General features: G+C 41.6%; 3 protein-coding genes across 4 annotated transcripts; 1 reads left to right on the top strand and 2 right to left on the bottom strand.

The window, feature by feature from the left end:
• Positions 1 to 35,195: 35,195 nt before the first annotated feature.
• MORC4 (MORC family CW-type zinc finger 4) lies at positions 35,196 to 116,448 on the top strand (the record flags this gene model as incomplete). 2 transcript variants are annotated; one of them, XM_081115065.1, is made up of 17 exons in its annotated part: positions 35,196 to 35,386; positions 35,505 to 35,577; positions 49,900 to 50,032; positions 56,375 to 56,592; positions 57,304 to 57,451; positions 65,114 to 65,246; positions 65,650 to 65,778; positions 77,497 to 77,616; positions 78,987 to 79,087; positions 91,684 to 91,782; positions 98,578 to 98,706; positions 102,043 to 102,111; positions 102,517 to 102,568; positions 103,940 to 104,115; positions 113,405 to 114,092; positions 114,802 to 115,085; positions 115,398 to 116,448. In XM_081115065.1, exons 1-17 carry the CDS (start codon positions 35,285 to 35,287, stop codon positions 115,549 to 115,551), a joined length of 2,808 nt encoding a protein of 935 aa, XP_080971191.1. In that variant the 5' UTR covers positions 35,196 to 35,284. The 2 variants fall into 2 exon arrangements, with proteins under 2 accessions (XP_080971191.1, XP_080971192.1); XM_081115066.1 differs by having other exon boundaries at positions 114,802 to 115,047; positions 115,398 to 115,478.
• LOC308536045 (large ribosomal subunit protein mL55-like) lies at positions 110,382 to 110,832 on the bottom strand (the record flags this gene model as incomplete). The annotated part of the gene is made up of 1 exon (XM_081115064.1): positions 110,382 to 110,832. The coding sequence occupies exon 1, from the start codon at positions 110,784 to 110,786 to the stop codon at positions 110,382 to 110,384; it is 405 nt and encodes a 134-aa protein (XP_080971190.1). The 5' UTR covers positions 110,787 to 110,832.
• Positions 116,449 to 134,570: 18,122 nt separating the features above from the next.
• CLDN2 (claudin 2) lies at positions 134,571 to 135,263 on the bottom strand (the record flags this gene model as incomplete). Its single annotated transcript, XM_081081515.1, has 1 exon — positions 134,571 to 135,263. One exon carries the CDS (start codon positions 135,261 to 135,263, stop codon positions 134,571 to 134,573), a length of 693 nt encoding a protein of 230 aa, XP_080937641.1.
• Positions 135,264 to 144,179: the final 8,916 nt, after the last annotated feature.

Below are 144,179 nucleotides of genomic sequence, written 5' to 3'. Positions count from 1 at the left end.
GCTGCACATGAAATTTTGGGCATTGGCCCTTTAAGAAGGTGTCTGTATTTCCAGCCATCTCTCCCTGGCAGACAGCAACCTTGCTGCTTTTCACAGCCAGATGTTAGGTGGGAACTTTATCAGTTCTGGTGCTCTGTACTGAGGAGAACCAGCTTGGGGTTTAGACCCATGAGTTCTCAGTAGGAACCCCCCATAGCTGAGATATCCCTCCAGACTTCAGCTTCTATCTGTGTGAGCTCAGCCAGCCCTTGCATGCCTCTGCACTTCCTACCAGTCTCTAGTCTACTTTCCATCTTTGGTTATCATGGTTCTCTCCAGCTAGTCCTCAGTTGATTTTTCAGGGTGGTTCTTCTGTATTTTAGTTGTATTTCCAGTTTGGCCCTGGGAGAGTGTCATTGTAGCTTCCACTTACTTCACCATCATTTTGGAATCTCTCCACTTTTCTGCTACTGTGCCCTCTCATCTGCACCACCTGCACTGTGCACTCCTCATCCCCGCCCCCAATCATCACTTCCACAGACCCTGCATAGTACGTTTAAGGAAAGAGTAGGGGAAGTTATGGAGTACGATCATGGTTTGGAGAAAGAAAAAGTGCAAAGTCAGAAAAAAAGCAATGTCCATTTGGGAAAGAAAAGGGTCCTTATAAATAGCATGTATTATTGAGTTCTATTCTTTCCACTTTAGGAAAAAGCAAAAACAGCTCTAAAAAATTCTGATAAAATACACAGAAATAATTATGGCTGATTATGCTTGAATTTATAAACCCTATAAAGTGTGGAATAAGAGACACTCAAGTGCCAACTTATTCCCAAGGAGCACCAGGCTCATTAGGGCAAACAACTTTTCAAGGCCAAAATGCTTTCCTTCTTAAATAATCATTGTGCATGGATGGCAGGGTAAACATTGAATTAATACAATAAGTTGCCTCTCTCATAAGCCAGAAAAGAAAGAGAATATTTATTTCATTTGTAGTTCTAGAATTCTCTGGTGGTGAGAAAAAGTTACTTTGATCCTTTAAAATCCTTTAAAAGTCCAATCATTTTAAAGTAATAACATACATGTACCTATTCTAGGCCAGCTATCTTAGTTTCTCTGGCAAACTTTGCCGGAAGCCGGTCCATCCTTGCTGCTTGACACAGTCGCTGCAGGAAAGAAACATCTGCACAGCATATGTTTCAAGGGACCTGGCGTATATAGCATACTGTTCTTAATATGTTTGCTCCCCTTAGCGCTGTGTGTTTTAACCAAGGTCACCTCTCCGAGAAAGGTTGTTTCCCCAGGCAGGGATTTTTCCCTGAAGTTAGGGAGGGGATGAAACTCCTTAACTAAGTGCCAGGTGGGTAGTTAATCACTTTAACTACAAACAATCATGCTTAAGCTACATAATCTTTACTCCCTGGAATGGAGATAAGAAACGCCCTAACCTTTATAATAGAAATTGACAGGATTAAAATCAACTGGGATAAATACAGATGTAACAAGATAATAAACAGCAGAACCTCTCTGGAGATCCAGACCAGAACTTGGCTGGAGAACTTGGCTGGAGATCCTGGCTAGGCTGCTGATCAACTGAACGCTGTCTCCGTGTCATTCCTTCTTCGCCGACTCCGTCTACACCTTTGGGAACCCCTGGACCTGCTGGGGTTGGACCCCGGCAAAACTTATAGCTAAATCATAGGAGGAAAACCCCTAACAGTTCTACATAGCCAGATTAAGAAAAATTAAGGTTCATTACCATTTCTCAATGGTAAAACTGAGAAATTGGTGATCTCTACCTGAAGAATTCAGCCTTTTTTTCTAGGGTTTAGTTTGAAAGAGATGCATGTAGGCTAACTTTTGTACTGAGATTAATCACTGTGGTGCTGAAGTACTATGCATATATTGCTGCAGGATATTATCTACAAAGACCTAGATCAAGTATAACTAATCTTTAACTCCTAGTCTTCTTTTCTTAATTATATCCAAGAGTAAAATATAGATTCTTGGTTTGTATCACATTCTGTAACTCCAATTCAATGGCAGGTGTACATATATGTGGTAAGGCAGATATCACCTCCTGTACTAGTTATGATCTGTTTTGATATTTTCTGCACGTCTTTGGATGACATGTTTAGATATTTAATGAATCACAGTCCAAGGAGAGGTATTTTGAGACATCATCACCTGATTAGGGTCATTTATTTATAGAATATTCATTATTTGGCAATTTGATATTATCTACCTAATTGCAATGAGTAACACATATATTTCCCAAATAAAGTGTCATTTTTTAAGTTCTAGATTTAGATGAAGTAGGGTCTGTTCCACTTTCTAATTTGCAAATGGGATATTTCTTTCAGGTGGGCCTTAATACCCACATACCTACTTTTCCTGGTGAATAATTCTATGATACTCCACACTGCAGTTGATTGAGTATTACTGGTGATATATGCTTCCTCCTTCACCATAAGTAGTCCTAGAATTGTCTATTAGATCCTTGTGGGACTCTTAGATTTAAAACAGAATCAGGAGAAAATCATATGGGAGTCAGAGCAATGTGCAGATGAAAAGACTGCTTTTCTACATTACTTCAAGGGGGGATATTTTTCTGTTGTACTCAGAAGGAAGGGGAAAATAGACCTGCCTGGAGCTTTTACAATAATGAGGGACCATTCAAAACAATGCTGCTATACTAAAATAAATAGTTCCTCTGTTGCTATGGCTTTATAAGTTATCCAACAAACATCTAGAAAGACAGAAGCATGTTCCCCAAAAGTTTAGAGATGTTAAAAAAATCTTTCAATTTATTTATAAGATTTTGTTGCATTACATAGGCTATTGTTTGAAATTATATTTATGCCTTCAGAGATTATGCATGGAGTTCGTAAGACTTTCCATTCAAGTTCCAATATAAGTCTTTTCCCTTTCTCTGTGATCACGAACGACTGAAGCCACTGGAGAATGATGGATGAACACACACACACACACACACACACACACACACAATAAGGAGTCAGGGAAACATGATTTGCCACCTGATAGTACCAAGGAGTTCTGCCAGCTTTGAGATTTTCTATTTTGGCTCTTAGGGAAGTTTTCCAACCACCAGGGTATTCTTTTAAAGGCTCAGACATTAACATATATATAAATAGGAGGGGCCTATTAAATAAGGTAGTTTGACAGCTCCTTCCAAGTGTAATTTCAGAAGGCATGTCAATCATTCATTAATTCATTCAAAGAAACCAAAGTATGTAAAACCCTATTAGGTGATGGAGACATAATGACCAATAAAATAGAGTTCCTGCTCTCAAAAGTTGCTCAGACTAGGTGGAGAGATAAACACTCAATTTTTTTAAAAAAAATATATTTTTATTTATTTCAGAGAGTAAGGGAGATGGAGAGAGAGAGATAGAAACATCAATGATGAGAGAGAATCATTGATCGGCTGCCTCCTGCACACCCCCTACTGGGGATCGTGCTCACAACTCAGGCATGTGCCCCTGACCAGAATCAAACCCGGGACCATTCAGACTGCAGGGTGATGCTCTATCCATTGAGCCAATCTGGCTAGGACATAGACATCCAATTTTAATTCAGTATGATAATTACTAAAATAGCACTGAAATGAATGACATCAGGAATCCACTCACAATTGCCTGAAGATGAGCTAGATGAGATCCCTCTCCTCTCACTGAAAGTGGATGCACATGGCCTCAACTTTCCCCAAGACTCATAGCTACTGAGAAGCTGGCATGACCAGCAACTCTCAGGATAACTGATACCAAAGCTCAGGTCATTTGGTGAGAAAACTCCAGTTCTTTTTGTTCTTCTGACAAAGCTGCTATCTCACTTGCACTATAAAAAGGAAGAGTAAAGGGGCATGGTTTTCTCTCCTGGAGCACAGACCAAATGTGTCCAACTGCATCTGGCTCTTGCACAGTTCTCCTGGGATGCCAGTAGCTAAAAGTTATGATAAGCTATAAAAATTAAAATAGAGCAGTGTGGTTGAGACTTGGCTTAGAGCTGAGTGTCAGAAAGGAGCCAGCCATGTGAAGATGAGGTCAGAAGCATGCCAGGTAAAGAGAATGGCAAGAGAAAAGGATGGGTGCCAATGGATATGTCTAGAAAGACTTGTATGAATTAATGACTATGGAATCACTTAGAACAGTGCCTGGTACACAGTAAGCACAATTTAAGTATTTGTTTATTATTCTTTTTATTATTATTATTAAGCTTTTATTGAAGTATAACATAAATACAAAACAATCATAAGTATTGTGTGCCTAATCAACAATGTATCTGGTAACTTGACAATTAAATCGTGAACAGAACTTCCCATATATAGAATCCTTGTGCTCTCTTTCATCCCTACCTACCCCCAAGGGTAACCACTATTCTGGCTTCTAACAGTATAGAAGGGTGCTGTTTGTTTTTGTATTTTATATAAGTGAAATAATACAAGTTGTGCTTTTTAGTCTCTGACTTCTTCGACTCAAAATTGTTTCTGAAAGTCATCCATGTTTTGGATGTAGTTGTATACTATATTATTCATTTTTCAGAGAAGAGAGAGGGTTAAGCACACTTCTCAGAGTGAGTTTCCCAGGGAATTGGGGAAATTGTCCATGGAAAAACTATAGACAGCTTAAATAAGGAAGCTTTGCTAGATTTAGCAATAAAACTCCATTCTGTTCTGAGACTCGGTAGCAAGATTTGACCAGTAGAGCCACAGTCTTTGACCATAAAATCTAGCTGAAAACATGCTCAAAGTCACTAACCATCTGAGAGATGCAAATCAAAACGGCAATGAGGTACCATCTCACACCTGTCAGAATGGCTGTCCTTAACAAATCAACAAACCACAAGTGCTGGCAAGGATGTGGAGAAAAAGGAACCCTTGTGCACTGTTGGTGGGAATGCAGACTGGTGTAGCCACTGTGGGAAAACAGTATGGAGTTCCCTCAAAAAACTAAAAATGGAACTGCCATTTGACCCAGTAATCCCACTTCTAGGAATGTATCCCAAGAAATCAGAAAACACCAATCAGAAAGGATATATGCAGCCCTATGTTCATAGCAGCACAAATTACAATAGCTAAGATTTGGAAACAGCCTAAGTGCCCATCAGGAGATGAGTGGATTAAAAAACAGTGGTACATCTACACAATGGAATACCACGCTGCAGTAAAAAAGAAGGTATGGATGGAACTGGAGAGCATTATGCTAAGCAAAATAAGCCAGTTGGAGAAAGATAAATATCATATGATCAAACTCATTTGTGGAATATAATAAACAATATAAACTCTTGGAACAAAAATAGATCCAGAGACAGAGAAGCATGTAACAGACAGTCCAACCTCAGAGGGAAGACAGGGAACGGAGGGTACAAGAGCAACCAAAGTATTTGTATGCATGCATATGGGCATGGCCTATGGACACATACAGTAGGGGGGGCGGGGGCATGTGCTGGGGGATGGGAACAGCCGGGGAGAGCTGAATGGGGGAAAAGGAGACATATGTAATACTTTAATCAATAAAGATTTTTTTAAAAAGCGAAAATAAAAGCCTTAAAGTGAAAAAATAAATAAATATGAAGTAAATCTAGCTGGAGCCTTCCTGTTATATTTCTTACCTACATTATCTTTATCCCCCAAAGAAACCTCATACCCATTAGTATTCCCTTCCCCATTCCCTTCCCCACACCCCAGCTCTAACCAAACACTAATCTACTTTCTGTCTATAGATTTACCTATTATGGGCAAGACTTTGAATAATTTCTAGCACTCTATAAACATTTATTTTGACCATTTTTGGAAGGCAGCTATGCTCACCACTATACCACCAACGCAACCTATTTTGACCATTTTTGATAGTATTCTTATTGCTATTGTGGAAGACAGACTTTTTAGAGGTTCTTACTCTGCCATTACTGCTGAAGTCACCAATCAGTTACTTTCATATTTACAACTCAGCAGCAAGCCCAAACTGGCATGGCAGATAGCACAAGCTTGAGCTGTGGATTTTTGTAATTGTTTAAATTTACTATATTTTTCTGTGTATGAACTTTAAATTTACATTATGTAAGTTGGTACTTGAAACTATGTAACCTATATATATATATAAAAAGAGGTTATATGCAAATTAGCCTGGATGTCATGGCAGTCACAACCAGCTCAGGAGGAGGTTGTGTGCACAGATGGGTGGGAGGGGACTGCTTGCGCTGTGAGACAAGCCATGGATGGTGCAGCTCCTGAGTGGAGAGGCAGGGGGGCGTGCCCAAGCCGCTGATGTCGCCACCTGACACCAGCAGCCCTGGGAAGGAAGAAGAAGGGATATGTGCCCAAGCCACCCCCGCTGCCCGGCCCCAGCAGCCCTGGGAGTAGAGACGCAGGGGGGCATGTCCATGCCACCACCGCCGCCTTGGCCCCAGCAGGCCCACCTTGTGCGTGAGCTGCGGAGAAACCTTTTCTGACTGCTCATTGGCTAAGCTCCTGGTATGCCACTCCCAGCGTTCTTGATAACTTGGGTAATAAGAATCCAAGAAGGTGATATAGGGTTTTTCCACCTCACTCCTGTAGGAAAAAATGAAGGTCCACTGCTGGAGGGGCTAAGAAATGTCATATTCTGCCCTAGCCAGTTTGGCTCAGTGGATAGAGCCTCAGCCTGTAGACCACCAGGTCTGGGTTTGATTCTGATCAAGGGCATGTACCTAGGTTGCAGGCTCCTCCCTGGCCGGGGTCCAGGTCAGGGCTCATGCAGGAGGTAACCAATGGAAGTGTCCCTCTCACATGGATGTTTCTCTCTGTCTTTCCCTCTCTCTTCCATGCTCTCTAAAAATCAATGGAAAAATATCCTCAGGTGAGGATTAAAAAAAAAGAAAGAAATGTCATATCCTATGAAAGAGACATCTTGAAAATGCCTAAAGAAAATTGTCATTTTTTCTTGGTGAAGGGACTGCAGTCCGTGTTGATGAAAACACCTTGGCAGCTGGCAGTGGTGGCAGCAGCAGGGTGATGGGGTGGTGCCTTCCCCTGATCAGCGCACAGAGGGAGGTCAGACTGTGGGGAGCGGGCCTAAGCTGTCAGTACGACATCCCCTGAGGGCTCCCAGACTGTGATGAGAGGGGGCAGGCCAGGCTGAGGGACACCGCCCCCCCCCCCCGCCATGATGCATGAATTTCGTGCACGAGGCCTCTAGTTATAATATAAAGATTAGTTACAAATAAAATGTATTATAATTTGAATAATTGATTTTATAAATTGATTCATATAAAAACTCAGGCAATATTTTAGAATTATATAGACCTATCACTGTTTCTATTTAAATTTTCTGAATGAAAAAATAAAAAATAAATCTTCTGAGTGAAGCTTAAGAATGTAAATATTCCACCCCAACCCCAGGCCTTCAACCTGATTTTCTTCACATGCATGACACAACAGTAGTATCTTTCTCAAAAAGTAAAAGTAACACAGAACCTAGACACAGAACCTAGACACAGAACCTACACAGAACCTAGAGACAGAAGAACTTCGCTGGAGAGAACATGGCAAAAGATCCTGGACAGAAACTGGAAACAGAACATAGAGACAGAACCTAGAGACAGAACATGGCAAAAGATCCTGGACAGAAACTGGGGACAGAACCTAGAGACAGAATCTAGAGACAGAACATGGCAAAAGATCCTGGACAGAAACTGGCAACAGAACCTAGAGACAGAACCTAGCGAGAGAACCTGGCTGAAGATCCTAGAGACAGAACCTGGCTACAGAACCTGGATAGAACATGGCAAGAGAACCTGACTAGAACCTGGTGACTGAACCTGGCTGGAGAACCTGGACAGAACCTGGCTGGAGAACCTAGCAAGGGAACATGGCTACAGAACCTGGCTGGAGAACCTGGAGAACCGGGCTGGAGAACCTAGCAAGAGAACATGGACACAGAACCTGGCTGGAGATCCTAACCAGAACTTCGCTGGAGATCCTGACCAGAACTTGGCTAGAGATCCTGGCTAGGCTGCTGATCAACTGAACGCTGTTTCTGTGTCGTTCCTTCTTCGCTGACTTCGTCCACACCTATTGGGGACCCCTGGACCTGCTGGGGCGGGACCCCAGCACATATTTCCCTAATATTTATTTTTCATATATAGAATTTTTATTCTCACTTTTAAAATAAATTTGGCAGGAGGTTAAAAAAAAAAAAAAGTAAAAGTAAATTTAAGGAGAAAGCCACTGCTTGGCTTGAATGCAAAAAAAAAAAAAAAAAAAAAAAGAATGTAAATATTCTTTAGTACTTTAAAAAAATCAATATTTTGTGTTGTGATGTCAATGTGAATATATTTTCTGACATTTAAATAATGACTTTTAGAGAGGTAAAACAGAGAAGTAATAATATCTATAACTGTTTAAATAAAAGAAAGTAATCTGATTGATAAAAAATTTTGCCAGCCCATGCCTGTGTAGCTCAGTTGGTCAGAGTGTCATCCCATACATCAAAAAGTCACTGGTTCAATTGTCAGTCAAGGCATATACCCAAGTTGCAGTCTGATCCCCAGTCAGGCTACATGTGGGAGGAAACTAATCAATATTTCTCTCACACATCAATGCTTCTCTCTCTCTCTCCTAATCCCTTCTTGTCTCTCTAAAATCATTGAAAGCATATCCTAGGGCAGTGATGGCGAACCTATGACACACGTGTCAGAGGTGACATGCGAGTCAGAGGTGACACCGAACTCATTTTTTTGGTTGATTTTTCTTTGTTAAATGGCATTTAAATATATAAAATAAATATCAAAAATATAAGTCTTTGTTTTACTATGGTTGCAAATATAAAAATATTTCTATATGTGACACGGCACCAGAGTTAAGTTAGGGTTTTTCAAAGTGCTGATACACCGAGCTCAAAAGGTTCGCCATCACTGTCCTAGGGTGAGGATTAAAAAACAAAAGAAAAGAAAAGAAAAAAACTTGCCATTCTCTGCATGCCACAAAGAGATGCCCTGGCCTAAAAATAATCTGTTCTTTTATTTTGTTATAACTCCCATGCCCCACTCATCTCCCTATAACAACCTTCCATTTTGTACAACCCCTCGGGGTGCCCTTCTAGTTGGTACATGGAATGCTACCAGATTCATGAATGGCTTAATAAAGTTAATTAGATCTTCAAATTTACTCAGTTGAATTTTTTCTTTGACAGTATAAAAATTTGAAAGAAAAAGAATACAAGTCACCATACAACCCCTCTATGAGCTCTATGTACTTACATCTAAATATAAACATCAGCTTTTCTAAAGCTCAAAGTAAAAAAATAAATTACGAATGTATTATGACAATTATTTTAATTATATGTTTTAACAAGACTATGATGTTTTTATTTATTTATTTTTTTTAGATTGTTCTTTCTTTTTATTTATTTATTTTTTTAATTAAATCTTTATTGTTCAGATTATTACATTTGTTCCTCTTTCACCCCCCCCCCCATAACTCCCCTCCTCCCAGTTCCTGCCCCACCCTCCGGCCTCACTCCCCACCCACTGTCCTCATCCATAGGTGCACGATTTTTGTCCAGTCTCTTCCCGCATCTCCCACACCCCTTTCCCCCCCAAGAATAGTTAGTCCATTCCCTTTCTATGTCCCTGATTTTATTATAATCAACAGTTCATTCTGTTCATCAGATTATTTATTCACTTGATTCTTAGATTCACTTGTTGATAGATGCATATTTGTTGTTCATAATTTGTATCTTTACCTTTTTCTTCCTCTTCCTCTTCTTAAAGGATACCTTTCAGCATTTCATATAATCCTGGTTTGGTGGTGATGAACTCCTTTAGCTTTTCCTTATCTGTGAAGCTCTTTATCTGACCTTCCATTCTGAATGATAGCTTTGCTGGATAAAGTAATCTTGGTTGTAGGTTCTTGCTAGTCATCACTTTGAATATTTTTTGCCACTCCCTTCTGGCCTGCAAAGTTTCTGTTGAGAAATCAGCTGACAGTCGTATGGGTATTCCCTTGTAGGTAACTGAGTTTCTTTCTCTTGCTGCTTTTAAGATTCTCTCTTTATCTTTTGCTCTTGGCATTTTAATGATAATGTGTCTTGGTGTGGTCCTCTTTGGATTCCTTTTGTTTGGGGTTCTCCGCACTTCTTGGACCTGTAAGTCCATTTCTTTCACCAGGTGGGGGAAGTTTTCTGTCATTATTTCTTCAAATAGGTTTTCAATATCTTGCTCTCTCTCATCTTCTGGCACCCCTATAATTCTGATGTTGGTACGCTTGAAGCTGTCCCAGAGGCTCCTTACACTATCTTCGTATTTTCGGATTCTTTTTTCATTTTGCTTTTCCGGTTGGGTGTTTTTTGCTTCCTCGCATTTCAAATCATTGACTTGATTCTTGCGCTCCTCTGGTCTGCTGTCGGGAGTCTGTATAATATTCGTTATTTCAGTCCGTGTATGCTTAATTTCTAGGTGGTTCCCCAATATAAGATCGAGGGTCTCATTAGTTTTCTTGTAGATCTCATTAAGTTTATCGGCGGCTTCTAAACAGTTCTTGAGAGACCTTAAAAGTGTGGTTCTGAACTCTATATCTTCCATTGACAATTTTGTCCTGTTTCTTTGTCTCCGCATTTTGTTATGCTTCCTTGGTACACCCCCTAGTGGTCTTTGTGCGAAGTCTTATAGTTAAACCCTGATTGTTGTAGCTAATACCAGGGAGGGTTTGACCTCCAGGCCAAGTGGCTATGAGAATCAGCTGTGTCTGCAGTGAGAGAACTTCTGTCCTCTAGGGAGGTGCTAATCTAGCCTTTGCCTGAGGCTATCCTGCAAATGCCCCTGTGCAGGGCTTGGGCGGGGCGGGTTGCACAGGATCAACAGGGTGGGCCGGAGAGAGCAGTTATGGTGGCTCTCTGTCCTGTCCCCAGGGGCTCTGCCTCTCTGAGTCCCAGCACCCGCTGCAAACCTCGGAGAGAAAGCTGCACTCGCTCTGACCGAAGCCAGACAGTCCCGCTTCTCCCGTTTGAGTCTTCTCCCGTTTGAGTCTGGGTCCCTAAAGACTCGCCTGTATCTGGAGCTCAGAGTCTGCGACTCCCTCCCGATTGAAAACGCCAACCGCGCCCTCCGCCGCCAGCTCGCTCCGCGCACTCCGCACCTCAGAATTTGACTTCAGCACTGCGCCTCCTCTGAGTGTCCGTATGCGTTTCTCTTTCCTCCTAGTTGTAGGACTTCCATTCAGCCAGCGTTCCTCTGGTTCTGGGTGATGTCCCTTCCGTTTTTTGGTTTCACTTTTGAAGTAGTTGTTCAAAGCAGCAAACTCCGGCGTTAACCTATGCCGCCATCTTGGTTCTCCCCCAGAATAGATTGTTCAAGACTATGATGTTTTTAAAATTCATTTTTAGCCCAGCTTGTGTGGCTCAGTGGTTGATCATTGACCTATGAACCAGGAGGTCAGGGTTTGATTCCTGGTCAGGGCACATGCTTGGGTTGCGGCTCAATCCCCACTATGAAAACTGTAGGAGGCAGAAAATCAATTATTCTCTCTCATCATTCATGTTTCTATGACTCTTTCCCTCTCCCTTCCTCTCTGAAAGCAATAAAAAATATATTTTAAAAATTCACCTTTATACATTACATAGCATTAAAATTTAAGTGTTTAGTGATAACTACATATATGCAGTATATTAAAGTTCATAATACAACGTATATGTGTAGATATAAGAAACATCCAAACTTGTAGAGAATTTTTATGAACTTATTTGAGCCAAACTGACAACAGTTGCTGGGAAGCAAAATTGCAATATATTGAGACAATGCTCCAGAATGGCAGTTTTACAGCTTATTTTATACATTAGAATCAAAAGAGGAGAATAAGGATGGCTACCTGAAATCCATAGATTAGGGAGGCAGTAGAAAGCAGAGCAGAGGCAACTCTGGGATTGGATAAAAAGTAAAAAGAAAAGACATATTTTTTAGTTTGCCGGGTACAGTATAGTTAATAATTAACATTTACAGCGCATAGAAATGGTATGCAAGAAAAAGGTAACAATGAGAGGTTCTATGGTCTCAGCTTTAATGTGGAAATTGTGCCCTGAGGGGTCTTTCAAAGGAGATTACTCTGGCATTTCAGAGGTGTTATCTTAGATGCAAATTGACAATAGTCAGACTCACTTAAGGTAAAAACTGACCTTTGTTAAGGAAGCTACATCTGCTACCCTCCATGGTACCAGATATTAGTTAGGAATGTTTATGTTCAGACCATTCTCCATGGTTATTTTTGGTCTCTGAGTTTGTGAGGTCCACCATACAGACCTCCCCTGAGCTTGTCAGGGTTAGTATGTGGGCTCTTTTTCATTTACTTACAGAAAAATCATAATACATCAGGAAAAATAGAAAAGCTTTGTGTTACCACACAACCAGCTCAAAATATTCCTACCCTGTTTAACAAGATATGTTAGAGGCAGAATGGAATATTGGGGACTAGCTATAGTTATAAGAAATATTAATAATGCTCTGTTAAACCTTATTGTTTTGTTCTGATTAAAGAAAGCGCATTCCAACCTGGCTGGGAGTTGCACATCCCTAGGACCTGGGAGTCAACCTTGGACTTGGGAGTCAACTTTGGAATTTGGACCATTCTCATCGAGAACTGCATATTATCATGGAAAGATTAACAACCTTGTTGCCGAAACAATGGAATCTCACCCCAGCCCCCATTGCCTGTAACCTGTAACCCTTATACCCATTCTTTCTTTTTCTTTTAAATCTTTATTGTTGAAAGTATTACATATGTCCCCCCCCCCATTGACCCCTTCTAGCCCACCCCCACCCCCTGCCCCAGGCCTTCACCACCCTATTGTCTGTGTCCATGGGTTATGCATACAAGTTCTTTGGTTGATCTCTTCATACCCACCCACCCAGTTTATTTTGTTCATTAGATTCCATATATGAATGAGATCACGTGATACTTGTCTTTCTCTGACTAGCTTATTTTGCTTAGCATAATACTCTCCAGGTCCATTCATGCTGTAGCAAAAGGTAAGATTTCCTTCTTTTTTAAAGCCAAGTAGTATTCTATTATGTAAATGTACCACAAATTTTTTATCTATTCATCTACTGATGCGCACATAGGCTATTTCCAGATCTTAGCTATTATAAATAATACTAGAGGCCCAGTGCACAAAATTTGTGCATGGGGTGGTGGTCCCCCTTAGCCCAGCCTGCACCCTCTCACAATCCAGAACCGCTGGCTCCTAACTGCTCACCTGCCTGCCTGCCTGCCTGATTGCCCCTAACTGCCCCCCCTCGCCAGCTTGATCACCCCTAATCGACTTTTCCTGCTGGCCCGATCACCCCTTACTGCCTCCCATGCCGGCCTGGTTGTCCCCAACTGCCCCCCTCTGCTGGACTGGTCACCCCTAACTTCCCCCCCTGCTGGCCTGGTTGCCTTCACCTGCCCTCCCTGCTGCTGGCCTGGTCACCCCTCACTGCTCCCTGTTGTCCTGATCACCCCTAACTGCTCCCCCACCAGCCTGGTTGCCCCTCACTACCCCCCTGCTGGCCTGGTCACCCCCAACTGCCTCCCCAGCTGGCCTGGTCACCCCCAACTGCCCTCCCCTGCAGGCCTGGTACCTCCCAACTACCCTCCCCTGCCAGCCTGGTCACCCCCAACTGCCCTCCCCTGCCAGCCTGGTTGCCCCCAACTGCCCTCCCCTGCCTGCCTGGTTGCCCCTCACTGCCCCCTCTGCTGGCCTGGTCACCACCAACTTCCCCCCCTGCCAGCCTGGTTGCCCCACACAGCCTGCTGTTCAGTTGTTTGGTCGTCCCTCACTAACCCCCCTGTCAGCCTTGTCACCCCATGCAGCCTGCTGTTCTGTCATTACTGTGAGGGCATCCTGACCAATTTGCATATTACCTTTTAATTAGTATAGATTGCAATGGACTTAGTTTTGTCTTTTTTTTTTTTTTTTCACAGCCACACCTTTTTTTCTGGAATATTTTAAAGGAACTAGGGTCCTATTTTTGAGAAAGGTTTGAAGGTGTGTGAAATTAGAATAAAAAATATGTGTTTTGAAATCTCACAGGCCTTTAGCTCTAATTAAATTGCCAGCATGATTTTGTAAAAATGATTCCCGTTTTACTACAATCTCTTTTATGGCATTAGCTCAGCTAGCAAATGCACAGTTCTAATGGACAAGGAGTCTTTTAGCCTTTCTCTCTTTGAAAGAGTTCTGCCAAAACAAACAGAATGGAAAAGTTTTTTACCTAACACTTCAGATAAAAACAAAGGACAATACAGAAATAGATACATAGGAGCTTGGGCTGAATATAAAGGATACCATTGTTGTTGCTTTTCTGCGAGTTTCTGTATATTTAGGTTTTAGGTTAACCCACTGGTCCTTTCTATCATTGGAAGTATGATTTCATTTATTTCCTTGACCATATTTTTAAGAGAGTGGTCTCTTAGTTGATAGGCTTAAGGTATTCTGGAATTCACTGTGATGAATACAAGGTGAAAAGTTCTAAGTACCTTACTAGAGTACAGAATTAAGCAACACCATCATCAGCATTGGAAATGGGCAATGGTTTCAAATTCAGATGGTTTTATTTTTAAAGAAACATGATTCAATGTTATTTAAAATGACAAAACAATAGAAATATCTTAAACGTTGAATAAAAGGGGAATAATAAAGTATATCAGAGTGCATGTATATAAATTGAATCTTATAAAAAGCATGGTTTGTTGAAAATTGCTTATCCTATCTAATAATAGACAAACATGGTAATTGACCATACCTTCGCTATGCCTCCCATTGGCTAATCAGTGTGATATGCAAATTAACCGCCAACAAAGATGGTGGCTAATTTGCATACTGCAGGCAGGGCAGGACAGTGCAGCCGCCAGTGTGAGCCGCCATCCCGGGCTACAGGCCGGCCCCAGAAGCCCCAGAAGCTGCCCAGAAGCCGGTGATTGGGGGGAGGTGGGGGTCCCCTGCCCAGGCCTGACACCTCTGGCGGAGGCATCAGGCCTGGGCAGGGGGGTCGAGCCAGCAATCAGAGAGAGATGGGGGTCCCCTGCCCAGGCCTGATGCCTGGGCCAGTGGCATCAGGCCTGGGCGGGGGGCGGAGCCAATGATCGGGGGAAGATGGGGGTCCACTGCCCAGGTCTGACGCCTGGGCCAGAGGCGTCAGGCCTGGGCGGGGGGCAGAGCTGGTGATGGGGGGGAGATGGTGGTCCCCTGCTTAGGTCTGATGCCTGGGCCAGAGGCATCAGGCCTGGGCAGGGGGCAGAGCCGGCAATCAGAGGGGTCTGGGGGGTCCCCTGCCCAGGCCTGATGCCTCTGGCCAAGGCATCAGGCCTGGGTGCGGGGCCCATCTGGTGATCGAAGGGTGATGGGGGTCGATGCCTCTGGCCAAGGTGTCAGGCCTGTGCAAGGGTGGAGCCGGTGATTGGGAGGAGATGGGGTCCCCTGCCCAGGCCTGAAGCCTGGGCCAGAGGTGACAAGCCTGGGGCGGGGGTGGGTGGGGTGCCAAGCCGCCAATTGGTGTGAACTTCAGAGGAAGCACCTTTTCTGACCGCTCATTGGTTAAGCTCCCTGTATGCCACTGGTAATATTCTTAGTAACTTGGGTAATAAGAATCCAAAACGGTGATCTAGGGTTTTTCACCACACTCCTGGTGAAAAAAAATAAAGGTCTGCTGCTAGAGGGCTAAGAAATGTCATATCCTGCCCTAGCCACTTTGGCTCAGTGGATAATGCCTTGGCCTGCCAATGGCAGGGTCTGAGTTCAATTCTGACCAAGAGCATGTACCTAGGTCGCAGGCTCCTCCCTGGCCAGGGCCCAGGTCAGGGCTCATGCAGGAGGCAACCAATCAAAGTGTTCCTCTCACTTTGATGTTTCTCTCTCTTTCCCTTTCTCTTCCACATTCTCTAAAAATCAATGGAAACATATCCTCAGGTGAGGATAAAAAAGTAATAAAGAAATTATTATTATATGAAAGACATCTTGAAAATGCCTAAAGAAAGTTGTCATTTTTTCATGGTGACGGGACTGGAGTCCATGTTGATGAAAAAACCTTGCTGGCTGCGGTGACTGGCAGTAGCTGCAGCAGCGCAGTGATGGGGCTGGTACCTTCCCCTGGTCAGCCCGGTCACCTCCCACAAAGGGAGGCCAGACTGTGGCTTAGGCTCGCTCCCCAAGGGGAGCAGGGAGCAAGCCTAAGCCATCACTAGGACATCCCCTGAGGGCTCCCAGTATGTGAGAGGGGGCGGGCTGGGCTGAGGGACACCCCTCCCCCAGTGCACGAATTTCGTGCACCGGGCCCCTAGTTTTATCATATCATATTATATGATAAAAGCAGCATATGAAATTGTATGCCCTGCATGAGCTCAACTATGTAAAAGGTACATGGAAACAGAATTGGAAGTTAATAATGCCAAAAGGTTAACAGTGGTTGTTGTCTCTGAGTGGTAGGGTTATGAGTGATTCTCCTGCTTCTTTTTATACTTTTCTGTCTTTTTCAAATTTCCTACAGTGAGCATGTAATTACTTGTATAATCAGAAAAATGTTTTTTTCTAAATAAAAGGGACAAGTAAGTCTCAAAATCCCAGTGCCTAGAAGCAGATCAGCAATGTGTTTTGAATGTTTCCAAGGCAGTGAACCAGGCAAAAGTAAGAAGGATGATTTCAGAGTCCCCAGGGGAGACTTGTATAGTTAGTTCCTAGGAAACCAGAAGTTTTAGCCACTCAAAACACATGTAAGTGTTTTTGGTGTGAATCAAAACCTTCCATTAGACATAATTGCAATAGCAGCTGTTACACAACCTGTATAAACTATTTTTGGTGTGAACCAAAATTTAAAAAACATAGAAACTCTGTTAACTATTTCATGGTTACCTAGGTGTAAACCACATCCGCCACTGGCTGGTTTAGCTGCCCTGATAGAGGGGAAATTCCTGATGCTGTGGTGGAGCTTGCAGGGAAGGTTTAGCCAAGAATTACGACAACTCTTCTGAATGCTTCTCTTTCTTCTTCATCTTAGTCCTTTAAAAGAAAAAGAAAAAGTCAATTTGAAAATGGCTTTAAAATTTATGGGATTTCTTAAAATGTCAAAAGTGATTCATGCCCATTGTAATAAGAATAACAGAAGTATATAAAGAAATACACAATCTCCTAATTCCTTCTGGTTCCATTCACTTGGAAAAGCCAATATTAATTTGATGTATCCTTACACACTTTTCTTTATGTTCATATCGTATGTATAGGCATGTGCCCCCCCTCTCCCCCCACCACAGACTTTCTCCTTCCCTTATTTTCTTTTTAAAAATGGGGTGATATTCTATACCCAAAAGAATATGATCATAAAATCACCTTGAGTATTTCTTTTTAAAATACATATTCTTTATCTCCACACTAAGCTTATTGAATCTGCACTTTCAAAGTCCTAAATCTGAGTCTTAAATCAGAAAAGTTTGATAAATGCTGCTCTATATATTATTCTGCAACTTGCTTTTATCTCTTAACAATATACCATGGTTACCCTTTTTGGGTTAATACCTATACACCAAAGTCATTATCTTTTGGTAAATGTAGGGAAAGATGAGCAGATTCAATTACAAAAAACAAATTATTTGTTTTGCAAAAGACACTATAAGCAAAGTTAAGGCAAAGGACAGACTAGGACAATATATCTGCAGCACATATAACAGAGGCATAATATTACTAATATACAAAGATGTCTTACAAATGGAGAAATTAGAAAATAAAAAAGGTAAAGAAGTAAAGAAAGGAGGGACACTTTTCTGGTAAGATGTACTCTTGAGATAGTGTTAATAAGCAGCATGTTAATTAATTAACCTTTGGATCACCACCTAGGGAAGGGAGAGGAAAGAAACAGCAGTGAGCAGAGGAAGAAGGAAAGCTGTGATGTAAGCTCAAAGATAGTCTCAATTAGAATGGCCCTTCAGAGTTATCCCTCATCACTTTCTACTCAAGGTCATCATGAGTAGGACTGTCATTCATTTTCAGCTCACAACCATGCACCATGGCAATCCACCCATGAAACAAGCTCTGGCTTTTTCCTCCCTTGTCAGCTGGATGCTCCCATCCTATATAATAAAAGTGTAGTAGGCAAATTGTCACTTCAACCGGGAGTTTGTCTGGGAGTTTGACCAGGGGGAGGGGCTGGCTGGGGGAAATGACGGAGGCCCTGGCTGGTGGCAGCAGTGGCAGCAGGCTGCTGGGGGAAGGGAGGGAGTACCCAGCCGGCAGCTGGCAGCCGCTAGGGACCCTACCAGTGCACAAATTTCGTGCACTGGGCCTCTAGTATACCACAGTGTAAGCATAGCAGGAGATGATGGTGAAATAGTGGTGGATGACATGGGAGTCTGGGCAACCCACTCATATAGCTACTTATGTCCTCTGGTCCTACTTGCGCTGAAGTATCACTTCCTTATGGGTGCTTATTGTTATGCCAATGTGCCCTTGAGATTTGGTGGGCCTGACAGAACCCAGCTCATGATGAACTCTTGTGGCCACATGCTCACCTGGTGTCCCACAAGCAGCTTGCTCCATTTATACCAGGACCAAGTAGCATGCTCAGAGTTATTTTTCAAAGACATATAATTCTCTTCTGAAGATGTCATGGCCTGGCTCCAAAACTCCAGGGGTCTTCATTATGATTATCCCCTGGAATTTGTAAAAACTTCCACAGAGCATCTTTTTCCATCATTACTACCGTTAATACCATAGGGTAATCTGTTCATATAGCCCAAACAGCAGGGCTGCTTGCACTGCAGTAAAGATCTTCTGCAGAGTGCTCCCTGCTTTGACTTCCACTTGAAGTATCAGTCTTCACATCATGTAGCATATGGGTCAGAGCGGTATTCCAAGGTGAGGGATATACTGTCTGTAGAACCAGAAGAAGCCTACCAGAGTTGCACTTTCCTTTTCGTGATGAGAGGTGCCAAGTGCAATAGTTTGTCTTTTATGTTGGGTGGGATTACTCAGTGTGCCCCTAACCAATAGACACTTAAGAAATTTATTGATGTGCCAAGCCCCTGAATGATTATAGGGCTTATCTCCCATGTTGTAAGCGACTGTATATCAGCAAGGCCACCAATGTGCAAGCCATTTTTTACTTATCCAGTCTGATTAACATGATTTCTTTTATATAATGGATTAATGTGATATCCTGTGGGGTATCAAGTTCTCTCCAGACTATACTGTAACAGAGGGTAAGAGTTAACATAGCCTGGTAATAAAATTACAAATGTATATTGTTGTCTGTCCCATATAGATCTGAAGGTTTTCTGATCATCTTTTACTGAATATTATAGAAAAGAACATATTCACCAAATTAGTTGCAGCATTCCATATACCTGAGGCTGTGTTAATATGCTCTAGCAAATATACCACCTATGGCATAGTGGCAGAAGTTTGGATCACGCTCTATCATTTACCAAGATCTATCTGCTTTATTTTCCAGGGGTCAGATTAATGACCTAAATATAGATATGCAGTGTCTAATCTCTTGCATACTTAGATCATTGAGAATGACTCTACTTTCCACACTTCCCTGCCAAATATAATATTATTTTTTCCACTATTCCATTTTGGGAAAAATTTCTAATTTACAAAAAATTGGAAGAATGATAGAGTTAACACTCATATAGACACCAACTAGTTCTAAATTTTACATTTCATTATGTTTGCTTTATCACATGGTTATCCATTTTTATATCTGTGTATCACATCACATAAGTTTTAATGCATTTCAAAGTAAGTTGCAGACACCAGGAGCTTCCCTTGAAATAATTCATCATGCATATTGTTAGAAATCAATGTTTCTTAACAGTTATTATTTTAGGTAAATTTTTCAAATAATGAAATGAACAATTTTTAAGAGTACAATTTGATGGCTTTGACAATGCATATAATCCATGTATCATGCTATTTAAGTAGCTCCATCCCCCAAACAAATATACACACCTGATCTAGTCCCTCCTGTGTGAGCTAACAAGCAATGCATCCAGTACTTTGTGCATAGGTGCCTTCTTCCCTCTGAACCCCATGTACCCAGGGAACACACCTCCTTAATGCAGAGCTGAAGACTGACCTGGTGTCCAATTGGCACTAAGAGCACTCCCAGGAGATTCAGCTTTTGGTGAGCTAACAGAACACTCCTGCCTAGTCTGGAGCTCACCACCCCACCCACAGGTTCCCGACTTCTCATCCCTCTAGATAGCTGGAGCTTCCTCTTTTCCGCCCTGAGATGCTCTGGGATTCTTGTCAGGCAGCAACCAGGAAGAGGAGGGCTGCCCAGAGGCACAGTGGGAAACGGAAATCATGGAGCAGACATGCTCTGTGCTGACCAAGGTGTCAGTCCCTGGCAGGCCCACTGAGGCCCCTAATTAGACCCTAGGAACAGAAAGACGGAGGAAGTTCATTTAGCCAATGAAGCCCAGAAGGGAGAATGATTTTCTCTAGGAATGCCTTTTATGCTTGGCATTGAGCTGGAGACAAGTTGGGTAAAAGTAGTGAGCTGATTGCAGGCCAGTTTCAGGTGCTGGGAAGGAGACTAGGAGGCTTATTCAACACTTTGTTTTTTTCCATCTCCTTCAGACTGGCAGGTACATGGGTGAGCACTGACTCCTCTCCCAGCAAGCATTTTATGGAACCATCACTCTGGCTGGGAAGTCCTTTAGTTGTCCATGTGACCCTGGACCTTAAGCCAAAGCCCCTGATATACCCTCTGGGCTTCTCCCATAGAGCTCTCTCCCACCCCTGGTCTCCTATCCAGCCTTAAGCCAGATCTCCTGTCTCCAAGTTCCCTACTTCCCCAGTAAGGTCTCCATAGCTTAATTATGCTTCTTGCATTCCCGTTTCCCTTGCTGTAAAGCTGCCTGGCTAATTTAGCTCTCTAGATCTATTTAGATCTATAATTGAGCTGCCAGTTGAAAAGTATATCTCCCCAACCTCTGCCCTTTATTTCTTTATTTATTTTCTGAAATATGTTTGCCTTCCCCAAGTCTTCACAACTGGAAGTAAAATCAGAGCTGTAGAACATACCATGTCAATGGCTGTAATGAAACTAAATCTCTGCTCAAATGCTTATTCATATTATATTCCAAACATTCTGTTTTTCTGTGGTGAAGCTTTTACCAGTAGCAACAAGCCATTGGAGAAATAAGTACCAAATATAAATCAAGTTAGACCAATCATGGGTCCTATTCAAAATGGCAGGTAGGAACAGATAATCCAAACAGTAAAGTAGAAAGGAGTTCCTTCAAATTAAGGAACAGGGCTTTGTATATCTTCTCCATCAATACGTTTTTTGTCTTCCTTTTTATCTTCTCCATGGTAAGGAAGAAGTAGCCAGAGAATGAGGAGGCTGGGAAAATAAATTAAGTTAAAATAGTTCATAAAGTCTAGGCCAGTGGTTCTCAAACTTGAACTGGAATCAAAATCACCTACAGGACTGGGTTGGGGCCTAAGAATTTTCATTTCTAACATGTAGTTCCAATGCTATTGGTCTGGGGGCCACACTTTGAAAACCACCGCTTTAGGGACTGTGCTGAGTAGGCTTGAAGATCAGGAGTCTCTGGTCCTGGGAGTACTTGCCCAGAGGCAGGGAATGTACCATGTGACCTGGAGGAGGTTCTGGCTTCATGAGACAAGCCTTAGGCAGAGCCCAGCAACCCACTCCTGGGGCTCTTACTTTGGCCAATGAGACAACTTATGCACCCTGAACCTCCTGTCAAAGGCCCACTGTTTACTGGAGTCACCAAACCTCTGCTGTCATGCCTCCATCTTTCTGGGTCATGGAGGGAATGAAGGCACCGATAAACACCAGGACATGTGGCCCAAGTGCTATAGCCCTGTACTATAGAGCAGAGGTAGTTCTCAAACTGAGCTTTCATCAGAGTCATCTGGGGCAGGGATGCTTGGTAAATCCAGATTGCTGGGCCCATCCCCAAAGCTTCTGGTCAGCAGGTCTGGGATGGTGGTGGCTGGGAATGTGTGTTTCCAATAAGTTCCCAGGGATGCTGACTGATGCCTCTTGGTCAAGGGGATAAAAATGCTTCTATGTTCTTAAGTTCTTAGGACTGAGGCAAAGATGCCTTGGCTGCTGAGAGAGACACAGACCAGGGAGCAGCCTGAACAAAGACTAGGAATTTATTTGGCACTAGTCTAAAATTTCTGAGTGACTTGATTATATATATATATATATATATATATATATATATATATATATATGAAAAGTACCAAATTATGTTTAGCACTTAATGTATTCTAAATATTACTTAAATGGATGTATCATTAGATAGTATTTAGGTTCAGTTATTTCAACAAAGGTAAGAGGGAAGAGAACCAATATTTGAGCTCTGTCAAGGCTCACACTAAATCCTTGACATATGTTTCCTTATTTGCTTCCCACAACAACCATACACAGATTTCTTAAAAGACATCGCCATTTTTTCAGATGAGGAAACTGAACCTCAGGAGCCTAAGTGATCTGATTAAGGTAACAAAACTGATAAGAGGTAAACCTGGGATTTCATCCCAAATCTAGGTCCGAAGCCCCTTCCAGTATACCCTGCTCATAAATGCCTAAAGGACACATCGTTATTGAAAGAACAGAGGAAAGGAGGGAGAGTATTTTCAGGGAAAACATGTTGAAACCAAATGTTGGTCATGGAGAGTAAGTAATGAGGAAGGAAGCTGAAGGGATAGGACAGAGCTCCATTGTGCAGGGCCCTGTCAGTCACTTAAGGAATATGTACTTTATCATAGTCAATGAGAAGTCACTACAAAGCATTAAGAAGGGGTGGGAGGTCACATTTGGTGTAGCCTAAGAGAAAGGGAGGTGATAGTAAGAGCAGAAGGATGGGCTGGTGGAAGCTAGAAGGGATCCTAGAGCTCATCCTCACCACTCATCTGAAAGATGAGAAACCGGGCCAGGAGAGGGCAAGAAGCTTGCTGAAAGGATGCTGTGGGGCACTGCCCAGCTCCCCCTCGCCTTCAGTGCTGGAGCCCTTGTTCCCCATCTGTAGGGAGTATTGGTGATGGACAGTGTACTGAGTCCCTCGCCAGGAATGGCCTTTGGCTGAAGAAAGCCACCAAGCCCAAGGTTGTGCACCCACCCCAGAGGACTGGTCAGTGCAGGGGCATAAAGTCCTGGTCCCTTCACCACAATTTAAGACAACTCTGAGGGGCCACGCTGGCTCCAGAGTTCCCTGTGGGAGCCTTTGTTGTGGGTGCAACACAGTTAAACTTCCTTCTCTGACCAGTCCTACTCCTCCCCCACAGCAGGTGTTGATCCTAGGTGTGCTCCCTAAGAATCCTCCTGTTCACTTAGCTCTGTCTCACACTGTTTCCCTGGGAACATGGTTTGTGACACTTCCCTAAGGTCACAGGCCAATTCAATTGAGACAGGAGCCCATTTCTTATGACCCTTGACCTCTTTCACATCCATCTGAGAACGTGGAACAAGTAGCCTTAGAGACTGAATCACAAGGTGCTAGGAGAAACCCCCTCCTCTCCCGGGGAGCGCCCTGCATGGTAATAAGTTTAAGTGTGTTGAAACATTCCAGCTCCCTGTTACAGGAGGAAATGTCAGGTGCCTCTGTGGCTCCTCCCAGCTCCTCCATTTGCCTGAGACAGTGGCTACAGGAGCTCAGCCTGGACTATCTGTAATGAAGAAGATCATACAGATGGCTCAAGGCTTGGGATCCAAGGACGTGGATCAGAGGGAGGCTGGCCTGCTCCAAGACAGAGTGGATTCCTAGGGAGTCTAAGAGACACCCCTGCCGCCACCCCCCCTCCACACACACACACACTGAAGCACCTCCCTACTCCTCTTGCAGTAAGACCCAGGGTTTCACAACTGGCATCCATGCTGTACCCACTGACAGACTCTGTTCCCTGGAGTCCTCCTTCACAACATGCCAGCTGCTGCTGCCCTGTTTGGTGGTGAAGTACAGGGAACCTTGTGTTGCCTTCTTACAGCCCTGTGGAGCCACAGCAATGGGAAGTGTATGCAGTCATTTGCTGCTTTTGTTTATTGGTGCACAGCGGCTGCAAGGCCTGAAGGAGGCCAAACCCTAGACTTTGAGCAGCTCCCTCAGGATTCCCTCTCTGTCTTGGGGAGCTGGAGAGGTGCAGAGAGGAGGCCTCTGACCCTAGATTCCAATCAGGAGGCCAAATACTTTGGGTGAAACAAAGCTTTTGTTTATACACCAAGTCCCTCAAGTAGCAAACACGCCAATACTGAGTAAAGCATTCCAGTTCCCCAAAGTGTGAGACAGAAAGACCACACACCTTAGAAGAAGGCTGAAAATGGGCAGTTTTAGAAGTTCCAAGTTTTGAGGCAAATCAGAACAAAGGCCAAACAAGGCTCTCAAAATGTTCTGTACTAAGAGGAAGAAATGGCTATGGGTCACTCCGCTAGGAAGACTGTAAATGCTCATTTCAGACATAAGAGTTCTGGTTAAAACATCACCAGAATGGACATTTATTTTCCTTGCACATCTATTTGTCCCCTAGGAATGCCATGTTCTATTTACCATGTCCATAATTGCAATTCTGGCTCCTCTAGCTTCTTCTCCAAGCTTATCACTCCTTATGATAATAACACCCACCTGACTTTTGATGATTATACTCAGCCATAGAATCTCTATTTTTTCAGAACCTACACTCCCCACTGCTATCACGAGCCTAGTTCTGTAATGGCCATTTCCCCGGTCAAGCTAACATACAGAGGAGAGCCACTGTTATATTTCTTAGTGGTGCTGGTGTCCCTCTTACCAGCTTGTTTCTCATCCTTGGTAAATGGTGTACAGTGGGGCCTTGACTTACGAGTGTCCCGACTAACGAGTTTTTTGAGATACCAGCTGTCTCTCGGCCGATTTTTTGCATTGAGTTGATAGAGTAATTTGAGTTAACGAGCTTCTTAACGAGCTCGGTCTTGGAACGAATTAAACTCGTAAGTCAAGGCCCCACTGTATTCTGTGTTTTTCTCTTTTAATTTTCCAGTTTTGTCAGTATATCAACTCTAGAATGCTCAGTTCGGAATCTTTTCATTCCTTTTTCCACTACTGCCACAGCAAAGCATTTCCACAGCACTTAGCATGCATCATCACTTTCTCTATACTACTAGGAACTATCCTAGTAATGAGTTTGCGCCATCTCTTGTGGTCCTTGCCAAGATGTTAAATCTTATATTCCAGGAGAGTGTTCGCACATTGATAAACACCCCTTTATCCAAGCTTATAGTCCAGCTCCCTTGATCAAGCAGTTTCAGAATCCAATTTCAAGTGAATTCTTGAAGCTCCTGCCAATATATGCTGGCTCAGTCTTGCAACTCCTTGGGGTACAGTAATTTTCCTCTCTTATCAGGCCTAGAATGTTCATGCTGTGCCTTAACCCTCGTTATGGGCCTAGTCACCAGGAGGGGAAGTGAGTACACATATTATCTTGTGGATAATGCAGATGATGCATTGCCCCACTCAAGGCTGCAATGTTTCCCGGGAAAGCCCAACACAAGGACTAAGCTCTGCATCGTCTCCAAGCAAGAAGTGTGCATGGGGGGTGTTCTATCAACAAGGAAGTCAAGAAAATTCTTCAGGCTCAGAAGATTCAGGGAAATATGAGTAATCAAGAGATTGGTAGCATCAATCTAGATATCCCCAAACCATTTATCAACATCCTCTTCTTTTCCAGGAAGCACCCTGGTTTTGGCATAGCAAACACCATTAGGAGTTTAATCTTCGTTGGAGTTCAATAAACACCAAATTATATAGGCTGATAGCTAATCTCTTCCCCATAGTTCTCAAACACTTGATACATCACACCAGTTCCCTGTCCCCTTCTACCAGTATATCATCCTAATTCACCACCTGGTGAACATCTTAACAAGAATAGGACTGCCACTTTGTGGCAGGGGGCTATCTATGCTCCACCTACCCTCTGTGTTATGGTCCTTGCTGCCAATTGTGCAGTGAGTGATCTAGTTCCCAAATCCCATCTAAGTGATGGATTTCTTGACTAACTCTCAGTTTCAAGTGTCATAATTTGAGTTCCCCAGAAAGCTGACTACAATACAGAATGTAGTGTTCAGGAAGCTTTGTAAGAGGAGTCTTTGAGATTAACACCTGTAGAAGAAAACAGACATAGTCAGGGGGGGAGTCAAGCTGTATTGCAGGTCCAACAGTAGCCTCTGCCAATCCCACTGAGAGATCTGGAGTGACCATTCAGAATTATCCTAAGTTGGGCTGAGACAGTAAGGCCTTTCTTTGCTAGTCCCTGCATTGGGCTTCCCCAGGAAACTTTGTGACCTTGAGTGAGGCAATGCCTTGCACCTGAAGCAATCCCTGAAGTTCTAAGAGTGGAGGTAGCTTTGCTACAGTTCTCACAGCAGCTCAACCAAAAACTTCTTTATTGAAATGGGAGATGGGCTGGCATATCATAATATTCACTACATGCACAAACTTTTTTAAAATTTTCAATTAAAAGTAAAGAGTTAAGCATTTATCCTATCATTCCTATATAAATTGTATTTCATAGTAATAAAATAGCCATGGTTGATGAGGCTAAGTTCTATACAGAAGGAACTAGTTAATAAATTACAATAAATGATGGTGAGAAAAAACAAGATGGCAGTGTAGTTAAACATGGTACTGGCTGCCTCCCACAACCACATCCAAATTACAACTAAAGTACAGGACAACCATCATTCAGAACCACCTGAACTCTGGCTGAATGAGTGTCCTACAACTAGAGAAGTAAAGAAGAAAACACATTGAGACTGGTAGGAGGGGCAGAGGTGCAGAGTGGGCTAGTCCAGTACCCATGTGTGGCATTCTTTTTTTAATTGCCTGGAATATCTAAGCTGTAGAAGCCTCCCCTGAGGAGCAAGGGGTCCTAGCCCCGCACCAGACACCTCATCACAGGATTTCAGTGCTGGGAAGAGAAGTTCCTGTAACTTCGAGCTATTAAAACTAGCAGGGATTTTGGCTGAATGACACAGAGGCTGCTGGAGTCCCAGGCAGTTCCTTTTAAAGGGCCAGCACATTGACTTACTTGGACTCGCTCCCTCTGAGCTCCAGCACTAGTACATGGCATGGGGGGATCCAGGGACATAGCAGGAGGAACTGGATTTTCTGGCATTGGGGCAAGAACTCAGGGGCAACTTTCTCCCAGAGAAAAGTGCTGGCAGAGGTCATTGTTCCTATGCTGAGACCTCCCCTGTTACAGAGCTAACTGGCAGGAGCCATATCTGTGTCTCCATCAAAATGGCTCACACTGTTCACTCCGCCCTGGTAATTGCCTGTGACCCTGCCCCATCCAAGTTGCAGCTCCACCCAAGCTGTTTGCAGCAGCTTTTCCATATGAATGGCCTATCCTGTCTCAGACTTCAGGCTTTCCTAAAATCTCTGAAACAAATAGCAGCTGTTGTCAGTATGACCCATTACTCTCAATCAGTGGCCCTACACCTGGCACTAGCAGCAGCCTTCCTTGTTTCACAGCTTCGCCTCTTCTGGGCACTTCTAAGCCCAACACAAGTAGCAGCTATCTGAAGATCACTCTGTAGCTCCTGGCAGGTGGCCTCCAGCAGGGCCCAGGCAATGGGTGACTTTGCACCTCTTGGGGGCCCCAGAGCCAGTGCACCCAGTGGACAGCTTCAGACTACACCAGATTACAACTCTACACATCCATGAGCAACACACTCAAGTGACAGACTCAGTGAGCACAAAAGCTCCCCTGCTCCATAGTGATGTCTCTTGCACAGCAGCTCTTCCACTGTCATTGCAGCTTGTCCTCACAGCCAATTGGACTGATGGTCAATTCCTCCCAGTGATGCCAACTACAGCAATCAAGGCTCAACTACAACAAGACTGTGCACACAGTCCTCACAGGGGCACACCTAGAATGCCCAGCTCAGGTGACTGGGGAGGCTGAGCCACTGGACCCTGTAGGACACCTACTACACAAGGCCACTCTACCAATTCCAGGAGACATAACAGCTCTATGTAATACATAGAAACAAACACAGGGGAGCAGCCAAAATGCGGAGACAAGCATGTTACAAATGAAAGAAGTGGAAGCAAGCAAGCTACTAGATACAGAGTTCAAAACCATGGTTATAAGGTTACTCAAGGATCTCAATGAGAGCTTCAAGGGACTTAATGAGAGCTTAAAGGAACTTAGTGAGACTTCTAAGGATTTTAGTGAGAATGACAAATACATAATAAAAGACCAATCAGAAATTAAGCATATACTAACTAAAATAAAGAATAATTTACAGGGATTCAGCAGTAGAGTAGAGGATTCTGAGAATCAAATAAAAGATTTGAAATATGAGGAAGCAAAAAACACTCAATTAGAAGAGCAAAAAGAAAAAATAATAGAAAAATATGAAGATAGCATTAGGAGCCTCTGGGACAACTTCAAGTGTACCAATGTTCACATTATGGGGGGTCCAGAAGGAGAAGAGAGAGAGAGCAAGATATTGAAACCCTTTTTGAAGAAACAATGACGGAAAACTTTCCCTACCTGGTGAAAGAAATAGACTTACAAGTCCAGGAAGCACAGAGAGTCCCAAACAAAAGGTATCCAAAGAGGCCCACACCAAGACGCATCATAATTAAAATTCCAATGGCTAAAGACAAAGAGAGAATCTTAAAAGCAAGAGAAAAGCCTTTACCTACAAGGGAATGCCATATGACTATCAGCTGATTTTTCAACAGAAACTTTGCAGGCCAGAAGGGAGTGGCAAGAAATATTCAAAGTGATGAAAAGCAAGAACATACAACCAAGATTACTCTACCCAGCAAAGCTGTCATTTAGAATTGAAGGTCAGAGAAAGAGCTGCACAGACAAGAAAAAGCTAAAGGAGTTCATTACCACCAAACCAGGATTACATGAAATGTTGAAGGGTATTCTTTAAGACAAGGAAGAGGAAGAAAGAAGAAGGAAGGAGAAGAAAAAGAAAGAGGAAGAGGAGGAGGAGAAGGAGAGGGGGGGAAGAGAAGAATAAGAGGAAGAAGAAAATTATGAACAATAAATGGAAAATACATAGCTATCAGCAATTGAATCTAAAAATCAAAATAAGCAAACAAGAAATCTAATGAACAAAATAAACTGATGAATAAAGTAGAACCAGAGGCATGGAAATATGGAACAAACATGTCATAAGTGTTTCCCTCCACGTCCTGCATGGTTCAGGGTTCGGGTCTGGAAGAGGAGCCGCACAACAAATGAAAAAGAAAAGACACAAGATAATTTGAGAATATTGGGGGACCAGGCGGCAAGTCCAACTCAAGAGGAAGGACTTCCACTGTGCTCAGGCCTCACCAAGCTTTTTATAGTGAGCGGTAAACAAGGTAGTGGTTACCGAAGTTACACTTTTCTTGTGAGTTTCACTTGTTTTTGTTCTTGTGAGTTTCACTTGTTTACACCATGGTTATACTTCCTGCACTTCCTCAGCCCATTAGATTCCCAGATAAGATCTAGGGAGTGTTATAAGGTCAAGCCTAATTATGCTAAGAGGACTGTGCCCTCTAAGCTAGGACTTGTTTGTGACTTTGCCAGCAGGTCAGTCCGAGGCTTAACCCTATATCAGTTTCCCACACAAACAGATTAATCTCAGAGGGAAGGAAGGAAGTAGGTGTTGGAAGAGATTAACCAAAGGACATATGCATATATGCATTACTTATGGACACAAACAATAGGGTGGTGAAGGCCTGGAGTGGGGTGGGAACTGGGTTTAGGGGGTAATGAAGAGAAAAATCGGGGACATCTGCAATACTCTCAACAATAAAGATTTAAAAATTAAATAAAAGTAAAAGAAAGATAAGAAATTATGGATTTAGACTATCATCATTTGCAATCCCAATAAATATTTTTCAGACAAGGACCATCAATTGATGAAAACGTAAAGTAAAAGGTTGATGGGGAACTTTATGCAGGTGCACCTTGTTTTATTGTGCTTCACTTTAACTACAAATATTGCTTTGTTTGTTTTGTTTTACAATTTGAAGACTGTGGCAACCCTGCCTCAAGCAAGTCTATTGCTGCCATTTTCCAACAGTATTTGTTCACTTAATATCTGTGTCATATTTTGGTAATTCTCACAATATTTCAAACTTTTAAATTATAATTATACTTGTTATAGTGATCTTTGATCAGTGATATTTAATGTTACTATTGTAATACTTCTAAGGCACCACAAACCACACCCGTATAAAATGGAGAACTTAATTGAGAAATGTGTGTGTTCTGACTGTACCACCAACTGTCTATTCTCTTTCTCTTCAACAGCTTCACTATTCCCTGAGACAGAACAATATTGAAATTAGGCCAATTAATACCCTACAGTGGCCTCTAAGTATTCAAGTAAAGGAAAGAATTACACATCCCTTACTCTAAATCAAAACTTAGACATAATTAAGCTTAGTGAGGAAGGCATGTTGAAAGTCAAGATAGGTCAAAAGCTAGGCCTCTGCACCAAACATGTAGCCAAATTGTGAATGCAAAGAAAATTTTCTTGAAGGAAATGAAAAGTGCTATTCCTTGCCGAAACCGGTTTGGCTCAGTGGATAGAGTGTCGGCCTGCGGACTGAAAGGTCCCAGGTTCGATTCCGGTCAAGGGCATGTACCTGGGTTGCGGGCATATCCCCAGTAGGAGATGTGCAGGAGGCAGCTGATCGATGTTTCTCTCTCATCGATGTTTCTAACTCTCTATCTCTCTCCCTTCCTCTCTGTAAAAAATCAATAAAATATATTTTTTAAAAAAAGTGCTATTCCTGTGAACACATGAATGATAAGTGAAACAGCCTTATCCTGTATATTAAAAGGCTAATATACAAATTGTTCCCTCAACCCGGAGTTCAATCAGGAGTTCAACTGGGAGTTTGACCAGGGGGCAGGGCCAGCTGGCCAACTGCCTGTGGCCCCTCCCCCCGGCCATCCTGCCCGGTCAGCCCTAATCAGGGCAGGCCGGCCAGACCCCACCTGTGCATTAATTTGTGCACCAGGCCTCTATTTACTGATATTCCTTTAAACCAAAGCTCAATTCAGAGTAAAGCCCCAAGTCTCTCTAATTCTATGAAGCCTAAGAAAGGTGAGGAAGCTGCAGAAATTTGAAGGTAGCAGGTGTTGGTTCATGAAGTTTAAGGAAAGAAGCCTTGTCCATGACATAAAAGTGCAGGGTGAAGTAGCAAGTGCTGATGTAGAAGCTTCAGCAAATTATCTAGAAGGTCTAGATAAGGTAATTAATGAAGGTGACTGCACGGAACAGATTTCCAATGTAGGACAAACAGACTTAGATTGAAAGAAGATGCCAACTAAGACTTTCCTAACTAAAGAGAGGTCAATACTTGGCTTCAAAGTTTCAAGACAGCCTCTTTTAAAACTTTGTTAGGGGCTAATGAAGCTGGTGACTTTAAGTTGAAGCCAATGCTCATTTACCATTTCAAAATTCCGAGGGCCCTTAAGAATGACACTAAATCTACTCTGTCTGTCCTCTATAAATGGAAAAACAAAGCCTGAATGACAGCATGTTTGTTTACAACAGTGATGGCGAACCAATGACACATGTGTCAGAGGTGACATGCGAGTCAGAGGTGACACGCGAACTCATTTTTTTGGTTGATTTTTCTTTGTTAAATGGCATTTAAATATATAAAATAAATATCAAAAATATAAATCTTTGTTTTACTATGGTTGAAAATATCAAAAAATTTCTATATGTGAGACAGCACTAGAGTTAAATTAGGGTTTTTCAAAATGCTGACACGCCGAGCTCAAAAGGTTCGTCATCACTGGTTTACAACATGGTTTACTTAATATTTTAAGCTCACTGTTAAGACCTACTGTTCAGAAAAAAGGATGCCTTTCAAAATATTACTGCTCATTGACAATGCACCTCATCACCCAAGAGCTCTGATGGAGATGTACAATGAGAATATTGTTGTTTTCATGCCTGCTAACACAACATCCATCCTGAAGCCCATGAATCAAGGAGTAAATTCGACTTTCAAGTTTGTTTAAGAAATACATTTTATAAGGTTATAGCTACCATAGATTATTATTCCTCTGATGGATCTGGACAAAGAAATGAAAACCTTCTGTAGAGGATTCATCATTCTAGATGCCATTAAAAACATGGTGATGATTCATGGGAAAGAAATCAACATTAACAGGAATTCACAGATTACTTTGAGGGGTTCAAGACTTCAGTGGATGAAGTAACTACAGATGTGGTAGAAATAACAGGAGAGCTGGAATTAGAAGTGGAGCCTGAAGATATGTCTGAATTGCTGCAACCTCAGAATAAACTTTTAACAGATGACAAGTTGCTTCTTATGGAAGAGCAAAGACAGTGGTTTATTGAGATGGGATCTACTCCTAGTGAAGATTCTGTGAAGATTGTAGAAATAAGGGCACAGGATTTAGAATATTACATAAACTTAGTTGACAAAGCAGTGGCAGGGTTTGAGAGGACTGACTCTAAGTTTGAAAAAAGTTCTACTCTGGGTAGAACGCTATCAAAGAGTATCTCTAATGCTACAGAGAAATCATTCCTGAAAGGAAGTCAATTAATGAGGCAAAGTTCATTATTGTTTTACTTTAAGAAATTGCCACAGCCAGCCCAACCTTCAGGAACTACTACCCTAGTCAGTTAGCAGCCATCAACGTTAAGGCAAGACCCTTCACCAGCAAAAAGATTATGATTTGAAGGCCTGGGATTGGTGGGGGCGGGGGGGTTAGAAGGAGTTAATGGGGGAAAAGAGGAGGGGACATGTAATACTTTCAATAATAAAGATTTTTTTGAAAAAAAGATTATGACCAATTATTAAGGCTCAGATGATGGTTAGCATATTTTAGCAGTAAAGTATTTTTAAATTAAAGCATGTACCGTGTGGTTTTGGACATAATGTTATTGCATACTTAATAGACTACAGTATAGTGTAAATATAACTTTTATATACACTGGGAAACCAATAGATTTATGTGACTTGCTTTATGGAAATATTCATTTTACTGAGGCTGTCTGGAGCTGAACCCACAATATTTCCGAGGTAACCCTGTGGTGGAACATTCAGATTACCTCCACCTGAATTGACTGATCAATCTGAACATCACCAAGTGTTGAACAGTATGTACCTCCTAATGTGATGCAGTAGGAAGTATACAGCACCACCTCTGAGCATTCCTGCTTTTAAAAAATTGTATTGGAATCTAATAAAGCCTTCAGAGCCAACTTATGATTTATAGTTAATTTTCACTTATTCCTCTAACAAGAAGAGCAAGCAAAGTGACAACACAAAGATGCAAACAGAGAAATTAGAGTGTAGGCATTCAATAGTACAAGCAACTTGGTTTCTTCAAGAACTCAATAGCATGAAAAAAAGAGACTAGTTTAGATTAAAGTAGATTGCAGACATAACCAAGTGCAATGTGTGCATCTTGTTTGGATGATGATGTAAACATACTAAATGTAAAAAAAATTTTTTTGAGATACTTGAGGAAATCAGAATATGGACTGGATATTAGAGGACATCAAATAATTGGTATGAACTTTGTTTAGTGTGAAAGTGGCCATGTGGTTATGTTTCTAAGAAAATTGCATATTTTCAGAGGACACCGAAGTATATAGAGTAAAATGATATGATATTTGAGATTTGCTCTAAAATGTTTACAGAAATAAAAAAGACAAGGATATATAAAGCAGGTATGGGTAAAGTCCTGATAATATTTGAATCTCAGTAATAAATTTTTGGGGATTTGCTATATCATTCTTTGTACTTTTCTGTCTTTAAAATTTTTAAAGATATAAAAAAGAACAAGTGCAAAGGACCTAAGGCAGGGGGAGATGATGTTCAAAGGATATAAACAGGTACTTACAGAAGAAATACAAATATACAATAAACATCTGAGAAGATATTCAGCTTTACTGGTAGTTGGGGAAATGCAAATTAAAACAATACGGAGACATGATTTTTTATTCAAAACATTGGCAAAAAGGGGGGGGGAAGGTTGGTTAGATCAGATTAGGACCATCTAGTTCTGACCATTTCTGGGAGGGCAAATCGCCTCCCAGTATAGTATTAAATATTCATTAAGAGTAAACATGATATTAGATATGATATTTTGTAGAAATAACAGTGCCAGAAATTAATAATCTGTACTTGAAGATGTCTGAAGCAGCACTTTTTGTATTATATAAAAAAAGTTGAAAACAACCTGAATTATCATAGAGGAATGATCAAATAATGATCATCCATACTAGGAAATGTTATATTGTTTTAAAAAGTAAAAAAAAAAAAAATTGTATAATTAAACAGTATATGTTTAATAGTATAAAATTTAGAAAGTACAAACAAGAAAAAAGGAAAAGAATTCCAGACATGGAGAGATCATCTTGGAATATATCATTTCATGTTTTTCTCAGGGTGTGTGTGTGCATGTGTACCCATGCATATGTATGTATACTTGTTTTTCCAATACTTGTTCTTCAAATAAAAAGATATCACATTACACAGTATGTTGTAACGTCTTGTTTTCTTCATTCCCTCATGAATATTTTCCACATCAATATTCACTCTGTAACTTAACCAATCACTATGTTGGGGTATTTAAGTGCATTCCAATTTCTCCTTTTATAAACAGCTTACCCCCAGGCCTGCAAAGATTTGGAGACGATTTGCCGATTGCCTTCTAGAAAGTCCTGGGTGCTTCCAGAGACATTTGAACCAGAGTAGTCAGAATGCGTTCCCATCTCCCGAGTCTGCTATCTCCCCAGATAGTACAACTGTGGTCTTTAGAACTTCTAAAACTTGTCTTATCCTGCCCGTTAGTCATGCAGCCTAACTGGGACTCTGTTCCAGAAATCCCTACACCCTCTCCCTTTCCTCGCCCCATTCCAGCCCCTCCCCACGCACCCGCCCCTCCCCGCCCCCCGCGCTTTCCCGCTCAGCGGTCTGGCCTATGGCAAACGCCAAGAATTAATTAGGGGCGGGGATCAAGGAGAGGCTGTCAGGAGGTCGCCATATTTCTGTACGGCCAGGAGGACGCCCAGGCTGTCGGTGGGTCGCGAGAGGTGCTAACAGGGCGGGGCCACTGCTCAGCTCTGCCGGCCTCACCCCTCCCGCCCGGGACAGGTGGCTGGAGCGCGCCCCGCCCCCGCCAGCTGCGGGTGGGAGCGAGGGAGGGCCGGCCCGGACGGCCGCCGCCAGCTGCGAGTGCGAGTGAGTGAGCTCCAGCCTGGGACGGCCGGGCGAGTAGTCTAGAAGCAGCAACCAAGTATCGTGGCGGCCAAAAAAATGCTCCTGTACCGAGGGGCCCCCGCGGGCCCTGGCGCGCCGGGCAGCGGGTTGGCCCGGCCAGGCGGCAACCCGCAGGCATTTGGGATCCGCCTGAGCACGGTAGGTCGGGGACCCGAGGGGGCGGACGCGCGCGCGGGCCTCGGGGCTGCGGGGGGCGCGCGGGGAGGGCCCGGCGGGCCGAGGCCTCACGCGGGACGGGACCTTCTCTCGCCTCCAGATGAGCCCCCGCTATCTACAGAGCAACTCCAGCAGCCACACGCGACCCTTCAGTGCCATCGCGGAGCTGCTAGGTGAGTGGCGAGGGCGGGCCTGGCCGCGATCGCCCAAGGCAGTGGTGCCAACGTGGTGCCGCGGCCGCGAGAGGAATGTGTGGAGCCGCGCGCGGGGCGGGCCGAGACTGGGGTGGGGGCGTCGGGACTGGTCCCCGCTCCGCGGGCGGAGGAGCAGGAGGACGGCTCTCTAGACAGGGACGGTGTTTCGCGAATAAAGCCGAGGAAACAAGGTGTTTCCGAAGAGTTAGGACTCCTGTGTGATTTTTTTCTCTGGCTCCTGATGTTCCAGGCACTTTAGGATAGCTCAGTTAATAATCAAAGGGAGATGGGGCCCCAAGGCAGCTGGGCTTCACAGGGACTGTCACAGAGGAAAGGCTCCAAGCTAGCATAAGGCCATCGTAGTGCACCCAGTAGGGTCATGAGGAAAGGTCTGGAAAACGGAGTTCTTTAACTTTGGGGACCAAAGAATCTGGGAATGATGGGACATTTCTTAAGAGATGACACGAGTGCATTTGGCTCCCTGCGACTTCGGAGGGCTAGGTCCGTGGTCCAAGAGCGCCCTCACACTGCTGGAATGAATACTGAGCACTTAACCTCTTGTTCCACCGATGTTTGCTTTTGTAGCATTTTCAGTTGATCCCTTGAAGCCAAGTACACCAGCTTTTTGCAGTACTGTGCTGAATACTGTGTGGAAGGCAAAGAAGAAAACCATTCCTGGACAAAATGCAGCAGCATACAGAGCACATTATGTTTCAAAAACTTAAAGAGAGGAGAGATGTTTATGGGACAAGGTAGCACAAAAAATCTTGAAAATGTTTCAGAGCTCCCCAAATGAGCCCCAGTTCCTACTTAAGCAATTGCTGTGGCCATGCAGTGTGAATTGTCTTGGACAAGAAGTCAGTGGGCAGCAAGAAAGTTATTTGGAAAGGTGGCAGGGAACTTTGATGATTAGTTTGACCATAAAACAGAATGCTTACGATATGTATGACTGTCCATTAGAAGGTGCAGAGAAAAAAGTGACATTGACATATTTTGAATCCTAGAGAACAGGGACTATATTTTTAAAGTCTTGCACCATGTCTTGAGTGAAACTTGGCACAGTGTAATGTGATCTATGTGCATGTAACTTAGTAAAAGAAAAAAAGAGAGGGAAAACTAACAATTTACTTAGTAAGGAATGGGAGACAAATGTGTTTTTTGCTCAGCTAGCTCACAGTGACACTGTGTAAAACCATATGTATCTACTGTGTACTGAACTTTATGGGTGATTTGTAATTCTGTGTACATACAGTTTTTGTCTTAAGCATTAACTTAACCTAAGCCTGTCCTAAGCTGTCCCATATGAATACCAGTTTTTATGACTATTTTATCTATATACATACATGCACATGTATATATGCAGGCATAAATGTATGTATACAAATAAAATACTCATAAAAACTAACACATTTTAAATCCAAATCACAACTATTTGTGGTCATATTAATAATAGGGAAAAGGGAGAGCAAAATGTTAACTGGTAATCCAAAAATTTCATTGTAGGTTTTCCTTCAACAGTTTTCTTCTCCACTGGTGCATTAATTTTCTAGTGAATCATTCGTTTAATAAATATATTGAGTACTGACTGTGGGCAAGGCCACCATGTGGCTACAAAAATTCACTCTTCTAGTAAGAGAGATAAAATATGTACAGAAATTTTATGCTTTGTATAACAATAAAATAAAGTGATATATCAGTAAATATATACACATCAAGTGCTGTGGGAGTTCAGAGGAGAGAGAGATGACTTCCAGCTTACCAGGAAGAGGAGTGTTAGGGGAAACTTTGTAGACATGACATTTGAGCTGAGATTTGAAGGATTGGGACATGTGGATATGGGTGTGGGGAGGGGAGGGCATTCCAGGCAAAAGTAACAACTGCTTGAACAAAGGCATGAAAAATACTGAGTAGCTGAGTTTAATTAGAGCATGAAGTTCACAAACAGTCAAAACTCTAGGTCTTAGAGAGTTTATAAAGAGCTTTCACAAATATATTTTTAACTTTATCTTTTGATATAAATGGTATTATTATTTTAATTTTTTATTGATTAAGGTTTTACAAATGTGTCTTTATCCCCCCATTGTCCCCTCATCCGCCCAGTCTTGCCCTCACCCTCATCCCCTGTTGTCTGCGTCCATCGCTTATGCTTATATGCATGCATACAAGTCCTTTGGTTGATCGCTCCCCTTACCCCCACCCTCCCCTACCTTCTCTCTGAGGTTTGAGCATCTGATCGATGCTTCTCTGTCTCTAGATCTGTTTTTGTTAATCGGTTTATGTTGTTCATTATAGTCCACAAATGAGTGAGATCATGTGATATTTATCTTTCTCTGACAGACTTATTTCACTTAGCATAATGCTCTCCAGCTCCATCCATGCTGTTGCAAATGGTAGGAGTTCCTTCCTTTCTACTGCGGCATAGTATTCCATTGCATGGATGTGCCAAAGTTTTTTAATCCACTCATCTGCTGATGGGCACTTAGGCTGATTCCAAATCTTAGCTATTGTAAATTGTGCTGCTATGAACATAGGGGTGCATATATCCTTTCTGATTGGTGTTTCTGGTTTCTTGGGATATATTCCTAGAAGTGGGATCACTGGGTCAAATGGGAGTTCCATTTTTAGTTTTTTGAGGAAACTCCATACTGTTCTCCACAGTGGCTGCACCAGTCTGTATTCCCACCAGCAATGCACAAGGGTTCCTTTTCTCCACATCCTCTCCAGCATTTGTCATTTGTTGATTTGTTGATGATAGCCATTCTGACAGGTGTGAGATGATACCTCATTGTCATTTTGATGTGCATCTCTCGGATGATTAGTGACTTTGAGCATATTTTCATATATCTCTTGGCCTTCCTTATGTCTTCTTTCAAAAAGTGTCTATTTAGATCCATTGCCCATTTTTTTTTATTGGGTTGTTTGTCTTCCTTTTGTTAAGTTGCATGAGATCCCTGTAAATGTTGGAGATTATAGCCTTATTGGAGATATTGTTGGCAAATATGTTCTCCCATGCAGTGGGTTTTCTTGTTGTTTTGTTAATGGTTTCTTTTGCTGTGCAGAGCTTTTTATTTTGATATAGTCCCATTTGTTTATTTTCCCTTTAGTTTTCATTGCCCTAGGAGCTGTGTCGGTGAAGATATTGCTTTGGCATGTATCTGAGATCTTGCTGCCTGTGGATTCCTCTAATATTTTTATGGTTTCCTGTCTTACATTTAAGTCCTTTATGCATTTTGAGTTTATTTTTGTGTATGGTGTAAGTTAGTGGTCTAGTTTCATTTTTTTTTTTTGCATGTGTCTGACCAAGTTTCCCAGCACCATTTATTGAAGAAACTGTCTTGACTCCATTGTATGTTCTTGCCTCCTTTGCCATATATTAATTGAGCATAGTGGTTTGGGTTGATTTCTGAGTTCTCTATTCTATTCCATTGGTCAATATGTCTGTTCTTATGCCAGTACCAGGCAGTTTTGGGAACAGTGGCTTTGTAATACATCTTGGAAGGCAGCTATGCTCACCACTATACCACCAACGCCTTCTGTAATACATCTTGATATCTGGTATTGAGATCCCTCCTTCTTTGTTCTTCTTTCTCAGGATCACTGCAGCTTTTTGTTTTTTATTTATTTATTTATTTTTTTTATTCCAGATGAATTTTTGGACAGTTCTTTCTATTTCTTTTTTTAAAATTAAATCTTTATTGTTCAGATTATTACATTTGTTCCTCTTTTTCCCCCCATAACTCCCCTCCTCCCAGTTCCCACCCCACCCTCCGCCCTCACTCCCCACCCACTGTCCTCATCCATAGGTGCACAATTTTTGTCCAGTCTTTTCCCGCCTCTCCCACACCCCTTTCCCCCCCATGAATAGTCAGTCCATTCCCTTTCTATGTCCCTGATTCTATTATAATCACCAGTTCATTCTGTTCATCAGATTATTTATTCACTTGATTCTTAGATTCACTTGTTGATAGATGCATATTTGTTGTTCATAATTTGTATCTTTACCTTTTTCTTCTTCTTCCTCTTCTTAAAGGATACCTTACAGCATTTCATCTAATACTGGTTTGGTGGTGATGAACTCCTTTAGCTTTTCCTTATCTGTGAAGCTCTTTATCTGACCTTCCATTCTGAATGATAGCTTTGCTGCATAAAGTAATCTTGGTTGTAGGTTCTTGCTAGTCATCACTTTGAATATTTCTTGCCATTCCCTTCTGGCCTGCAAAGTTTCTGTTGAGAAATCCACTGACAGTCGTATGGGTATTCCCTTGTAGGTAACTGAGTTTATTTCTCTTGCTGCTTTTAAGATTCTCTCTTTGTCTTTTGCTCTTGGCATTTTAATGATGATGTGTCTTGGTGTGGTCCTCTTTGGATTCCTTTTGTTTGGCGTTCTCTGCGCTTCTTGGACCTGTAAGCCTATTTCTTTCACCAGGTGGGGGAAGTTTTCTGTCATTATTTCTTCAAATAGGTTTTCAACATCTTGCTCTCTCTCATCCTCTGGCACCCCTATAATTCTGATGTTGTTACGCTTGAAGCTGTCCCAGAGGCTCCTTACACTATCTTTGTATTTTCGGATTCTTTTTTCATTTTGCTTTTCTGGTTGGGTGTTTTTTGCTTCTTCGTATTTCAAATCGTTGACTTGATTCTTGCAATCTTCTGGTCTGCTGTTGGGAGTCTGTATAATATTCTTTATTTCAGTCAGTGTATGCTTAATTTCTAGTTGGTTCTTTATCACAACATCGAAGGTCTCATTAGATTTCTTGAGGATCTCACTACATTTATCAGCAGTTTCTAGAAAATTATGAAAGATCTTAAAAGTGTGGTTTTGAGCTCTATATCTTCCATTTCTGACATTTGCGTCCTGTTTCTTTGTCTCCGCATTTTTTTTATGTTTTCTTGGTGCACCCCCTAGTGGTCTTTGTGCGCAGTCTTGTTGTAGTTAAGCCTTGATTGTTGTAGGTAATACTAGGGGTGATTTGCCCTCAGGCCAAGTGGCTGTGAGAATCAGCTGTGTCTGTAGTAAGAGAACTTCTGTCCTCTAGGGAGGTGCTAATCTAGCCTTTGCCTGAGGCTATCCGGCAAATGCCTCTATGCAGGGCTTGGGCAGGGCAGGTCCCAGGGGATCAACAGGCCGGGCGGAGCGAGCAGTTATGGCTGCTCTCAGTCCCGTCCCCAGGGGCTCTGCCTCTCAGAGTCCCAGCAACCACTGCAAACCTCGGAGAGAAATCTGCCTTCGAGTTCCGACCAAAGCCAGACAGTCCCGCTTCTCCCGTTTGAGTCTGGGTCCCTAGAGACTCGCCCAGATCTGGAGCTCAGAGTCTGAGACTCCCTCCTGATTGAAACAGACAACCGCGCCCTCAGCCCCCAGCCTGCTCTGCATGCACTCCGCACCTTAGTATTTGACTTCAGCACTGCGCCTCCTCTGAGTCTAGGTATGCTATTCTCTTTCCTCCTAGTTGTAGAACTTCCACTCAGCCAGCCTTCCTGTGGTTCTGGGTGATGTCCGTTCCGTCTTTTAGTTGTATTTTTGAAGTGGTTGTTCGAGGCAGCAAACTCCGGTGTTTACCTATGCCGCCATCTTGGTTTCTCGAGAGTTCTTTCTAGATCTGTGAAATATGCTATTGGTATTTTAATGGGAAGTGCATTGAATTTATAGATTGCTTTGGGTAGTATGGACATTTTAATGATGTTGATTCTACCAATCCAGGAACACAATATGTTCTTCTATCTGTTTATGTCTTCCTCTATCTCTTTTTTCAACATCTTGTAGTTTTCTGAGTACAGGTCTTTTACCTCCTTAGTTAAGTTTATTCCTAAGTATCTTAATTTTTTTTTTGTGCATTGGTAAATGGGATTGTTTTTGTAATTTCTCTTTCTGTAATTTCACTATTGGTGTATAAAAATGCCATAGATTTCTTGGCATTAATTTTGTATCCTGCTACTTTGCTAAATTCATTTATTAAGCCTAATAATTTTTTGATTTGGTCTTTAGGGTTTTGTATGTATAGTATCATGTCATCTGCGAATAATGACAATTTTACCTCTTCTTTTCCAATTTGGATGCCTTTTATTTCTTCTTCTTGTCTGATCGCTATGTCTAGTACTTCTAGTACTATGTTGAACAGGAGTGGTGAAAGCGGGCATCCCTGTCTTGTTCCTGTTCTTAAGGGAAATGGTTTTAGTTTTTGCCCATTGAGTATGATGTTGGCTGTAGGTTTGTCATATAAGGCTTTTATTATGTTGAGGTATGATTCTTCTATTCCCATTTTGCTGGGTGTTTTTATCAGAAAAGGGTACTGGACTTTGTCAAATGCCTTTTCTGCATCAATCAATATGATTATGTGATTTTTGTCTCTCACTTTGTTTATGTGCTGTATCACGTTTATTGATTTGCGGATATTGTACCAGCCTTACATCTCCAGAATAAATCCCACTTGGTCATGGTGTATCATTTTTCTAATGTACTGCTGGATCCGGTTTGCAGAATCTTGTTGAGGATTTTAGCATCTATGTTCATCAGGGATATTGGCCTGTAACTCTCTTTCTTTGTGGTGTCTTTATCTGGTTTTGGGATTAGTGTAATGCTGGCTTCATAGAATGAGCTTGGAAGTGTGCCTACCTCTTGAATTTTTTGGAATAGTCTGAGAAGGATTGGTTTTAGTTCTTCCTGAATGTTCGGTAAAACTCCCCTGTGAAGTCATCTGGTCCAGGGCTTTTGTTTGCTGGAAGCTTTTTGATTACTGTTTCAATTTCATCAGTAGTTATCTGCCTATTCAATTTTTTTTACGCTTCCTGATTGAGTTTTGGAAGCTTGTATTTTTCTAGGAATGTGTCCATTTCGTCAAGGTTGTACAGTTTTTTGGAGTAGAGTTTTTCGTAGTATTTTTTGGCAATCCTTTGTATATCAGTAGGATCAGTTGTTACTTCACCTCTTTCATTTCTGATTTTGTTTATTTGGGTCCTCTCTCTTTGTTTCTTGGTGAGCCTGACAAGAGGTTCATCAATCTTGTTTATCCTTTCAAAGAACCAGCTCTTGATTTCATTGATTTTTTTTTTTTGTCTCTATGTCGTTTATCTCCACTCTGATCTTTATTATTTCCTTCCTTCTGGATACTGTGGGCTTTTCTTGTTGCTCTCTTTCTAATTCTTTAAGTTGTAAGGTTAGATAATTTATTACCAGTTTTTCTTATTTTTTGAGGTAGGCCTTTAGGGCTATGAATTTCCCTCTCAGGACTGCTTTCATTGTGTCCCATAGATATTGCATTGTTGTGTTTTCATTCTCATTTGTTTCCAGGATGCTTTTCATTTCTTCTTCGATCTCTTTGGTAACCCAATCATTGTTTAATAGCACGCTATTTAGCCTCCAAGTGTTTAATTTTTTTTCATTGTTTTTATTGTAGTTGATTTCTAGTTTTATGCCATTGTGATCTGAGAAGATGGTTGTTATGATTTCTATCCTTTTGAATTTGAAGAATCTTTGCCTGTGTCCTAATATGTGGTCTATCTTTGAAAATGTCCCATGTGCACTGGAGAAGAATGTATATTCTGTAGCTTTGGGGTGAAATATTCTGAAGATGTCAATTAAGTCCACCTGATCTAGTGAGTCATTTAGGATTGCTGTTTCTTTGCTGATTTTTTGTTTAGAGGATTTATCCAGTGGTGTCAGTCAGGTATTAAAGTACCCTACTATAACTGTATTACTATCGATCTCTCCCTTGATATCTTCCAGAAGTTGTTTTATGTATTTGGGTGTTCCTATATTGGGTGCATATATGTTTACCAGAGTTATATCTTCTTGTTAAATTGCTCCCTTTAGCATTATGTAGTGGCCTTCCTTATCTCTTGTTATGGCCTTTACTTTGAGGTCTATTTTATCAGATATAAGTATTGCAACCCCAGCTTTTTTGTCATTTCCATTTGCCTGAAGAATTTTTTTCCAGTCCTTCACTCTCAGTCTGTGTGAATCCTTTGTTCTGAGGTGGGTCTCTTGTAGATAGCAAATATATGGGTCATGTTTTCTTATCCATTCAGCTACCCTATATCTTTTGATTGGTGCATTTAATCCATTTACATTTAATGTTATTATTGATAAGTACTTGTTTGTTGTCATTTTTAGTCTTAATGTTTGTGTTTCTTCTTGCCTTTTTGTTTCTTCTTTTTACAGCAGCCCCTTTAGCATTTCTTGCATTGCTGGATTGGTGCTAATAAACTCTCTTAGCTTTTTTTTGTCTGTGAAAATCCTGATTCCACCTTCAATTTTGAATGATAGTCTTGCTGGGTATAGTATTCTTGGGTTCAGTCCCTTTCTTTGCATCATTTTGTATATTTCATTAATTCTCTTCTGGCCTGGTGTGTTTCTGTTGAAAAATCAGTTGATATTCTAATAGGAGATCCCTTGTAAGTAACTTTCTGTCTCTCTCTGGCAGCTTTTATGATTCTTACTTTGTCGTTGGTGTTTGCCTTTTAATTATGGTGTGTCTCGGTGTCGGTCTTTTGGGGTTCATCTTGTCTGGCACTCTATGTGCTTCTTGGACTTGCATAGTTTTTTTCTTGCCAATATCAGGGAAGTTTTCTGTCATTATTTCTTCAAACAGGTTTTCTATTCCTTGCTTCTCTTCCTCTCCTTCTGGTACCCCTGTTATGCAAATATTGTTTCGTTTTGTGTTGTTCCAAAGCTCCCTTAGGCTCTCCTCTTGCTTTTTAAATATTCTTTCCAGTTGCTGCTGTGTTTGTGTGTTTTTTCCTACCTTGTCTTCTAATTCGCTGATGCAGTCCTCAGCCTCTTGTAGTCTACTATTTAAGCCTTCCATTGTGTTCTTTATTGCAGCTATGTCATTCTTCATCTCCTCTTGGTTCCTTTTCATGTTGGTGACATTCTCATTCAGCTCCTTATAATTCTCATTGAGTTGTGTGTATTTGTCATCCAGCCGTTTTAGCATCCTTATAACCATTACTCTGAATTCTTTCTCTGATATGTTGCTAGCCTAGTTTCATTTAACTCGCTTTCTGGTGAAGTTTTTCTTTCCTTGGGGATTGCTTTTTTGTCTTCCCATGTTTTGCTGTAATGTTTTAATTGTAGATCAAATTGCTTTGCTACCCAGGTTCTTTTGGGTATGGTGCTGCTGGTGTGATCTCTCAGGTCTCCTGGGCTTGGTAATCTAGCATAGCTCCCTACTTGAGCTATTTGGGTTCTCTTGATGTAGGCCTGTGAGCTGGAAATGCACAACTGCAGTGTCTAGAAGTCAGCAGCAGCTGTGGAGGGAGGTGTCCCAATTTTTGCTGTCTTGTGCCCTTGGTTGAAGTCGCGCATGCCCAGCAGGGACTCACAGTGGCACTGGAAGAATGTGCAACTGTAGTGTCCAGAGTTCTATAGCTATGGGGTGGGCAGACTCAGTTTTTGCTGCTGCACCTGTGGTGGATAGGCACGTGCTCCCGGTGGCGGCTCACTGGGGCACCAACGGTGTGTTTGCCAGTGTGGTGTACTGAAGCAATCTGAAGGGCCCTGGCACTGAAGCCATATAATCGAGGCTTCTGTGGGCAGGTATCCAGGATGAGTGAATTCAGAATTTCTACTGCTGGTGGGGAGTGTGTCCCTGTTTGTCTAAGATCGCACCTAGCAGGGGTTCACAGCAGCTCCCAGGAGCGCCCTGTGGATAGATGGGCTCTGGGTACCTGCTTGTTGGAAATGTGCGACTATGGCGGTGAGTTTGCCAGCGCAGAGCTCTGAGGCACTCTGAGGGGCCCTGGCGCTAAAGATACGCAGCTGGGTTGTCTGTGGGCAGTTATTCAGGAAGAGGGAATTTAGAACTTCTACTGCGGGCAGTGTGCCCTTGTCTGTTCAAAATCACACCCAGTAGGGGTTCACAGTGGCATCCAAGAGCTGCCTATGGAGTGGTGTGCCCTGGAAGTCTGCATGCTGGAAATGCGCGAAATGTTGGAAACACACGAATGTTGGAAACACGGGAATGTGGTGTCTGGAGTTCTGCCACTGGGGTGGGGGGAGTTGCACTTACTGCTGCAGGAGCTGTGCACCTTTGGAGGTGGAGATCCCAGGGTCTGCGGGTTTGTGGGTGCGACAGCAGGATTTTGGCTGGAGTAGCTTCTGGGTCACGGGCAGTGTCCAAGGCCTGTCTGGGTGGTGGTGCTGATGAGTTCCTAGAAGAGGCCACTCTCCCCTTCAAGATGGCGTGGGTTCCATGCCCGAGTCCCGCAGTCCAGGGAGTGCCTTCAACAGTGGTAATCTTTCCCTGTCCAAGAGAGCCTGGTCTGCCAGCCCCTGCTGCTCCTGCTGGATTTAACTGTCCCTCACTCACTCACACGCACACCACACACATCCACACGCTCTCCTTTCATCCCCTCACTCACTCACTTCCTATCCCTCACCTTTGTCCTGCCAGCCACCATCTTCTAAATGGTATTATTATTATTATTATTCTCATCCTGCAGATAAGGATACAGAGGCTCAGAGCATTTCATTGACTTTTCCAAGGTTACATGTCTAGTAGGTGGCAAATCCAGGACTCAAACACCGGTCTTTTTTACTCCAAGTACCAAATAAAGAATGAAGTTAAAAAGGCCCACTGGGTCCTAGCTGGTTTGGCTCAGTAGCTAGAGCATCGGCCTGTGGACTAAAGAATCCTGGGTTTGATTCCAGTCAAGGGCACATGCCTGGGGTTGTGGGCTAGATCCCTGGTGGGGGGTATGTGCAAGAGGCAGCCAATCAATGATTCTCTCTCATCATTGATGTTTCCATCTCCCTCTTCCTTCCTCTCTATAATAAATAAAAAAATATATTTTTTAAAAAAGGCCCACTGGGACCAGGATGTGATTGTGAGGCTTGATACTTTAGTCTGAAGTTTTTTGTTTTTAAATATGACTTTTATTGACTTTAGAGAGAGAGGGAAAGAGAGAGAGAAACATCAAGGAGAGAGAATCATGGATAAGCTGCCTCCTGCACGCCCCTACTAGGGATTGAGACAGCAACCCGGGCATATGCCCTGACTAGGAATCAAACCATGATCTCCTGGTTCATAGATCCATGCTCAACCACTGAGCTACACCAACCAGGCTAGTCTGAAGTTTACTGAGCAGGGCAATGTCAGGATCAGAGCTGTGCTTCAGGAAAGTTAATCTTGCAGCAGTGTATAAAGACTTGGCTTTAAAAGTCTGGTGAGAAGGTTTTCACAATAATCCAGATGAGAGGGAATAAAAATGACTCGAATATCAAACTTGTGGTCATTTGAATGCTGACTATGTGTGTGTGTGTGTGTGTGTGTGTGTGTGAAACAGGAAGAAGAATAGCTTGTGTCAGAAGAGGGTGACCTTAATTTTAGATGCAAATAGTTTTAGATACTTGCAGGATGTCTGTAGGTACCTGTAAACTTGCAGGAATCCACATAGGCCATCCTTCTGGGACAGGAGAGGTTGGGAGACTCATGAAGCACTACCTCAAAGGCATCTCCCCAGGAGGGATAAATGGAGGTGAAAGAAGTCTTGACATGGGGTGGTGAACACACAGTACAATATGTAGATGATGTATTATAGAATTGTAAACCTAAGTATATGTAATTTTATTAACCAATGTCACCCAAATACATTCAATTAAATAAAAAAGCCATCTCCCCACTCTCCAGCCTGTCTCTCCAGGGAGGTTGTCATAGGACAATTTCTCATTGTCTTCCAGGTTCTGATGACAGTGCTTTTTTTTTTTTTTTAAGATCAGGGATCAGATGGACCAGGTTAGGGGATGAAATAGGTTGCCTGCAATCTGGTGTTGTATGCTCTTGTCTAGGTGGTAGGTGAGGAGAGGTAGAGTGCTACCCACTAAGGGTAGCACTGACCAGGTTAGCAGAGATAAGACTCCTTAGGATCTGGTAGTACATGTGTTGTGTGGGCCAGGTTAAGGGATAAAGACATCTCAGGATCTGCTAGTAGTGGGTAAGGGCAGAGGAGTAGAAATTCTCTCATTGTCTTACCTGTTCATAAGACTGGGTGGGTTGGGCCATGGGAAAAAGTACATCTGGCAGCATACACTTTTGGAGGGTAAGCAGCAAGAGATAGGATTGAAATCAGCCACCATATTGGTGGTTTATTATTATAAGTTCATTTGTTAAGGCTGATCTTGTTATTATTTTAATTTTATTTGTTAAGGCTAAATGAAAGGCCACTTAAAAACAAAAGTAAGTGCAAAGCTGAATTTACTGCTGTGACTGCCTCACTGATTTCTTTCCTGCAGCTCCAGCTGACCCTGGGCTCTTGCATGCCCCCTCCCCCCTGCACTCTACCAGCTTTCAGCCAAGGAGATAAAATATCTAGCTGCTCCTGGCAACTACCTTGTAACTCCTGAAGTGCCTTATTAAAACTCTTCAGTGTGTTCCTGTAAAGGAGAACCTACTAAAGTTTGGGCAACATTTGCATTAAGGGGGAAAAAAGTAAAAGTGATTTTATGAGAGGCTTGCAAGCCGATACAGTGAATGCACTGCTGTATGAATACAGAATTGGAATTGATATGTGTTACATTTTTGAACTGTGAATGTTTGCTTATGAAGTGTTAGAAAAAAGTTCTCTATGTGCAAAGTTTTCAAAGTAGACATGATGTCCTGTTGGTTGACAAGTTAAAGGTATCATTCTTAATGGCCCTGGCTTTCTGCCAGCAGGAGTGACTGATAGGTCCTAAAACAATTCAAGGCCTGTTTGCCAAATAGTTTCTTGAAACAATGTTGGCAGCTTCAAAATGCTGGATCCTTCTGTCAGTTAAAGAAAAAAATTAGTTCCCTCTGTTACAAAGTAAAACTTGTATTTCTGATAAAGCCACTCTTGCATATCAAACTCATAATTCCTGTCAAAAGTTGGCCCAATTGGTCTGCAACATGACACAGAGTTTTGGGCTTACCTAGTCCTTAAAGATTGACTCCATCAGACCTACCCATTTAGGACTATTGGTTATGACTTTTTCAGGTTACAGTCAGTAACAGTTTTATCACTGGTTCTGGGAACATCATTGTGGCCCTTAAAATTAATGTCTTGTTTTATATGATGGACATTCCACACATCGAAGTGGTTATAACTGATACTGTTAACTGTATTGTAAAAATTAATATTTTTAATATGTGTAATACTTCTCTTGCTTGTAAGAGATGTTCACAGTGGAGAAATGTCACAATTTGAATAGTGGTATTCAAATGGTGGGACCACTATACAGCCAGCCTCCCACTGGATCTCTCAGCCCAGCCATGTGCTATTAGTAAAGCAGTATAGGTTGCCAGAGAAAAGGCAAATGGTGGAAGGGAAGGTCTCAGTCTTGATTAAAGAGCTAGTAGAGACAGGAGTGCTTAAGAAACCTATTCAACAGATTGCACAAACTGCCCTCCCACTTGGGCCAGTAAATTTTGAGACAGTTAGTTGCACCACATGTGTCTGTGACTGACAATTATGTAAACTGGCTTCTCTGGCAAAAAAGATGTGGCCACTAGACAAAGGCAACTCCTGGTGTTGTGAACATGATGCGGATGTAAGATTGTGTCTATATTTGATGTCTTTGGACTTTTAAATAATTAACCTGTTATGAAGACCTAACTCAGGAGGAATTATGAAACTTTATTTTTTCTACTTTAATTCTATGTTCTCTATTTAATGAGGATTGGGAAGCCTCACCTTTAAGACTATTACAGAGTATCTAAGCAGAATCACTGTTTCTCCCTAAGCAAGCTTGTTTCTATCACTGGGATCTAGGCAGGCAATTAAATGTTTTGATTTTAACATCTAACTCTTTCAATGCCTCTTAGGCTATAAACATGGGTGATGATTATATCTGTGTTCTTTAGCAGAGGAATTTATGTAAAAAAGTAGAAAATAAGATTGTCACAATAAACTGTAATGTGTACAATACACATCTATTAGTACCAAAATTGTGATTTAGTTCTTCTCTACAACCATCCTTTACTATGTGTGTTCGTGAGCAGCAAAGTGGCTAAAAGACAAGAAGTAATGTGATGAAACAGAGCAAAATGCTTTTTATATAAGAAGATTTATTTTTTCCCACAGACTCTGAAGATTAAAGGAAGAAAAGCAGATCACAGATCAGACATTATATGAAAGAAAAATCAGCTTATAATTCCATCTGCTATCATATCTATTGTTTCCTATAACCTAGTATGTGCACTACCATTACTACTTCCTGCTCACCTTCTGGGACATCCACATGAAGGGAATAAAGAACATGTTCTATGTCTTAGGGGCATTGAACTAGAGATTTTATTAGAATATTAGGAAAAGCGATCTAATATTACAGATTTCTACCTTTTACAGATAATGCTGTAGATCCAGATGTATCTGCCAGGACGGTCTTTATAGATGTTGAGGAGGTCAAGAATAAATCTTGTTTGACCTTTACTGATGATGGATGTGGAATGACGCCTCATAAATTACACCGAATGCTCAGGTAAAAATGTTTCATTCTTTGTCTCTTGTTTTGTGTTCATGAACTATAGTTAAGGCTTAATAATTTTCTTTAATATTTTACTTTACCTTTATTCATTTAACAAATATTTATTGAGCATTTATTATGTGCCAGGGCACTGGTTATGAAATAGATACTGTTTTTGCCCTCACAGAACATACAGTCTAACTAGCAATTCAAATAATTAAGCAATCCTATATAATAAAACCCTAATATGCAAATTGACCAAACAGCAGAACGACCAGATGCTATGATACGCACTGACCACCAAGGTACAGACGCTCAACGCAGGAGTTGCCTCCTGGTGGTCAGTGTACTCCCACAGGGGGAGTGCAGCTCAGCCAGAAGCCAGGCTCAAGGCTGGAGAGTGCAGCGGCAGTGGCGGGAGCCTCTCATGCCTTCACAGCAGCACTAAGGACCCCTTGGGGGATGTCCGCCTGCCCCAAGGGGTTCCGAACTGTGAGAGGGCGCAGGCTAGGCTGAGGGACCCTCTCCCCCCCAGTTCACGAATGTCGTGCTTGTGCACCGGGCCTTTAATAATCATAATAAAAATGATAAGTATAATGATAAGAAAGTATAGGATGCCATGGGACAAGTCAGCAGGGGAACACAATCTGATCTAAGAGGTCAGGAAAAGTGCCATAGATGAAGTATTAGTTAAGAGCTAAGTGTGAGTAGTCAAGTTTAACAAGGTAAAGGAACAGGGTATGAAGGGATAGAATTCAGGTGAAGAGAAGAGCGAGTGCAAAATGTGGAGGCCATCACTGGTCTGGGACCTTCTATAATTTATATTAACCTAAATTACTTTTAGATCAGAAGTATTGGAATTGGGATGATCTTTGGATTAAAACTATGAATGTAGCTGTGTATGATCAAGCCCCATGAAAGATAAATACAAGGCATTTATATACATAATCTTTGAAGATTTTGCAGTAGAAATTCAAAGTCAGGAAATTCTTTTATAGCTGCTGAAACTTGTGATACCGATATGTATTGCCACTCTCAGTTCAGCTAATTACTTGAAAAGGTTTGTGGTTGAGAATGTACTTTATGATCTTCACATATCACTCAGTGAAAGATGAGTATTTTCTTAATTCCTTCCTTCTTTCTTCATTTTATTTAGCAGATGAGGTTGATTACTCTCCATCTGGCTTCCTGAACTAGTATGTGAAGCATGAGTAACAATGGAGGGATTCTATAGAAGGAAAAGGGCTTCAAACTATAGAATTAGAAAACATTAATTTTGTTGTAATTCTCTTTGAAGGTATTCTAATTCTGTAACCCTATTTGTAGGGAAATCCAGTTGATCCATCAAAGAAAAGAAATGAAATTTGGGCATAACTAATTATAAATTTGGTTATGTTTTACTACTCAGCAGTACCTTGTGTTTCAGACCCTCATAATTAAAAGAATGTTTGAGGAAAGCATCTAGAAGTGAGATAAAAATGTGTTCAGTATGTTGGTGAAGTTACAGAGCTGGCCATCACTTTTATCTGCTAAAGTTAATATTTTTTATTAAAATAAATACACTTTTAGATGGGATGGAACAAAAATATTTATATATCTAATTCTGCATGTACTAGTTTATTTTCTAAATCACTTATCTTCTGCCCTAGCTGGTTTGGCTCAGTGGATAGAGCATCGGCCTGCAGACTGAAGGGTCCTCGGTTTGATTCCGGTCACAGGCACATGCACAGGTTGTGGGCTCGATCCCCAATAGGGGACATGCAGGAGGCAGCCGATCAATGATTCTCTCTTATCATTGATGTTTCTATCTCTCTTTCCCTCTCTCTTCCTCTCTGAAATCAATAAAAATATATTTAAATAAATAAATCATTTATCTTTTTACCAACTCCTTCCCATCATACCTTATTCCAGTGATGTTGGTGTCAAATAGTGGGCCCAGCAGATCTTACCACTTTCCATTTTGTCTGTGGAAACTATGTCTGTGAAAATTGGTGCTTATAGTTACAAAGCAGGAGGAAAAAGGAGGATGGTTTTTTAAAATAATTGCAACAATTTTTGTTCCAGATTCATTCAACAAATTTATACTGGACACCTATGTGAAAGTCACTGGAGACAAAGTGGTGAACCAGTCAGACATGATCTTTGCTCTTAAGGGGCTGACAGTTAAAGAGAAATATAGAAAAGGATTGATTAGAAGCAATACTACTAAATAGGCTGTCCCACCTAGTAATAACTGCTATGAAAAAAGTAGTTTCTATGAGAACTAATCTATGGAATACAAAAAAGTCTACCCTTAAGAAATGACATTTGAGTTGAAATATGAAGAATGTGTAATATTCATTTAAAATTTCATTTCTTTCTTGGGGAACAAAACAGACCTAAACAGGTGGCAACCTCTTTCACCATAGCCTTTTCTGGCATTATCATGTCAAATATATTTCCCACCATTTTGAGCTGGGAAATTGTTCCTCATATTTAAAAGTTAATTTTAAAGAATTTTAAAAGTCCTGGATTATGTATGGTGTACGTGCTGGATTTTATTTCTGATCGTAACTTAAAACAAACTTCAATCTGTTAGGAGGTCCCATCTATTTAGAAGAGATCATTTAATCCAATCCTAACTTCTAGCCAAGGATTTCACTTAGCACAATTTCTTTTTTAAATAATTGAACTTTAGAGGTAGCTTTGAAAATTATTATTAAGTATATTAATTTTTCTTATATGGATTGGGGGAATATTACCTTTATATTTGGAAAAAATAATAAGAGGTAGATGTGAAAAATTGTTAAGCCTACAGAAATTCTATTTGATCTATAATGTTTCTTATAATCCTATCCACATTTTCCATCTCTTTATGGTAACCTTCCAATTTTCAGGCAAATAAAATAGTTATGTAACTGCAGCAACAGTTTCTCCATAAATACAGAATCCCATGAAAATCAAATAAAATAGGAAAAGCCTATCATTAAATTTATTTAAGGCCCATAATTAATTATCTTTAGCTTTTGTGATTAGTGTGTGAACCAGCTGGTCTATATATTCAGCTGCCTTGTTCAGCAAGGTGGAAAACCTCTTCTTTGAGAAGACAAGAATAAACAGCATCCACAGATCCATGGATTGAAGGATTTGCTTGCTACCTCTGCTCAGAAGTGCATTTCCTAGAAGGTCATTTTTAAAAACGACAGCAAGAGAATGGCAATGTGCTTAGTCTTTCATTCTTTGATATTGCATATTACATCACAATGTATCTAGGAAACAGCAGTGCCCACCCTTGTGTGTTCATGGATTTTCTAAGGTTTGTTTCATTGATCAGAGCCCCAATTTAAATTCACCTCTGTAGATTTTAGAATATTGACATTTTAATAAAGTTAGGAGCAAGCTGCTGTCTTCCTGAATTCCACTCAAAGAGCTGATATCCAAGCCCCCTTGATCTGTAAACACTGTTGTTTCTTACATGAAAGGATAGAACAGGACTTAGTGAAGTGAAACCACCTATCTAAGCCAAGCTATCTCTGTGGAAGATGAATGAGCTATACCAAACTATACAAAATTCATTCCTACAATTCTATTATTTATTGTGAGGGCTTTCATATTAGGTAGTTATTTGATTGGTATCTGGCATCCATTCTGCAATTTTCAGTTAAATAGAATACCTAAGTGGAATAAAAGAACACATGGGAAGAATGAAGTGGAACATAACAACAATATCCAGAGTTCCAGATTCTCTCTTCTCATTATTCATAACCTTTTCCATTTCTTGTTCTGGCCCTACCCTACTACTTACTTTCTCAACCTTGTACAGCCATTTGGTCTTCTCAAACTAAGTAACACAATCAGGGTTTATACTCACAAAAGGGAAGAGATGATAGATGGCAGAAAGGTCAGGAATGGCTAGGAAATTAAGAGAGTAATAAAGAATTTTGTTTTCACTACTTTCTCTTGACCACCTAACTGAAATTTTTGTAGCATTAGAGAAAGTTTAAGTTCAGATAACCATGTAGGTTCATTTCACATGGTAGGTTACTGCTTATGAAGAGCCTTGAGTTTTATGTATGATATTAGGTCTGAAGTGGAGCTAGAGGATAGCACACGACAATTCTCAGTGACTTCTAGAGTTAGTTTAAAATTCAAGTTTGAATATTATCTATATATAAAAAACCCTAATATGCAAATAGACCGAACAGTGGAACAACCGAACAACTGAAGAACCGATTGCTATGACGTGCGCTGACCACCAGGGGGCGCATGCAGACCATGGGGGGCATCCACCGGCAGGATGGTGGAGCAGGTGAGCGGGGGCGCCAGAACAAGGTGGGGCGCCAGTCGCTGTCATCAGGGTGAGCCTCTGGTGGTTACTGAAAATTCTTTGCTCCCGCACGCCGCAGTCCCATCCAGCGCTTGCACCTGCTGCCGGCACTGGCCCTGCTGGCACCTGCAGCTGACACTGGAGACACCGCTCGCACCCGCTGCCGGCACCTGGCGCCGGTCCTGATTGCTCAGCACCATAAGCAGGTGCAAGCAGCGGCTGCCAGCACTGATTGCCCTTGAGGGCTTCTCCACCTCCCCCTGCTCCTGAGGGGTGACCAGGGTAGCAGCCTCTGCTCACACCCACTGCTGGCACTGGTCCCAATCGCTATGTGCCATCAGCAGGTGCAAGCGGGGTGTTAGCACATGGGAGCAGCGGTGGCAGGAGCAGGGCTGCTAGCAGAGAGGGGACCAGGGGCGGCAGTGGGAGGGACCAGGCAGGGGCGCGGAGGATAGGCTGAGACCTGCCCCTGTGCCCACCACAGCCTTGAGGCCCAGAGTTCCTTTCAAGGTGCATGAATTCATGCACTGGGCCCCTAGTTTTATAATATATTGTGCATATAGTATATAATTTATTCCTCATAATAACCACATCTTTTATATCCAGTTTTTTTCTTTAGAAGAATAGGAATGCCCTAATCTTACCAACCTCTGTAAGTTTATTTCCTGGAATACTAAGGCCCGTAGACAGCAGAAACACAATAGTCTTTGGGATTTTCAAATAAACTACTGCCCTAGAAATTACTTTTCCTTGTGTTATATTTATTTGTAGGTGCACAAAGCTCTTGTAAATTGTCTACTCTAGAAGGACGTAACACTTTGAAAAAGAAAATTAAAAGATGGTACTCCTTCTTAGGGAAAACACAAACCACAGTCTTCAGGAAGTGGAAGCCAGGCAACTCAATCCTGCTCAAAAGTAAAAGAACCAAGGCCATGCTGCTCAGACATAGCATATAGAGTATCTATTTTATTGATATTGGAGAAGCATCTAATCTGTAACATATGAAATCTTTCCTTAGACTGTAACACAAGGGCAAGAATCTTGTATCTTTTTATTAACAGTTTTGTCTCCAGTATTTAGCACAATGCATGGCACATAATAGGTACTTAGTAAATATTTATTGAATGAATGATAGTGTATAACACTATAAACTTAGTCAATCTGGAAAGAAATAATCCTTAAAATTAGTTTTATTTGTGGTGAGGGAAGATATATGAGGAAGATAATAATAATCATTTTCTAGGTTTCATATCTTTTTTTTTTTGGTTCTATTATTCTGTTGCATGTTTGAATGGAGAATGTATAAAAGGGAAAAGATCTGACTCCCAGATTAAGCTGATCATAAGGAGATACAGAGATTGTTGAGGTGACTCAGTGAAATGCCCTTAATAGAACAAGAGAGACTTTATACTGCAGCTGTTTGCTGATACTCAGAGGCAGAACTACCTATTTTTATCCCTTGGCCACATTCCAACAAACTGTCCCAGCAGATGAAGCAGAGGGTAAGAATTGGAAGGGTTATCTTTTGGTTGGAGAGTTGAAATTGTTTAGATATATAACCTTTGACTTTCAGATTTCTAGAAGGTGATGTAACCAGGTTAGGGGATGCCTCGACTGGCACCTCTGACCAGTGCCACTATCTGGTACTTTTGCTACCCTCTATACAGTGTACTCTGAGATAACCACGCTTTTTACCCTACCTTAACCTTCCTATTAGCAATCAGAGCCATTTTCTCTAGACCCATGGACTTCTCCAGCTATCTTTGCTAGTAAAAAGAGGCCGCCTTTACATTTATAGAATGGGACACTAATGTACTGGAAGTATTTATGCACACACAAACCACACAGTAAAATCAGTCCCATTACCCCATAGTAATTTCCTATGTTTTTAACTTAATAGTTTTGCCCAGAATATCAACAGAAAAAAAGGAATGACGTTTTACAAGTGTTACTCATTTGTAAGCTAAACATTCTGCTTGCCACCTATCGTAGGATGCTTTTTATCTTTCTGCTTTCTTTTTTCTGATTTATTTTTTCTTGTGTAATTACAGCTTTGGCTTTACAGATAAAGTAATAAAGAAGAGCCAGTGTCCCATCGGGGTCTTTGGTAATGGTTTCAAGTCAGGCTCCATGCGGCTAGGAAAGGACGCTCTTGTCTTCACCAAGAATGGGGGTACTCTCACTGTTGGACTCCTATCACAGACCTACCTGGAATATGTCCAGGCCCAGGCAGTTATTGTGCCAATTGTTCCATTCAACCAGCTAAACAATATCCTTTCTGGAAATGTTGGTTAAACATTAGTCTAATCTGATATTTTGATAGAAACCTCTTTCTTCACAACAAATCCAGCTATCAATTCAACTGTCCTAAACTTAACTTGAATTCCCCCTATTAAATGTTTTTTTTAAAAAAATAACTGGACAATTGACAGAAGCCTAGAAATGTTTTTGTTGTATGGAAAATTTCGCTGTTATGTGATTTGATCTCTATCTCTCCCACACCACCACTCCTTTGGTAAAGTGCCCCCTCTCTCTTATTTTTCTTCTAAGGGCAGCTACATTTATATCATACTCCTAGAAACCTTCTATTCATCAGCTTATCTGATGGCAGAATCACTCATTTCCCCATTCCTAGACAAGCTGTTATTTTTATTAGATACCAGGTCGTCTTGACCCAAGCAGTAAAGCAGTGAAGTTTGAGCTCATTGCTTCCAAAGGGTCTGAAAATTCAGCCTTTGATCTGTTTTGTAAATATAGGACAGTCTTTACATTATATTTTTGAAGCTATATTCTGCAGGGGTAACTGATTTTTATGTTTGTCTCTACAACCTTTATTCATTTTGCCTTTTCCTTTCTTCTGTAGCAGCGATACCCGCTTTATGTCTATATTTTGTCTAAACATACAACACAAAAGGCAGATCTTCCTAATTATAGCATCTTCTTAAAATATTAAGTTTTCTTTGACTGTATTTGGTTTTACAAAAAATGATTATTACTGAGGATTCCTTGCCCAGCCTAGAAGCCATCTTGAACTATTCAATTTTCAACAGTGAAAATGACCTGCTGTCCCAGTTTGATGCCATCCCAGGCAAAAAAGGCACTCGTGTTCTCATTTGGAACATCCGCAGGTATAGTATACCAAGGGTGATAGATTTTAATAAGCAAAGGTAGTATGATGAAGTACATTTTAATAAATTTCTAGAGAAGCAGAGTAGATAAATTTTGATAGATATTTGCATTTCATTGCATACTTTTTCTTAACTTTTGTATAACCACAGATCTGTGAGAGATAGTGGTTCTTATTAGTAAAATGTGGAGCTTGATAATGAAGAGACATGCATATCCTGAAGCTATTGCCACAAATAATCAAGACAGTTCAATGTTATTCTAAAATATTTAGAATCCATTATACATATCTATTTTATATTTATGGTCACTGTTTTGAGATAGGTACATGATAGTTATTTAACTTATTTGACTGAAAATAAAATGTGAAAACTAGACATTAACAAGCATTTTCCTTAAGATTGGGAACAAGACAAGGATGTCTGCCTTCACCACCCTTATTCAAAATACTCCTTGAAGTCCTAGCCACAGCAATCAGACAAGAAGAAGAAATAAAAGGTATCCAAGTTGGAAAGGAAGAAGTAAAATTGTCATTATTTGCAGATGACATGATAGTGAATATAGAGAACTCTAAAGATTCCACCAAAAAAACTAGAACTGATAAATGAATTCAGTAAAATAGCAGGATACAAACTAAATATCCAGAAATCAGTTGCATTTTTGTACACCAATAATGAACTATCAGGGAAACTAAGAAAACAATCCCACTCGCAATTACTTCAAAAAGAATAAAAATACCCAGAAATAAATTTAAGCAAGGATGTAAAAGACGTGTACTGGAAAAGTATAAGACACTGAAGAAAGAAATTAAAGAAGGTACAAATAAGTGTGTTCATGGATTGGAAGAATTAACATCATTGAAATGTCCATAATACCTAAAGCAATTTTTAGATTCAATGCAATTCTTATTAAAATACCAATGACATATATTACAGATCTAGAACAAATATTCCAAAAATTTATATGGAACCACAAAAGATCCTGAATAGCCACAGCAATCTTGAGAAAGAAGAACAAATTTGGAGGAATCATACTACCTGATATCAAACTATAGTACAAGGTCATAATAATAAAAACAGTGGTACTTGCATAAAAACATATATAGAGGTCAAGGGAATAGAATAGCCCAGAAATAAACCCATGCTTTTATAGTCAATTAATATTTGACAAAGGAATCAAAACATGCAATGGCATAAAGACAGTCTATTCAGTAAATTGTGTTGGGAAAATTGTACAGATATGAAACTAGACCACCTTTTTACAACATACACAAGGATAAACTCAAAATGGATAAAAAAACTTAAATGTAAGACGTGAAACCATAAAAATCCTAGAAAAAAAAACATAGGCAGTAAAATCTTGGACATTTCTTGTAGCAATATTTCTTCTGATATATCTCCTCAGGCAAGGGATACAAAAAAAAAATGGGAATACATCAAACTAAAAAGTTTTGCACAGCAAAGGAAACCGTCAACAAAATGAAAAGAGAACCCACTGAATGGGAGACATTCTTGCTGAATACATCTGATAAGGAGTTAATACCCAAAATGTATAAAGAACTCATTAAACTGGACACCAAAAGAATAAACTATCCAATTTAAAAATGGGCATGGGATGTGCTCTCCCTCTCCTTTCCCCAGACACACTCTTTGGAGCATGCCTTTCCCCCTCTTCCCTCAGGCATGTTAGTTTTGCTTTCTTTCTCCTAAGCTCCAAGGGCCCCTCTTTTGCCTCTATAACATGTTTTTTAAGTCATACACCCCAGCTGGTTCACTTCTACCTCTGTGCCTTTCTAAATAAACTTTTGCTTGTATTTGAGTTCTTGGCTCTGAATTCTTTATTAGCCGAACTCAAGGCTGGGGTGTAATTCCACCATTAACATTGAGAGGGATTAGTATTCCTTCATTTGTGGGGTAGCAGTAGTCTCCCTACAGAACAGAGACTTCGGATTTGTCTCCTGATGACTGTTTTGCTTCTTGATTGTGCTTGACCTCTCCAGGACAGGGCTTCATCTTTTCTTTCCCAGTCTCAAAAATAAAAAATAAAAAAAAAATGGGCACAGGACCTGAAGAGACACTTCTCCAAAGAGGACATTCAGATGATCAATAGGCATATGAAAAGATGCTCAAAATCACTAATCATCGACAAATGCAAATTAAAACTACAAAGAGATATCACCACACACCTGTCAGAATGATTATCATCAATAAATCAACAAACCACAAGTGTGGAGGATGTGGAGAAAAGGGAACCTTTGTGCACTATTGGTGGGAATGCAGGTTGGTGAAGCCACAATGCAAAGCAGTATGGAATTACCTTGAAACATTAAAAATGGAAATGCCTTATGAAGCAGCAATTCCACTTTGGGGAATTTATCTGAAGAAACCCAAAATACTAATCCAAAAGAATAAATGACCCCTATGTTCATTGCAACGTGTTTATAATAGCCAACATTTGGAAGCAGCCTAAGTGTCCATCAGTAGATGAGTGGATAAAGCATCTATGGTACATTTACACAGTGGAATACTACTCAGCTGTTAAAAGAAGGAAATCTTACCTTAGCAACAGCATAGATAGACCTGGAGATTATGCTAAGTGAAATAAGTCAATCAGATAAATACCATATGATTTCAGTCATATGTAGAATCTAATGAACAAAATGAACTAGTAAGCAAAATAGAGACAGATTCATAAATAGAGCGCAGGCTGACAGCTGTTGGAAGAGGGGTTGGGAAACTGGGTTGGGGGTTGGAGGGATTGAGCGAAAAAGAAAAAAAGAAAAATCTCACGGACATGGACAACAGTGTGGTGACTGCAGCAGGGAGGTGGAACTGGAGAAGAGTATATGGGGGATAAATGGTGATGGATGAAGACATGACTTGAGGCGGTGAACACACAATACAGGGTACAGATGATGTGAAGTGGAATTGTGTACCTGTAAACTGTATAATTTTGTAAACCAATGTCACCCCAATAAATTCAGTAAAAAGGGAATAAAAGGAAAAGAGACATAAGGGTAACAAAGCACAACACAATATTTAAAAATAAAGACCTCTGTATTAGTGGTTTAGAGGGGCTGAATTAGAAGTAGAAAAATCTTTTTTTTTTAAATTAAATCTTTATTGTTCATATTATTACAGTTGCTCCTCTTTTTCCCCCCCATAGCTCCCCTCCACCCAGTTCCCACCACACCTTCTGCCCTTACCCCCCCCACACCACTGTCCTCATCCATAGGTGTGCGATTTTTGTCCAGTCTCTTCCCACACCCCTTTCCCCAGAGAAATGTTAGATTCATTTGTTGATAGATATGTATTTGTTGTTCATAATTTTTATCTTTACCTTTTTCTTCTTCTTCCTCTTCTTAAAGGATACCTTTCAGCATTTCATCTAATACTGGTTTGGTGGTGATGAACTCCTTTAGCTTTTTCTTATCTGTGAAGCTCTTTATCTGACCTTCAATTCTGAATGATACCTTTGCTGGGTAAAGTAATCTTGGTTGTAGGTTCTTGCGATTCATCACTTTGAATATTTCTTGCCACTCCCTTCTGGCCTGCATAGTTTCTGTTGAGAAATCAGCTGACAATCGTATGGGTACTCCCTTGTAGGTAACTAACTGTTTTTCTCTTGCTGCTTTTAAGATTCTCTCTTTGTCTTTTGCTCCTGGCATTTTAATTATGATGTGTCTTGGTGTGGTCCTCTTTGGATTCCTTTTGTTTGGGGCTCTCTGTGCTTCCTGGACTTGTAAGTCTATTTCTTTCACCAGGTAGGGCAGTGGTTCTCAACCTTCCTAATGCCACAACCCTTTAATACAGTTCCTCATGTTGTGGTGACCCCCAACCATAAAATTATTTTCATTGCTACTTCATAACTGTAATTTTGCTACTGTTATCAATCGTAATGTAAATATCTGATATGCAGGATGTATTTTCATTGTTACAAATTGAAAATAATTAAAGCATATGATTAATCACAAAAATAATATGTAATTATATATGTGTTTTCCGATGGTCTTAGGTAACCCCTGTGAAAGTGTTGCTCGGCCCCCAAAGGGGTCGCGACCCACAGGTTGAGAACTGCTGAGGTAGGGGAAGTTGTCTGTCATTATTTCTTCAAATAGGTTTTCAATATCTTGCTCTCTCTCTTCTTCTGGCACCCCCATAATTCTGATGTTGGTATGCTTAAAGTTGTCCCAGAGGCTCCTTACACTATCTTCATATTTTTGGATTCTTTTTTCTTTTTTCTTTTCTGGTTGGGTGTTTTTTGCTTCTTTCTATTTCAAATGTTTGACTTGATTCTTGCGATCCTCTAGTCTGCTGTTGGATCTCTGTATATTATTCTTTATTTCAGTCAGTGTATGCTTAATTTCCAGTTGGTCCTTTTTCATATCCTTGAGGGTCTCACTAAATTTCTTGAGGGTCTCACTAAATTTATCGGCGGTTTCTAGAAAATTCTTGAAAAACCCTATAACCATGGTTTTGAACTCTATATCCAGTAGTTTGCTTTCCTCCATTTCTGTAATTTGTGACCTGTTTCTTTGTCTCTGCATTTTGGCTGCTTCCCTGTGTTGGTAGAGTGGCTTTCTGTGCTAAGTGTCCCATAGTGCCCAGTGGCTCAGCCTCCTCAATTACCTGAGGTGGACACTCTTGGTGCATCCCTTTGTGGGCTTTGTGCACAGTCTTGTTGTAGTTAAGCCTTGATTGTTGTAGGTATCACTGGGAGGAATTGACCTCCAGGCCAATTGTCTGTGAGAATCAGCTGTGTCTATGGTGGGAGAACTTCTGTGCTGGAGACACCCTTCTGGGGCAAGACTTGCTTCAGTGGGGCTTTGGTGCTCACTGAGTCTGCCCCCTGAGTGTGTCCCTTATGGATCTGAGGAGTTGTTATTGGATGGTCCCACTCTGACCACTGGGTACACTGGCTCTTGAATCTCTAAGGAGGTGCTAATTTAGCCTCTGCTTGAGGCTACCCAGCAGGAGCTACGGAGAGATCTGCAGATTCGTCTTCTTTGTTTGGTGTTTGGAGGTGCCCAGATGAGGCCCAGCTGTGAAGCAATGCAAGCTGCTGTGGGGCCTTGGGCCTTCTTTTGGATGCTCTGTGTATCTCTGACCCAGCTGCAGTTTGTTAGGTAATTTTAGATTGCAAAGGACCAGGCCATTCATATGCAAAAGCCTCTGCACACAGCTTGGGTGGGGCAGGGTCTCAGGGAATCAACAGGGCGAAGCAAACAGCTATGGCTGATCCTCAGCCCTGCCCTAAGAGGCCCCAGGTCTCAGGGTCCCTTAGTAATCACTGCAAGCACCTGTGAGAGAACGTCACCCTCGAGTTCCACCCAATGCCAGACAGTCCAGTTTCTCCTCGTATGAGTCTGGGTCCCCAGAGACTCGCCTGGAACTGGAGTTCAGAGCAGTCGGGTGCTTGAGACTCCCTCCCAATTGAAAAAGACAACCATGTCCTCATTTGCCAGCCCTTTCCATGTGTGCCTCCGTGCCTTTGCACTTTACTTCTGCACCTCCTCTGAGTCTCAGTGTGCTTTTCTCTTTCCTTCTAGTTGTTGAATTTCCAGTCAGCCAGCCTTCCTGTGGATCTGGATGATGTCTGTTTTGTCTTTTAGTTGTAATTTTGAAGTGTTTGTGTGAGGCAGCAATTTTAGGTGTTTACCTATGCCGCCATCTTGGTTTCTCCAACACAGTAGAAAAATCTTTGAAGCAGATAAATTTGAACTATAATGAGGCTGGCTTCTGGTTATGTGTTGAGAGCTAATAAGACAGTCTAGAAATACTCTAGACTATGTCATTTTTTAGTATTTAGTCAGATCAAATGGAATATAGTTAAGGGTCCACTAAAAACTAAAAAAAAAATTATTATAAAATAGAGGTGTTATTTTTATGTTTAATAGAATAGGGTATCAGGTATATTTTTCTTCTTAACTCAAGTATTTCACCTCCTTTCTTAGCTGGGTTAAACTTATATAAAAACATGCTTGCCCTGGCCGTGTAGCTCAGTTGCTTAGAGCATCGTCCTCATACACTAAGGTTTCAAGTTCTATCCCCGGTCAGGGCACATACAAGAAGCAATCAGCGTAATAAGTGGAACAACAAATTGTTGTTTTCCTCTCTCCAATTCTCCCCCACTCTTTAAAATCAATCAGTAAATTAAAAAGCAAACAGACAAACAAACAAATGCTATGCTGGTTTGTATAGAGTACTTTCAACTAAAAAGAACAAAAAGTAAAGAGCTTTTTCTCACTGGCAATTTAGATTTTCTTTTGTCCTACTTGGAAAGTGTCAAATAATACAATTTATATTGTAAAGGATCATTTTCCTGAGGTATTTGCAGTGACTTAAACACATTATTTGTACATTGTTTTTCAACTATATAGTAGTAGGTGTCATGTAAATACAGGATTCCATGGTCCTATAACTTTAAGAAAATCTGGCTTAAAGTTTACCATGCTGTTTTATTGAAGGACTTCTCAGAGGCTTCAATAGGCTAATGTTATTGCATTATATAACATTATATAAAAGCAATATAGTATGCAGCATTACCCAATTTCAAAAAATGTTTCTCCAGACCTCTTTTCCTTGGATGGTGAATGGTGAGGGGCAAGGACAGGGAACCTCCTCAGAGTATGTGTTAGAGTGGGATGGGGTAGCAAGAATCAGGATTATCCGGGAAAATCCAGAATATAGTATTATAATGACATGGGCTTTATAAAAGCTACATGCCACAATGGCTCTTGCCCAGCCTTGAAGAAAGAGCTACATTTTCACCGCAGCAGCTCTGAGCTTGCAAAGCCTGAATGAAGTATGAAGGAGGTATCACTAAGCTTTGAGGTGGCTCTGAGGGTCAGGAATCGTTTTCAATTTTATTCGTTCAGTCATGCAACCAACCTACCTTCCCTCCCCATCCCTTCCCTCCCCTCCCTCTCTATTTAAGAGTATTTGGGAATACTACTGTTTTGTTCTGATTTATATGTTTTCTCCCTAACGCATCACGAATAAAAATAGGTCTTGGCTTTTTTCACTGGCAGTTGTTAGTGATATAACTCAGAGTCTTGGAATGAACCAGAGCTAAGTGACCCGAAATGATTATGAGAAAAAGAAAGATCCTTATGAAAGGAATATGAGTACTATTATATTTAAAAGATAATTCCATAAATGATATTCTAGAGAACTAGCAAATAATAACTTTTTTCCCTTAGAAATAAGATCTGTTAAAATCTCTATCTCCTTAGTCCTTACACAATTGCTAAAATTAGAAAAAGTAGGTTTTGATTCATCTATTTATTCAGTTAGGAAAATGATGTTGAATGACCTACACAACAATACCCAGAAGGTTGGGATCTATTATAAGGTCCTTCTTTGAGGATAACTGATATCCAATTGCTTGAGCAGATCACATACATACACACTTTTCTTTTTTTCTTTCCTTCTGTACTTGGCATTACCACCTCTATGAAGCATATTAGATTTGTTCAGACTAGAAATAACCTAAATATTGTGTGGTCTTCAAACTGAGTAATGTATAGTTCAGTACTGGTAGTCAGGGAAAGAAATAGGTATCTGAGTTTGGGCTCATATTGTTTCTTTTCTCTTGGGTTCCTAGTGCATTTTTGTCCTTTGGAACCAGATTTTGTTAGATTGGTACTTGTCTCTTTTACCCAGAAATAAAGATGGAAAGTCTGAGTTGGACTTTGATACAGATCAATTTGACATCCTGGTATCAGACTTTGGCACAGAAGAAAAAGAGACTGGTGGTGTTACCTCTGAACTGCCAGAAACAGAGTATTCTTTACGGGTGAGTAAGAATGGTTTTTCTTCAACAATGAGAGGTAAGATTTCCTATAACATGAAAATCTATATAACAATATCTTTTTAGTTATATAAAGATGACAGTCTTTTAGCCCGGTGTTAGGATTCCTTTTCACTGGCTCCATCAAAAGAGATTAGTGAATAGATTCAATACCACCTTAGTATGGTAGTTGACATAGTATAACATGGTATGGAAACTGACAAGGGCTACTCTGTTTCTTAGTTACTAATCTATCCACCTTTTTTTGTCGTTGTTGTTAGAAACCACCTGGAAATGTTATAATACAAAATCCTTGCCCAGAATAGACCTCAGTTGCTAGCAGTGTTTAAAGGGGATGTTAGTAGAATTGGCTATATAATATAATAACTTTCCCTTCACTGTTCCATAGGCATTTTGTGGTATTCTGTATATGAAGCCAAGAATGAAAATTTTTCTACGTCAAAAGAAGGTGACTACCCAGATGATTGCCAAGAGCCTGGCCAATGTAGCATATGATATATATAAACCTACCTTCACAGTATCCTTACAACTACATGAAATTTATCTCTTCATTTCAGGATTAGATTTCAAAGTTGGCACAGAAAAACAAAAAAACTTTACTTTCTAATTAAAAAATATATGTTATAGTACAAATCCTATTACAATACACTCTTTCTTTCTTTTTTCTAATTCTCACCAGAAGATATTTTTCCATTGATTTTTTTAGAGAGAGTGGATGGGAGGGAGGAGAGAGAGAGAAACATCTCACATTGATTAGTTGCTTCCCCCATGCGCCTGACCTGGGGAATGGAGCCTGCAATCAAGGTACGTGCCCTTGATCAGGATTTGAACCTGAGACCCTTTGGTTTCAGGAACAATATTCTAACCATTGAGAAAAACTGACAAGGGCTACTCTGTTTCTTAGTTACCAATCTATCCACCTTTTGTTGTTGTTGTTGTTAGAAACCACCTGGAAATGTTATAATACAGAATCCTGAGACGTTGGAGCTTCTGATTAAGTAGATTCTAAAATCTCTTTTTTAAATCATAATTTTTTTCTTAAATTCTAAGCTGATTCTAGTGATAGCCAGGTTTGATACTCTGCTTTAAGATCCACACCATTTGGTTTGTATTGGGATTTTATTATAACATTGATTAAAATAAGCAAAATATTGACTAGAACTTGTTCATGTTTTGGACAGCATGAATTTTTAAAAAATATTTTTATTGATTTCAGAGAGGAAGAGAGAGGGAGATAGAAACATCAATGATGAGAGAATCATTGATTGGCTGCCTCCTGCACATCCCCTACTGGGGATCGAGTCTGCAACCCAGGCATGTGCCCTTGACCGGTATCAAACCTGGGACCCTTCAGTCCACAGGCCGACACTATATCCACTGAACCAAACCCAGCTAGGACTCATAACATGAACTTTTGTCATGATAAGTCCATACTTATATAGATAGAAATTAGGAGAGTGGGAATTTAGGTTGATTTTCTGGGGTGAGATAAATCTTTAACAGTTTTAACTTGGATTTCCTTCTACTTCTCATAATGGCAGCGACTCAGAGAAATAGTTTCTCATTTTCAGTTCTACGCCTCTCCCACTGCACTAGGAATGGATTTCAGACACTTGAAAGAATTAGGTCTAACTTTGTTAAGGGCTTTTTGGGCAAAGTCTTTGAAAGGTTGAGAACTCATAAGAAATTATGAAAAATTACTCTTGTAATTTATTTTCTAGTAGCTAAGCACAGCCTTTGGATGAAGAAACACTCTGTTTACTTTATCAAAGGTGTTATTTGTTTTGTCTTTCTTCCCCTGGCCAAAAATTATAAATTTTTTTGTTTCTTTTTAAAAATCTGTATAGTAGTTACTCTAAGCTAATTGTTTTCTCTCTCTCTCTCTCTCTCGCTCTCTCTCTCTCTCTCTCTCTCTCTCTTTGAAATACATTGTATATTGGGGAAGTTTTTTTTTAAAGCCTTGAACAAACACAATTTAACACAGCCAGAGGTAGCACCGTTAGCATCTATAGGTAAATTAGTTATATCCATATATGTAGGCTAGGATATCAGTGTCATAAGTTTAACAGAGTCAGTCTAAAGAATTGTTTCCTAGCTACTTTTTAAAGATGTGCCACTTTTCTGTACTAACTTCTGTCTTTTATGGGTTTTTATCAGGGTGACTCCTATGCATTCTATTTGTACTGTAACTCTTCTTACCTGTCCTTCTCATTAAACTAGTTACCCTCTCTAATAGAATGTGGGCTAAACAAATTCACTATAGAGCCTGGCCGGCATGGTTCAGTGGTTGAGCATCCAACTATGAAACAGGAGGTCACGATTCGATTCCTGGTCAAGGCACATGCCCAGGTTTCAGGCTCAGTCCCCAGTGGGGCATGTGAAAGGAGCAGCTAATCAATGATTCTTTCTCATCATTGATGTTTTTATCTCTCTCTCCCTCTCCCTTCCTCTCTAAAAAAAAAAAATGTATTAAAAAAAACAACCAAAAAAAGATTCAAATAAAATTCACTATAGACATGAATAAAATGAAACTCCTAATAACATTTCCCCCAAGGTCACTGAGAGACAAGATCACTGATGATGATTTACTTATTCCTCAGTTACTACAGGCCTCTTTTCCCTTCTTGTCCTCTCTTTATACTAATTTGGAGAACCTCTTATCCCAGTGTCCTCCCTTCTCATAATTTAGAATTTTAAAAGCGTACCATAGAAAGAAAGTATTTGACAATCTTTGCCTTAAAAATGTTAATTTTATGGTGTAGAGTTTTAGTGTGTTTGTTTGGGTGAGTTTTGTCCTGTTTTGTTTTTGCCTTTGTATAGGGTCTTACTTGTGGTTTTATTTGAGCTTCTGGAATCCAGAACATTATATGTTCTGAGCCAGACATTACTGTGTTCTCTCATACCTGGCTCATTTGTCACTTGGGTTTATTCAATAGCTTGTTATTTAGAAGGGGATATTGATATCATTTTAAAAAATAGTAAGAAAGGATTTAAAAATGGCGGCTGAATAGGCAGAAATGTCTCACACCTTCTCCTGAGGTCAGGCCAGAAAAGCAACTAAATTGGAGACTATCCACCCAGAATTAACAAATTAAACACGGCTGAGGAGACAGTTTTCAATAAGGAAGGGCAGAGGATGCCTAGAGAATGGTGCTTGCCAGCCATAACCCACGTGGAACCACCACCGTACCCTGGCAGTGAGTAGCACAGTACCTCCCAGCAGGCTCCATGATGTCTGCAGTGAGTGCCTTCCAGAATGACCTCCCACACCAGGCCTCTTCACCAGCCTGCCAGGACCCAGTGTCCCAGGATCTGGCTCCAGGACCCCGTAGTGAGTGCAAGCCAGGGGCACCCCTGTGCCCCGCCCCCACCCAGGGCCCAAGAACCATGGTGCCCATCTGACCTGGAGCCACCTGCCACCCACTCCACCCTGAGCCCTGGGACCTGCTGCTGGGAGACTCGGAGTAACCCAGTGCGCACCCCAAACTGGACCACAGGAGAGTTTGGACTGTGTGACCTAGAGCCACCCTCGCCCTCTCCACCTTGAGTCCAGAGACTTGCTGCCTGGGCGACCTGGAGTGACCCAGCACACACCCCACTCGGGGACACAGGAGAGCTTTGACTGTGCAACTCAGAGCAACCAACAGTGCTCCACCCCAGCCCCGGGGACAGTCCCACCAGGGATACCCATAGCAACTCAACATGCACCCCACTTGGGCCACAGGAGAGTGCTGCCAAGGAGACCCAGAGCAATTTGGTGTGCCCAGCCAGAGGTCATAGGATCGTGCTGCAAGTGCACTGCCAGAGGGAACTAAGGTACCACCCTGCCACAGGTGCCAGGACAACAGGTGAATTGCATGCCAAAAGGCTCTGGGTCCTCACAGGAAGTCGCATACCAGAGGAACTGTGCACATGCTCCCACCACTCCAAGCATCTGAAGCAGACAACAGAGGGACCAGATCCATGGGAGGAGGGGATACAACTCAGAGCAGAGACAATAAAGGTGTGAGACTCAAGGCAAACCCAGCCTCTGGGCTAACAATTTCCAGATCATTGCCCTGATAGGGTCTTCAACCTCTCAAACCCCAAGTGGGGTGCCCAGGGCCAGAAAGAAACAACAAAAATGGGGAGACAAAGAAACAATCCCCCAAGAAAAGGAAAGGCGGAATCACAAGAGAAGGAACTAAATAAAATGGAGGCAAGCAATATGTCAGAGAAAGAATTCAGAGTCAGGCTCATAAAGTTCCTAAACAGACTGGATAAGAAAATCAACAACATATGTAAGAACCAAGAGGAAATGAAGAATGATATGGCTACAATAAAAAAACACAATGGGAGGTTTCAACAGTAGACTAGAAGAAGTGGAGGACTGAATAAGTGAGTTAGAAGACAGGGTAGAAAAACACACCCAATCTGAACATCAATTGGAGAAAAAAATTAGAAAGCAGGAGGAGAGCTCAAGGGAGCTTTGGGACAACATGAAACGAAGCAACATCTGTATAATAGAGGTGCCAGAAGGAAAGAAGAGGAGCAAGGATTAGAAAACCTGTTTGAAGAAATAATGACAGAGAACATCTTGGACTTGGGGAAGAAAAAAGTCACACAAGCACAGAGTCCCAAACAAGATGAGCCCCAAAAGACCAACACCAAGACATGCCATAATTACAATGGCAAATGTTAACAACAAAGAGAAAATCTTTTTTAAAAATATATTTTTCTTGATTTCAGAGAAGAAGGGAGAGGGAGAGAGATAGAAACATCCATGATGAGAGAGAACCATGGACCAGCTGCCTCCTGCATGCCCTGTACTGGTGATTAAGCCCTCAACCCAGGCATGTGCCCTGGCTGGGAATCGAACCTGTGACCTCCTGGTTCATAGGTCAATGTTCAACCGATGAGCCACACCAGCCGGGCAAGAGAGAATCTTAAGGGCTACAAGAGACAGACAGAGAGTTACGTACAAGGGATCTCCCATTAGATTATCAAATGATTTCTCAACAAAAACACATCAGGCCAGAGGGATTGGAATGAAGTACACAGAGTGATGCAAAGCAAGGGACTGAATCCAAGAATACTCTATCCACCAAGGCTATCATTCAAAATTGAAGGGGAAATCAACTTTGCAGACAAAAAAAGGTTAAGAGAGTTTATTACTACCAAGCCAGCAATGCATGAAATGCTAAAGATACTGTTGTAAAAAGCAGAAACAGAAAGGGAAGAAGGAATACAGGCATAAAGAATAAAAATGGCTACAAACAAGTACTTACAAATAATAACTTTAAATGTAAATGGATTAAATGCTCCAATCAGAAGACATAGGATGGCTGAATGGATAAGAAAACATGACCCATACATATTCTGTTTTCAAGAGACCCACCTCAGAACAAGGGACTTACACAGACTGAAAGTGAAGGGATGGAAAAATATTTTTCAGGAAAATGAAAAAAAAAGCTGGGGTAGCAATACTTTTATCTGACAAAATAGACCTCAAAGTGAAGGCCATAACAAGAGATAAGGAAGCCACTTCATAATACTAAAGGGATCAATACAACAAGAGGATATAACTCTGGTAAACATGTATGCACCCAATGCAGGAGCACCTAAATACATTTAAAAAATTTCTTGAAGATATCAAGAGGAAGAGCGACAGCAATACAATCATAGTAGGGGACTTTACCCTATTGACATCACTGAATAAATCTTCTAGCCAAAAATAAACAGCAATCCTAAACTACTCACTAGATCAGATGAAATTAATTGACATCTTCAGAACATTTCCCCTCAAAGCTATGAATATACATTCTTCTCAAGTGCACATGGGACATTTTCAAAGCTATACGACATGTGAGGACACAGGCTAAGTCTCGACAAGTTAAAAAAGATTGAAATCGTATCAAGCATCTTCTCAGATCACAATGGCATAAAATTAGAAATCAACAATAAAAACAATCTACACTAATAAAAGACAAAGATGCCAATTGACTGTACCTTTGCTACACCCACCAGCCAATCAGAAGAGTATTCAAATTAACCCAACAAAGATGGTGGTTAATTTGCATACACAGGTGCCCAGGAAAGACTGAAGACAGTGTAGAAGGAAGCCAAGCACTGTAGAAGGAAGCCAAGTGGCGGAGAAGGGAACGGATCGGAGGTAGCAGAGACTGGAGTGGAGCTGAGGCAGCGGACACGGGAGGGAGCGAAGTGGCGGGGAAGGGAGGGAGCCAAGGCGGTGGACACGGGAGGGAGCCAAGGCAGCAGGGAAGGGAGGGAGCTGAGGTGGTGGGGAAGGGAGGGAGCTGAGGCGGTGGGGAAGGGAGGGAGTGAGGTGGCAGAGACAGGAAGGAGCGAAGTGGAAAACATGGGAGGAAGCAAGGCAGTGGAAAAGGAAGGAAGCGAGGCAGCGGAGAACCCTTCTCTGCTTTGCTCTGGTCTCAGGAAGCCCTATTCTTGCAGGAATAGGCCCGAGGAAGCCCTATTCTTGCAGGAATCTTCCTGCAATGGGCCTCTAGTAAAAAATAAAACACTTGGAGGCTAAATAGCATGTTATTAAATAACTAGATGCTGGAGACCAATTCCAGCATGACAGCAGGGCTGCATCTGGGAATGGCTGAAGGCATTTCCCCAAACCTGAATAGGATACATTAAATTGATTTCTTGGCTGCCAGACAGCTAAAAGGCATCTTAATCTACATGTTATTGCCTCCTACTAGCCAAACACCTGAATAGCCGTAGGCTAATTCCCCCATTCTGACAATGGATTCTACCAAACCCTGACCCTTTGAAGTGTATGTCTCCACCTCGCCTCAGGACAAATTGTGTTAATGAAAAGCATGGGGCCCTGGGGACGAGGAGAACCTAAGGCCTTAGACTTAAGACTTTAACTTAGCTCCTTTAGCTAAGCTCCTCTGTCCCCCAAATGCCTTACAAAATTATATCTCATCTCTGGACTCTTTGTTAGTCTCTGGACTCTTATTTAACATCTACACACAGCCTTCTCCAGATTCCTGAACCCTTCTTGATGCTGGGACAAGAACCCCAGCATTAACTAGAGGCTTGGTGCATGAAATTTCTGTACTGGGGGGATGGTCCCTCAGCCCGGCCTGTGCCTTCTCACAGTCTGGGACCCCTCAGGGGCTGTCTGACTGATGGAGAGTGGGCCTAAGCCAGCAGTTGGACATCCTTAGTGCTGCTGTGGAGGCAGAAGGGGCTCCCGCCACCGTGAGCCTGGCTCAGGGCTTCTGGTTGAGCAGTGCTCCCCCTGTGGGAGTGCACTGACCACCAGAGGGCAGATCCTGCATTGAGAGCAGTTGAGCGGCCTTAGAATATCATTAGCATATTATGCTTTGATTGGTTGAATGGCCAACTGGACACTTAGCATATTAGTCTTTTATTATATAGGATGATTGGGTTAACAAAGAGATCAAAGAAAAAATTAAAAACATCCTGGAAACAAATGACAATGAAAACACAACAATCCAAATCTATGGAACACAGTGAAAGCAGTCCTGAGAGGAGAGTTCATAGCTCTACAGCAGCGGTTCTCAACCTGTGGGTCGTGACCCCTTTGGGGGTCGAACGACCCTTTCACAGGGGACGCCTAAGACAATTGGAAAACACATATATAATTACATATTGTTTTTGTGATTAATCACTGTGCTTTAATTATATTCAGTTTGTAACAATGAAAACACATCCTGCATATCAGATATTTACATTATGATTGATAACAGTAGCAAAATTACAGTTATGAAGTAGCAATGAAAATAATTTTATGGTTGGGGGTCACCACAACATGAGGAACTGTATTAAAGGGTCATGGCGTTAGGAAGGTTGAGAACCACTGCTCTACAGGCTACCTCAAAAAAAAAACAAAAAACAAAAAAAAACAAGAAAAGCTGGTAATAAATTATCTAACCCTACAACTTAAAGAATTAGAAAGAGAGCAACAAGAAAAGCCCAGAGTAAGTAGAAGGAAGTACATAACAAAGATCAGAGCAGAAATAAATGACATAGAGACCAAAAAAAAAAAAAAAAACACAATAAAAAGATAAATGAAACCAAGAGCTGGTTCTTTGAAAGGATAAACAAGACTGATGAACCTCTAGCCAGGCTCACCAAGAAACAAAGAGAGAGGACCCAAATAAACAAAATCAGAAATGAAAGAGGTGAAGTAACAACCGACACCATGGACATACAAAGGATTTCAAAAAATTACTACAAACAACTCTACTCCAACAAACTGGGCATCCTTGACAAAATGGACATCTTCCTAGAAAAATACAAGCTTTCAGAACTCAATCAGGAAGAATAAAAAATCTGAATAGGCTGATAACTACCAATGAAATTGCAGCAGTAATTAAAGAAAAAAAAAACCACAAAAAACTTCTAGCAAACAAAAGCCCTGGACCGATGGCTTCACCAGGGAGTTTTAACAAACATTCAAAGAACTAAAACCTACCCTCCTCAGACTATTTCAAAAAATTCAAGAGGAAGGAACACTTCCAAGCTCTTTCTTTGAAGCCAGCATTACTCTAATCCCAAAACCAGATAAAGACCCTACAAAGAAAGAGAACTAGAGGCCCATATCCCTGATGCACATAGATGCTAAAATCCTCAACAAAATTCTAGCAAATTGGATCCAGCATTACACTAGAAATATCTACACCATGACCAAGTGGGATTTATTCTGGGGATGCAAGGATGTTACAATATCCACAACTCAATAAACGTGATACATCACATAAACAAAGAGAGACAAAAATCACATAATCATATCAATTGATGCAGACAAAGAATTTGACAAAATCCAACAGCCTTTCTTAATAAAAATTCTCAGCAAAGTGGGAATAGAGGTATGATACCTCAAAATAATAAAAACCTTAAATGACAAACCTACAGCCAACATCATACTCAATGGGCAAAAACTAAAACCATTTCCCCTAAGAACAGGAATAAGACAAGGATACCTACTTTCACCACTCTTGTTCGACATAGTACTGGAAGTGCTAGCCATAGCGATCAAACAAGAAGAAATAAAAAGCATCCAAATTGGAAAAGAAGAGATAACACTGCCATTATTCCCAGATGACATGGTGTTGTACATAGAAAACCCTAAAGAATCCATCAAAAAACTACTAGACTTAATAAATGAATTTGGAAATGTAGCAGGACACAAAATTAACACCCAGAAATCTATGGCTTTTTTTTATACACCAATAATGAGCTCACAGAAAGAGAAACTAGTAAAAACATCTCATTTATTATTGGAAAAAAAATTGAGATACCTAGGAATAAACTTAACTAAGGAGGTAAAAGACCTGTACTCGGAAAATTATAGGATGTTGAAAAAAGAAATAAAGGAAGACATAAACAAATGAAAGGATATATTGTGTTCATGGATTGGTAGACTCAACATTATTAAAATGTCCACACGACCCAAAGTAATCTATACATTCAATGCAATCCCCATTAAAATTCTAACGGCACATTTCACAGACCTAGAACAAACTCTCAAAAATTCATATGGAATAAAAAATGACCCAAATAGCTGCAGCAATCCTGTGAAAGAAGAACAAAGTTGCAGGGATCATAATACCAGATATCAAGCTAAATTACAAAGCCACTGTTCTCAAAAGTGCCTGGTACTGACACAGGAACAGACATATAGACCAATGGAACAGAACAGAGAACCCAGAAATTCATCCAAGCCATTATGCTCAATTAATATTTGACAAAGAAGGCAAGAGCAGCCCTAGCTGGTTTGGCTCAGGGGCTAGAGCATTGGCCTGTGGACTGAAGAAGGGTCATGAGTTCAATTCCAGTCAAGGGCACATGCCTGGGTTGTGGCTTGATCCCAATTAGGGGATGAAAATACATCCTGCATATCAGATATGTGCAGGAGGTAGCCAGTCAGTGATTCTCTCTCATCATTAATGTTTCTATCTCTCTCTTTCCTCTCTGAGATCAATAAATATATATATATTAAAAAAAGAAGGCAAGAGCATACAATGGAATGACGATAGTCTCTTTAATAAATTGTGTTATGAAAATTGGACAGATACATGCCAAAAAATGAAACTAGACCACCAACTTACACCATACACAAATATAAACTCAAAATGGATAAAGGACTTAAACATCAGATGGTAAACCATGAAAATATTAGAAGAATTCTTAGGCAGCAAAATACCTGACATATATCCTAGCAATATCTTTACCAATACAGCTCCTCGGGCAATGGAAACTAAGGAGAAAATAAACAAATGGGACTACAGCAAAATAAAAAGCTTCTGCACAGCAAAAGAAACCATTAACAAAACAACAAGAAAGCCCACTGCATGGGAGAACATATTTGGCAATGTTATAACCGATAAGGGTTTAATCTCCAGAATTTATAGGGATTCATACAACTTAACAAAAGGAAGATAAACAAGCCAATCAAAAAAATGGGCAAAGGATCTAAATAGACACTTTTGAAAGTGGAGATACAGAAGGCTAAAAGACATATGAAAACATGCTAAGAGTCACTACTCATCTGAGAGATGCAAATCAAAATGACAATTAGGTACCACCTCTCACCTGTCAGAATGGCTATCATCAACAAATCAACAAACTGACAAGTGCTGGAGAGGATGTGGAGAAAAAGGAACCCTCGCGCGCTGCTGATGGGAATGCAGAACTGTGTAGCCACTGTGGAGAACAGTATGGTATTTCCTCAAAAAATTAAAAATGGAACTCTCATTTGACCCAGTGATCCCACTTCTAGGAATATATCCCAAGAAACTAGAAACACCAATCAAAAAGGATATATGGACCCCTATGCTCATAGCAGCACAATTTACAATAGCTAAGATTTGGAAACAGCCTAAGTGCCTATCAGCAGATGAATGGATTAAAAAACTGATACAGTTACACAATGGAATACTATGCTGCTGTAAAAAAGAAAGAACTCTTACCATTTGCAACAGCATGGATGGACCTGGAGAGCATTATGCTAAGTGAAATAAGCCAGTCAGAGAAAGATAAATGTCACCTGATGTCACTGATTTCTGGAATATAATGAACAACATAAACTGATGAACAAAAATAGATCCAGAGACATATAAGCATTGAACAGACTGCCAAACCTCAGAGGGAAGGTAGGGGAGGGTGGGATGGGGAGGTAAGAGATCAACCAAAGGACTTGTATGCATGCATACTAGTATAAGCGTAACCAATGGACACAGACAGTAAGGAATAAGGGCATGTGCTGGGGGCTGGGAGCGGGGATAGGTCAATGGGGGGAAAAGGAGACATACGTAATACTTTAAACAATACAGAATTTAAATTAAAAATAATAAGTAACAAAAATAAATTTTTATTTAACTAATTTGGATATTTAGATTTCTTATTAGTATTTGTTTTAATGAAAATCTCAGTTACTTTTTCTCCCCTTTATTTTTTCACTCTCTTACCTTTCTTTTTAAGTCAAATCAGACTTGTTAAAAACTCATCATTGTTCATTTTTATATATAATTAGTTCTCTTTATTTCATCTATCCAAGCTTGTTAACTTCGTCCCATGATATCTGTTACAACAGGATTATCCTTTACCTTTAAAAGTTATTTGTTTCTTCATGCTTTTGTTGTCATTGTTTCACATGATTAGCAAGACTTACATTCTTGCTTTTAATTGTGTAGATTTGTGTTGTACTATTTACAACTCTTATGAGAACCTGGGAGAACTAGCAGATAATAGACAACTAGCAAAGGTTAAGAAGCATTTTGATTATTTATAATTTTTTAAATCACTGATGGCATTTTGGTAATGCCATAATTATTTTTAGGTAATGCTTGTTATTATATTCTGAACATTTCCTAATATTACAAAATATTTTTCAAGGACATAATTTTAAAGCTACATAATAGACCATGTCGATAAACCAACATTTATCTAATCATTCTCTTAATGTCAAACATTTAAATTAGTTATGGGGTGTTTTTTTTGCCATTATAACTAATTGATAAATCTCTGTAACATAAACCTTTATGGGCTTCCTTGACTTTTCTGTAGGATTCCTAGAAAGAGAACTACTTGGTCAAAGGTTAAGAATATTTGTAAAGCTACTACTACAGGTTTCTAAAATGCCCTCTAGAAATGTACCAATTTATATTCAATGTTCTTTGCTGTAATAGAATGCAAGCTTTTTTTCTGCCAAAGTTCCTGGTGTTTGTCTCCTTAATGCTTTTCTTCTCAGAATAAGCAGGTGAAAATAACTTTTGGGTTCTCTTGCAAGAATAATAACCAGTTTGGAATAATGATGTATCACAACAACCGACTCATAAAGCCCTTTGAGAAGGTGGGATGCCAGGTGAAGGTGAGTGATTAATGTTTTGTTTTTTGTTTTTTTTCGCAGAAGACTGAAAAAAGTGGGAAGAGGATTTAAACTTTGCAAAGGGGGTTAAGTTGTTAATGGCTTTTACTCCCATCTTATGATGTTTATTAAATATTATTCTGGAATTCAGTGTTACCAGTGAGCCATCTTGTGTTAAAAAAATTCTACTTCTCATTCCTCATAGATATTAATCAACATGGAAACTTTGCTGAATACATTTTCTAGGTAAATGTTAATAAGAAATAGAATGAGAATACCAGAACTCTGCCGTGTGTATAAGTCTATTAGTGTTGAAGGTAGCTTTTTATATATTCTTAGGAAGATGATAAGGCATAGTGGAAAATGCATAACATTTAGTGGTTGATGGCCAGGATTTGAGTCCTGGCTTTTCTACTTACAAGCTATGCAACCTAGTTGCTTAATTTATCTGAGGCTCAATTTCTTACCTGTAGAATGGGAACCATAATAATAATTTTACCTGCTCTGCCTACCTTATAGCTTACAAGGTTGAGAGATTTAAATGGGATAAATTATGTGAAAATACTTTATAAACTGAGCTATACAAATATTACCATCATCTTTAATGTTTTAATGACAATTTAAAGTAGAAATACCCACAAGTATTCCATTCATTTCTATTTTACAGATAAGATTACTAAAGTACAAAGAATGACAAATTCCTTTATATTTCACAGTAGGACAAACTTTATTAGACCCAGCATAGATTGTTTTCAGCCTATGTTGATTTTCTTTGTTATATCATCTTTTGTGTGCTTGTCTAACTACACCTTGACTCAATTCCTTCCATTAAAGAATAAAAAAAGATTTTTAATCCAAAAATATCTTGTATCAACTTGTAATTAATAACACTGCAAGTCTGACTCATGTTAGTCATTGATAACTATTTATTTTAATAGAGCGTGATGATTACATAGCGTCCTTAAATTTTTTTCAGATGAAGTTTGGTTTCTGTTCCCTAGAACAGTAGTATATAAGTTTGATTTTTTTTTAGCAGTGTCATTTTTTGTTCAAATGAAATCTTATGGCAATTTCAGAATATAAAACAGATGAAAACAGAGGTAGTGTGGGGAAGTAGAGATGGCTATTAATCCTTGGAAAATCCTATATCTACAGATCATAGTTTGAAAATCTTGTCCTAGAATTTGCCAGAGGTTGCACTTCAATGTAATATTTGCAGTCTATTGGAATATATTTTGAGTGTTTCTGTAGATCTTGTTGGCCTTACCTTGCCCATAAAGGTTATATAACCTTTCTATTGTTTGGAATCAAAAGAAAATGCCTCCAGGCAGTCAATAGTAATGTGAGTGTTGAAATTAATATTTTTTCCTAAGCCAACTCATGGAGAAGGTGTGGGAGTAATTGGAGTCATTGAGTGCAATTTCTTAAAACCTGCCTACAACAAACAAGACTTTGAGTACACCAAGGAGTACCGGTGAGTGCCCAACCTAAAGTGTTTCTGATAGTTTCTTCAGATATGATTCTGTTCTATGAAACCTCTAAAAGCACCTCTAAAAATCAGGCAGGTAAATTAACTGATAATTCCTTCAAACCTATTTTCCAAGATGAAAAATAAGATAATTTGACTTTTTAGAGAGGAAGGGAGGGGTAAAGAGAGATAGAAACATCAGTGATGAGAGAGACACATTGATTGGTTGCCTTCTGGATGTGCCCTGACCAGGGCCGGGAATCAAGCCTGCAACCGAGGTACGTGCCCTTGACCTGAATCAAACCCAGGACCTTTCAGTCTGCAGGCCAATGCTCTATCCACTGAGCCAAACAGTCCATGGCAAAATGATTTGACTTTTAAATAAAAGCTTACTGATACATGATATATGGAGCTCAGTTGAGATAAACCTTACCTTTAAACATTATGTAAAGAGCACAGAGGTAATTTAGTAAAATACTTCCAGTGAAATAAAGAACCTTGGAATTATCTTTTTAAATACATCATCTGTATTAATACCACATCTTCTTTGATTCTAGCATACATGTTAGCAGCAGCTTTTTTCCTTTTTATTGAATTTATTGAAGTGACATCCTATATAATAAAAGGGTGATATGCAAATAGACTGAATGGCAGAACAGCTGAACAACCAATCAAAGCATAAGCTAATGATATGCTAAGGCTGCTCAACCACTTGCTATGATGTGCACTGACCACCAGGGAAGAGATGCTCCAACCAGTAGGTTAGCTTGCTGCTGGGGTCTGGCCGATCAAGACTGAGCAAGATTGGCCAGACATGCCCTGGAGCCCTCCTGCGGTCCCTCCCCTGCTCGATCATGCACCAGTGGGGTCCGTCAGCCTGGCCTGCACCCTTGCAATTCAGGACCTCTTGGGGGATTTCAGAGAGCCGGTTTCAGCCTGATCCCGCAGGCCACACCCCTTGGGAGGGCGCCAGACACAGGGCTCATGACTGGCGAGCACTGCTGTGGCAGCATGAGCCTCTCCTGATGGATCAGGACTGATTTGGCAGGAGCTCAATAGGGCCGGGATGAGCAGAAGTGGCAGGCAGGAGCTGCAGGCCACGTTGGACTGCAGGTTTCGGCTCAATCCCTACAGGCCACCCAGAGGGACCCCACCCATGCACAAATTCATGCACCTGGCCTCTAGTTGGTTAATAAAATTATATAGGTTTCAGGTGTACAATTCCATAGTACATCATCTATGTATTGCATTTTGTGTTCACCACTCAAAGTCAAGTCTCCTTACAACACCATTTAACCCCTCCATGCCCTCTTCTACCTTCCCCAACTCCCTTTTCTCTCTGGTAATCACCATACTGTTGTGTGTGTTATGGTGTTTTTGTTGTTGTTGTTTGCTTAATCCCAGCCCCACAACCCCCTTCCCTTCTGACAGCTGTCAGTCTGCTTTTTGTATCTATGAGTCTGTTTCTATTTTGTTTGTTAGTTTATCTTGTTCAAGTGCAGCTGGTGTTCTGGGAATATGAAGAAATAAGGTATGAGGACATTTTCATTTTTCTTGATGTCTCAGTAGAAATATTTTTTTTTAGAATGCAGGAAAAGTAATACCCCAAATTTCGTTTTTTGTGTGTGTACCAAAACTGTAAAAAAATTAGATAAATGTTGTACCTTAATTTATCTGGAACCGTAAGAATTTTAGGATTAGTGTCTGACAGAGACAAGTTTTTGGATGGCTACCCCATATTAATTTTAGGGCAATTGGTTCTTGGTCACTAGGGCTACTCAGTGGTTATAGTAGCTACCTGCCCTCAGTTTTTTTAAAAATATATTTTATTGATTTTTTAAAGAGAGGAAGAGAGAGGGATAGAGAGTTAGAAACATCGATGAGAGAGAAACATCGATCAGCTGCCTCCTGCACACTCCTCACTGGGGATGTGCCCGCAACCAAGGTACATGCCCTTGACCGGAATCGAACCTGGGACCCTTGAGTCCGCAGGCCGACGCTCTATCCGCTGAGCCAAACCGGTCAGGGCAACCTGCCCTCAGTTTTAAGAAAAATGGCCTTTTATATATGAGTCTGGCTCATCATGGAGATCTTTGACTAGGACTTGACCCTAAAGAGTGAGTTTAGAAATGACGTCAGTTTGATAGCAGTTTCAGAGCCAAGTCATTGTGTTTCTCTTGAGTAAATGGAATAGTAACTTTCTGGTAATTAAGCAAATAGTTATGATTTGTGAAATACAAATGTTAAATATAAAAAATTATTTACCACCTTCCTTATATTTTCCAAACCCTCATCTACCTCTTAAATTTTAGAGGTATTTGATCCTTAGTTTGTGATGTTTAGTTTCAGTATGATGAGTTTGAGGTGATTGCAGGGGATCCAGATATATTCCATCACCTGTAGGTTTATTTAGGTAAACATATAGGAATTCTGGTTTAAGTTGCTTAATAATCTGCTACACATTTCATTAAAAATAGAAAACTATGCTGAAACCGGTTTGGCTCAGTGGATAGAGCGTTGGCCTGTGGACTGAAAGGTCCCAGGTTCGATTCCGGTCAAGGGCATGTACCTGGGGATGTTGCGGGCACATCCCCAGTGGGAGATGTGCAGGAGGCAGCTGATCGATGTTTCTAACTCTCTATCTCTCTCCCTTCCTCTCTGTGAAAAATCAATAAAATATATTTAAAAAAAATAAAAAAAATAAAAATAAAAATAGAAAACTAGTATATTACCCTACATATAGCTTTTGAGGATAAAAATTTGCATAACTCTTGTTCCAAATCTGGCATCATTTTCCTTTTTTACTCAATTTATTTTATATAAAAGGAAAAGGTGTTCAGTTTAAAAAATGGAAGTAGAGAGGGCCATTAAAGAAGGTTGTCTGCTACCACAAACTCATGCTAAGAGTATTATAGATATCAAAGCTGCAAATGATAAAATGATAACAGCCATCATACTGCTGGAATGTTTTCAAAATAAGTCATCTGTAATATCAGTTTTAATAGTTATCAGATTTCATCTGCAACTATCAGGGCTCAAACTTACAACATTTAAAAAAAATCTGTATTGTTGATTTAAAAATCTCCCCTTTTTTCCCTACTTTGATCTCTTCCGGCCTACCCCCACCCCCTGCCTCAGGCCTTTACCACCCTATTTTCTGTGTCTATGGGTTATGCATATATGCATACAAGTTCTTTGGTTGATTGCCTCTCACCCACCCAACCTCCCCTGCCTTCCCTCTGAGATTCCACACTCTGTTCCATACTTCCAGGTCTCTGGATCCACTCCATTTGTCAGTTTATTTTGTTCATTAGATTCTACATATGAGTGAGATCATGTGATACTTGTTTCTCTGACTGACTTATTTCACTTAGCATGATACTTTCCAGGTCCCTCCACGCTGTTTCAAAGGGTAAGATATTCTTTTTTACTGCTGCATAGTATTCCATGGTATAAATGTTCCACAGCTTTTTTATCCACTTGTCTACTGATGGGCACTTGGGATGTTTCCAGTCTTAGCTATTGTAAATTGTGCTGCTATAAACACAGGGTTGTATACTTTCTTTCTGATTGGTGTTTTGGGTTTCTTAGGATATATTCCTAGAAGTAGGATTACTTAGTCAAACGGAAGTTCCATATTTAATTTTTTTTTTGAGGAAACTCCATACTGTTTTCTATAATGGCTGCACCAGTCTGCATTCCTACCAGCAGTGTATCAGGGTTCCCTTTTTTCCACATCCTCGCCAACACTTGTCTTTTGTTGATTTGTTGATGGTAGCCATGCTGACAGGTGTGAGGTGATACCTCATTGTCATTTTAATTTGCATCTCTCTGATGATCAGTGACTTTGAGCATTTTTTCATAAAACTTAGATTTTTAGAGTAAATTTCAGCTTAAGAAGTGTAATCAACACATACTAACTGAGCACCTCACCATTGCATGGTACAGTGGATAGGCTTTGTGGAATTTTCTAGAGAAATTCAAGATATGGTTTCTGTCTTTGAGGAGCTTATAGTCTATTTGTAATAGCAGATTGTCACATACATGAAACAATTTAGAGATTAACATAATGGCTCTTTGAGCAATCAAAACCTAAGTGTATGGTATAGGGAAAATTTCTTGAGAGAACAGATTTGGTAGAAGGTATCACTTAAGATTTTCCTTGAAGGACAGGATTTAGAAAAGGGGGAAGGGAATTCTGGGATGGAAATTATAGCATGAGCTAAGGTAGTGACATGAACTCAGAATGGTAAAAATATGGGGAGTAGGAGTAGAGGGATGTAACTAGAGTGAGGAAAATAAAGTCAGATGGATAGAGTAGGGCCATATCCTAGAGCAGCAGTTCTCAACCTGTGGGTCGCGACCCCTTTGGGGGTCAAACAACCCTTTTACAGGGGTCACCTAAGACCATCGGAAGACACATACATGATTACATATTGTTCTTGTGATTAATCACTATGCTTTAATTATGTTCAATTTGTAACAATGAAATTGTGGGTCACCACAACATGAGGAACTGTATTAAAGGGTCGCAGCATTAGGAAGGTTGAGAACCACTGTTCTAGAGCATGCGTTGACAAACTTTTCCTGTGAAGGGCCAGGTGGTAAACATTTTAGGCTTTGTACCATATAGTCTCTGTCACAACTACTCAATTCTGCTGTAGCATGAAAGCACCCATAGACAAAAACAGGCAGTGACCTAGATTGGGCCCACAGGCTGTAGGTTGCTGAGCCCTGTTGTAGAGCCACAGTTCCAAACTATGTGCCTAGATATACCTAATGAGCTCACAGGGAAACCATAAGATATTTTAAATTTTTGAAGGAAATGCAGTGATACTTGACTTCAGTTTATAAACAATAGAAATTGTTTCCTATTACTATCATAACAAATTACCACAAACTTAGTGTCTTAGGACAAAACTAATTATTTCAGAGTTCTGTAGGTCAGAAGTAGAACATGGATCTCATTGGGCTAAAATCAAGGTGTTGGCAAGGCAGCGTTCCTCTCTGGAGGCTTTAGGAGAGAATGTATTTCCTTGGCCTTTTTAGCTTCTTGAGGCAGCCAGCATTCCTTGGCCCATGGCCCCCTTCCTCCATCTTCAAAGCCAGCAATGGTAGATTGAGTCCTTCTTCCATCATATCACTCCAGTGACCTTGCTTCTATCATCACATCTCTGATTCTGACTCTTTTGCCACACAATTCCACTTTTAATTGGATAATTCACGATAATCTCTCTATTTTAAGGTCAGCTGATGAATAACCTTAATTTCGTCAGCAACCTTAACTCTCCCTTTCTGTGTAACCTAATATATGCATAGGTATCAGGGATTAGGACATAGATGTCTCCGAAGGTCCATTATTCTGCCTGTTACATTACGCCCTCTGGCCCCCTAATAACCATATACATCTCACATGCAAAATACACTCACCCCATATCAACATTCCCATTCTCAATTATTATAGCAACTCAAAGTCTAAACTCTCATCTTAATTCATCAGCTCAAAATCCCAAATTCTCATCATCTAAATCAGCCATGGGTGATTCTCTAAGTCTGATGCATCTTGGGATAAAATTCTTCTCCATCTATAGGCATGTCTATTTTATTTTCATATTTTGCTCACAAAATACAACGGTGGGACAGGCATAGGATACCATTATAGATATTTCCATTCAAATGGGGATAAAAGTGGGGAAAAAAGGAGTCTCTGGTTTCAAGCAATTTCAAAATCTAGCCATTACATTTCAAGGCCTGGGAATAATCTTTGGGGGCTTGAAGCTCCACCCCCTGGATTTAAGATTCTGCTTTCTGACCTAATGGCTCAGCATTATCTTTCATTTTTCATGAAGGGTAGCATATATTTACAGCTGAGATGTTTCATCAGCCTGTTTCCTGACTATAGAATTTTCGAGGTTTAACAGCCTTCTTTTATTTTATGTTCTCTTCTCCCTTTCAGTCAAATCTAGCAGGTTTTGTGGTAGTATACCGTTCTTAAGAACCCTGTGGATCTCACATATATGTCATGGATATTCACTCCATCAGACAAGAGGTTCCTGACAGGTCTTTCCTAGATAATCCTATTTTGATTCTTAGCTTCTACTGAGATGGCTATGGAGATCTAAGTCACGTGTTTAATTTTTTCCAAAGAGCTTTTTGTGTGACTGAATACTCTGACCTTTTGATCTTTCTGAGATATTAACAAAAGGTTGTCCAGTCACAACCTTGACTTTTTCTGTAGAGCATTCTTTCCTGGCAGTGAATCTCAAAATTTTAGCAACTTTTATAATCTGGATAGGCTGAGAATTTCCAAAATCATTAAGTCCTGTTTCTTTTTGTTGAACAGTTCTTCCATCAGTTTATCTCTTTCCTCTCATATTTTATGTAAGCAGCAAGAAAACACCAGGCCACACTTTCAACACTTTTCTTGGAAATCTCAGCTAAATGTTCTATCACTTACAAGTTCTGATTTTCACATAACTGTAGGACACAATTCTGCTAAGCTTTCTGCCACTGTATAACAAACATCACCTTCCCTCAAGTTTTCCAATAACATGTTTTTCATTTCCTTCTGAGCTTTTACCAGCAACACCTGTAACATGCATAATTCTACTAACAAACAGTCTGTTCACAATAATTTTGGTATTATCTAAGGGAATTTATTTTTTTCTCTACCATACTCCTCACTTCCTTCAGAGCCCTCACCAGTGGGGTTTTTAACATCCATATTTGTACTGACAGTCTGTTCAAGGCAATCTAGGCTATTTCTGTTGTGCTCCTCAAATTCTTCCACCCTCTGCCCACTGCCCAATTCTAAAGTAACTTTTACATTTTTAAGTATTTTTATAGTATCACCCCCACTTCCATGTACCAAAATCTGCTGCATACCTTTTGATTACAACATATCTTTGTGTATCTGGGCTTTCATTGGTTGCTGTGATACGAAGCAAGTAAAACACAAAACTCAGTGTTGACTAAGAAATGAGGAAAGCTGTGTCCAATTTGATTCCAAGGTTCGAGAAGTATAGTAACCAGTAGGCATACATATCCCTTTAGTAAATAATTGTGGTTATTTAAGAATAAACTAGAATCTCTCTCTCTCCCAATTTTTTTTTTGTGGGGGGGAGGCAACCAAAATTTTTGGTGGCTTAAAAAAAAAAGAATGAACTAGAAATATTTTTTTTAATTTATATGTATTATTTTTTTTCAAATGGATTTTAAATTTTAATTCATAAATACTTGCTAAGTTGTTTACACCTAACTATTTAATAAATGGAACTGGTACTTATTTCTTTTGACTTAAGGGTGCCATGAAAAACTTGAGACACTAAGTGCCATAAACTGAGAAGGTCTGAGAACTTCTGTCTTAGAGGGACATTGGGTAGAGTTGGTTGATGCCTTAGACAATGAGAATTAATTGTGTGCTTGAATAGGGAAGTGAATTGAAACACTACCTTAAGAATATAGTACAGGAAAAAATAAAGAAGAAAAAGAATATAGTACAGTTGACTCGAACAATGAAGGGGTTAGAGGCCCAGATCCCCCATGCAGTAAAAAACCTGCATACCATGCCCAGCTGGCATGGTTCAGTGGTTGAGCATCAACCTATGAACCAGGAGGTCACAGTTCCATTCCCCGTCAGGGCACATGCCTGGGTTGCAGGCCCGATCCCCATTGTGGAGAGCGTGCAGGAGGCAGCTGATCAATGATTCCCTCTCATCATTGATGTTTCTATCTCTCTCTCTCCCACTTCCTTCCTCTCCGAAATCAATAAAAATATATTTTTTAAAAACCTGCATACAACTTAAGTCAGCCCTCCGGATATACAATTTCCCAACTGCAACCAAAATTACAGTTGAATCTCGAACAACGCAGGTTTGAACTTTACAGATCCACTTATGTATGGATTTTGAACAATGTGGGTTTGAACTTATACGTGGATTTTAAATTACATTTTTAATCCTCACCCGAGAATATGTTTTTATTGATTTTTTTTAGAGAGAGAGAAAAATATCAATGTGAGAGAGAAACATTGATACGTCAACTGGTTGCCTCCCATATGCACCCCCACCAGGGATCAAACCCACAACCTAGGTATGTGCCCTGACTGGAAATCAAACCCTCAACCTTTTGATGTATGGGACGATACTCTAACCAACTGAATCACCCAGCCAGGGTAAAATTAATTTTTTTTACATCAACAGTAAAGCCATGGTTTTTGTCAGAAGGAATAGGATTTCAAAATAAATAAGACAATAACTTAATTGAAGTGGTGGTTACATGACTGCATGCAATTGTCAAAATTGATAGAAGTGTATACTTAAAAAGATGAATTTTACTCTATGTAAATTTTATCTCAATAAATTTTAACTGAGTACATGAGAACAGATGTTTATTTTTATTTTTATTTTTAATTGAGATATAACTCACATATCTTAAGGTCCCCAATTTAAAGTGTACATTTCAGTGGTTTTTAGTATATTCACAAAATTGTGAAAACATCATCACTGACTCCAAAACATTTTCATAACTCCCAAAAGAAACTCCTTGTTCTTCAGCAGTCACTCCACATTTCTCCTTCTCTTCATCTTCTGGCAACCATATATCTACTTCCTTTTTTTCATAGTTTTTATTGTGGCAAAATACACATAATGACCATTTAACTTCTTAAGTGTACAGTTCATTGGTATTAAGTACATTTATATTGTTAAGCAACCATCACCACCATCCATCTCCAGAACTCTTTTCATCTTACAAAATGAAACTCTATACCCATTAACTAGTAATTCCCCATGCACCCCACCAGCCCCTGGCAACCACCACTCCACTTTCTGTTTCTTTGTTTTTGACTGTAAGTACTTCACATAAGTTAAACCATACAGTGTTTGTCTTTTTGTGACTAGCTTATTTCATTGAGCATAATGTCCTCAAGCTTCATCCAAGTTTTAGCATGTATCAGAATTCTTTCCCTTTTTAAGGTTGAATAGTATTCCATTGTATATATACACTACATTTTGCTTTTCCATTCAACCATTAATGGGCATTTGGTTGCTTCCACATATTAGCAATCGTGATTATAGTCTAGAGTAGCTCTCCTTATCCAAAGGGGATACATTCTGAGACCCCCCCAAAGGATGCCTAAAACCATGGATGGTAGTGAACCCTATATACAGTATGTTTTTTCCTATACATACATAACTATGATAAAGTTCAGTTTATAAATTAGGCACAGAAAAAGATTAACAGCAATAAAATAGAACAATTATAACAATACATTATAATAAAAGTTATGTGGATGTGATTGTTCTCAAGGTATCCTATATAATAAAGAGGTAATCTGAAAATTAACCCTCACTCTGTAACGCCGTCACAAGATGGCGGCACACACAGTGGGGCCAGGGCCAGCTGCTCAATGTACCTGCCGCTGGGGTTCCTGTGGTTGCACCAGGGAGGCAGGGCACCTCCTCGCAGCTGCGGGAGGCAGCAGGAAGGGCACCTCCTTGCAGCAGCAGGAGGCAGGGCAGTGGGGGCAGGACTGGCGGCTGCTCCACGTGGCTTACGCCAGGGTTCTTGTGGCCCCATGAGGGCACGAGGGTCCCAGTGGCCACTTCGCACTGCTTCTGCCGGGGTTTCCGTGGCCCTGTGTGCCGTTGCGGGGGTGGGGCCTGGTGCCCACTCTGTGTAGCCCGGAGGCGGGACATTGGGGTGGCACTCCTGGACTCGGGGCCATCCCGCAGCGTGCCAGCCATGTGGGGCGGGACTCTGGGACTCGGGGTAGTCCCATGGCCCAGGGGGGTGGGGGGAGGGGTCCCGAGTCTCGTGTAATTTCACACAATGGGTCACTAGTCTTATTATACTCTACACTAGAGGCCCGGTGCACAAATTCATGCACCAGTGGGGTCTCTCAGCCTGGCCTGCAGGATTGGGCTGAAACCAGCTCTCCAACATTCCTCAAAGGGTCCTGGATTGCAAAAGGGCACAGGCCAGGCCGAGTGACCCCACTGGTGCACAATTGGGGCCAGGGAGGGATGCGGGAGGTTGGCCAGCCAGGGAGAGACCATGGGAGGGTTCCAGGTTGTGTCCGGCCCATCTCACTCTGTCTCAATCGGCTGGACCCCAGCAGCAAGCTAACCCACCAGTTGTAGCATCTGCCCTCTGGTGGTCAGTGCACATCATAGTGAGTGGTTGAGTGGCCTTAGCATATCATTAGCATATTATGCTTTGATTGGTTGAACGGACGACCAGACATTTAGCATATTAGGCTTTTATTATATAGAATATGGTATGAATATGGTGTAAAAAGGGATGATTTGTGTTCTGAGTGGGCTGGAGCAGGCCAGTGTGAGATTTCATCCCACTACTCAGAACAGTGCACAATTTAAAACTTAAGAATTGTTTATTTCTGGAATTTTTCATTTAATATTTTTGGACCATATTTGACTGCAGGTAACTAAAACTGCAGAAAAAAAAACTGCAGATGAGGAGAGGGGACTACTTTATTTTGTCTACTATGCATTGGTATAGCCATCTTTGCTCTCTTTAGGTTACTATTTATATGGAATATCCTTTTTCATCCTTTTACTTTCTACCTACTTGTGTCTTTCTATCTAAATTTAGTCTCATGTAGAGAGCATATATTTGGATCATGTTTTTTTTTTTTAGACATTTAATCACCTTTACTTACTTATTTTTTGTTTGTTTTTGTTAATACTCACCTGAGGATATTTTTCCATTGACTTTTAGAGAGAATGGAAGAGAGAAGGAAAGACAGAGAGAAACACATCGATTGGTTGCCTCCTGCATGATCCCTGACCAGGGCCTGGGGACAGGGAGGAGCCTGCAACCAAGGTACATGCCCTGATGGGAATTGAACCTGGACCCTTTGGTGCACAGGCTGATGATCCATCCACTGAGCCAAATTCGCTAGGGCTGGATCATGTTTTGTTATGGGTTGTTTTTTTTTACTCATTCTACCAATCTCTGTCTTTTGATTGGAGAATTTAATCTATTTACATTTAAAGTAAGTACTGATAAGGAAGGAATTCTGTCATTTTGCTATTTGTTTTCTTTATGCTTTATAGATTTTGTGACCCTCATTTCCTGCATTATTGTCTTCTTTTATGTTCAGTTAAGTTTTCATAGTGAAACATTTAAATCTTCTCATTTTCTTTTGTACGTATTTTATAGCTGTTTTCTTTGTGGTTGCCATGGGGTTTACATGATCCTATGATCAGGAGCAGCAAACAGCTATCAGAGCACAGCTCCCTGATATTTGAAGGACAGAGTCATTTTTTGCCCATCCTGGCTCCTACAATCTACTCTTAGGATGTGTGCACAGCTGCCTGTCACTGGTCTAGGGTGGGGGTGTAGCTACTACTGTGCTAAGAGCTGAAATTTGCCAATTTACCATCTAAGCTTTCCCTTGGAAGTTGCAAGCCTTTAATAGACCCGACAGTTCCAAATAGTTGCACCATACAGATTCTGCCAATGTAATTGTTGCCTAGGTGGGGGAGTAAGATTCTTGGTGCCTTCTACTTCAACATTTTCCCAGAATCCTTCTAAGTTAATTCTTTTTAAAGTAGATTTAAAGTAGAATTTTAAGAGAAAACAAGGAATAGTTCTCCATCTGTGACTTGAGGGAAGGATATAAACAGAGGTAGGAACATTGGTAGGTTTAGGGGAGGAACCTCATGTATGATTACTTTAATCTTTTCTGTGTATTCAGAATCTAATTTAATATGAGTAAAGTGCAAGTAAGGGACATTTCCTCTTAAGGAGAAAAGAGGTCTGTAAAAACCTTGGGAAACCATCCAGGGAGTCAAGGGATTTTAGACATACTAATTCTGTAGTATTACAGGTGTGTACAGTTGTACATGAAGTTGTAATCCTGGGTTGTAGAATTAAATAGGAATCAATCATTAGCAATCGGCAGTTTTTTAAAAGTAAAATTTCAGGTTTGACTTAGACACATTACATATTTTGACCCTGGGTCTACTGTTGTTAATTTGGGAAGAGAGAAAGAACAATAGCCAGAACTGGGGAATAGCTTCCACTAACAGCTGCGTAGTAGAAGGTTGAAGAGAATTTTGTTGCCCATGGATACTATAACTGCTCTGAGCAGCATTTGCATGAAGAGGAACATTTTAAATTTGGACATTTTAAATTTAATATTTGATTGACTTGTAATAGGGTACAGTTTTTGATCCTCTGACTTTCAGCTTGGACCTGACTTATTTACCTGTACTCATTTGACAATCAAATAACTTAATCATATTTGGCTTGTCCTAGCTCTGAAATTTAGTCCTCTGACTTTTCTAATATCAACTCCCCACTCCCCATGATTCTAAAAGCCCTGAAATTTTAGAGAACAGTACTTTTTAGGACATAACCATTTTACCATTTCAATCAATGTAACTATTCAGGATTCTGACTGTCATTTTGACATGTAATTTGCAAGGTGTTGGATTCCCATCCTAGTTCCTGTAAATGTAGATATTCAAACCTATGCTGAATATTCTAAATTATTGGCTTCTGTTAAATGAGAGCATCTCATGGTCACAAAGTTGTTCAACAAATTCTCTACATTGACATACTTCTTCTTTCAGGTTGACAATAAATGCCCTTGCCCAGAAACTCAATGTTTATTGGAAGGAAAAGACTTCCCAAGAGAACTTTGAAACCTCAGCTATAGCCAGGATAATACCGTGAGTAAGAAATATCTATATATATAAAATGCTGATATACAAAGTGTCCCCTTGGGAGTTCGATCGCATGCTATAACGTGCATTGACCACCAGGGGGCAGCAGCGCAGAATGAAAGAAGGTCCTGGCCAGCAGCCAGCAGCCAGGGAAGGGAGGCCCCAGCTGGAAGCCAGGAGGCCCTGATCGGCCCTGTTCGCTGGCCAAGCCTAGGGACCCTACCCGTGCACAAATTTCATGCACTGAACCTCTAGTAGAATATAAAAGTATTGGGGGAGCAAATGGAAGGAACAAGAAGAAGATGGAAGCTTTTCACATAAGGAAGTTTAATGCACTAAAACTGGGAAGTCATCAATACTAATTTTATCATTATCTAGACCTCTTCATTCTGGTTTAACACTTGTGTGGTTTGGATCATAAATATGAAGAGTTTAGTATGTTCAGTTTATCCTATAGGCAGTATGATATAGTGGAAGATGATGGACATTTAAATCAGATACTCCAGGGTTGAAAATCTGAATCTGCTTCTTAATAGTTGGATGAGCTTGGGTAAGTAAGTCACTTTACCTCTCTGAATATAATACATTAGATGATATAACATTTTTTAGCACAGTGCCTGGCATATAATAGATATTCAGAAATGTTAGTAAACTTTCCTGCTTTTTATTCCTAGTGAATATTGTTGGAACTGTACCAAGGAATTTGACAATGGAAGTAGAGAACCCAGCATATCAGAGAAAAAAAGAACTATGTATGAGGATGAAATACCTCAGTAGGCCAGGAAAGTAGCATAATACAGAGACTAGAATGTGTAACAACATATATACAGTCAGTTACACCACCATCAAGACAAAGATTAGAGTATAAACAGTTCATTTTGAGGTAGGCAGCCCCCTGTGTTTTTTATAAAATGGAAATCATCAGGAAAATATATGATATAAAATTTTGTTTCAAATACAACCTGATTGCTAGTGATATAAATATCACTATTTTATTCTAAATATCTTGCTCATGCCCAACCTCCATGGTTTTCAAACACATAAAAATTAAAATGAGATGCCATTTTTGGTCTTTCAAATAAGCAATGATTAATGCAATGAGACAGTTGTTCATATATTGCTGGAGTGTATCCTATATAATAAAGAGCTAATATGCAAATTGTCATCACACCATCATGCCATAATGGCTCAGACACTGAATACTGGGGAGGGAGGAATGGGGACCAGCCAGGCACAAATGAGCTCACAATATCTTACCCATGACACTCTTCTGGAAGGATGCAATGAGGATTAGAAGGTATAGCCCCTCCAATTACCTATTTATTACAAGCACAAGCTGAAAAGCCTTTCCTGTTTATCTGAATAGAAGTATCTACCATGGTCTGCATGTAACCTGAGGCAGGGAGTTGCTGTCTTTAATGTTTGTCTACAAGAGTGTAATATTGACATGCTTCTGCAAGAGACTCTTCTGTGCATGTGCATGACTTGTATGCATGCATATAAGCATAACCAATGGACACAAGACACTGGGGTGGGGGTGGGGGTGAAGGCATGTGCCAGGGGATAGAGGAGACTGGAGGGAGGTCAATGGGGAATCAAGGAGACATATGTACTACTTTTTGTAATATGTTAAACAATACACACACACACACACACACACACACACACACACACACACACAAAGCTAATATGACCTTTCCTCTCCCCTCTCACTACTGCTGAACCTGCTTTTTGCTGCTCTGGCTCTAAATAAAACAGCAGCTGAATGGAAATATATAGACACCAGAGGTCAGGCCTGAGCTCAGAGTTTAGAAGTTGCAAGGCTGAAGCAGCCTGGAGCTAGGAGATAGGAAGCTATATATCCAGAAATTTGTATAAATTAAACATATCTTTAAACACAAAGAGTACATTGTATTTGAGTGGTAGAATTATGAGTGTCTTTTATTTTCTTTTTATATCTTTCTGTATTTCCAGTTTTTCAATAATGAGCTGATTATTATAACTAGAAATAAAGCACTATCTACAAAGATAAGGAAAATATTGAACTAAGACATAAAAAAACACATCACTCTATTGAAATATCCTATATAATAAAAGCCTCATATGTTAAGTGTCCAACCGTTCATTCCACCATTCGATCAGTCACTATGACGTGCACTGACCACCAGGGAGCAGACGCTCCAACCAGTAGGTTAGCTTGCTGCTGGGGTCCGGCCGATCAGGACTGGGCGAGACAGGCCAAACATGCCCTGAAGCCCTCCCATGGTCCCTCCCCAGCCTCTAAAATATTTCTTCTAATTAATTTCCTTTCAATGTGCATGAATCTGTGCACTGGGCCTCTAGTCTAGTATAAGAGCAATATAAATGTAACACAAAACCCTCCCTAGGTTAAATTACATGTTTTTCAAATTGGTCCTATGTGCCCCTCTACCCTCTTTTTGTGTCTTTTCTCCAGCCTTCCTGGTCCCACTCCTTTCATACTTTAGGTGCTATTTCTATTATATATGGACCACCTCCTTCCACAGAGAAACAGATTCACTTTATGGTGAAGGTGACTGGATATGCTTCCTGGGGGTGGGAAGGTTGGGGGGAGAGGGTATGTGTATTAAGAGTAGAACTCTGGAAGAATTTATCTTAATAATTTAACCCAATTGTCAGACTGGAGCCACCATTTCTAGTTATAAAATTTAATTAAATTTATATTACTTTTTAAGATAAACTTTGGGAATATCAACCTAATAAAATTTTGATTAAAGTATAAACAAAGACCAATTTTGAAAGGAAAAAAAATAGGAGTAAGGAGTTTATAGGGAAATGGAGAGGTTTTGATGATGATTCTTCAGTGACTCCCACAAATGCATTTTTTAAAATAAGAGACCATCCTATATAATAAAAGGCAAATATGCAAATAGACCAAACAGCAGAACAACTGAACAACCAAACAACTGGTCGCTATGACGTGTGCTGACCACCAGGGAGCGCACGTGGAACATGGCGGGCGTTGGCTGCGGCGGGATGGTGGACCAGGTGAGCTGGGGTGCCAGACTAAGGCGGGGCGCTGGTCGCTGTCATTGGGGTAAGCCTCTGGTGGTTATTGAAAATTCTTTGCTCCTGCACACTGCGATCTCACCTGGCACTTGCACCTGCTGCCGGCACCAGCCCCGCTCACACCCACAGCTGGCGCTGGAGCTGCCGCTTGCACCTGCTGCTGTCTCCCAGCGCCAGTCACAATCACTTGGTGCCATCAGCGGGTGCGAGTGGTGGCTGCTGGCCCTGATTGCCCCTGAGGGCTTCTCCACCTTCCCCTGCTCCTGAGGGGCAATCAGGGCAGCAGCTGCAGCTCACACCTACTGATGATACTGACCGCAATCACTCGCGGGTGCAAAGGGTCCGGTGCCTTCAGTGCATGGGAGTGGAGGCAGCAGGAGCGGGTCTGCCAGTAGACAGGGGACCAGGGACCAAAGCAGGAGGGGCCAGGTGGGGGTACGGAGGATGGACCGAGACCCGTCCCTGTGCCCACCACAGCCTCGCAGCCCACAGTTCCTTTCAAGGTGCACAAAGTTGTGCACTGGGCCTCTAGTTTATTTATAAAATCATAGAGGTAGAAAAAGTAATTCCTAGAAGAAATGGGTTTAGGAAACATGTTACAGAGATAAAGGAAGGGCCCTTGGAGCTTGCGAGTGAGGAAGCTGATGGTAATGCACCTAGGGGAGACGGGAAGGGGAAGGGGGAAGGGGAAGGGAAAGGAAAAGGAAAAGGAAAAGGGAAAGGCATGGGCATGCTCCCAGGAGGAAAGGCCCACTGGGTCTTCTGTCCTAAGGGTTTTAAGGGTGGAGAGTTGAGGGGAGGTCCCAGGGGAAGATCTTAATGGAATATTCAGCAGCTTTTCAGGTATGTCCTTTCAGGGTCTAGGTCTCCACTGATTGATTGCCAGAACAGGGGGTCATTATTCAATGCAGCTGGTCCTGAGATCAGCCTTGGTGTCACTGGTCTGATTTTGCTGCTTCTCTGGGCCTCGAGATGAAATGCAACTGAGGTCCAGATGTTATCTCTAGGGAGGAAAGGTCAGGGGGTCCAGACCTTATGACCAGCAACCAGCATATGCTAGGGAAGGAAAGGCCACCCTGGGGGCAAGATCTGACCCTACAATTGTCCTTTGCTAGGCAGCTGGGGCTTTCTGCCCTGGTGATCTTCTCTACCTGGATCATCATCCTTAACTTTGCTCATGTCTGTCTAATTGCCTATCACATCCCCCACCTCAAGGATCTTGGCTCTGAATTCTTTCAGAGAAAAGTGGTGCAGGATCTCTTGTTGAGGGTATTACAGATGTCCCCATTTCCCACTCACCTTTGCCCCTCTCCACCTGGCTTTCTCCCCACACCAGGCCTTCACCACACTATTGTCTGTGTCCATGGACTATGCATATAAATTCTTTTTTTTTAAAAGGGGAGAATGATGATTTTTATTTTTATTTTTTTAAAATATATTTTATTGATTTTTTACAGAGAGGAAGGAAGAGGGATAGAGAGTTAGAAACATCGATGAGAGAGAAACATCGATCAGCTGCCTACTGCACACCCCCCACTGGGGATGTTCCTGCAACCAAGGTACATGCCCTTGACTGGAATCGAACCTGGGACCCTTGAGTTCGCAGGCTGATGCTCTAACCACTGAGCAAACCGGTTAGGGCTGCATATAAATTCTTTGGTTACTCGCTTCCCTACTCTTTTCCCCATTTTAAACTTGTCACAGAATTGGATAAGCCAAATAAAATTATTCTTTGGGTTTTATTTCTTGGTAATATTATAATATATAAAATGTTTTCCTATTCATTAATTTTAGAATGAAAATTATCCTCTTGCTTGCTTAGAGCAAGAGATTCCAGGATAAATAATTTTGACCTACATAAACAATGGTAGCTCACCATGTTAATATTTGTTACTATATTTCATATCCATATCTAGCATAGTTCTATCATTTTTTTCTGTGACATTCAAGATATAAACTTCTTAGGCTGATATTTTATAATTATCAAGAGAAACATTTATTTATTTTTAAATATATTTTTATTGATTTCAGAGAGGAAGGGAGAAGGGGAGAGAAAGAGGAACATCAATGATGAGAGAGAATCATTGACTGGCTGCCTCCTGGAAGCCCCTCACTGGGGATCAAGCCTGCAGTGCAGGCATGTGCCCTTGACCGGAATCAAACCAGGACCCTTCAGTCCGCAGGCCGATGCTCTATCCACTGAGCCAAACAAGCTAGGGATATATCCTATCTAATAAAAGAGAAACATGGTAATTAGCGTACCACCACTACCCTTCCCATTGCCTAATCAGGGTGATATGCAAATTAACTGCCAGCCAAGATGGCAGCCGGCAGCCAGGCAGCTTAAACTGAACATGAGGCTTGCTTGCTTCAGTGATGGAGGACTCCAACGTTCCATGCCTGCCTTGCCGGCCTCTGAGCTTGCAGTTTGAAACATTGTAACAAATATAGAAGCTAAACAAAACCCCAGAAACCAGCTTTCACCCAGCCGGGATCTTAGAGCTGGAGTTGATACAGTGTTTCGAGATTATAGAGCCCAAACCAGATACCTGCTTTCAGCAGCAGAGGCCTAAGAGCTGGAGCCAGAGCTAAAGCTGGCCCAGAATAAAAAAAGAAAAGGAAAAAAGGAGCGGTTGGGAGCTTCAGTCACCCGCCAGCCTGAAAACAGCCCTCATCCCCTCACCCAGACTGGCCAGACACCCCAGTGGGGACCCCCACCCTGAAGGGTGTGTGGCCAGCTGCAAACAGCCATCATCCCCTCATCCAGGCTGGCCAGGCATCCCAGTGGGGACCCCCACCCTGATCCAGGACACCCTTCAGGGAAAACCAGCCAGCCCCCACCCATGCACCAGGCCTCTGTTCTATATAGTAAAAGGGTAATATGCCTCCCAGCACCGGGATCAGCAGAGCCGCGAGGCCTCCCGGCACCGGGATCAGCATGACAGGGGGCAGTGCCCAAACCCCCGATCACCCTGTGGCTCTGTGTGTGATGGGGCGGGGCTACAACCTCCCTATCCGCCCTGCTCTGTGTGTGACAGGGGGCGGTGCCCCAACTCCCCTATCGGCCCTACTCTGTGAGTGACACGGGGGAGCTCCCCAACCCCCTGATTGACCCTGCTCTATGCGTGACAGGATACAGGGCCCCAGCCCCCCTGATGGGCCCTGCTGTGTCCGTGACGGGGCAGAGCCCCAACCCCCTGTTTGGCCCTGCTCTGTGCGTGACAGGGGGTGGCGCCGCAACCTCCCCATTGACCCTGCCTTGAGTGTGGCAGGTGGCAGTGCCCCAACCCCCCAATCGGCCCTACCCTGAGCGTGACTGAGGGTGGCATCGCAACCTCCCAATCCACCCTGCTCTGTGCATGACAGGGGGCAACACCCCAACTCCCCAATCGGCCCTGCTCTGAGCCCGACCAGGGGCTGCACCTAGGGATTGGGCCTGCCCTCTGCCACCCGGGAGCAGGCCTAAGCCAGCAAGTCGTTATCTCCCGAGGGGTCCCAGACTGCGAGAGGGCACAGGCCAGGCTGAGGGACCCCCCTCCCTTCCCCCCCACCCCCGAGTGCACAAATTTTTGTGCACCGGGCCTCTAGTATATATATAATTTTTTAATTTTTTTAGACAACTAGACTATAACAATTATAACACATTTCATATATAAAGTTATGTTGTTTCACTTTTAGGTTGTGCCTTTCTAATGTAAGATACAATACAGAGCTAAGATACACACAGTCATACTTCTCTTCTCCTTCATTTAGGAAGATTCCTGACCAGACGTGGGTACAGTGTGATGAGTGTCTTAAATGGAGGAAGCTTCCTGGGAAGGTTGATCCATCTACATTACCTGCAAGATGGTTTTGTTACTATAATTCCCATCCAAAGTACAGGTAAGCTTGGGACTCAATATTATGCCAGAGATAACTCCTGATTTGTCTTTGTATTCTAAAACACTTTTTATCTCAAGTCCACATTCTTCAGCCTAGTATTCTGGCCTCTGTGCCAACTGGTCCCCCCTTAACTATCCAGCCTTATTTTTCATTGTATCTTAACACAAACCTTATGCTTTAGGTAGGTCTGTGGCTTCAGTATTCCCCACACATGCCATGCTTATTCCCTCCTCCATGACTTGGTAGTATCTTTCCACTTACTTACAATGACTTTATGCATTCCATCTGCCTATCCAAATCATATTTGTCTTGGGTGCTTAAGTATTTTGTGTGATACTTTTCCTGTTGACATTTTTTTTCAGTGATTTTACTTTGACTTCCTATGAAATTTAATTCTTGACATTTATTCACATATTTTGTATTTTTTGGATATTTTTCATATATATACACTTTGGCTCTTCAAGAGACTGTAAGCTATTCAAGAACAAGGGCTTTACATTTTGGTTCAAGTTGATGGTTTTCTTCATATGCCTCCTATACCTGAATCTCTTGTAGTACCTACTGTACATGCAGTGCTATTTGTTTACATGTTTGTCTTTTTCATACACTGTATGTTCCTTGTAGCATCTAACATCTAGATAATGTCTGGGATTTCCATGGCAATTAATTTCAATTTAACAAATATTTTTATTTGATTCAGTAGTCACATCTATATATATAAAGAGCCAGGGGCCATCACAACCGAACGGACGACCGAATGGATGACTGAACAGGCTGAGTGAGGTGAAAAGGCCAGCAGGGGGGTTAGTGAGGGATGACTAAACGACAGCAGCAGGCTGTGTGGGGTGACCAGGCCAGCAGGGGGGTTAGTGAGGGATGACCAAACGACCGAACAGCAGGCTGTGTGGGGCAACCAGGCCAGCAGGGGGGAGAGTGGGGGGTGACCAGGCTGGCAGAGGGGGACAGTGAGGGGTGACCAGGCTGGCAGGGGACACAGTTGGCGGCAACCAGGCCAGCAAGTGGGGGGGGGGGCAATAAGTGGCGACCAGGCTGGCAGAAGAGGGCCATGAGGGGTGACCAAGCTGGCAGGGGGGGACAGTTGGGGGCGATGAGGCCAGCAGTAGAGGCAGTTGGGGGTGACCAGACCAGCAGGGGGGGCAGTTGGGGGCAAGCAGGCCAGTGGGGGGGCAGTTGGGGATGACCAGGCCTGCAGAGGGGCAGTAAGGGGGTGACCAGGTGGCTGGGGGGGGCAGTTAGGGGCGATCAGGCCAGCAGAGGGGGGCTGTTGGGGGCAACCAGGCCAGCAGTCAGAGGTGTTTAGGGGTGATCAGGCAGGCAGGCAGGTGAGCAGTTAGGAGCCAGCGGTCCTGGATTGTGAGAGGGATGTCCAACTGCCTGTTTAGGCCCGATCCTCAGGCCTTAAACCAGCAGTCAGACATCCCCTGAGGGGTCCCAGAATGGAGAGGGTGCAGGCTGGGCTGAGGGAACCCTCCTGCCCCCATGAACGAATTTCGTGCACTGGGCCTCTAGTATCCTATATAATAAAAGGGTAATATGCAAATTGACCCTAACAGCAGAATGTCTGGGGATGACTGGTCACTATGACACACACTGACCACCAGGGGGCAGGCGCTCAATGCAGAAGCTGCCCCCTGGTGGTCAGTGCGCTCCCACAGGGGGAGCTCTGCTCAGCCACAAGCCAGGCTGATGGCTGCCAGCACAGCAGTGGTGGAGGGAGCCTCTCCCACCTCCTCAGCAGCACTAAGGATGTCCGACTGCAGCTTAGGCCTGCTCCCTGCTGGCAAGTGGACATCACCTGAGGGCTCCCAGGCTGCCAGAGGGATGTCTGACTGCCAGCTTAGGCCTGATCCCCCGGGGAGTGGGCCTAAGCCAGCAGGTGGACATCCCCCGAGGGGTCCCAGACTGCGAGAGGGCACAGGCTGGGCTGAGGGACTCCCCGCCCCCAAGTGCACAAATTTTTGTGCACCAGGCCTCTAGTGTTTATAATAATAACTTAGTTTGCTTCTTTTAGGCTATGATATAATTTTTCCCTCCTCAGGATAAATGCTGATAGAAAAAAAGTACTAGGCGCTATGCCTCCCAAGAGCACATCTACACCTTTATTCCCTCTCAGGCATGCATCTCCTAAACTCTAAGGGTCCCTATGAGACTTGCAACCAGAGGAGCAATGGGCAGTGGCAGCTTGTTCTGGGTTAACCCCTGAACCTGTCTCCAAGGTCCCCTTTTCTCTGACTTTCCAGTCAGCCAAAGCAGACCTGCCTAGGCTCTTTCCTGTTGTTGCTTCTTATTTCACTGTCCCAGCTTTAATAAACGTGCTCTAAAAATAAAAATAAAATGAAAAGGGCTGAAACAGTATGCCTTTTAGAAGAAAATGTTTAAAATGGAGGAAATCAAATAAATTATGTCTAGGTCTGTAATGAGTAAGCATTTCTTCATAATCTCCAGCTGTGCCTAAGCTTCATAGAGAGTAACTGAGATTATGATAGAATATGGGACTGAGTGCATAAAAGTCTCACTTTTTAACCCTGTATCTCCTATTGGTTTACACTTAGTCCAGGAGAAATAGCTTTCCAGGATACTTTGTCCCCTTATATAGCATAGAGTTTCTAATTATTATTAATTTCTATTTGTTTCTTGGATTATTTTTGACCACTGAATACTTTTCTGGTACTTTCTTCAGGTTTTTACTCCTCTAAAATTCTCTTCCTTGTGTTTTACATATAGCAAATATATGTATATCTTTTCATTTATAGAATCTTCCTTTTTTCTCTTTGCTAGTCTCTGTTCTATTTTTTTTTTTTTATGATGTAAGCTCCTAGTTCCTTGTTGTTGCTTTCTATCATAGCCTTTCATTTTCTTCTTCAGGCATTACCGAGTTTGGGAATTCTCTTGCTTCTATATTGCATCTTGGGAATTTCTTAGTAAATGACAGGCAACAGACGTAGGTTCTGGTTTCAGCAACATTCTCTTTGTATGGAACTTCAAGCAAGTCTCTTATGTGTTTGAGCTTCACTGTGTAAGCATAGAGATTATGTTTTGTGCTGTCCACCATAATATGAATTTTGAAGCTGTCAAGTACTTTGAATGGATTGGGAGAAAGGTGATATATGCACCAAAATAATTAGATGATTGTATGCCTTGAAATAAGAATTGCTACACATTAGCCTACACACAGGTTTTGCAATGTGGGTGGAATCTGAGCTTTACAAGGTTGGAAGGTTGTTAAGCTGCCTTGTTATAATTGTGATGACAGTAAAGGGTAAAAGCGAAGGACACATTTTGTTTCCAAAAGATGATTTCTTCTCTATACTGCAGGAGATGCTCTGTTCCAGAGGAACAAGAACTCATGGATGAAGACCTGTACTTGAGCAAAGCTAAGAAACAGTTGAGTATACCTAAGATAGTATTCTGCATTATACAGTAGAGGAGGCTGACTCTTCCTAATAGCGGAATTTTGAAAAGAAGGATGCCTTCCCCCCCTTTTCATTGTTTAATTATTTCCCTCCTCACCTCTTTGTTCTCCCAGTTTTTATTCATTCTAATCGTCTCCTGAGTTTCTCAACTAGTGATTGTCTTTAGTCTCCCTTCCCTCCCCGTCTCTCTGTTTCAATGGGGCATCTGAAATTTCCCTGCAGTAGCAGAGTTCAGGAAGGCATCCTTTGAAACTCAATGAAGCCCACCCTATTTCTAATTTGGAAGGAACATTAAAACCTAAATATACAATTGGTGATCCATTTTAGACTGAGAAGTTTCATGAGTGAACTAAACAGCACTTTTATCTTCTCCTAGAGATCAAACTGTTGAGAAGAAGAAGGTGCCATTGGAAAATGAGGACCAACAGGTGAGAGACAGTCCACCCTCTTCCTTTTCTGAACAAAATTTTCCCCAACAGAGGACATAGGTTGAAGGAAGCAGCAGTCTTGAAAGCTGCATAGAAATAATGAACCATTTCTTCTGGTGGTCTTTTTTTCATTGGATCTTTTTATTTTGCTTTGATCTGCTGTTACTGATGTTCAGATCACTGAAAATAGAAGAGCCAAATCATTCATTTTCCAGATTTGAATTCAGTACTGATTCTGGACAGTGTGAAGGTCACTTTCTGTGTCACCGAATTTTCAGGTTATGTTCCATCCTCATACAGGCTGCTCCTGTAGAGTGTCTGGTTTTCCTCAGTCTCTTTTCTTCCAGGATTCAGGGGTGATTCTTCCTCCTTCCTTTTGGGAAGAAGGGTGATTCTTTGTGCCCCTCTCCCATCCCTGCTTTCAGGCTGGCTGGCTTTATAAAGACTCTGCTGTTTTGAATTTTCAGGAGCACTGTCTCTCGGACATGGTTGCCCAGCTCCGGACGCTGAAGGGTGCAATAAGGTTGGCCGTCCTTTCAGGGACACTCCTTTTCTGACAGCCACCATAGCACCCATCTATCTCCCCTCCCCCAATCTTGCCTTTCTGCATGATTTTCCTTTTGACCCTCTTTCCCAGAGATATCTACTAGTCGCATGTTAGATTCACCTTTCACCCACTCAATCAGGGTAGGTCAGACTGGTGAGGATAGAGGCAATTTAATACTAATTCTTCTTCTGACAGTCTACTAAGACCCAGTTATATGAATATTCAAGTTTCATGCCCTGCTTAAGAGTCTGATGTAGAGATTGGGAGATTTCCTGGGACTGCCCTGTCCTCATTCAGTTTACCTCCCCTTTATATTCCTTCACCTTCATCATTCGTACTATTTTCATAAGCTGGCTCTGCCACAGATCCCAGATGCATGTCTCTGTGTGTGTGCACTATGAATACATGTTAATGTCTCGCATGCATTTCTCCAAAACCAGCACCGACACATGCTGCAATGCTTATCCCTTCCATCCCTACCCTCATCACAGATCTCAGAGGAGTGAAAATCCAGCTTTAAACTGGGTCAAAAGACAGAATTAGACACTGACTAGGGGGCCTGGGTTTATGTTGTGGGTGGGATGACTCAAGGAGCCAATAAGTGAGTTGGGGAGGTCTGTTGGCGTCCAGCTGATTAGGTTATAAGTGAACATGCCTGGGTTCAGTGTTCTAGTGTACATTACTGTGTGCTGTTTGTTCTGTTGTAGGAAACAGTTTCTTTTTATTTGGCTAAGTGTTCTTTCCTAGCATCAGAAGGATTGACTCATCCTTTGGTATTTTGTTTGAAATTGGGATTTTTTATGCATCATTTTTTTCTTTGCTAGGTATTCACTAATCCACTGAAGATCCCTACTATTCAAGACATGGATGAATTAAATAGTCAAACAATTGGATATGAAGAAATTGATAGCCCTAGCCGGTTTCCATCTGTTGGAGAAGGAAGCAAAACACCTCCTCTTCAACTTAAGCCTCTGGATTCCAGTGTTTTCCAATTTTCCAGGTGAGTAAAACCATAGTCTCTCTTCAATAGTAAGCCTCATGGTTTGTAATGTAAGGTGGTATGATTATCATATTTATGTTTTTCCTTAGGCGTAGCATGGATTCAGAAGGATAAATACTATTTTGGGTTAATAGAATTGTGTGCTGCATGTACCCCAATTATTCAACATTACAAGTGCTATGTCAAACCTGTCTATCCTTTTTATTTGCTTTTTGAGGTGATCATCTGACAAATGCTCTTTTATGTATTGTATATTTATATTATACTGGGAATTGTGTTTGTGGAATAATAGACATGCAAACTCTTTGAAAAGTACTATCTGCTATACAAATGGAAGCTAAAATTACATAGATAAGCATTGTTTCTTTCCTTGAGTTTAGGAATATTAAAGTCCTGTGGGTCTCCATAGGCCTAGCACATGTTGGTCACATATAAAAATAACCATTAGAATTTTGTGCCATTAGGTAAGCCTTCTAGTTCACTGTTTCCTAGAGTAAATTATTAGTATAAGTTTAGTTTTTGGCTTTACTTGTTCATCTTCTAGCTCATCAACAATATTATTTTATTAGTCTGTAAAACAGGAAGGAGCACATCTTTTCTTAAATATCAGAAGTATTTGAAGCACTGAAAGTTATGACTGCCTCTATAATGCCATGAAACGAACTCAGTACTCTGATTAAAACTTGCTTTCTTCTCTCTCTTATGCTTCTCACTTCTGGTAGAGCCAAGCCATAGGGCAGGTAGAATTGTTCTCTAATAGTAGAAACTTCTACAGTCATCAATAATATGAACTTTCCACTTACCCTCTTCACTTTGGATATCTTCTTAACTTAGGATAGATGCAATGGAATACATGATATGGTAAAAATGACTCCTGTTTCCCACCCCTAACCCCCCAATGTTACTGATATTTTTCCTTGTTTCTTGCTTCTTAGGTGAGTCTTTTCAGCTTCTCATCTAGACAAACATCTCTACATGTGTGCAAGTCCCCTATTCAGTGATTCTTCCACAATTAAGCCCTGTAGATATTGGAAGAACCCCATGACCCCCCTGAACATGAACAAAAAGTCTCAAGAGGAAGTAAGCTATTAGGAGCAAAACTAATAAAATTCTAAAGCAGTGGTTCTCAACCTGTGGGTCGCGACCCCTTTGGCGGTCAAACGACCCTTTCACAGGGGTCGCCTAAGACCATCCTGCATATTAGATATTTACATTACGATTCAAAACAGTAGCAATATTACAGTTATGAAGTAGCAACGAAAATAATTTTATGGTTGGGTCACAACATGAGGAACTGTATTTAAAGGGCCAGAAGGTTTAGAACCACTGTTCTAAAGGAATTAAATGAGAACTTGTATGAAAAAATTTAGAAGTACTCACTAACTAATGATTGAATTTGAGTAATATGGAAGGAGTAGTTTCTAAGATTGAACTATATAGCAAGGGAGTGAGAAATATAGTTAGTATCAGAGGCTTGAGGGTAATTCTCTGTTCCCATCTGTAGTTTTCTAGCTCCCATTGTAGGTTGGGAAGGTTGTACAATTAAGTGTTGTGTGTTTTTGAAGTACGTTGTTAACTATCTCAGTCTCCTTGAAATGATCTTGTATTAGAATTGCTACTGTAGTATTAAGGTGTCATTGATCTTGAAGGCTCTACTTTACCTGATTTGACCAATTTCCATTTTTTGTCAGTGTTTCTTTCATTACTCTGTAGTGACTTTTGGTAACCTAAAGGAGATTACAAATGCTAACCCATGTGTGTATTTTATGAGTGCAGTATGTCAGTTCATCCATTAGGTGGCATACTTTATCAGTCTTTATTGATATTTTTGTATAAGTTTTTGTGGAACTGTTGTGCCCAGAGTTGAGTTGAGTTATGTTTTGGCTATAGAGGACAGGTAAAATACTTTGATTCTTCATGTGTAGTTTTAATTTGAGAGTAATATTCTTTCAAGAGAAAGAAATACGTGATAATTGATGTTGCTGCTGATGTCATATGTTTTATGTAAGGTCACTAAATGATTATTATGTCATTTCAAACTACATGTATAGAGGGATTCAGGTTGATTGGAAGGAGTCTGCTTTTCTATAAGGGAAAATGATGGTGCTCAAGAGTTCAGTGAAATATACAAGGTTTTCCAATAAAACAATATTAATGGAATTATCAATTTAGTCAAGAGTTACAAAGGTATCCTTTGTTATTATCAAAACCTGAAGGTGATAAGGATCCTTGGGCCATGGAGTACAACTCTCCAACTCTAGATAAAATAAAGCCTTTTCTATAGAAGAAAGTTTTAAAAATTCCTAGTGGGCTAGGTTATTTGACCTACTAAGGCCTCCCAAGGTGTCATTGGAAATAGTTTTATGAGTTTCACAAATCTAACAAGAGCAGTGGAGCACCTGCAATGGATAATAGATTCAGCCAATATGAAACAGGCATAACTTTTTAGGGAAAGATAGCTTATTTCTCTTAATGTAAATCATCCCTTTCTGTTCACTCATTCTGCATATATTTGAGTGTTTACTGTATGAAAGACAGTATTCTAAGGCAATGATGGAGTCAAAGATGAAAGAGCTTATGATAGTCAAAGTTTTATATGTAGTTATCCTCAATACATTCTAGGTTTCATGTAGTACAAAATAAGGTCTAAAGTAGTCATAAACATATGTACAAAGAAGAGAATTGGTGGCTGTATTTTATTTATATATTTAGAAAGCCTTTGAGTAAGTTATATGTCAAAAGCTAATTATTTTGTGTTTAAGAGGATAACAAAAAAATCCAAATTATATTGTAATAGTGGAAGGAAAGGAGAGACATTCTAGTATGTTTAAAGGAATATTTGAAACAACAAATATGAGATAGAAATAAAAGAACAATTTTTCTAATGAATAAGTTGATTCAGGGGCCAGTATTCACATTTTAAAATAGGTTCTTTGAGAGAGATTTCCAAAATGGAGAAATGAGGAGTGTAGTGGGCACATTCATCAACAAATAACCATTTAACTGGAAGAAGTTACTAAAACAAAACAATCATTCTAAGTTCCTGGAAATTGCCTTAGGGACATACAAATAATGGAGAAACATTTATTCAGGAAATTTATTAAATCTAAGAAAGAAAAGCAAGAGTCTTTGGCATTTAGCCTGTTCCCATCCTCCTCCAAGCTATGTTTTATTAAAATTACTCTAGGAGCTCTAATACAGGTGGGTGTGGTCAAGAAGTTGGGATCTTTATCTTCCCCTGGCTCCTACTCTACCACTATGGTTTTACTTGAGAGGGTCAGGCCTCTGACATTTCTCATCTCCCCCAGTTCTGTCTTGCAGAAGCTCTATTCTGGACAGACCCAAGAAAGACTGGGTCTCTTCTCCTAGCTAGCTTTCTCTTCCCCCATCCAGCCCCAACTCATGGTGAAAGTACTCACCTAGGGAAGGCATGGGCTATTACTCCTATCCCAGCTTGCTTGTAGGACAGGGGTTTATGCCAGAAGGAGCAAACAAAAAACCATCCCAGCACCTGTTAATATAAAAAGGTTTCACTCTTGGAGAAGTGGGCCACTTTCCCTATTCCCGCCTTTTCCTTAGGGAGAGAGACAGGCCTTAAAGATGAAGAACTCCTTAGCTCTCCCTGCAAGAATGCACATTACCTATAACAGATCATGGAGAATTCCATTCCTAAGGGCATTATGAAAAATAAAGGAAATTATGGTAGAGAACAATTGAGAGGCTACTCATAGCTCCTCAATACAAGTTACAACAAGCAAAAGAGTTGAACAATTAGATGTTTAGAAACAGAGAGAACCAAGGGAAAAAGGTAGTTAAGAAGAGCTATCTTGGGGTCACAGTCAATCCTAGGGGTTAGGAAGACTATGCATAAGCACAAGGCTACACTCTTAGAAACAATCAGATCAGGACTTAAGGTATACATAAGCAGTCCCCAAGCCTCACACCAATCAAACAACAAAGAGCAGGAGCCTCAATGGCACTAGCGCCTTACACACAACCTCTAACCAACCACTGGCTGAACAATAAGCTACTCTGACCCAGGGGCAACTCCTAGGAAGCCAAGCTAAAAGTAAAATTGCACATACCCTCGGTAATCTGGAAGACTATGTGCATGCTCAAGGCTGTGCCTTCTCAGTAATTATTGGGTAGGGAAAATTCAAACTACTATACTACCTGGATGAAAGTGGGGTAAAAACATAAATTTCTTTAACTGTGATAACAGTTGCTAGGCCACACATACATCCAGTGAAAATCTAACTAGCTATCAGGGCTTAAGCACAACCTTTGACCAATAAGTGGACTATGCTGACCCAGTGGTGACTCCAAGGTTGTCAGGTAAAAGATAAAAATCAAGAAGAAATCTGAGCAGAATGCTGCAGGAGAAATAGATTTCATGGAGTCAGTTCAACCAAGTCACTAAATAAACAAACAAACAAACAAACAAACAAATAAACCATTCAGGGAGGTAGGATTAGTATCCAGAGTTGCTATACTATATTATCTAAAATACCCAGTTATCAACAAAAAAATTATGAAACATGCAAAGGAACAGGAAAGTGTGACATGTACATAGGGACAAAAGAAGCAGGCAATAGAAACTGCTCTTGACGAACCCAGTGTGACTCAGTGGTTGAGGGTTGACCAATGAACCAGGAGGTCATGGTTAGATTTCTGGTCAGGGCACATGCCTGGGTTGTGGGCTTGATTCCCAGTGGGGGTCATAAGGAGGCAGCAGATTGATGATTCTCTCTCTCTCCCTGAAATCAATAAAAACATTTTTTTTTTAAAAAAAAGAACCCAATGGAAATTCTGGAGGTGAAAATTACAATAACTAACATGAAAATTTTACTAAAAGGACTCAACAGCACATGAAATTTGGCAGAAGAATCAGCAAACTTGAAGATATATTAATTGTAGATTATGCTAAGAACAGAGAGAAAAAAAATGAAAAAATGGACAGTCTCACAGAAATGTAGGACACCATTAAGTGCTTCAATATATGCAAAATAGGAGTACAAAAAGGAGACGAGAGGAGAAGTAGGAAAATATTCAAGAAATAATGGTTGAAAACTCCCAAATTTTATTTAAATCTTTTAACCTACACATCCAAAAAACTCAAATAATTAATAATAGAATTCACAAAGATATTCACAGTCAGACATATCATAGTGAAAATATTGAAAGCCAAAGGCAAAGAGAAAATCTTGAAAGCAGAGAGAAAAAAGTACGCATCATGTACAAGAGAATCCTACTAAGAATAATACCAGACTTCTCATCAGAAACGATGGGGACCAGAAGGGAGTGGGATGACATATTCAAAGTACTGAAAGAAAAACTGTTAACCAAGAATCTTAAAAAGTATCTTAAGAAAATGAAGGTGTCATATACAGAACATTTCACCCCCAAACAGTGCAACTTATATTCTTTTCAAGTGCACATGGAATATAATCTAGGATAGAGCATATGTTAGACCATAAAACAAGCCTCAATAAATTTAAAAGGATTGATATCATAAAAGGATATTCTCCAAATATAATGGAATTAAATTAGAAATCAACAATAGAAGAAAATTTGGAAAATTCACAAATATGTAGAAATTAAATAACACACTCCAAAATAGCAAATGAGTAAAAGAGTAGATCACAAGAGGAATTTAAAAATATCTTGAGAAGATAAAAATGAAAACAAAATATCTCAACACTTATGGGATGATATTTCTATCCCTCTCTCCCTTACCCTCAGAGGGAAAATTATACAGAGTTATATTAAAATTGAAATAAGATCTCAAATTAATAACTTAAACTTCCACCTTAAGAAACTACACAGAGCAAGTTAAACCCAAATCAAGCAGAAAAAAGGAAATAAAATCAGAATGGAAATGAAATAGAGAATAGAAAAACAACAGAGAAAATCAGTGAAACCAAAAGTTGGCTCTTTGAAAAGAACAACAGAAATTAAGAAAACAATTGCATTTATAGTTGTTTGAAAAATAAAATATTTAAGAATATATTTAACAAACTGCAAGCAAAACTTTGTATAATGAAAACTACAAAATATTGTTGAATGAGGTTAAATAAGACCTAAATAAATGAAAAGCCATTTCATATTTGTAGATCAGATTTAATGCTGTTAAGATGATAATATTTCCCAAATTGAGCTACAGATTCAGTGCAGTCTCTTTTTTTTTTTAAATCCTGACACTCAATTTAAAGATGAATGCCTTCCCCTTCTACAGCATCCTGAGCCAGGGCAGCTTGTGGGTATGATCACTTCTTGGTCCAAAACTGCTTGTACTGCTCCAGGTCAAAGTTGTCAAGGAGCTCTGACTGCTCCTCCTCCTTCCCTCGGAGCTGGGCCTCACATTTGCTGAACCGTACCCACCTCTCCTCTGGGGACAGGGCATCCAGGTCCACAGGCATCGCCAGCATTCGTCTGGGCTCCCCGTAGCGGATGTGAATGGTGGAGCCATCCTGCTTGACCAGGAGCATGGGGTAGAGGCGTGCATAGGCCTGTCTGTGCACACGAGTGAGCGAAGCTCTGCTGCTGTCAGCCCGACGCGAAGATATGTGCAGGCAGCAGACCACAGGGGCAGCCCCTGTCACCACATGCTGCCGCAACAGGCCAAGCATGCTGCCCACAACTGCCATTCCTCCTGAGGGCCACTGTGGCATGTGGAGGCCCAAGACCAGTCACTGGCCCAGTGTGTGACCTGCGCCACTCTCCTGGAGCCCTGAGCCAACACCAGCCCCTCCGCAGCACGGCTGCAGTTGCCCACCCGCACTCCGTCGCGCAGTGCTTACCTCAGTGCAGTCTCTTATCAAAATATCAGCTGGCTTCTTTGCAGACAAGCACTGGAAGAAGGTGACAGAAAGAAGAAAGAAAGTGCAAAAGAACTATGGAGTTGGAAAAGAATTCCTAGTATGTAAACTCAAAATTAATCTTTACTAAATGAGTGAATACAGGTTTAGAATAACAATTGATTCCTAGACGGAAGAACCTTTACTTATAAAACTAATAAGTATTTACAGAGCCAATAAGTAAAATCCATTTATTTTTATCTCCTTCAAGCAATACTTTCTTTTTTATTGGCTCTTACATGCAAAGTTTTTGTTCCCTCATTCCCATCTAGCACAGTTACTCAAGCTTCCTTCTGTCAAGGAGCTCATACTTTAGTAGGGAACCTGTGATATATACATACACACATGCACACATACTTGCACATACATGGTAAAAAGTGATAGATGTAAGAGAGGGCTAAAGTGCTATAGTAATTCAAAAGTACCATTTGAGCTAGACTTAGACATGCTCTAGGAATTCAGAAGTGGCATTTGAGTTGGCCTTAGACATGGAAGCAATGATTAAAGATTTCAAATATGGGAGTGACATAATTAGAGCAATACCTTACTTAGGAAGATTAATTTGGCAGTGGGTGATATGGAGGTGAGAGAAGGGAGCTAGATAAAAATGAAAGATCAATTTTATACATACTGAGAGATATCAGTAGGACTTTCGGGGGGAAATGTGTAACAGGCCTTTGGAAATCCAGTACTGGAGATCAGGACTTGTGGAATGACTTGGGAGTTACTGTTCAGAGGTTATAACCAAAAGACTGTATGAAATTACCAAAGGAAAAATTTGTAGGTATAGAAGAGATTTAAGGACAGAATACTTAGAAAATGGAAAATGAAGAAAGGGAGACATATATAATACTCTTTGCAATACTTTAGGCAATAAAAAAAATTAAAAAAAGAAATTGGAAAATGAAAATACAAACAAGGCAAGATGACTAGTTCTTTGATTACTTTAAATTAAATGAAAATACCTATAATGAAAGAAATCCATAGAACAGATATGGATTGCCTAAATTTTCATTGCCTAAAATTGTTTTAATAGAGAATGACATATATTGTGTAATTGGAAGTTTTGTTCTCCTTAAATAAAATACCAGCCAAAGATTATTCAAGGTAAAAAAAAAAAAAAAGAAATTGGAAAATGAAGAGAAGGAAGAAAATTTGACATTCATTGCCTTTCATAAAACTTTGTTTTCTAGTATCATTTACTCTTTTTTTGTACTTGCAAACTGATTGTTTCACTATCTTCCTCAGTACTATAGCTAAATGGACAATCTGCAGTGGCCCTAAAATACATTTAAAGATGGATACATTTATTTTTACATAGCCCCTAAATCCTTTTGCTTTCCCACTAAGACTGACACAAGAAGATCTATTAAAATGGCAGACCAGTTTTATTTCTGGTGAACACTAGTTTTGAAGAACATTCGGGATGTTACAAGAGCTAAGGCTTGAGATATCTTATAGATGTTCTCAGAAATTGCAGAGAAATACAAGCAGCCTTGAAATACTATGACTTGACTCTCATTGAAAATTTGAAAGTCGATCTTTACCTTGAAATTTCCTGGTTTTCTGCAGGGACAGCAGAAGAGTTATAAGGATAAAAATAGGGGTCCCATCCTGCCGCAGGACATAAAATTGTCTATGGATTTCATTGGTGCCAGTTGTTTGTTCCTTCAACCTTTAGAGCATATAGCAGCCAGAAATGGAAGGTGATTGAGGTCACCATCCTGGGAGTGCCTGTTTACCCCAACAAGGGGATTCTTTTGCAATAGGGAAAAAATGACTTGAATTGGCTGTTTCAGTTTCTTTGTTTATGACCAGGGCCCTATGTTTCAATTAACTTTTACAAGTGAATAATGGGCAATAGCCACAATCCAGTTGGCTGGTAAAGGAATTGTATGGTGTTCATTGCAATATATAAAATGTGCATAAGTCTTTGATACTGGAAGGTTTTTGTGACCCTTAAAAATTAACAAGCTGGCTCGGTTCTCCTCCACATACTCCCTAAGCTTTTTATGGCCTTTTTTATTTTCTTTATTTTTTTTTTACCCATTCTCATATTAAAGGATTTTGCATGTGTATTTTTGTTTTGTTTTGTTTTCCTTCCTTGTCTTGCATTTCTGAAACTTCTAAGTCTGGCTGGTTTTAATCCTATTTTCAGAATTCTTACCAAGGTCAACCTGGTCCTGTTATATCCAGATGCTGACTCTTCATATCTTTTGATTTCATCTCTCTCTTAACACCAATTGCTATCTCAGCAATCTACATAAGTGAAGGGGTAGGGGTTTGGGGGTAAACTTGTATTGCTAACCTGAAATGAGCTGTGGCTAACAGCTAGAGTCAGTTTTAATATGGGAAATCTGAAGCGGGGCTCTATAAGATAAGAATATATTTAGCCTATTTTTTGACTGCTTAATTTCCTCTTCTTGTTACAGTAAGTACAAATGGATCCTAGGTGAGGAACCTGTGGAGAAACGAAGAAGGCTCCAGAATGAGATGACAACACCTCTAGATTATTCCATGCCTGGCTCTTATAGGAGGGTAGAGGCAGCTGTTGCCTACCCAGAAGGAGAGAACAGCCATGATAAATCCAGTTCTGAGAGAAGCACACCACCATATCTTTCCCCAGAATACCCAGATGCAAGCAAAAGTACCAGTCAAAGTAGGGAGGCTTCAGTTCTGTATTCAGGAGCCCAAGAACATCAGGGATCCCTGCTCCCTGAGGAATTAGAAGATCAGATGCCAAGATTGGTAGCAGAAGAATCTAACAGAGGTAGCACAAACATAAACAAGGAAGAAGTAAACAAGGGACCTTTTGTAGCTGTTGTTGGTGTTGCAAAAGGCGTTCGAGATTCAGGAGCTCCCATTCAACTGATCCCTTTTAACCGAGAGGAGCTTGCCGAGAGAAGAAAAGCAGCTGAATCCTGGAACCCAATGCCTTATCCTACTGTGGCTTCTGCTACAAGTCCTGCTGCAGCCGCTGGGGAGAAAGGAAAAGGCTATGAGGAAAGTGGAGGTCATAATACACCAAAGTTGAAGAACCAAAGAGAGTTGGAAGAACTGAAAAGAACCACAGAAAAATTGGAACGTGTTCTAGCGGAAAGGAATTTGTTCCAGCAAAAGGTTAGGGCACACAGAAACCGGTTTGGCTCAGTGGATAGAGTGTCGGCCTGCAGACTGAAAGGTCCCAGGTTCAATTCCGGTCAAGGGCATGTACCTGGGTTGCAGGCACATCCCCAGTAGGAGATGTGCAGGAGGCAGCTGATCGATATTTCTCTCTCATCGATGTTTCTAACTATCTCTCTCCCTTCCTTTCTGTAAAAAATCAATAAAGTATATTTTAAAAAAAAAAAAAGGTTAGGGCAGCACCTTACCACTAGGAATAAAAGATACAGTGGGGCCTTGACTTACGAGTGTCCTGACTAATGACTTTTTTGAGATACCAGCTGTCTCTCAGCCGATTTTTTGCATTGAGTTGATAGAGTAAGTTGAGTTAACGAGCTCCTTAACAAGCTCCTTAATGAGCTCGGTCTCGGAATGAATTAAACTCGTAAGTCAAGGCCCCACTGTAATTGAAACCAAGGGACCTGAAAGTTGGAGCTCTGATGAATTCATATTCTGAAGCCTTTAAACAAAATAAGCCATTGAATTATTCTGTGGTGTGTTTCAGATTGGGTGAACCCTAATGGGCTTCCCTCCTATATTTTGGGATTGAAAAGGTCCATAAGTAGAGGAATATGTACAGAGGAATCACTGAGTGAATATATTAGGGACAATTTTTGCCACTCTTGTAGCATGTGGAGTCATTGAATTTCTGTTTCTTGGACTGCAGGTGGAGGAGCTGGAACAGGAGAGGAATCACTGGCATTCTGAATTCAAGAAAGTTCAACATGAATTGGTGACCTACAGTACCCAGGAAACGGAAGGCTTGTATTGGAGCAAGAAACACATGGGTTATCGCCAAGCTGAATTCCAGATTCTGAAAGCTGAGCTGGAAAGAACCAAAGAGGAAAAGCAAGAACTAAAAGAGAAACTGAAGGAGACAGAGACACACCTGGAAGTGCTGCAGAAGGCTCAGGTCTCCTACCGGACCCCAGAGGGAGATGACCTAGAAAGGTTAATTACTAGGGTTTAGTTATCAGCTTGTGAGTGCTAATGGGAAGCATCCCTTAGGACCCCAGTTACTGGTCATAAATAAGGGAGGAAGTCTGAATCAATTCATAGGCCACCAAGGACTGAGGAATTACTTCTTAGAGAGCTGCAGCCAGTCTCCCTGTGCTTGGTGGCATTGTGCTTTCTTCTTTCTTTGTAGCTAATGGAAACATAATTGTTGAGAAATGTAGGCCCATTTTTAAGGAGCTTCATTTTGTTCTGTTGGCTAATGACTTCATGTCATCTCTTCTCCTGCCCCCTCACTCCATCATACAGGGCTTTGGCAAAGCTTACGCGGCTGCGTATCCACGTCAGCTATCTCCTTACTTCTGTCCTCCCTCACTTGGAGCTTCGTGAGATCGGGTTTGACTCAGAACAAGTGGATGGGATCCTGTATACGGTGCTGGAGGCAAATCACATACTGGATTGAACACTAGACTATATGCTCTATCTACCCCTTTCTCATCTCTCTTTCATCTCCCTCTTCTCTTCTCTTCTCTTCTCTTCTCTTCTCTTCTCTTCTCTTCTCTTCCCTTCCCTTCCCTTCCTTCCCTCCCCTCTCCTCCTCTCCCCTCCCCTCCCTTCCTCTTTCCTCCACTTCCCTCCCCTCTCCTTTACTCTCCTCCCCTCTTCTCTTTTCTCCTCTCCTCTCCTCTCCTCTCCTCTCCTCTCCTCTCCTCTCCTCTCCTCTCTCCCTTCCTTCTTCCCTACCCCACTTCTTTCTCATGCCTTTATGCCTTATTTAGATAATCTTTGAGTAAATCTTCACTCTTAATCAGTCTGCTGCTTATTCACTTTGGTGTGAGGAAAAAGGCTATTTCAATAGGCTTTCAAGACTTTCAGGAACAGAAAAGCAATAGTCATCAACCAGGTGACCTGAAAGCTTTAACTTTCATGACTTGGCCTATTTTATATCCTTTCTGAAGTGGTTTGTATTCATTTAGGTTAAATCAGTCAACAAATATTGGGTCCAATGTACTAGGTGTTTTGGGATAAATTATCAAGTGTAACTCATGGATTCAGTCTTCAAGGATCTAACAATCCAATTGGAAACACAAGACACACACCAAGTTAACTAACTGGTACAAGAGAGTAGTACAAGCATTATAGGGAAGGTCTGGAGGAGGAAGTTTAAGGAAAGAGTCACATCAGAAATGGGACCTAAGGTTTGTTTAAAGAATGAGCATGACCACACTTAACAACTGTTGTTCTTTAGGTGGTAGAACTATGATTGATAATTGTTTCTTCTTGCTATCTTCCTGCCTTTTTCAAATTTTCTATAATAAACCTGTTATTCTTTTTGCATTGGAAAAAAATAAATCCTTTGAAAAATAATGAGAAGGCTTGGATTTAGATATCAAATGAGAGACTTGTGAAAGTGTAAGTTAATTTTATAATTTATGTTGTATTTCACATTACCTCTGGAAGAATAGCATGAACAAAGGCATGGAAAAAGTTGGAATGTGAAAAATGTGTTTAGTAAGAATGATGGGTTAATGTAAAGGGAACTAAGGTTAAATCATTACCCATCTACTCACCTCCCTCTGTGTTGTTTTCATTTTAATAAGGAATTCTTGGAAAAGAAATCTTCAAGGCCCAAATTAAAAAAAAAAGTATCATTAATCTGGGATTTAGGTAGTGGGGGAGCTATTTTAGGGCAGGGAGATCTATTTGATATTCCTCAGAATATACCACGTACCTACTCTTCAGGCTAGTACCGAGTGAGGGGTAGATCTCATATTATCAGAAATAGTAAAGCTTACTCTTGTAAAACTAGACATATTGTTTATTCCTTGCTTTATTGTATTTATATAGCACATGCTCTCCAAAGAGTTCAAGGTACTCTTCAAAAGACGTTGAACATTGAACACATAAAAAGCATAGCAACAGTGAAAACTATAAAGGAGAAATAATAAAAGGGAGGTGGGATCAAGCAATCACAAAAGGATTAACTAGTCCAGAGGAATGTTTTGGATATTTTTTGTTTCTCTTCTGCAGAATTACTTCAGAAGATTCTCCCAAGCTTATTTTATCTCCTTTGAAAGAGGCCCATCATAGATATTCCAATGAGACTGGAAGGAATAGGAGGAAGCCAGAGCCAAATGTCACCATTTAAGTACTCAAAATATCCCTGTCACCTTACTTTCACCTCACTGCAGCTCTAGCCTACCACATGATTATTTCTCATGTCAGACATTTGGACTATGATGTTGAGGCCCCAGTTATCTAAATGTTACTCAGAGAAGGGTGCGGGGGGAGCACATCCAGCCATTCCATCAGTGACACCTGTTCTTCAGATGGGAGCTGTGAGAACATGGGGCTTTGCACAGATATGGACAACATGGATGAAAAGGTGGTGTAGGAAAAAATTCAGATAATTGAAGGTTTAGTGTGTGTGTGTGTGTGTGTGTGTGTGTGTGTGTGTGTGTGTGTGTAAAAGAGAGAGGCCATAGGGCTTTTTAAAAAGGTGGAAATTTTTAACTCATCTTTACTATTGCTTACTCTCAGCCCATTTCTAGGCCCAACCCCATATTGCTTCTTCCAGCAACAGTTAACTGTGTGAATCTATTTACTACAATATCAGTGCTACCTCTTTGTTACCTCTTTAGAATGAAATCATACTAGATAAAAGCCCTTTAATCAATGCTAAATGCCACGGTAGAGAGATAGAAAAATGTCACTTAGGCTTACTAGAGCTTATGAAACTGTGGAGGAAAAAGACACTCAGAAGAAAAAGGTGGATGCTTCCTCCTGTCTATCTTGTTAGGCTAACATAATCATAATTCTTTCAAATGTCTCTCACATTTGCCCTTTAAATTTCCACTTCCACAGTCAACAGTTAGGTTCTTATTATCTCATCTTGATCATTGAAATAGATTCTTAACTGGCCTCCCTTGCCTCTTGTTCTCACTCCTTAAATCCACCGCACTCACTATCTCAAAATTGCTTGTAATGGTATCATCAGGTTATGCCTCTGCTCAAAGACTTGCTAGTGCTCCCAGTGGCCCATCAAGTGTAATACAAATTCGCATCTGGATTGAACCATGCTCTCTAGACTCATCTTCCAGCATTTCAAACAAACCATGTTCCATCCAAAATGAACTATTTTTAGGTTTCTGAACCTGCCTTAAGATTTTTGCTATTCTATTCGCTTTGCCTGGAATGTTTTCCCTTACATCTTCCCTTTGGCTCAAATGTCAACTTTTTTCCCTGAAAATTCCTCTAATTACCCAGCCAGATGTGACATTTTCTTTGAACATGTAAGTTTTGTGTCACTTATAAGGCTCTTATCACAAACTTCCTTGTCCTGTATTCCCTATTAGAAAGATCCAGATTCAAATATTCACTGCCTACTTGACATTTACATGTCTCACAGGCACGTCAAATAAAACATGTTAAAAATAAACTGTGGCACACCCTTCCCCAGGACTGTTCCTTCCCTTAATTCTCCTCATTTGAAAAATGGCACCTCCGCCCACCCAAGCACATAAGCTAGAAACCTGGAAGTCATCCTAACTTTCCTCTTCTCTAGTCCTCCACATCCAGTCTGTCAGAAAGCGTGTCAACTCTAACTCCAAAGTATTAGCTTGATTTCAGTCACTTTTACCACAGCTACCTTAGTCCAAACTGCTATCATCTCCCATAGATAATTGCAACTCCTAACTGGTGTCTTTGCTTTCATTTTTGTCCCCACCATTGTCCTACCCAGAGTGTTTTAAAAAAACACACACAAAAAACACAAGTCCAATCACATGACTCATTGCTTAAAGTCCTTTAATGATTTCTCATTGCACTTAGAATAATATCCATACTCATTATAATATACTACAAGACCCCCGCCTACTTCTAGTTTTTCTCTTGCAGCTACTCATTATATCTCACTTTCCCCTTGCTCACTGTGGTCTTACTACTGAAACATGTCAGGCTCTGACTTAACCTCAGAGTCTTTATCCATACTGTTCCCTCTCCTCCAATGCTTATATCTTCAGTCTTGGCATGCTAGCTATTCCTCATCCTTCAGGTCTTTATGTGTCAACTTTCTCAGACAGGTCTACCTGGCAACTTTTTTTCTCTACCCTATTCTATCACTATTTCCTATTGTGTTTAGTTCATAGCACTTTTCACAACTTGCAATTATATATTTGGCTGTTTACTTTGACTCATTCAACAAATATTTATTGGGTACCTACAATATGTTGTATGATATACAGTGATGAACACAACACATGTGACCTCTGTCTGCCTCTTTCACTAATAAGTTCTATGAGGGGAAGGGTCATGCCCGTTTTTGCCAATCACTGTATCCTTAAGCTTATCATACTACCTGGTATATAGTAGGTAATCGATAAATAATTGTAGTGGTGGGGACTGTGTTTTGTTCATCTCTCCATCTCCCTCAAGAGCCTAAAATAGTGCCTCATTCATAGAAGAGGTTGGATACATACTGTATGAGTGAGGTAGATAGCAATCCTGGACATTAAACTCTGAAAATGAAAGACTGAGACAATAAATGGCATAAGTTATGGGGGACAATCAGTGTGAGCTGGATTGGCCTAGTGTTTCTCTTTAGCTGATCTTCCATTTGAATAATTAGAAAGGCTATTAAAGGAGAAAAGGAATATGGTGTTTTCACTGACATTCTGAATATCATCAACAGGAAGCTCCTAAAATGTAATTTTGAAATACTGATTACAGAATATAATCAGGAGAAGACTATAGAAACCAGGTTTTGAGAGTGAGAAGTAAAAGAAAAATTTTTCTGAGTCTTTTGTCCACTTTTTCCAAGAGCAGTGATAGTCTTTTTTTGTCTTTTTTTTTTTTTCAAGAGAAGAGGAACTTATCCATAAGCAAACAACAGATAGAGCAAGCTTCAAGGAAATAAATTCCTGGCACATGTGAGGAAGGCAGTACATGCTTGTAGGATGAAAAAATCAGTACTAGCAGAGGACTAGATCAGAGACTTTGTGGATCTAGGAGATGGCCCTTGGAATGGAGAGTCCCAGGTTCGATTCTGGTCAAGGGCATGTATATAGGTTGTAAACTCGATCCCTGGCCCAATCGGGGCATGTGTGGGCAGCAACCAATCGATGTGTCTCTCTCACATCGATGTTTCTCTCTCTCTGTTTCTCCCTCTCCCTTCCTCTCTCTCTAAAAATCAATGGAAAAAATATCCTTGGGTGAGGATTAACAACAATAACAAAAAAGAGTGAAGTATGGAGGCATGGTCAGAAAAGCTTCAGGGAGTGAGCTTAAGTCAAATGTAATTTCCCCAAAAGAATAACTTACGCTTGGTGACAAGGACATTCCTAACTCAGGACTTATCTTAGACAGAGAGGGCATTCAGGAACCATACTTTCTGAATCAAAAGTTAGGGCATGCCCTGGCTGGGTAGCTCAGTTGATTAGAGCATCCTCCTGATATGCCAAGGTTTCAGGTTTGATCCCAGGTCAGGACACATACAAGAAGCAACCAATGAATGCATAAATAAATGGAACAACAAATCAGTGTTTTTCTCCCTCATATTCTCTCTCTCTCTCTCTCTCTCGTCTCAAATCAGTCAAAAATAGAGCACATGATTAGTTAATAAGTTAGATAATTTGAAAAAAACTGACTTACATGGTTTGGGGTATATTAAACCTTATTCATTAAGTGAAATATGAATAGCATTCATTTTCTAATGGAAAATAAAACCTGCAGAAGAAATGTGTTTTGTTACTTGCCTGCAAACCCAAGCCCAAAGCTTTTGTGTGAATCACCAGAAATCCCAAACCCACTTATATATAAGAACAGTTCAAATGTTTTGGGTGCCTTCTACGTGCCAAACACATTTCATTCATCTGCTCATTGAGACCTCAGGGGCAGGCAAAATGACTTTAGGCAGAGGGTCAGAAAGTGTTCCCAAAAGGCCTGATTTTCTAGTTGGGCTATGGAAGCTTGTAAGGTTTGGAAAGGTAAAGGTGTGTGGGCAATAGTATAAGCAAAGTCACAAGACTAGTTGGAGGGTGTCTAAATAAAGGAACACCCCAGAAGGTGTGAGGGATATATATATGGATAGATAGATAGATAGATAGATAGATAGATAGATAGATAGATAGATATAGATATAGATATAGATATGCCTAATATGCAAATTGTCCCCTCAGGAGCTCGACCAGTTCAATCGCTTGCTATGACGTACACTGATCACCAGGGGGCAGCGTGAAATGAAGGAAGGCCCCAGCACCCAGGAAAGGAAGGCCCCGGCTGGCAGCCAGAAGGCCCCAATTGACCCTGATCACTGGCTAGGCCTAGGGACCCTACCCGGGCACGAATCTGTGCACTGGGCCTCTAGTAATATATAATTCACTTTGAAGTACATGGGACAGGATGGACTAAGGGTTTGGGAATACCAGCAAGAGGAAAGCTATGCTAAATCTGCTCAACAATGGAGACTTATAAAAGGTGTCCCAAAATTCACACAAGAAGTAATTTTGATAGAAAACACAGGTTTATAATTAAAAATTGTAATGTTTTTATTGATTCATAAAGTATACAGTATAGGGTTATGTACAGAATAGAATATTGGGTAAATTGCCTCCACAACTTTGCTGGCACATACGCACTCTTTTGTTGAAATTTTCCATGACCGTTTTGCATAAATGTGGCTGAATTTTGTTGATACAGAGCTCAATTTCCTCCTTCAAGGTGTGGGTGGTCATGGGCTTGTTGGCATAAACCTTAGACTTCAAAAAAACCCCAAAGAAAAAAGTACAACGGCATTAAATCACATGATCTGGGCGGCCAATTCTGATCGCCAAAACGGAAAATTACACAACCAGGAAATGACTCATGCAGTAATTGAATTGTTTCTCGGGTTGTATGGCATGTGGCACCGTCTTGTTGAAACCACATGTCGTCCACATCCATATCTTGCAATTTAGGCACAAAAAACTGGATTATCATGTCGCGATAGCAAGCACCATTAACTGTTATTGCTTGAGCATTTTCGAAGAAGAATGGTCCGATGATGCCTCCAGCCCAAAATCCGCACCCAACAGTGACACGTTGTGGATGCATTTGTTTCTCAACAATCACTCGTGGATTTTCTGAACCCCAAATGTGACAATTTTGTCGATTAACCAAGCCATCAAGATGAAAATGAGCCTCATCGAAATTCAGCCACATTTATGCAAAACAGTCATGGAAAATTTCAACAAAAGAGTGCGTATGTGCCAGCAAAGCCGTGGAGGCCATTTACCCTATATGCTCTTCCATACATAACCCTTTACTGTATACTTTATGAATCAATACAAAATTATAATTTTTAATTATAAACCTGTGTTTTCTATCAAAATTACTTCTTGTGTGAATTTTGGGACACCCTTTAGGCTATGATTCAGGAAGTTGCTATTGAAATCTTTCCAGTTGTCCCTGAGTTTGGGAAATTAACCCAAGTTTGCAGTTCCCTTGGACCAAGCTTTTTTCTAGTACAGTAAAACATTGCTATAAGAGGTTAATTTGGATACAGTGATGTCAGTTAAAGCTAAAAGTCCATTATATAATAAAGGTTTTCTGAATGCATATGTTAAAATTTGTCAAATTATTTAGTTTACCTGTTTTTATTTATGTAGACATGTTTGTGTAATTAAAATTAAGTATGTATGAAAAGTTTAATTTCACAGAAAAGTTTTCTATATGTATTACTATAATTTTAAGTTTATACTGAAGAGGTCTAGTAAATGCTTATATTCACCAGTCACCCCGAGTAAACAAATGCACATGGCTGGGGTGCAGCTTAGCAAACTTTGGCAGGCAGGCTTTAAAATTGCTACATGAAATCACACCATGAGACAACCAGCATGCAATGGGGTGTGATCATGTGATAATCATTCCCCAAACATTGTTTAAGAGTGGTGACTCTTGGATTTAAGTATGCAGACTATAGTTGTATATATGTAACTAGTGGCCTGGTGCACAAAATTCATGCACATTAAAAGGAGATTAATTAGAGGAAATATTTTAATATTGCTATTTGCCCTTTCTCTATAATAGAAGTGTCAGAGATGAAAGAAAATTAGTAAAATGTATATGAAAATCTTCCTCCTGTCAGAGTCTGGGACATGCTGCAGGACCCAGAGTCAAGTCCCCGCACACCCATGGAGCCTCAAAATCGCACAAGACCCAGACCCATTTGGTGAGATCCAGACCCAGCTGGCCCCACGCTTGTCATACCCCGCCTGTTAGGGGGTGCAGCCTCAGGTCCTCTGGCCTGGTGCCAGGTGGGGGGTGCAGCCTCAGATCCCCCGTCAAGCCCTGCCGGGTGAGGGGCACAGCCTCAGAGCCCCCATCAAGCTCTGCAGGGTGGGGGGCACAGCCTCAGGTCCCCCAGCCTGGTTCTGGGCAGGGGGCACAGCCTCAGGTTTCCCAGCCTGGGCCAGGGCAGGAAGCGCTCCTTGAGGTCCCCCATCAAGCCCCACCGGGTGGGGGGGCACAGCCTCAAGGCCCCCGTAAAGCCCTGCCTGGTGGGGGCACAGCCTCAGGTTCCCCAGCCCAGCACCAGGGCGAGGGGAGTTCACCTTGAGGTCCCCCATCAAGCCCTGCTGGGTGGGGGGGGGCGGCTTCAGGTCCCCTGGCCCGGTGCCAGGGTGTGGGGTACGGCCTGAGGCCCCTGTCAAGTCCCACTGGGTGGGGGTGGAACAGCCTCAGGTCCCAGCTGATTACTCATTAAGGCTCGTTAAGGGAACTCAGCCTCCGCTGTGGGTGCAGCCATCTTGTGTTACAGAAACTTCGCCTCCATTGTGGGTGTCCCCATCTTTGTGATGGTGTGGTGGTCAATTTGCATAGTCCCTCTGTATTAGATAGGATGCTTATGTCAGTTAAATTCTACAGTGTTTTTTCCAGCATATGGCTATTCGCTAAAATTTGTTAAGAATAACAGTGGAAAAAATAACAGCGAATTAGCCCTGGCTGGTGTTTCTCAGTGATTAGAGTGTCAGCCCATGCACAGAAGGGTCTTGTGTTTGATGCCTGGTCAAGGGCATGTACCATGGTTGCAGGTTCCATCCCTTGCCTGGTGGAGGCTTGTGTTGGAGGCAGCCAATCAATATGTTGCACATTGATGTTTCTCTCTCTCCTTCTCCCTCTCCCTCCCTCCCTCCTTCCACTCTCTCTAGAAATCAATGGAAAAATATCCTCGGATGAGGATTAACAACAACAAGAATAAAAAACAGTGAAATAATAACAACAACAAAAAAATAGCCTGTTAACTTAATTATAAGCAAATCTTGGTTAAAAGCATTTTAAAATTAACAGGGTGTTAATTTTCACATATGACATATAGACTGGAAATTTTGTCTGTTAAACCCAAAGTCCATTAAATCAAGGTCCACAAAATTGAGGGTTTACTATAGTGGGACCTGATTGATCATGGTTCTTTATCACCTCAGATTTTCACAGATCTGGATGAAGGTCAAAGAGCCATGACCATCCCTTTCCAATTTCTGGAGTCTGCTTTCCCCCTGGCTTCTGTTAATGGAATCTGATGAACAGAAGCCTATTTAAGGTCTTCAACGTATTCAGACTTTGGGAATAATATTGAGAAATTTTGGCCTGGGAAAGAATATCCCCGTGCTTATGTAGATTCAGATCTGTGCTATAAAATATACCTTGTCATCTGCCCCCATTCTCCAAAGACACACGCATTTTGGTGTGACTTTGACACTACGTTTTAGGTCATCAATATGCATAGAATACAGTTAACCATTTGTTGAGGACTTACTATCTGTCGTGACCACACTGAGAAGCAAGTGTCATTCTCATTTTACACACGAGGAAACTAAAGTGTAAAGAATCGAAGGGACTCTCCCAAAGTCACATAGCTAGAGGGTGCAGAGGCAAAGCCAAATCCTTGTTTGACTCCAAAGCCCCGTTCCTTTTTTTTAAAATATGTTTTTATTTATTTTAGAGAGGAGAATGAAGAGGGAGAGATAGAAACATTGATGATATGTAAACATTGATTGGTTGCCTCATGCACTCCCCCTACTGGGGATCAAACCCATAACCCAGGCATGTGCCCTGACTGGGAATCGAACCAGTGACTTCCTGGAGCATGGGACAATGCTCAACCACTGATCCATAGCAGCCTGGCCAGAGACCAGTTTCTTTTCCTGCCACACTATACTGCCTATCTTGAAAATGATTAGTGTCAGTTTCTTCCTTTTCATAAGAAATGCTAAAGCCAGCCTATACTAATAACAATTTCCAAGGAGGAAAGTTCTAAAATCCCACACAATGTTTAACTTCCCTCATGATCAGGAAATTGTTCACTTATGTAATGAATATCCCTCCAAACAACATAGAAATTCATTTCCTCTTGACTGGGTTTTTCACTCAGGGCTGTCACTTGGCAGCTTTCCTGATATCAAAACAACCATCAAGACCCTATTCTTACACTCCAGGAGGTCTTGGACTTGTTGGCCTCTGCCTTCTGGTGTTCTCACTGGCTCCTTTGTACCACCACTGTTCCCCACCACCCCCACCCCAAGAGTGCTGAGTTGGGGAATGACACTTGAGAACATACTGGTTTATAATTACACACAGATGAGTAAAATTAACCACATGAGCTGCCTCTGAAATTACCTAGGAAGATGGAACCACTTTTCTCAACTTGTCTGTGTATTTCTTGATTTTTACTTTGTTTCCATTCCTAAAGCTATTGAATCATTTAGTTGAAGGGTGCATGTGTTACTCAGAGAAGTCCCTGCTCCCCCAAACTGTAGTATCCATTGTCTCTGAATTAATGTTCTACATCTTAAACTCATTGGTCTCATCTTCTCTTTCTGGCTCCTTTTAGGGCTAAACCAAGAAACTAGTACAAATTCTGGGGTTAATGGCTAATCTTTGGCTAAATTAATTTCTCTTTCCATAAAATACTAGAGGCCTGGTGCAAAAATTCATGCACGCGTGCGGTCTCTAGGCCTGGCCAGTGATCGAAGTGCGAGCGTCTGGCATGGAAGGGCAGGTCCCAGCTGACCTCTGGGCCCCGGGCAGCACATGGGCCCCTAGCCCTCGCACACCCCCTCTGCCTGAGTCACGGTGCCAGATTTCCTATGTGGAGATATGGTGAGCGCAGGCCGGATGCTGCGGGGCCGGGATGCATCGTGGGCCTCTGGGCCACCCAGTGGTGCCACACAGAAGCCGAGCAGGCAGCACACTCTCTCCTGGCCAGCCTTGCAGACCAGCTCCTGTGCGAACCCATGGGGACCCAACCAGCTCCTGCGGTCCTGGTGGCTGTGGCCTGGCTCAACCAGAATAGGCCATTTGGGTGCAGGACAGGGTCCTCATGGGCATCCAGCACCTGAGCATGGGGACTTCCCCAGTGCATGAGCCCTGGCATCCTAGGGGAGGGTAGCAGGGGGAGTCAGAGCAAGCTTGGCAGGCAGACACCCTCCATTCTCACTGCATCTCCGTCCCCATCACCCCCACCCACAGGTAGCTGGCGAGAGGTCACAGCCCCCTGCCTGGGTGCCATGGGAGGTTGGTCACTGCCACCCACCCCCAATTCCCAATCCCAGGCAAGGGCCTGGCCCCAATCGGGTGATCAGAGCCTGCTGGCCGCTGGTTGCTGTCAATAGGGTGATTGGTCAGAGCTGGGCACTCTGCCTGGCTCCCTCAGCACCTGGGGGCCAGGTGGTGACCCCACCCTCCTACTGCCACTGCTGGTTGCCGTCTGCAGGGCAATCAGTGAGGCGATCAGGTCCCCGCTCACTCCTACCTTGGCCTGGTGCCGCCTGCTCACCTGCTCCACCATCCTGCCATGGTCCTGCTCTCATTGGGGCCTATCAGGGCTGGCAGCACCTCCATTGCCACCTGCTGCCAGTGCCACATCGCAACGCCTGCCATGTTCCACGCTGCTCCCTGGTAGTCAGTGCACGTCTTAGTGAGTGGTTGAACTCCAAGTTGAACTCCCAGTCAAGGGGACAATTTTTATTATATAGCACTAGAGGCCCAGTGCACAAAACTCATGCACAAGGGGGCAGTCCCCTCAGCCCAGCCTGCACCCTCTCCAATCCGGGACCCCTCGGGGGATGTCTGACTGCCAGTTTAGGCCCGATCCTGAGCATCAGGCCTAAACCAGCAGTCGGACATCACTCTCACAATTTGGGACAGCTGGCTCCTAACTGCTCTCCTGCCTGCCTGACTGATTGCCCCTTACTGCCCCCCCGCCAGCCTGGTCACCCCTAACTGCCCCCCACCATCCTGGTTGCCCCTTACTGCCCCCCTGCCAGCCTGGTTGCCCCCAACTGCCGCCCCACCCCCCATGGCCTGGTCCTCCCACACAGCCTGCTGTTCAGTCATTTGGTCGCCCCTCATTAACACCCCTGACGGCCTTGTCGCTCACGCAGCCTGCTATTTGGTCATCTGTCCAGTTGTTTTGGTTGTGACGGTCCCTGGCTTTTTATATATTAGAATGCTTGTTTTTTAACCAAGGCATTTAGTGTCTTTAACCCAAGGGATAAGGTCTTCACAATTTCATCAGATATCCTTTGTGGGAGATGCTGATCCACTCTCTTGCATCCCATTGGGTAATTTCAGAAATAAATTCAAGTGAAAGACTTCAAGGAACATCTTCTCTTTATACTTTTGGTGTGACTGGTTTTTCTCCTGAGTAACCCAACAGAACTTTGTCAAATATCACAGACTATGAAAGTGCTATTGAAGCCCTGACCAGTTTGGCTCAGTGGATAGAGTGTCGGACCGTGGACTGAAAGGTCCCAGGTTGATTCCAGTCGAGGATATGTACCTTGGTTGCAGGCTTGATCCCCAGTAGGGGGCATGCAAGAGGGAGCTGATCAATGTTTCTCTCTCATCAATGTTTCTAACTCTCTATCCCTCTCCTTTCCTCTCTGTAAAAAATCAATAAAAATATATTTTAAAAAGAAAACAAAAAGAAAGTGCTATTGGAGAAAAGGAGTTACCATTGAAATGCATCATAGCCTGCCACAATGCTTATACTCATTTGGCATCTAATTCCATATCTCATTATACTTTCTAATATCTGTTTGAAGGCATGTGAGTTTTCTCAGTGTGGTCTTCACAAGGCTGTTTGCAAAGAGAAAGTTCTTCAAAGCCCTCCAAGGAAGAGATTTGTGAAATGGTAAGGGTGCCATGGGAATTCACGGATGACAGGAAAATAGGACCTGATGATTTGCCTTTGTACAGTGATTTTCTGCTTTGTGAAGTCGTGGAGAAATTAGGCCCAGAGCAGAAACCTGTAGGCAAGAGTTAAGGAGGAATTCTTGAGCTGCAATTTCCAGGAAACTGGTAGGTTGTGTGAGGTGGAGGGGGGGTGATCAGATTATAGCTTCTGTATTGCTGTGCCTGATAATAGCCTGTTAATATTTTATCAGTGATCACCTCATAGCACGCAGTAAGCCACCACTTCTGGGGAAAAAGAGAGAGATAATTTGCTGGACTTCCTGTTTGAGTCTTCCCCCCAACCCCTATTAAGATAACAGAATTTCTCATCAAAGGTAAGAGCCGCCTGGGAAAGGAGACCAGGCTGGGTAAAGGCCAGGCTTCAGCCAGCTGAGGAGGAGCACAGGCACTTCCCAGCCTGGGGCCTCTATGTCCCAGTGGGCAGCTGAAGGCATGACAAAATGACCTGTCCATGGCCCTGGGCTGAATGAGAAGAAACTGTTGACTCTGCAAGGCCTCATTTGCCTTCCTTTACAACTGTGCCCCTTTTCCCACACCTGTGTTTCTCCTCTGGTCCAGAGCCAAAAGGTCTCAGGTTACTTGGGTGGTCACTATCTCTGCTGCCCCCAGCAATACCATAGACCTTCCCAAGAGAAGGAACTGAGGGAGACGAGGCTGAGCCCCAGAGTCACTATCTGCATTAGAGCTGTTTGGGGTTCTTGTGAGGTAAACTCAAAGGTGTTCTGGGTTGCCCTAACCGGTTTGGCTCAGTGGATAGAGCGTTGGGTTGCAGACTCAAGGGTCCCAGGTTCGATTCCGGTCAAGGGCATGTACCTTGGTTGCGGGCACATCCCCAGTAGGGAGTGTGCAGGAGGCAGCTGATCGATGTTTCTAACTCTCTATCCCTCTCCCTTCCTCTCTGTAAAAATTCAATAAAATATATTTTAAAAAACTTTAAAAAAAAAGGTGTTCTGGGTTACCTGAGTAGTGTCCCCCTGTTTCTTCCTTAGCGCTGCACTCCACCCTATTTGTCTATTTCCTATGGGCCTTCAGCTAGAGAAGCAGTTTCTTTTCATCATTCTTCCCCCAGAAGCTCAAGTAGTGCCAAAGCCTCCTTTCATATTAATTGGGACTTGAGGGGACTTACATACCTTTTTAAACTAGCCCCTGACATCCCAATTTACGGCAATTTTCCCTTCTCACAGGAAAGACTATATTGTGCCTTCAACCACACTTCGGTGTGCATGACTTATCTTTCCTTATTCACCTTTGTAGTCCTCAAAGCAGACATTGCCTGACACAGACTAGGAGTGCAGTTGGTGTGGGCTGGATGGCTAGAGAGTTGGTTGAATGGTTGTTTAACTGACTGGGTAAAGGTCTCACAGAAAGTTGGAAATTGCCTTCCCACCAAGAAGCCAGTTTTAGCTTCCACTCCCCTATTAGTGATCACGTAGCAGTGGGACACCAGGGCCCCAGGGGGGTGGCATGAGTCACCATATTATCAGAGGAATGAGGGAGGGCAGAAACGTCTCTCCTTGTGCAAGGGTCAGAGTCATGAGTCTGAAGCATAAACACAACAGCCTTCACTAACCCCTTGGTCTATGGCTAATCTAAATTACTTTATGATGGAAGGCAATGAGGTTAACTGAAAGCTATTCCACATGGACCCAGACTCAAAGGGATTTCTAGGAAATTATTTAGATCAAGGCTTTTCTTGCTTAACCAGTTGCTCTTTGTTGGCTCTTGTCTGCTTTCCCTAGTTGAGGATGAATTTCTAACTCCTTCCATAGAATCTTTCCAAATTAAAAGGAGCAGGAAGAACACTTGAGATTTTGTTCCCTGCATATGTCATCAGTTTAGCTCAAGTAAATTCTTATTTAAAAAAAGGGGGGGGAGAACCTCCAAGTCAGCCTTATCTTAAGATGAAGGGAAGGTCTGTGCCCTGATTTCCTCAAAGGCCCTTAGATTACAGTAGCATACAGGGGCAGGAATCTAAAGAGCAACAGGTGTTCTTATCATAATCACAGACCCTGTGGGAAGGGTTTCCAAGCTTATGTTCAGACTCTGACACTCTATGACTTTAGGGAAATTACTTCGCTCAGCCTCCATTTTATTTCCTGCAGAAGATCCATTTCATTGGGTTATTTAGAGCATGTAATAAATTGATGGATCTGAAAGTGTTTTGGTTGCCAGGTGGTGGGGCATTAGAGCCCATACCAAACTGGTGTCCATTCAGCATAGCAGAGTCAGCAAGACAACCCATTTTCTAACCTTCAGTGGCCCCAGTTGAGAGCACTTGGGTTCCCGGTTCCAGACCAGAGACATTACTTCTTATTAAACTTCTGTTCATCAAGCCCTCTCTCTCTACCTTTATTCCTGCCTGCTGCCATTCCTTCTAACTGGGCTTGGATGCTGGAGTCCTAGCCTCTGCACCAAAGAAGGCTCACTTCAGGAGTGTAATGATAGTAGTGCGCGTTATAACAGGTTCCTGTGTACTGAGGCCCACTAGATCCAGGGGCTGGGTAAGCTCAATCTTGTAGGGCCCCATATGGTCAGTGTTGCCATAGTTAACATCTTCATTAGTTAGGCTTTGTTAATTCCAAAAGAAGTTAAAACAAAGCCAAATTGTTGGCCTCCCAAAATCCTATACCTCCAGAGTTAGGGTAATTGGAACTGAGATGTTGTGACTTATTCAAATATAAGCTTGGCATTTCCTCTGATGGGACAGTTAGCCAAGCCCAGGTTGGCCAGCTGGTATACTCAGTGAATTTGTCCTGCTCTCCCAGATCCCCCTCAGAGGAGACCAGGAGAGCCTATGTGTTCCCAATGTTACCTTGTTGGCCATAAGTTATTTTCCTCAGGCAGCTTGGGGACCACTGTCAGGCTCTTCCTATTGGCTGTGAACATTATTGAATCAGCAGAGTCCTATTTTGGGAGTCAGGAGACTGGGGCACTAAAACCATCTGTGTAACCCTAGGAAAATTTCTTTACTTATGTGGACCTTAGTTTCCCCATCTGGCAAATGGAGATTATCAGATCTATTTCACTTTCCTCACAATGGTTACTCAGAGAATGAAAGGAATAAACACATAGCAATAAATAACTTAAATGAAACAATTATTGTGAAAAGGAGGAGCCCTGGGCAAGATGAAAAATTTAAAGTTTTCCTGGGGAGGAGGGGTTTTACTTTCATAATCTACACTAATAAAAGAGAAAAATGGTAATTGGCGTACGGCGCTACCCTTTTCATTGGCTAATCAGGGCTATATGCAAATTAACTGCCAACAAGATGGCGGCTAATTTGCATATGTAGGCACAATGCAGGGAGGCGAAAGGGAAAGCAGGAAGAAGCCCCCTGCCACTGACAGTGATCGGAAACCCAGGGGGGAGCTAAGAGCTGGGGGCCAGGGCATGATCGGAGAATCAGGCGCCTTTGCCGCCCTGGCCAGTGATAGCAGAAGTAGGGGTGGAGCCAGCGATGGGAGCTGGGCACGGTCGAAGCTGGCAGTCCCAGGAGCTAGGGGTCCCTTGCCTGGGCCTAAAGCAAAGCCCACAATCACGGCGCCCCCCGCTGCCACTGCAGGTCCCGCTGCCTGGGCCAGACGCCTAGGCCAGAGGCGTTAGGCCTGGGCAGGGGCGGAGCCTGCAACCGCGGGGAGCTGGGGGTCCCCTGCCCAGGCCTGACACCTCTGCCGGAGGCCTCAGGCCTGGTCAAGGGGCCAATTCGGTGATTGGTGATTGGAGAGTGATGAGGGTCAACTCCTCTGGCTGAGGCATCAGGCCTGGGTGGGGGGCAGAGCCAGGGATTGGGGGGATATGATGGTCCCCTTGCCCAGGCCTGAAGCCTGGGTCAGAGGCATCAGGCTTGGGCAGGGGGTGGAGCAAGCGATCAGAGGGAGATGGGGGTCCCCTGCCCAGGCATGATTCCTGGGCCAGAGGCCTCAGGCCTGGGCGGGGGCCAGAGCCAGTGATCGGGGGGAGATGGGGGTCTCCTGTCCAAGCGTGACACCTCTGGCGGAGGTGTCAGGCCTGGGCAAGGGGCCGATCAGGCGATCGGAGGGTGATGGGGGTCAATGCCTGAGGGCTCCCAGTATGTGAGAGGGGGCAGGCTGGGCTGAGGGACACTCTCCCCCCCACCTCCCCCCACACCCAGTGCACGAATTTCGTGCACCGGGCCCCTAGTATCTTCATAAAAGTCTAGAATTTTTCTATCCAGCCAGAGGGAATAAAGGCCAGTTTCCATCTTACCCTTCCCTTAGCCCAATTCTCTCCATCACACCTGCCCTGTATGGGCCACTTTGAAAGAATAAAACAGTTATTCAATCAACAAATGTTTATTGATCATCTACTATTTGCCAAGCACTCTTACAGATAGTCTTTATTTGTAAGTCTGGAGGATACATAGATGTCTAAGATATGGCCCCTACCCTCCAAAAGTTTACAATGTACTTGTGAAATCAGATATACAAACATAAAAATATAACTAGGCATCAAAATTATGAATGATAAGCATCAAAGAAGTGAATTGTACATTGAAGGAGGGGAAGAAAGGGACGGAGTGGTCAAAAGACGCTCAATGAAGGAGATGGTGCTGAGCAAGTTGTTCAAGCATGAGGAAAACTTGGCAAAAAGGGATAGGGCTTTCCAGTTTGGAAGAACAGCTTCAACATAAGCAAGGAAGTGGAAAACATGCAAGGCATGCTAGATACAATGACTGGGCCCTTTCTGCTGGCACTGAGGTTTGGGCAGGTGTGCTGGGGTTCTTCAGAAGTTGTGAGTAAAAATGCCTTTGGTTTATGACTCACACCTCCACCCCTACCCCAGGGGAAATGGAGCTTTTTCAGGTCTTGGAGCTGAAACTGTCTGCTTGGGAACTATTCTGTACTTTCTCACCTCACCTGAAATCCCAGGCAGCAGCTCAGCTATCACTCAGATCAGGGTCATAACACCTTGGGCCTGATTATTCTACGCTGAAGCCCTTGGATGCATTCTGGAAGCTCAGGACTATCTGGTAAAGAATGCTGGGGGAATATGAACGACAGCATGAGGCCCACCTTGTGCTGTGGTCTTTCAGTCTCTGTAGTGTGTTCTATGGTTAGACCCCCGAGGGTCTGATCTCAGCCTTTGGGCTGATTTTCTATTAGGTTTGAAGACTCTCTGGGAGGCTGACTCTCTCTGGCCCATCTACTGAAGAAGCACACATGTCCACTTAGCTTCTTAGATATCAAAGTTCTTATTCTTTCTTGGGCACCGGTGTCAAGGAAAAATATCTTTCACAGTCCCGCACAGCTCCCACACTCTCATCTTCCAGTCAAGGGCCATCTCTAGAAAAATTAGTTTCCCATTTCTAAGGAAACCATTGTGTGGGGCCCTTAGCCTTGTTATTTAGCAGGAGACCAGGTCAGGTGCCTCAGAGGGAGGCAGAAACTTCAGTGAAAGTTGGAGCTACAGCTTCTGAGGCAGTTCCTCAATGGAGTAAGAGTCTGCTGCTGCCTGGAGTGGAGTTTTATGTCATATCTTCTTTCCTTGTTTTCCTCTAGCTGTGGGCTAAATCCCTAACCCACAAGTGTGAGGGAATTCTGGAATTTCTCTGGGCAGTAGCTCTGGTCTTTTGGGTCCTCAGCTACCTTCCTTCCCTGTCATCCTGCATCCAGTTGTTCTCTGTTCCCTCTGTACAGTGTGATGGCTCTATTTCTGTTCATGCACAAATCAGTCTGAACTCTGTAGAGTCATAACAAGAGTGGGATGGACTCTCCAGGACCCATTAGTGGACAGTCAGTTTATTTGGAGGGAAGCTTGAGGAGGAGGATTTGAACCATCTTCATAAAAGCCATCACTCTTTCTTTCCTCAACCCCCAGCAATGAGCTGAGAGCCAACCTCAGCTAGAGGGTCAGTCCGTGGGATGTGATCAGTGGGTTTATGAATGGATTGCCAGGTAAACCAAAAGGCCAATTGGATCTGTGGAGTCTGGCCTAGAGTAGGGGGTGGATTTGGAGTTGAGAGTTGGGGGATTCAGGGTGTAGGGTTGGGAACTAAGATGAAGGAAACTGAAAGACTGGCTTGGTAAGCATATTGACAGTTCAACCTGGACACTGTCACACCAGCATTCATTTTGCATTCTCTTGGTCCCATGGCCAAAGTCAGTCTATCCTCAGCACCACCTTCTGACATGATCCAGCAGCAATGTCTATCACCTGTGGCCCTGTGGGGGGGCTGTCCACTGTTTTTTACAGACCCAGCCACCACCACCCCCAGCTCTAGCCCCTGGTTCTTCACACATACCCTGTCAGGCTGTAGGAGTTAAACTCATTCTTGACTTTGGGTGGTTGACCAGATGTTGGAGAGCTCCTAGTGGTGAGGGGCTGGGCCCGGTAGGCATCATAGTAGTTGGGGCGATTTCCCTGGGGTGAGCAGGAAAAGGAGAGGATGACTCCAGCTACCAGGGAGAACAGGGAGGAAATAATTCCCAAGTAAAGGGCCTCTCCGATTTCAAATTTCATGCTGTCAGGCACCAGTGGGGAGTAGAAGTCCCGCAAGATCCCATGAAGATTCCAAGAAACAGGGATGAAGCTCAGGAGGCCTCCAAGGATGAAGAAGACTCCACCCACTATCGCCACTCTGTCCTTGGCTCGGGAATCCTGGCAGAAGACTGTGCATCTCATGCCCACCACAGAGATAATGCAGGCCAACGAGGAGATTGCACTGGACGTCACCATCATGGCCTGGGCAGCCTGGATGTCAGGGGGCAGGCCTAGAAGAGTGCTGTAGATGTCACACTGGGTGATGCCTGTGCTGTGTGTGGCACACTCCATCCAGAGGCCCTTGGAGAAGCCGACTGCCGTCACAATGCTTGCACCGACATAAGAACTTGTTCGCCAGCTGGGGAGCAGCATGGCCACCAGGGTGCCTAACAGTCCCAGAAGGCCCAGGATATAGCCTATAAGTTGGATGCCAAGAGAGGCCATGGCAGACCTCTCAATAGAAGTGTCTTCAGGGCTTGCCTTCTTGTGTTCTGGCTGCAGCTCTTGCTCCTTGGATCCCAGCCTCTACTTCCTAATTTCAGAGAGTCTCTGCTATGCTGACTTCTCTTCTCCTTACAAGTGTCTGTGGGTGACCACAATCAGGCTCAAGAAGGCAGCTAGAAGACCTAAAAAAAAATCCATAAACCAGATTAAATATTGACCAGAAGCTTATGAGAAACCAGAAAATACCGGGTGCCTTTTGAACTTTGTTATCTTTAGAAATAACACACGAGAAAGGAAAAAAAAACTGAAAGTGGAGCCAAAATGTCATCACCTCCTGCGTAGGCACATGCCTTAGGTTGGCAGCCAGACAGAATTAGGGGCCAGACAGATGGCCACTTTCGAGAAGGTGATGATGGCAGTGGCAGTTGTGGCTGTGTTAACTCCACGTTAGGCTGCTGGCTGGCGTGGTTCTGTCTCCAAGGCCTTCTGTTTAACACATTGCCCAGCAACAGTGACACAGGGCCCCTCAATTGCAGACTGAGGCCAAACTCCAGGAGACTGGACCAAGAATAACAGGTCCTAAGATATAGCCTTGGACTCCAAGTTATTAGAGGCCTCTTGAATCTTCAAGGGCCTAAAAAGCAGTGGTATAGCTCTGGGTCATCCTGCCCATGGTGAAAATCTACTCCAGGGCAGGTTGGGGCAGGCAACAAAGTCTTTTGTCTATACTTTGAGAGTTCAGGTTCTCTAGGACCTGCCCAAATCCCCCTCCACAGGATAGCCTAAGGCCTGCATATATAATACACCCAGACATTTCCATCTGCTTTCCTAATAGATGGCCACATCAGCCCTAGACCTCTCAGATGATGTGGGAGGACTCTGGAGCAAAGGTTGTTCCAGGGCCTGGATGGAGCCCTGAAATTCCTTGGGCTCTCTGTTAGGGTGAACAGAGGAAAGGGAAGCCAAACAGAGAACTTTGTAAGGGGAAAACATATAAGCCAATCCTTTGGAATCTCAGAGCTGTCCAGGATTTTGCAGTGTTGAAGGAGCCCCTAATCTTGCCAAGGTTCAAGACACTAAGGGTAAAGGGCACATCCTTCCTCCCATCTTCTACAAGATCCTCCAACCCATAAACTTTCCAACCCAGTATAATCCGGCTATTTCATTTTAGCATTCCTCAAAATTTCTCTTACCTTACCCAACTCTTAAATGTGAGTTTTCCTCAAAAGTCCATCCTTTTTCTCAATTAACACTCTATCCCTGAGTACACCTATGCACTTTCATGAATTAATCTCACACCCATCCACTGGCATTCCCAGATCTGTATTTCCAGCATAAACCTTTCTCCTGAGCTTCAAGACTGCCAAAGCAATTACCTATTTAAAATTACTTGAAAATCTCATAGGCACCTCAAATTCAATGTGCTTAAGTGAGAAATATCGTACTTTTCTGTGTATAAGATGCCCCCATGTATAAGACGCCTCTCACTTTTCCAACCCAAAATTAAGAAATCAATATTTTAAACATTTTGCTGGTTTTCCTCTTAAGGTCTTCTTTTTTGGCATCTTAAGGAGTTGTTCTCCCTGTTTTCCCCACTGGCTGATCATGCACTCAGTGGGAGGAGGTCCAAGTTGTCTCTCTGCAGCTCTGTTTCCATGCTCTTTTGCATAGCTGATTACAGTTTGAATTTTGCAGAGTAAGACAATCGCTTATTAGTATTTATATATATATTTTTATTTTTTGACATCTTTGTGGGCCCAGAATGCTCTGGTCCCTGTTGCATCTGCATACTCTCCACCTCCACCTACAATTATGGCATCAGCTGACATCAGTAACAATAAGGCTCATGATTGGAGGAAACCTGTTTGACAAGGTATGGGCAGTTACGCACCCACATGGCCCCCTCCTCCGCTGACTTCCGTGTATAAGATGCCCCTCGATTTTCAGTCTAACTATTTTAGAAAAAAATAGCGTCTTATACATGGAAAAATATGGTAGTCACTTCTCCCATCGCACCCCTCCACAAGCAGGTCTTCCCTGGGTTCCTGAATGACACAGTGAAATCTCTATCAGATCAAAATCCTGGGAGTGATTCTTGATACCTCTCTTACACTTATCCCTCATTCTCCATGGTTACTGTCTCACCAATTCTACCTCATGACTATACCTCAAATCCATAGTTCCCATCTCTCCATCCCCACTGCTACTTCCCTAGTTCAGAGCTGCTTCATCGTTTTTCCTCTGGACTATAATAATGACTTCCTAACTGGTCTTACTTCTAATCTTGCCTCCTCCAATTCATTCTCCATGCTGTTGCTAAGGTGAGCTTTCAACATATTAATCTGATCAAGTCACTACTCTACATAAAACATTCCAGTGGCTCCCACCAGCTAAAGAATAAAGTCCAAACTTGTTTGTATCCTATGACCTCTCAAGCTTCATCTCTTGTCGTTTCCCTCCTCATACTTTATGCTTTGACTAAACTAAAGTACTTTCAGTTCCTTAATCAGATCATGTTATCTTTTGCTTACAAACCTGAGCATTGGCTGTTCCTTCTATGCAGAATGCCTGGCATTCTTCTCCCTCTGTTCAGTGCCTTCTTATGCTTTAGGACTCAGCTCAGATATCTCTTACTTTAGCCGGGTTCAAGTGCCCCTCCTCTATGTTCTTACAATATCTTGTGTTTACTTACCTCCACCATAGTAAGAATAATAAGAACAGTAACACTTATATAGTGTTTCCTATGTGACCATTATAAGCACTTCACAAATGTTAACTCATTTAATACCACAATAATGCTTTGTGGTACCCAAATCCCCGTTGTACAGACGAGGAAACTATAGAAATCCTTATTCTTCCCCACTAGTCTGTAAACCATTTAAAGTCAAGGACCGTATCTTATTCATTTCTGTATCTCTAGTGCCTTACACAGTGCATTTGAACACCCAGAGTGGTGACAAAGAGAGAGATAGAGAAAAAAAGAGACAGAGAAAAACAAAGTTTCACCATTTTATATGTATACGCATTTATTGAATATCTTATCTCCTCAACCAACCTCTGAACAATTTGAGGGAGGAAATCATATATTAAACTTCTGTTGTGCCTCTGCTGTATTGGGCATATGGTTGATAGTCAATAGTATTCCTTCCTCCAAGATGGATATGACAATGCCAATGTTGATGCAAAGCAGTGGAGAGCAGGGGCCAATAAACATTTGATAGGAGGTAGGAAGGGAAATCTAGCTTGGATCTCAGCTCTGTCACTTTCCAGCTGTGACCCTGTGCAAGTCATTTCCAGGCATTGGCTTTCTTATTGCTAAATGGGGCACAATTCCTGATCCTGACTGCATCCCACTGGGCCTTCAGTGCTGCTTGGAAGTTCTTCTACATTTCCCTAGTGAGCATCTCCAGGGGACCACTTCAAATACTTATCACTCTTTTTGAGCCACCCTCCCTCTCCTTTTTCCAGCTATTACCCTATCCGCAGCATTCTCTTTGCAGCCAAAATTCTTAAACAAGCCATTTAATATTGATGTCTCTACTTCTTCCCTTTTCCACTCACTGCTCAACCCTCTGCAGCCTTGCTTCTGCCATTAACCCTCTACTGAAAATATTTTCACTAAGATTACCAATGATTTCCTTATCCCAAAATCCAATTTTCATATCCCTGTCATTTCACCTTGTCCCTCTCCTTCATAGAACTGTCTTCTCCCTTGTTTTTTATAACACCACTCCAGTTTTCCCTGTCCCTCGAAATGATTCTCCTATGTCTCTATTAAAAGTTCTTCTGCCCCCTCTATAAATCTGATTATTCCACTGAGGGTTTAATCTAGACTTTTTATTTTGTATATTTTTCCATTCACAATAGTCCATGTTTTTATTGGGCCTCCTTTTGAAGGGGGAATTGTTCATGGATTGACTGATTTTCAAAATTTACTTTTTTGTTTTTATTTATTTTTATTTTTTTCCAGCACCATTTATCCCCTCTATGCCTTCTCCCACCTCCACCCATGCCCCTTTCCATATTTTCCATAGGTGATCTCATCCACTCTGTCTCTATGCTAATGACTTCTAAGTCTAGACCTCTAGCACAGATCTCTCTCCTGAACTCAAGATTTGTGTATTCATCTGCATTTTGAATGACCTCATCTGAATGTTTTAATGGCACCTCAAACTCAACATTGATTCCTCACCTCTTTTTTTACATATAGTCATTTATGAAGTCCTATCAGATCTACTGTCAAAATATATCCTGAATAAATCCATTTTTCCCACCTCCATTGCCTAAACTTTAGTTTAAATGATGCAACTATTATCTCTTGTCTATTTGGTAATCTCATAGGCACCTCAAATTGGTCTCTTTAATTCCACTTCTGCCCTGCTCTTGTAATCAACGATCCATCCAGTAGTCAAGGATCTTTCTAAAATGGTGTCTTTTTAAATTATTTATTTATTTAATTTAAATCCTCACTCAAGGAGTAAGGATATTTTTTCCATTGATTTTTAGAGAGAGGGGAGAGGAAAGAGAGAGAAAAACATCCAAATGAGAAAGACACATCAATTTGTTGCCTCTTGCTCATGCCCTGACTGGGGCTGGATTGTACCTGCAACGGAGGTACATGCCCTTGACTGGGAATCGAACCCTTGATCCTTTGTTCTGAGGGTCAAAACTCTAACCAATGTGCCAAACTGGCTGGTCAGTTCTTTATAAAATGGAAATGAAATCATAAGTGCCACCCCACCTCTTTACTATGCTTAATAAAACCTCAGGATCTCTTATTTGTTTTCAGGATGAAGTTCAAAATCTAGCCCAAGATGCCAGGCAAGTCCTCAGTTGTCTGACTCCTGCTTTTCTTCCCAGCTTCAAACCACACACACACACACACACACACACACACACACACACACACTCCAGCCATACCTGAACACATGCACTTCTCTGAATTTGCCTTTTTCTCTGTCTCCAAACCCTTAAGCATGTTATTTTACCATCCACCATTTGCCTGACTAATTGCTAGCCATCCTTCAGGATTCATCCTCTCCTTGAAACCTTCCTTGAACCCCTCTTTCTATCCAGTCTGTGTTAAATACTTTTCCTTTGTACTTCCCATCTTTATCTGGGATTTCACTGAATGTTGATGAACTACCTTAAATTTTGGTTGGGAATGACCTCCTGCCTCCCAGTTCCTGCTTTAGCCTTTCTGGAATGCTGACCGAAGTGTCCAGCTTGAGTTTCCCATGGAATTCCACAGTGTACCCAAGAAGATATCCTCTCCTCAGACCCAATCTTGACTCAGTAAGAGTAAGTAGAACGGGGGAGGGAGAGGCAGAGTAAAAACAAACAAACAAACAAGCAAAAACATCACTGAGATTTGAAATCTCTAGGAAGTCTGACTTAGCAAAGCTAGGCAGGAGGAAGAACGAGTTGTTGAAGCTTATGCAAATGGAAAAAATGTTCCAATGTGGGTCAGCTTTCAGCGATGATCAGGAAGTCAGTGGTGGACAAAATAGCAAGTGATTGGGCGGTGGCCCAGACTAGATTCTGGTTTTGTTTGTGTGATGAGCAGTAGAGGGTTTAGAGAAAGAGTCCTGGCCTGAGAATCAAAAGACCTTGGAAATTCTTATTAGTATGGACTGGCTTTAGCCTTTTCTTATCAAAAGAAAAAAGCTGAGGCTAATTGTTTTCAAGATAGGTGGTATGGTGTTTCAGGAAAAGAGCCTGGGCTTTGGAGTCAGACAAGGATTTGGTCTTGCCTCTGCACACTCTAGCTGTGTGGCCTTGGGAGAGTCACTTCAATTCTTTACACTTTAGTTTCCTCATATGTAAAATGGGAATGACAACTGCCTCTAAGTGTGGTCATGGCAGATAGTAGGCCCTCAACAAATAGTTAATTGTATTCTAAGCATATTGATGACCTAAAGGGTAGTGTCAAAGTCACACCAAAATGTATGTGTCTTGGTTCTTCCTGGAACCTGTTCAGGAAGTCCCCTAACTTCTTCAGGCCCTAGTTTGCTCATGTCCAAGAATTTGAGTTTCAAGTAAGGTAATGGGGACAGAAAGCCACTTTGACAAATATAGAAGACTGAACAGCTGTTATTAGAAGCAGGCAGCTATAAAAGGAACTCCTCTCTCTGAGGAATCCTCCTAGAAGTCAAGCCCTGGCTATTACAGAGTAACAGAGAACTCTAGACCTTGCCAGCTGAATTTGTTCTCTGGGCATGGAACCAACATATTCCATGGCCCAAGGGCTGGGCAAGAAGGCTTCATTTAGGATCCTTACCTTAATCTTCCTTAGGGGAGGGATTGGAAGTGCAGGAGAGGATTAGGGGTATCAAGATTGACAGCATTTTCTCAATTAACCACTTCTTTCCTGGGTACTTGCTCCCCTAGTCCCTGCATATCTTACTTGAGAATTTTGTGAATAGTACCCCTTCTTTGGGAGCACCCTCAAAAGATTGAGTGGAACAGGACAAGTGGGTTTCTCCATCCCTTGATCTCAGAGGAATCTGAGACACTTGCTGTCCTCTCTGTATCTCACCCTCAGCTGCCCTAGTAAGTGGCAAAGCCATTTCTTTGAAGCCCTACTTTCTGGAAAGTTTGTGCTTGGAGCAGTTCACCTTTCCTTCTGTATCAATTGATTGATGACAGTTCAGAGAACTACAACTGGATTGAGAGATTTTCTAAATAAGTTAAAAATAAGTTTATTTTTTTCCTAATCATCAAAGTAAGCACTCTCATTTTAGAAAGCTAGAAAATGCAGAAAGGCAGAATTTAGAGAACGGATATCACCTACAATGTCTGCAACTAAAATGCTGTTAATGTTTTGTTTGAAACTGCATTTTCAAAGAGAATACTTGAAGAGAATAATGTCTCCGTCCAAAGAAGGAACTTCTTTTGTTTTTGTTGAGATATAATTGACATATTACATTGTATTAGTTTTAAGTGAACAACATAATTATTTAATATGTGTATATATTGCAAAATGAATACCACAGTAAATTTAGTTATCCATCACATAGTTACATTTTTTTTCTTTTTTCTTGTGATGTGAACTTTTAAGATCCACTATCTTGGCAACTTTCAAATATACAATACGGTATTTTCAACTATAATCACCATCGCTGTATTACATCCACAGGATTTATCTTTTAACTGGAATTTTGTACCTTTTGACCATCTTCACCCATTTCACCCACCCCTGCCTCTGTCAACCACCAATTCATTCTCTGTATCTATGATCTCAGATTTTATTTTTAGATTTTACATATAAGTGAAATCATACAGTGTTTGTCTCTGTCTGGCTTATTTTAGTTGGCATAATGCCCCAAGGTCCATCCGTGCCGTCCCAAATGTCTAGATTTCCTTCAAAAAAGGAATTTCTAATTAAAGACTTGCAGACCAGTGGGGGAAAGTTATTTAAGGACTTGAAGGGGAGGCCTTATTACTTCACTCAAATTCTACTTTCTGCTGACTCCCTGAACTTTCATGCTGAGGAAGGCACTGGTCCTGGCTGTGAGGGAGCACCCTGTCCAATCTTCCTTAACCAACCTGATTGTTAGATAGAGGTGTAAACTGTAGCTTCTTTCCTTCCATCCTTCTCTCTCAGTCCTTTTGTTCTCAAAAGCCCTATTCAGAACTTATTGATTTTCAGAGTGCTTCCTGTAGCCCTGTAGGTTCAAAGATAGGTAACTTTGTGGTACCCTTGAGGAACAAACACTGCTAAACCATGTACTATGGAATTTTCTCTCCCTTGCCCTTCCCTCAGAAACCCAAGGTGGCCCAGCCAGACAGCACTATGAGCCAAATTGAGAGTAACTAGGAAGGAAGAGACCACCTAAGTGAGCTTAAAAGGCAGCAAATAAATTGAAATTGAGACACTTACGAAGTATTTCTTTTGCAGAGCCTTGGAGGAGATGTATGACCCTGGAGAAGATCCTGAAGGGATCCTGAGGGAGGAGAGCAAGGTACAAGGGGCCCCAGGCTGGGGTGATAAAGGATTTCTAATTGTTAGCAGCAGCTTTGCAAAATCCATTTGCAAATCTTAGCATTGGGTCAGAGACTTATTTCAGATCAGAATTAAACCCCTGGAGGCTGTGGAAGATTGAGGTGCTTAAAAAGAAGTTTGGTGACTTTGGGTTTTTCCTGTCAAAAACTCCAGCTGAGCTTTTGTGTGGTGACCTCCGTGAGCCCAGGAGAGGCTTTGGGGGAGAGCAGTTTGACCCAAGGAGGAATTCAGAACATTTCAGCTTTGGGAGTAGGGAAAGGAGAGTGTTCTCTTATGCCCATTAGGTGTTCCTGGCTAGGGGCCTTACAGCCCAGCAGGAAGTAAGCCTCATGACACAGCCTGGTAGGCTAGTGCCCAAGCAACCCTGTGCTGTCTATAGCCTCACAAACTCTTCCATGCAATTTGTTCTCCTGCAAGCCCCCATCCCTACTCCATTCTTAAGGTTGACCCCAACGTAGAAGGGCAAACATGAATACTGCAGGTAGGTTCAAAGGACAGATCCTTACAAGGTGGGAAGGAGGTGGCTATGATAACCATGGGCCTCCCCTTTATACCACACACAAGACTACCATACTCTATATCACTTCAGTCTCCCACAAGGTCTGTGGAGTGGAGTACAGAGATTGGGTTTCTTCTCCAAATGAGAAAAAAAACCACTTTTTTTCTGGATTTGTTTGTTTGTTTGTTTTCTGATCAAACAAATAGTAGATGCTATTGCAAGGAATTCAGAAAATAAAGCATTAAGAAGAAAATGGAGGTTTTTATAATATCACCAGCAATAGGTATAATGTTCATCATTGTTAACATTTTGATGTACTGTAAAAGACATGAGTAAAAATATTTTTTTTACAAAATTGCATCACATTATACCCTGTAATTTTGTAACCTATCATTTCTAAATAATGTAATGA

Source organism: Myotis nattereri, assembly GCF_964212035.1.
Source record: "Myotis nattereri genome assembly, chromosome: X".
NCBI lineage: Eukaryota > Metazoa > Chordata > Mammalia > Chiroptera > Vespertilionidae > Myotis > Myotis nattereri.
This window is presented reverse-complemented; position numbering and strand designations above follow the sequence as displayed.